The 142,646-nt window shown below is 45.1% G+C and overlaps 3 protein-coding genes, 1 long non-coding RNA gene, 3 other non-coding genes and 1 pseudogene across 13 annotated transcripts in view; 7 read left to right on the top strand and 1 right to left on the bottom strand.

Moving 5' to 3' along the window:
* usp25 (ubiquitin specific peptidase 25) overlaps positions 1 to 19,397 on the top strand; it is a 23,624-nt gene extending 4,227 nt beyond the window's left edge. The window contains exons 4-26 of one of the 4 annotated variants that reach the window (XM_023962203.2): positions 1 to 3; positions 1,308 to 1,470; positions 1,661 to 1,747; positions 2,899 to 3,036; positions 3,433 to 3,503; positions 3,579 to 3,652; positions 4,486 to 4,637; positions 5,444 to 5,571; positions 5,668 to 5,763; positions 6,044 to 6,208; positions 8,203 to 8,441; positions 8,529 to 8,599; positions 8,667 to 8,895; positions 10,609 to 10,875; positions 11,144 to 11,283; positions 12,603 to 12,779; positions 13,088 to 13,183; positions 14,030 to 14,208; positions 16,098 to 16,176; positions 16,255 to 16,334; positions 16,819 to 16,942; positions 18,154 to 18,346; positions 18,618 to 19,397. The exon at positions 1 to 3 is cut by the window's left edge and continues 121 nt beyond it. In XM_023962203.2, coding sequence (XP_023817971.1) covers positions 1 to 3; positions 1,308 to 1,470; positions 1,661 to 1,747; positions 2,899 to 3,036; positions 3,433 to 3,503; positions 3,579 to 3,652; positions 4,486 to 4,637; positions 5,444 to 5,571; positions 5,668 to 5,763; positions 6,044 to 6,208; positions 8,203 to 8,441; positions 8,529 to 8,599; positions 8,667 to 8,895; positions 10,609 to 10,875; positions 11,144 to 11,283; positions 12,603 to 12,779; positions 13,088 to 13,183; positions 14,030 to 14,208; positions 16,098 to 16,176; positions 16,255 to 16,334; positions 16,819 to 16,942; positions 18,154 to 18,346; positions 18,618 to 18,790 — 3,124 coding nt within the window. In that variant the 3' untranslated portion in view covers positions 18,791 to 19,397. Of the gene's footprint in view, positions 4 to 1,307; positions 1,471 to 1,660; positions 1,748 to 2,898; positions 3,037 to 3,429; positions 3,504 to 3,578; positions 3,653 to 4,485; positions 4,638 to 5,443; positions 5,572 to 5,667; positions 5,764 to 6,043; positions 6,209 to 8,202; positions 8,442 to 8,528; positions 8,600 to 8,666; positions 8,896 to 10,608; positions 10,876 to 11,143; positions 11,284 to 12,602; positions 12,780 to 13,087; positions 13,184 to 14,029; positions 14,209 to 16,097; positions 16,177 to 16,254; positions 16,335 to 16,818; positions 16,943 to 18,153; positions 18,347 to 18,617 lie in introns of all 4 variants that reach the window. The other 3 variants (XM_023962202.2, XM_023962204.2, XM_078931186.1) reach the window with 3 other exon arrangements.
* Positions 19,398 to 26,710: 7,313 nt separating this feature from the next.
* Positions 26,711 to 82,038, top strand: LOC144983799 (uncharacterized). Its single transcript, XR_013647613.1, has 3 exons — positions 26,711 to 26,904; positions 64,257 to 64,322; positions 81,806 to 82,038. It is a non-coding gene; the product is annotated as an uncharacterized LOC144983799 (long non-coding RNA).
* Positions 34,997 to 38,416, top strand: LOC105355548 (uncharacterized). The gene is made up of 4 exons (XM_011483111.4): positions 34,997 to 35,943; positions 36,159 to 36,279; positions 36,868 to 36,964; positions 37,157 to 38,416. Exons 1-4 carry the CDS (start codon positions 35,135 to 35,137, stop codon positions 38,338 to 38,340), a joined length of 2,211 nt encoding a protein of 736 aa, XP_011481413.2. The 5' UTR covers positions 34,997 to 35,134; the 3' UTR covers positions 38,341 to 38,416.
* mir99 (microRNA mir-99) lies at positions 64,444 to 64,547 on the top strand. The gene has a single exon (NR_107169.1). It is a non-coding gene; the product is annotated as a microRNA mir-99 (primary transcript).
* On the top strand, positions 64,769 to 64,864 carry mirlet7c (microRNA let-7c). Its single transcript, NR_107168.1, has one exon. It is a non-coding gene; the product is annotated as a microRNA let-7c (primary transcript).
* On the top strand, positions 71,447 to 71,554 carry mir125b-2 (microRNA mir-125b-2). The gene has a single exon (NR_107167.1). It is a non-coding gene; the product is annotated as a microRNA mir-125b-2 (primary transcript).
* An 883-nt stretch (positions 82,039 to 82,921) lies between the features above and the next one.
* LOC105356602 (uncharacterized) lies at positions 82,922 to 85,391 on the top strand (annotated as a pseudogene). The gene has a single exon (XR_013647612.1). The product of XR_013647612.1 is annotated as an uncharacterized LOC105356602 (transcript).
* A 19,122-nt stretch (positions 85,392 to 104,513) lies between these two features.
* LOC101157150 (sialate:O-sulfotransferase 1) lies at positions 104,514 to 129,274 on the bottom strand. Of its 3 annotated transcripts, none has more exons than XM_004076079.5 (9): positions 129,046 to 129,274; positions 127,646 to 128,251; positions 119,646 to 119,760; positions 115,034 to 115,218; positions 112,293 to 112,414; positions 110,730 to 110,901; positions 110,240 to 110,404; positions 109,956 to 110,156; positions 104,514 to 105,247 (listed from the first exon to the last, which is right to left on the bottom strand). In XM_004076079.5, the coding sequence occupies exons 2-9, from the start codon at positions 128,025 to 128,027 to the stop codon at positions 104,892 to 104,894; spliced, it is 1,698 nt and encodes a 565-aa protein (XP_004076127.1). In that variant the 5' UTR covers positions 128,028 to 128,251; positions 129,046 to 129,274; the 3' UTR covers positions 104,514 to 104,891. The 3 variants fall into 3 exon arrangements, with proteins under 3 accessions (XP_004076127.1, XP_020564288.1, XP_078787311.1); XM_078931185.1 differs by lacking the exon at positions 104,514 to 105,247 and adding an exon at positions 108,991 to 109,270; XM_020708629.3 differs by lacking the exon at positions 119,646 to 119,760 and having other exon boundaries at positions 129,046 to 129,236.
* Positions 129,275 to 142,646: the final 13,372 nt, after the last annotated feature.

Genomic DNA, 142,646 nt, shown 5'->3' with positions numbered 1-142,646 from the left:
CAGGTGGGAGGCCAGCAGACACTCAGAGGTGTTCACTGCCTTGAGGAGCACAACTCTTCCTTCCTCTTCTTAAAGCAAATGATTGAACTGTTTCCAGGCCGTTTTGACTCTTTGGAGCCTTTCCAAACACTTCATCACACTGCTGAACCTCAGCTCTGTGGATTCAGTTTGCCTGTTTAAATGAGAAGTGGCTTCATTAGTCAATGTTATTGAGTTAGAAAGACAAAGTGACATTCTGGTAGTTTATACAGTTTTTCACTCCTTTTCAAACGTGCAAAGCAGTTAGGGGCGTCCTGGGTTTCACCGTAAAGTACCTTCACAGACACCATGAGAGGTTCTGTCGCCTGATTTGACTGGCAGTCTAGCATCAAGTTCAAATCAATCAGTTCAAATATCTGAAGTTTGGTGAAACTTCACGTCGTGTCAACCAATGAGGAACTCAGCTTTGGCCCGTGACGTGTTGATGATGTGATCAGCAGGTAGAAACCAAAACCAACATGGAGGAGCAGCTGATCGTTTGTTCTCCTCCTGAACTTTATGATCTTTTTCCTATTTGTCTCATTTAATTTGTATCATTTCCGTCCTTGGCTTAATGCAGGACAGTGAGCTGTCAAAGTGGGTCACAGAGAGACCAAAGCCCCACCTTAAATCCATGCAGCTGCAGCAGACGGTGAGGCTCACCGAGCTGGGAGAGTCATCAACCCAGACATGGAGGCGTGTTTACTGGTTTAAAAGGAATAAATCTGATTTCTAAACGTCTTCTGTGCCTTCCATGCATTGTAGAGCTTCCATGTTGCGTTAAGGCTAAAAGCCTTTGACAGCAGCTCCTCCCACGTGTGTCAAAAAATGTAAGTTTATGAACACACTTTTGGACAAGAGGCAAACAGCCACTTTGTCACGGGGGTGAACGCATCAAAAAACGTAATTTTCTACTTTTGGCTTTAATGCCTGTAGAGGTGGATTCATTATTTGTGTTGTGATGGGGAGTTCATCCTCCTGCTGACTCCTACACAGAGGTTTTCTGTTCTATATTGTTGAGTCATCTTCAGGTTGTTACGGACAGATCCACATGACTCACAGATGGACATGCAAACAGAAGGGGGGCGGGGGGGCCTTCATGGTGGTCTGGTTGATTTAGTGGAGCAGCTTCAGTTTGAGCTCTTTTTTTTGTTTTACTACTCTGCCACTTTTTTAATGGACAATCTGCTTTAATCAGATTGTTTTTCTTGGTACAGACAAATGATACGAAGATATTTATTGATTTGGGTTTTCGGGTAAATTCTCACATATTTGGTTTTTTTTTTCAGGGTTTTGGAAGCCAGCATAGCCGAGAACAAGGCCAGCCTAAAGCGGACCCACACAGAAGTGTGGAGTGATTCACCTAACCCACATGAGAGGAAGAGGATGGATAACTGCCCTGTGGGTCTGAAAAATGTGGGGAACACCTGCTGGTTCAGCGCTGTCATACAGGTAAGTGTCCACAGAAACTGCTGGAGGTTTGTCATCCATCCATTCCCCAAAGAAACAGGAGATGAATCTGTGATGCTTTACAACGTTCTGCTTCTCTGCTCCATCTCTGCTCAGAAACTGTCAGTTTAAGCCTTCATGGTGGCATTTCTTCATCATTGCTCCCATGTTTTCTTCTCTCCTCACATACAAGTCTCTGTTCAACCTGCTGGAGTTTCAGAGGCTGGTGCTGAACTACTCACCTCCTGCACGAGTCCACGACCTGCCGCGCAATCAGAAGGTGAGGCGGTGGAGCTGCAGGTGTCTGTTGGGGCTTCTGCAGGTAACGTGAGGAGCCTTAAAGATCTCCCAGGTCATCATGGACAAACGTCGTCCTCGTCTGGAAATGGAGAAGATGAAAATCCTCTTTGACGTTGTTCACAGAAGCAAAAACCAGCCATTAGAACCATAAAAACCTCAGATTCTGAGTTTGTTTCCAGACATGTCAACACAGATAATTATGTTTAATACGACTCTGCCCTGAAGTTTGACAGTCCTGTTAAGGTTTTTTCCTGTCTTTTAAGTCAAGCTTCAGTAATAACATGGACACAAAATAACAACAAACAAATGAATAGAAATCTGCTGAAAGGTGGAGTTTCTGCAGGTTAAGTCAGTCATGAGACTCTCAGTAACGGAGAGGAGACCTGAGCTTTGGAGCTTGGACACAGATTCACTTCTTTTAACTGTCATACCCAACACAGATGGTTTCTCTTTGTGTTTGTAGCTGAAATCATTGGATTCTTCTGGTTGTTTCCAACACCTGCCGTTTTCAGAAACCAAGATTCTTTTTCACTGACTCCACTTCGGCCTGTCATTAGCTGTTTAGGATCAAACCTGCTGGGTGGCGGTGTTGTCAAAGTGTGGCCCCGCCCTCACCTTGTGTCGCTCATTAAACTGTGGACGGCTTTAATGGCCCTTACTCTGCAGCTGAGCTCTTTATGCTTCCTGCAGCAGTGAAAGTCCTCTTGTCACAAGCACAGCCTCATTTGTGTCACTCATCTGTTAGAAAAAACCCGCTGTACACTGATCTGCAGCAGCCTTCTGGGCTGACCTGAGCTGACCTCCGGTCAGGTCTGCAGAATGAAGATGATGGCGAAACAACAGCCATGCTCTCTGGTGTCTTAATGTCGGTGTGCGGCATTTAACAGTAGAGTTGGAGACTGACAACATTCAAACATCCTCATGTTTAGGATAAATGACTGGAAGCAGACGCCCAAAGCCTTGTCAGGAATTGGTGTCTTTCCTGTATTTTGTGTGTTTTTGCACTGACTGTCGCTATAAAGGAATCACTGCGCTACACCTGCAGAAGCCTGCCAGTCACAGCAAATGACCATAAAGCTTTCTCACTGCCCTGATTCCAACTTTGATTTCTGTTTTTTTTGCTCTGAGCAGGAGCACAGATACCTGCTCTTCATGCAGGAGTTGAGGAACCTCTTCTCCCTCATGGTGGGCTCCAAGAGGAAATATGTAGACCCTTCACGGGCGGTGGAAATCCTCAAAGATGCCTTCAAATCCAGTGAGTCACAACAGGTAAGCTTCTCCCGATGTCCTTTGCTGCACGGGATCACAGACTTCCTGAAAGTGTCTTTAGGGGGGGGGGGCAATGGTTCCACGTAACCAGGGGGTGACACCTGCAGGCCTGCATGTTTATGGATATGGCCCTGTTCACGGCTGATCACGTGTGGCCAACCTTTTACAGCAGGACTGCGGCCCTCCAGGCCAACCTCTGCACAGCTGGAATACAGGAGCGTTCCTGCTGCTTCTCCTGGTGTGGCTCCTTCACTGTTGAGCCCCAGTTCCCCCAGCGGTCCTCCCCGTATCACACTGACAGTCCCACTTTGTGAAGGGACTCAATGATCCATAGAAGGCTTCTGTGTGAAGTGAAGCGTGACAGACAGATGTGTGATGATGTTTGTTCCACAGCAGGATGTCAGTGAGTTCACCCACAAACTGCTGGACTGGCTGGAGGACGCCTTCCAGATGAAGGCAGAAGACAGGTAAGCTGCTTCTAGTGGACCTGATCCAGATGACCTGAAGGGTGTTTGCAACAGTTTCTCATCCCTTGTTCTCAGGGAGGGGGAGAGACCGAAGAACCCCATGGTGGAGCTTTTCTACGGCCGCTTCCTCGCTGTGGGGGTTCTGGAAGGTGAGCGGGAGCCCATGATTTCTGCCATTACAGAGTAGCATGATGGAGGAGTAAGAAGGCTGAAGCTCAGCCTGATGCCAGGATGCAGAGAGTGGGGGAGTCTCCCCCCTCAGTCATGGAAGGTGACCTCATCCTAATGACTGTAAAACACCAGAGCTTACGCTGACTGGAGGAGACCTTGGCGGCTGATTAAAATTCTGTTTATTATGCATGACGACGCTGGCTCAGAGCCTCCTGAAGGTGGTCCTGAACTCCTCATCTGTGTCTGCTGGCCCCCACCGCTTTAGGGCGGGGCTCAGCAGCTCAGTGGAAGAGGCGGAGAGGGCTCAGGTTTAAATCCATAGTCAAAGGATCCAATGCCTCTGTGCTCTTCAGCATTTAGATTTTGGATTGGGGGGTTAAATGGCTGCAGCATGTGGAGAAGGAGTTTCTCCCACCCTGGTGTGTGACCACCGATGGGGCTTTAAGGTAACTGTAAGTTAGGTTTCCATGAGGCAGAAGGTAACGATGGAGATCACACCTTCCTGGTGTGGATGAAGTCTGTTTATGCATTGAAGGAAACCCAAAAGTCTACGTTCTTTGAAGTGCTGTAAGCCCCTTTGACACACATGTTCAACACTGACTGTCACTGAGGGGGGGGTCCAAACCTGTGATCTCTGTGACCACCCCATCAAGTAACTGGCTTCAAGCTAAATGAGCAGGAGTCAAACAGAAAAGGTGCAGAAAAAGCTGCTGAAATGAGCTGTAAGATGCTGGGGGGGTCGGATGCTGGGTCACACACAGACTTTGCCTGATCTCACCTTTGGTTTGTCCGCTGTTCCCTTTGACTACAGGTAAAAAGTTTGAGAACACAGAGATGTTTGGGCAGTACCCCCTGCAGGTGAACGGCTTCAAGGACCTCCACGAATGTCTGGAGGCGGCGATGATCGAGGGGGAGATCGAGTCCCTGCACTCTGCAGAAAACTCTGCCAAATCGGGTCAAGAGGTCAGTGATGCAGACTGAGCACGGCAGCCGGATCCTCTGCTGAGGAACCGAAAAAGGAAGAGGGTGCCCCCCGTGACCAGGGCGTGATCACATGTCAGGCTGGGGTCACTCATTAACCATGACAAACCACCATTCACTTGGCTTTCAGACGTCCACTCAACCTATTTTATAGGGTTGGAATAAAACAGTTTTATGGAGCTGAATATAGAAACTGAATAAAGATGAATCTTTCATTAATTTATCATTTCTTTTAATACAATGATAAAAAATAGGCTAATAAAAGAAAAAACAAGAACAATATATGTATTTCCATTCATAAAATCTATGAATTGATACTAATATGTTCAGTACGGACTATGTAAAAACTCATCTTTTATGGCATTTGTTCACAAGCAGCACAAACCCACTTCAGAGGAAAAAATCAGTCCAACGCACCTGACAGCAAAAATAACCCAACATCCATGAAACAAAAATTAAACATGTTCATAAATCAGATTTTAATCAAAGTACAGTACATGCAGACGGAGCAAAGCGGTTGTCAGCATCTGAAGGACAAAACCTGTTTCACAGCCTGGAAGTATTGACAGAGAAGTTGTCTTCTCTGAGCTTCGTCTTGGTCCTACAGATGAAGCTTGGATGTGTGCTGCTCCTCCTCCTTCTCCTCCTCCTCCTCCTCCTCCTCCGTGCCTCATTCAAATGCCTTAACACTTGTGCACGTCACCCAGGCTCCCGTCTGCATTGAAATGCTTCAAAAACCAAAGAGTGACGTCCAACGTTTGAAACGGTCTCAACTCAATGTTTTTCAGCACTGGTTCACGGAGCTCCCCCCCGTGTTGACCTTTGAACTGTCGAGGTTCGAGTTCAACCAGGCTTTGGGACGACCTGAGAAGATCCACAACAAGCTGGAGTTCCCCTCCATGCTCTACATGGACAGGTGATGCCAACACGGATGATGGTGATCATGTGTCTTTGAAGAGCCCCCCCCCCCCCCCCCCCCCCCCCCCTAATCCTCTGCTGGGGCTGTGCACAGATACATGGATAGAAACAGGGAGATCACCAGGATCAAGAGGGAGGAGATCCGGCGACTGAAAGAGCACCTGACTCTGCTCCAACAGCGACTGGAGAGGTACACTGCCGTCCTTTATGTCCGTCTGTGGCTTTGTGCTGTGAGGAGTGAGGATGCAGACGCTGCAGCGTCTGCACACGGCACCGTCGAAACAGAAAAAACACCCGTCACACGACATGCTCATGAGCTCAGGTCTAAGTCTAGAACGCTCCAACATAGATCAGCAGGTTGGAGGCGACTGACGCTGTGGAGGTGCACAGACGTTCACTTCAAAGATGGTGCTGCACTCTGGCCTTTATTTGATTCTTCTTCTCTCCTTCTTCTCCCTCCATTCTTTCAGGTATCTTAGTTACGGTTCAGGCCCCAAGAGGTTTCCTCTGGCAGATGTCCTCCAGTATGCCATGGAGTTTGCCTCCAGTAAGCCTGTGTGCACCTCCCCAGTGGAAGACATTGACACGTCAGCGCCCCCCGGTGGTGCAACAGGACAACAGTTGGCGCCACCAAGGCAAGTTCACATCGATGCATTCTAAACAGATATGTGCACAAACACACACTGAACACACAAACAAAAAATGCCAATACAGTGTGGAGTTCCTCAAGGCTCGGTTCTGGGGCCATTATTTATTCTGTACCTTAAAGTTTGTTTGTTTCCTTACTGTCGAAAACAATCTTGTTTGTTGTAGAGAACATTTTGGAGGAGCAGCAGAACAAGAACCTACTCATTTAAAAGTTGATCTGGTCTGAATAAGTTCATATTAAATTTAAATAAAACTAAGTTTATAGTATTTAAAAATAGAACAATTGACGCTAAAAAGACAATTATGATTAATGATCAAGAAATTGAAAGTGTCGTAAATAAAATGTAATGAAAACAGGAGTCAGAGGAAACATGTAAATGACATAAACTGTAAAATATCTAAATCAATATGTGTTCTTCACAAAGTTAGACATTTTTCAAATCAGTCATTCTGGACACGGTGTTTTGTTCTTTCATCAACAAATTAAATGATTAGAATTTGGAGACCTGATTAATTTAACAAATATTAAACCATGTTCAAAATGACCAAAGACTTTTCCATTTAAGAGATAATAAATCCAGTTTTAGAGGATCAAATATGTTAAACTGTTAAAGATTCTAAATTTCACTGTATCTCCCTGAGAGGGGTTCAGGTATGGAAACTGCAGGATAGACGGTTAAAAATTGTCAACCCATAAAAAAATGAAAACAGCTATAAAACATATAAAAATACATGTGAGGGAGTCGACAAGATTTTTGGATATGTATTTTTTCTTATATTTTTGTCGTTTATTGATATACTTTACAGTGATTAGTTTGTATTACATCAGTTTGAAATCACTATTTTTATAATGAATAGTAAAACTGATGTTTTGCAGACTTGACGTCAACAATGAATTGCATATACTTGTAATTTAATTATTGTGAGTTTGTAAAATTAGTCAAAACTGTGGATTTATGTTTGCTAAATATATAAACTAATTCATGGATTGAAGCCAGTTTACAGGAAATATTTCTATGATCTATGAACCAATGACACAACAGAAAGAGGAGATCCAATGTTTAGTGGTTTTGTTGTGAGTCTGCTCTCTGTACTGTAAAAGACGAGTTTATAACAGCAGGAGTCACCATGGTAAAGGCCCGTACACACCGGGACGAATATTCGCCAGCGTTTTTCGCCACGTTTTTTGTGTTCACACCCAGGCGATTTTCGCTGACGATGAGCCGAGCGAACATGCAATTTCATTCCCTGACATTAGATGGGGCTTAATGTAAAACAGAAATACTCCTGTACACAAGGTGGCGCTGCGCAACTTTAGGCTTCTTAAAGTCGCTTTTCCCTCAGAAAAAGAAAGCAAGTATTTACGCGCTTGTCAGAATAATTCAAAGAAAACATGAATATTTCAAGCACCAGTAGCTCCAACTGGTGCTTGGTTCGGGGATATTATAGAATGTCCGTCATTATTTCTTCGCGGCTGTGTAGACGCTACTTGGCGTCTATCTTCTTCGCTGGTATGTGTGCTCAGAAAGGCAGTTTTGTGTTTGAGCGCCCCCAAGTTGTGTTTTACTGTAACTTCAGAAGCTCCAGACACGTGTGCAAAAGCGCCATTCTCATTGGTCGAGTAGATTTAGAGGCGACGCGTCAAACCAAAAAAACGAACCCGAGGCGTTTTTTAAAAAGTGACGCTTTGACGCGTGGCGTTTTTTCGCGTCGGTGTGCACACTCACATTGGTGCCCTTTGTCTAGTCACGAGGCGTTAAACGTCGGCGAAAATGGCGGGCGAAATTCGTCCCGGTGTGAACGGGCCTTTAGTGCGGGCGCTGCAGCAACAGATTCTGAACCGCGTACTTCACTGAAATCCTGCAGATTTCTGCACGCCACCGCCATGCCGCCATCTTTGTCTGAAAACCGCAACCTCACAGTGTTGTAAATGTATTTTCTGCCAGTCCTTTCACCATCGTCACCGTTTCCCCCCCAACAGCACAGCTGAGCAGGACTCTGCTCCCCCCCAGGACAGCTCCGGCCCGGCTGCGGCCCCTGCTGCTGCCCCTGGCCCGGCTCAGCAGCAGAGGGTCTCCGTTCATAAGCCTTTCACCCAGTCCCGACTACCTCCAGACCTGCCCATGCACCCCGCCCCCCGCCACATCACAGAGGAGGAGCTGCGGGTGCTGGAGGGGTGTCTGCACCGCTGGAGGAGCGAGGTGGAAAACGACACCAGAGGTGGGTCCCACAGGACAAGATGGAGCCTGAAGTCTGGTCTTGTTGTTCTTGACACTGTGCCCCCCCCCCCCCCCCCCCCCCCCCCAGATCTGCAGGGCAGCATCAGCAGAATCCACAGAACCATTGAGCTGATGTACTCGGACAAATCCATGATGCAGGTGAGCGGCTGACATCCAAACACTCAAACCGCTGCAGGACTTCTTTAATGTTCCGCTGCTTTGTCAGGTTCCATACCGACTTCATGCGGTTCTGGTCCACGAGGGCCAGGCCAATGCGGGCCACTACTGGGCTTACATCTACGACCCCCACCAGCACTGCTGGATGAAGTACAATGACATTTCAGTCACCAAGTCGTCGTGGGAGGAGTTGGTCAGGGACTCGTTTGGGGGCTACCGCAACGCCAGCGCCTATTGTCTGATGTACATCAATGACAAGAAACCCTTCCTCACTGAAGGTACAGATCCAGTGGGGGGCGGGGGCGCTCTGTGTGTCAGAGCCTCAGACTTCAGCTGTTAAAGAAGGTTGAGTTTAGTTTGAGGTGTCGTTAAAGGAGGCTTTTCCTTTTCTGGCCTTCAGTTCCTGTTCTCAAGTCCTCTGTTAACACAGGAGTTCTGTTCAGTACAGCACAACCAGAATCTGATCCCCTCTTGGTTTCCAGGGACATTTATCTTTTTTTTGGTGAGGGGGGGGGTTTCATTTATGAGCCCGAAACCTTTTTTTTTGCATCTTATTGGTTGAATGCTATAAATCCTTCAACCCATTGTTTGTTTTTCTTTCTTTTAGTATATTTTGCCATTTTTTGCCGTTTAAGTCCTTCTACAAATTTTCAGCTATTTTAACCATTCAACTATTCAAATGTTCAGCTCTTTCAGCTTTTTGCAGCTATGAGTTTTGGTCCTTCAAATCCTTGAACTTTTCAAGATATTCCAGGATTATGTGGATTATATGTCCTTTTCAATATTCCTGGTTGGTGGTGTTATGGCATGAGACATGCACTTTGGTGCACGACTTCACCAATTTGATATCTGGAGCTTGCATTTTTCCACAAACATATCTTTTTTATTATTGTGCTGTTTTCCCTCTATTAATGGTAAACTTTGAGCATCTCCATCTTTCTTGTTTTTTTTTTCTGCCACATATTACCCTTTAAGTTTAATTTTCATTCACCAATATAGCATTCAACCCTGCATTTTCTTCTGGAAATGCACCTCCTTCTAGTTTTTAAAATATCACCCTGTACCCTGTATAACCAAAATGCAATGACAAACCTCAGTTTTCATGTAAGGGTTAATGACAGACTAGTTGTGTTTTATCAGAAGAAGCCTGAACCGTCTTTTTGAGGGATAATGCACACTTCAAAGGCCATTAACCTGCTCATACCATGCTCACTGACAAAAAAAACAATATTTAATCATTTTTTAGGACTTTATTCTTGTCATTTTTCTCAGTTTGGATCGCTCAATCTATTTGTTTCATGGTGCGTTACGTTGTCACGGTAACGTGGCACCGCTCCGCTTTGCCGGCTGGGCCAGCACGGATCTTGGATCACCTCTTAACGCTTCTTTTTTTCCAGATGATGAAGCTAAAGGTTGTTTTAAAGAAGCCAGAGCAGCGATACAGAACAGTTGAGCTATGTGACCGGAACTTCTTTTTTAGGTGTCCATTATGTAAGGGTTAATGGCCGACGAAGTGTGCATTATCACTTTTTAACGCACGCCGTGAAAGCCTTCGCGTCGGACGGTTGCTTCAGCAAAGTGCGTTAAAAAGTGATAATGCACACTTCGAAGGTCATTAACCCGCTTATACCACGTTTACTTACAAAAGCAATACATAGGTACCAGTTTTAAGTCTCTGCCCAACCGTTAAGCTGACTTACTGTGGCGGCCCCTAACGGTGGAGGCTGAAAGGCGGAGGAAAATCGTTTTCTTGACTTCATTCTTAATGCTCTCACTATGATCTATGAACCAAAATCGCTTCTTTTCTTAAAATCCTACATTGTGTTTTGCCGGATTCTCTTTATTTATTTATTTTTTTACAAACTGTCTTTCACAGTTGAAGCATCAGTGACTGATGGATGCTTTTTGGTTCCATTTTTCCATATTGGATATAGTCGGACGGCTGAACAGGGCGGTCCCTCACTTCTCCCTCCTTTGTCCTTCTCTTGCAGAGGAGTTTGATAAAGAAACCGGTCAGATCCTGAGCGGCATGGACAAACTGCTTCCAGACCTGAAGCAGTACGTGAAGGAGGACAACGAGCTGTTTGACAAGGAGATTGAGGAGTGGGATGCCCTGCAGGCTCACAAGGCCCAGCAGGAGAAGCTGGCGCTTGCCGCCGCAGCAGCAGCTGCTGCAGCTGCTGCATCATCCAGCACCTCCACCTCTTCTCCATCCCCACAGCCCATGAGCATCGAGTCCAGCCCCCCCGACAATGCAGGTTAGTGACAGAAGACTCAGCAGAAAAACCAAACTGAGCATGAATCAGCATTTCAGCTCTGCTCTCTGTATTTTTAGAAGTCTTATAGCTGGAGGGTTGATGCCCCATCACATTCTGAGAAGGAGACTGTTAATGTATGATCTGTTTCCACTGTCTGTCTTGAAAAAGTGATGGTTAAAGCATAAAAAATGCTCTGTGATGCTTTGGGATGCTGGATAACATCAGTTTTAGGACACACTTGTCTGATGGAGGCTTTGCTCCCCTGCAGCCCCCCAGCAGGACCCAGAGTACATGGAGCAACCGTCTCCAACCAATGACTCCAAGCACCTGCAGGAGGACACTGAGAGGGCCATCTCCAGGGCTGCTGCTGAGCAGGGGGAGAGGGGGCCAGAAGCCCTGTTAAATGCTGTATGTACCATGCAGACACAGCACCGCCACCCATCAGCTGGAAATGACTCACTTTACCCCCATGATCACTGTCCTACTGTTTATGAGCAGCTTTCAGCTTTATATGAACATGAACACCACACAGTAGTCCTGACTAAACAGGTCAAAATAGAAAAAGCAAAGAAAGTTTTCCTGCAGCAACTTTCCTGATCCACAGTCTGTTCCAAGCAGAGCAGGCGTTTCTGCACAGACTGTGTGCAGAAAGACCTACTGAGCTGCAGGAGCTCCAACGTCTAGTGTGTAAAAAGAGTAATCGTTCTGCAGCCAAAGTTATTATGATTTATACCATGGTCTGGGTGAATACTCTGTTCTGATTGGCTGCTGGGTGTACGTTAAAAAGTGATATACCACAGTGATAACCGCACGGTGAAAGAAAAAGTTCCGGCCACCTAGCTTAAATGTTTTGTATTACTGCGCCGGCTTCTTTAAAACAACCTTTAGCTTCATCATTTGGACAAAAACAAGCGGTAAGAGGTGAACTTTCTCTCTGAACTGATGCTTTATTCAACCCATCGGAGAGATCAGCACATATATATCGCTTTATATCGCCGAATCTTGACTGCAGCGGTGGTGCGGCGCGATGTGGATGCCGCACCACGTAACAAATAGTCAGCTTTTTGTGAGAAAAATGATCCAAATCGGGGGAAAAAAAAGAATTAAGGACTAAAAACTGGTTTATATTTATTGCTTTTGTAAGTGACCATGGTATAAGCGGGTTAATGGCCTTCAAAGTGTGCATTATCACTTTTTAACGCACTTCGAGGAAGCAACCGGAGGGCGCTTCAAGCTTCCACGGCGTGCGTGAAAAAGTGATAATGCACACTTGGTCGGCCATTAACCCTTAATCCTCGGAGATGCTGCCAGCAACACTTAAAAAAAAACAATGCTCTGACATATAACCTATCGTTCACATCAACATCGTGAGTCATATGTAGAATGTAAACACTGGAGCTAAAGCTCTGATGTTAAAGTGATGAAAAAATATCAGCAAACTGAAACATCAGAAAGTAGATCTGTGACCTCTGGACACACAGACGGTTTCCAGTCTTTCTTTTACTTTGAAGCATAAATTTCAGCTGATGAAAATCCAAAGCGTTGTCAAAAAAGCTGGAATCCTGTGAGAAGGTAGACCTGGGGGCCTTGGGGGGGGTGGTCGGTCTGACGCGACCCTGAAAGCAACAGAAGCAGGACATGGAGATGCCCTTCAGCCCCTCCCTGTTGGCTCTAGTTCTAATCCTTCCAGTCACGCTGCTGTTTCCTCTGTCGCCCTTTTTCCACAGTCGCCCCCCCATCCCTCTTTTCTTCAGCCAGAGACCCAGATGAGCGCCCCCCCCAGCCCTCCCTGTGAGCAGCAGCTTGCAGAGGAGGAGTCCCTAGGCCAGCGCACAGTAGAGGTGGCCATTCCCAACGTGGGGACGTTTGTCATTGAGTCAGAGGAGGGGGGGTACGATGACCAGGTGTGAACCACAGGGGAGTGGATCTGCTGCTGTGTGCTGACCTCAGCCTGAGGATGTCATTCACAGACACTAACACCCCCACTCCCCCACCCCTGCGTTTTCTGAAGTTGCTCTGCATCTGGGGGCGCTCGGCTTTTTGACAGACCTGTTGTGTTGGGGCTCTGAAGCTTCATTGGGGTCATTGCTGTGTACAGACCCCCCCTGCCGCTCTAACAGTGCATGGACGGCTGGTGTCTGCATGCTCTAACAGCACAGATCGCCGTGACGACCTGTTGTTGTGTTTAACGCGGCTCCTTCTTCCTGGTTAGACGATGATGACCCCCAACATGCAGGGCATCATTATGGCCATTGGCAAATCCAGCAGCATTTATGAAAAGAGCGGTCCTGAGGCAGCCTTCTTCAAGGTACTCCCTCTCTCCTTTCTGCCCCCCCATTCCACTGTCATTCTGCTGTGTTTGCTCATGTCTGACGCTGTTCCTCGGTGACGTAGACGCTGAGTGAAGCTCTGCCATCGCTCAGAAAAACACCCAACTCCTTTTGCTATCTAGCTTGATCCACCCGTCTGCAGTTACACTTCGGGTGGGACTGAACTTTCACATTCCACCAGAAATGACCGAAAGTCACACAAAAGTGTCGACTCGGATGAGCTGCAGAAGTCCAGACTGTGAGCCTGATCTACACTGGTCCCACTGCAGTGTGTCTCCATAAAGTGAAACGTTCATGAATCAATCAGAAGGTTTACATTACAAACATACTCCGTCATGTTTGCGTCTGACGCTCATCCTTCTGCAATGAAAGCTTCCCATAGCAGCCATTTCCAGTCCATTAACGCGTCAATTTTGTGGTTAAAAAGCCAGAAAAACATTTGTTGTACTTCAAAAATATATACCATTTTATTTTAGAGTTAAGGTGGCGTCCCAACGGTGACACCATAAATGACACCAGCATCCTTTTTGCCATGGACGCTGAAAGTTTAATATAGGTCGTTCATGACAAAAAACAGACTTTTTACAAGGACTCAGTGAGGAGAGGGTATGGGGGCTAAACCCACCCCTCCTCTGGAAACCGGGGGGGGGGCTGGAGACGCAATGAAGTAAAGTAACTGACGGTGGTGAGACGGACTCCCAACGTAATGCAAGAGCGAGACGCCGCAGACAGATCAGCGTGAATCCAGCGTTAGTCCTTCCAGAGGTTTGAGACTCCGCCCCACCTCAGAGCCTTAACCCCTTCCTCTTCTCTGTCTCTGTCAGGCCATAAAGTTGGAATACGCGCGACTTGTGAGGTTTGCCCAAGAAGGCCCGACTCCTGAGAACGACTACCGACTACAGCACATTATCGTCTACTTCATCCAGAACCAGGCCCCAAAGAAAATCCTGGAGAGGACTCTGCTCACTCAGTTTGCTGACAGAAACTTGGCCTTTGATGAGAGGTGAGTCAGAAGTTTCACCCACGCCAAGAACTAGAACATCTCATAAAATCCCTCTGCTTCTCCCTTCATCAAAAAAGGTATCAGATCAAGATAGTTTATTCTGACCAATAGAATGACTGACTGAATAACTGCTGTTTACTTCTCTGTGGAAGTCTACAGCATTTCAGCTTTTTGGGGACCCTCTGGTACTTCCTTTTCTGAACACCAGGGGGAGGGGTCACTCAGTCCAGTTCTATTTTACAGTCAATGGTACATTTATGAAGAACACCGACTTCACTGAAGCGCCTGTTTAAACATGTTTGCATCACAAACTGCTGTTTTGAAAACAAGTCTTGGACTCCAGCAAAGTTCTTCTTATTTAATGAGTTGATCTTTAAAACCTATGAGCTTCAGACGGCAGAAATGTCTGTTTCACACATTAGTGTCAAACAGTGGTTGTCCTCACAAATGACCAGCAGAGGGAAGCAGAGTGTCCACAGCAGCAGCTTCTGACAGTCTATAACAGGGGTCGGGAACCTTTTTGGCCAAGAGAGCCATAAACGCCACATATTTTTAAATGTAATTTCGAAAGAGCCATACAATAATGTAGTGTCCTTTTCCCACACTGAGACTTAACCTCTTTTAAGGTTCTTTATTCTGGTTAATGCAGGCTGTAACAAATGCCGTAAATTAATTCAGCAGCTCCTGAATCTCTCCCGCCGAGACGAGAGCGCTTCTCCCAACTTTATATTCCCCTGCTCCCGCTCCAGCCCTCCCATTTCCCTTATTCGGCCCATAGCTGAACCCCATTGGTCCAAATTAACTAACAACAGGCTGAGCGACAGAACTGAGAGCCAATCAGATCTCTGCTTGATGCGTTCAAGGAACTCCAGAACTTTTAACGCGGCCCAACAGCCAAGTTAAACTCAGTCCGCGACAATATGTTTAAAGCTAAATATACAAATGAATGTGTGCATTTGATATAATTTCAACACTTTTAAAGGACAATAAGTCTGTGGATTATTTTTAATAACGTTGTTATTCTGTTGCTAATAAATGATCAGTATTTCTCGTGGTAGTTTTGCTGATGGTCTAGTCTGGTTGATCCGTGGTGAGTTTCTGCTTCATGCAGGCGTTGAGACTTTAAACGTGATCGTAGGTCTGAATGTTCTGTAAATGTGAGACAGACTGCTCACATGCAGACGGGGAGTCAAACACACACTCACACACTGCAGTGAGTGACGGGCAGCAGGTTTTACGTTTTTACAATCCCTGCGCGATTCACCTTACTGACCGAGCCCACAACTCCACCCCCACCCTCTGCTTTCTCCCTCTCACATCCCGTCCCCGCTACTGCGCGCTCTTTCTCAGAGACGGGGGCGCGCAGTTTTAGGCACGGCAATTCACAGGTTTCCGGGTGGTACAAACTCTGTGAAATAATAGATAATAGTAACTGATAGCGCTGGCGCAGATTTCTCTCTCCAAGCACCGCTACTACTGTGCGCCTCTGGCATCGCATCGCGCCCGAGAAGGACTGGTCTAATGAAAAATAAAAAAATAAAAATGTGTCTGCGAGCCACATGTGACCATCAAAAGAGCCATATATGGCTCGCGAGCCATAGGTTCCCGACCCCTGGTCTATAAAGACGCAAACAAAGAAAAGATAAACGAGGCGTGTGTTTTAAATGTTGTTCCCTATCTTCCCGTCTGTTGAAACCTCTCAGATGGTTGGCTTGACTTCCTACTTTGAGTCAGATACATAGATTTGTGTGTGGATAAGAGCCTCCAGGAGGATGCTTCAAATCTCCTTCATGGCATCTCAGAAAAGTCCATTTGGTCATGTTGAGGCCTTGAGTCGAGAGTCTCACCTATGAAGCCCCTAATGCTAACTGCTGCGTCCTTCCTGTCAGGTGTAAGAGCATCATGAATGTGGCGCGTGCTAAACTGGACCTAATCAAACCCGAAGAGGTCAACATGGATGAGTATGAGGTGAGAAATGCAGCAGTGGCTGATCTGAGCTTTCCTTTGCAGCATTGGTCTCAGGAATTGTGGCTTTTCTCTTGACAGACGTGGCATCAGGACTACAGGAACTTCCGTGAGACCACCACCTTCATGGTGACCGGTTTGGAGCTCTTTCAGCAGTCAAAGTAAGGAAACCTCTTCCAGCTCATCTGGAAGTCTGTTTAGCACTTAGGAGACAGACATATTTGAAAAAAACTACATTTGTTTAATGCTTATCTTAAGAAATTGTACACAAACCAAGAATTAAATAAGAAAAAAGTTTAACTTGATAACTGATGCCACCAATTCTACAACAACTCCTCAAATAAACTGCAAAGCATGTTTCAAGTACAAATGCTGAAGCTTAAAGGATAGTTAATAATAACTATTAATATTATAAGTTCATAAAGTGGGCCTAAGTGGTCAGCATTCCCTGCAGGAAATTCAGTTTCTGGTTTCATTCGGCGTCTTATCCCAGCTTTCCAGCAGGGGGCAGTGTCCTCCAGTCTGTGTGTCCCAACGGTCGGTTCATCGAGTTCTTGTTCTGTGAAACGGTTCCCTCCCTGGAGTTCTGGGACTTTCTGTCATAGTTTTATCTGTTTTTAATGTCTGTTTATGCTCTGCTTGCAGTTATGTGGAGGCCCTGATGTATCTGGTTTACTCATACCAGTACAACAAGGAGCTCCTGTTGAAAGGCCTGTACCGGGGCCACGACCAGGAGCTGCTGGGACTTTACCGCAGACAGTGTTTGCTGGTGAGGACTGCTGTCAGGATATTGGTTCTTTCTGGGGGTGGGGGGCATGCACGGGTCTGATCAGTCTCCCAGCTGCACTCGGTGACCTCACAGCTCGTCACGTAATGGCGGGGAAGGGGAGGGGGGGGGGTCCAGTGAGCGTGAACAGGAGACGGCGGCGTGTCCCAAGCTAACCTCTGGCTCCGTCCTCACAGCTGCTCACCTTCAGCCCGTTTTCACTGAAAACTTCTCTAAACGGTTGAGAACAGCCAAAACACGCAGCTCCTCTGAGAGGAGGTCAGCGGGTTCGTTCCAGCAGAGCACTGGGAGTCAGAGGAACAGCCCAGACATGGTCGCAGACGGACTCCCATTACAGCAGTAACACTCACCGTTTTATTCTGGTCACGATCTGTTTGATTTAACAAGCTGGAAGAGTCTGTGGAGAGTCATAAAGGGACCCCTCAGAGTCAGATGAGCTCACACTGATGGGCGTGGCTCTGCCACCACAGCACAGAAACCCAAACCCGGACCAGAATGAAGCTAAGCTCATGCTGATGTTCCAACATAATACAACATTAGCACCAACAGCATGGCTGCTCAGAGCATCTTCTCCTGTGGAGCTCTGCAGAAGGACCTGGGAGTAACGAGAAATGCATGTTTCTTTGTTTAGGCTTCATTACAGGCAGGTCAGATCAACAAAAGCAGAACTCAAATGTCTGTTTCTACCTGCTGTCTCCTTTTAGAGACTGCATTGTGTTTGGGAAGAACTGCTGTTCTGTGTTTTTCTGCCTAAACATTGATACTAAAAGCCTTTTGCATGTTTGAGAGTCCTCCTGCAGTCATAACTTGTTTTTCTGAACGTCAGATGAAGCCGTCCGGTCTCCTGGTTCATTTCTCTGGACGAGCATCAGAACTGGAACTCTGTTTGGGTCACTGAAGCCCTTTTTTTCTGAAGCACAGCAGGCGATCATGTGAGGAGCAGAAAGATCTTCCCCTTCAGTTACACAGAATCAGCCACTGATGACATTTAGATGCTGATCAGAGGAGCTGGTCCTGTCTTGATGGGAGGAGCCTGAGGATAGCTTGCAGGAATGTGGAGCAATGACTGGTTCTGGTCCACAAGCCTTCTGGCACAGTGCAGATGATCCATGTGCTCAGCTTCCATGCCTCACCATCAGTCGGCATAACTTGGTGTGGTTTGCGTCTCATGCAGATCTGTCCTCTTCCCACAGAAACTAAATGAACAGGCGGCCTCCATGTTCGAGACGGGAGAGGAACCGGACGTGACGACGGGTCTGGGCGTCATGAACGAGCTGGTGGTCCCCTGCATCCCCCTGCTGCTGGCCCACGATGCCGAGAGGGACCTGCTCGCCGTGGAAGACATGAGGAACCGCTGGTGCTCCTACCTGGGCCAGGAGATGGAACGTGAGTCCCTGACAGAGCCCCATGCTGTTATGTTTGCCCCACCCCCGCCAGGTCGGCATCATTTCTGGCGTGCTCGTTCACAGTGGTGGGTTTAGATGCCGCTGTGGTCTTTGAGGCGCTGCCCGTCACACTTCCTGTTCAGGAAGAGCTGTACGTTATCGGCTCTGTGGAACAACCACCGTAACCACCCATGAACCCACCCTTTCCTCGTGTTTACTGTGGGATGTGCAGATCTGCTGCTGGCGTTGACTCTGTCGTCTTCTGCCAACAGCGAACCTCCAGGAAAAGCTGACCGACTTCCTCCCCAAGTTACTCGACTGCTCAACGGAGATCAAAAGCTTCCACGAGCCGCCCAGGCTGCCCAGCTTCTCCGCTCTGGAGCTGTGCGAGCGCTTCAGACGCGTCATGGCGGCCCTCGGCAGGGTGCCCACCCATGGAAGATGAGCTCAGCTGAAGACCCCGCCCAAACCCACGGACATCTAAGCCACGCCTTCCTCATTTGCTCAAGGGTCACTTACTGCTATAGCCGCTGTTCATCTGTTACTTCTTTGCTGCTACGATTTTATCCTCATAATATTATTTTAGTTTTATTTACAGCAGAACACAAAGGATGGAGAGGGGGGGCTGGACTGTTGGGGGAGGAAGTGAACAGAGGAATTCTGGGTAAACGGTTGCAGTTCAAAGCAAATGGGTTCAGCTCCGACTCTGCAGCACAAAGTTTGAGGTTTTCCATAGTTATAATTGTTGTTGCTGTTTGAGTCCAAGCTTCCTCCGCCGCGCTCATGTCGCCTCCTGCAGCCGTCATCCGTGTTTGGCGAGGATCACCGCGCTCCGCTGGCCCAGTTTGGTACGGTACTACCACGATTGGTTACATTTTTTTTAAAGAAGCGAGGAGGAAGAGGAGGAGGACCTCCAGGTTCTGCATGGAGCCGCACGCCTCTGGACTGAAGATGGGATGTTTCAGTGCTGTGCTGGATGGCCGTGCACTTCCTGTGGCTTGTTAATAAATCAAAAGAATAAAATTTTACTCATGGCTCTTTTGGCCAATTAATTCCTTGTGATTCTCATTTCTTGGTCAGTGTATTAATATGTAAAAAATCAGAAATCCAGCAGTCAAAAGGAACGTCAGAGTCCACTTTGATCCAAATCCACCACGGTGTACACAACTAATAACACAAAGACAGAAACGGGAACACAAAGATCATCTCTGCAGTTCTGAAAATAACCACTAGAGGCTGGTTTCAAGAGAGTCATTTCCCTCGAGTTTTCTTTTTTACGATTGTTTTTATTTTTGTCTATTTTAATTTTTTGTCTTTTTATGGACTATTGTGTTGTTTTGAGGTGGGGTGGGGGGGTTTAGATAAGATGAGACTATTTCTCCCACAATGTGGAAATTCTTTTGTCTGCAGCAGCAAAGTGACATCAGACAGTAGGGGTGATGGAAAAAATCGATTCAGCGATATATTACGATGTTCATTTGGCGATACTTGTATTGATTACAAATGTTGTCAGGAGGATATTTATTTCATAATTTCTAAGCGCCTTCAGCGTCTGACTCTTGTTTTCCACTTAAACATCAGACCACTAGTTGGCAGCAGAGAACACTGAGCCTCTTTGAACAGCTCTACACACACAAAACAACAAGAAGATCTCGGTCAGAAGCAGGTTGTTTTGGTGTTATGAGACATGAACTACTTAGTTTTTACTTAGGATGGGTACTGAACCAAAACTCTCTTCCATGTTGCTGCCAGTATCATAAAAACCCAGATGGCAGTGCTTTGTAGCGGCTCAGATAGTGAAGCAGTGCAGCTGCACAGCGGCTAATGCACGGAGCATCAGCTAAAATGCTGTCAGCAAAGCGGGTCAAAGTTCTGCAGAACCTCACAGCAACAGATTATAGTTCAGCGACCTGATGGATCAGAGTGATGTGGACAACGCTCTGAAAAAAGGCCAACGTCGTATCGATGAACGGTGAAATCCGTGTTTACTTCCACGTGTCAGAAACTGCATCTGCAGAGCAGACTGTCATGTAAATAAAGCCTCTTAGCCACATTAAAGCGTCTCCTTCATCCTGTCATGCTGCCTCATCATCATCACTTTATTGTTTCTGGAAAGAATTAGTATTTTTTTCCTTTATTTTGAAACATTATTCAGACTACTGAACTGTTTAAAAGTACTGGAGAAGCTACATTTAGCAATATTGAATATAAACAGCACTTTATGTCCTTAATCATTCTTTTAGAACCTTGTTGGTTAAGGAACATTCATTTCCTTTTTGCTCCAGACCCTGCCTGCATCTTAACCCATCTTTGACCCAACCCGACCCGACTCTACCTGACTCTTGCACCACACACATTTCAAGGGATGATCTGATTCCATTGCAACCACACAAATATTTTGAAGGGACCTCCAGTTCCCTCACTACTTCATGCACTGTACAGGGCGTTTGCAATTTTTCATCGGGGTGTCCCAATCTACAAATCTATAATTTATTGCCCATAAAATTTCCCAGAATCCTTTGCACAAACAAGTGTGCATTGATGCTCACTTGTTTGCGTTTTAACAATTCAAAAAAATGGATATAAATATATTTTTCATAAATCCTCCTGAAGTCTCTATCATCAGGACACCGTGGATTCATAAATAATCTTTTCAAAATTCAAAGTTTACATTTATTGGGTTTTACTTTTGCAAGTGGGTGACGTCACATTTGGTGTTTGAAAAACAAAATCAATGAGCATGATGTACAAATCGCGTTAAAATCCAGGGCAGTGGATAGTCTTTCAAGGGTTAAATGAAAAAAAGAACAACATTACGCAGACCTTGGCTAAGCTCCAAAGTGATGAATGAAAGCATGCAGCAGGCTGTGGACCCCAGACTTCAGGCTAGCTGGAGGGACTTGTAGCAGAAGAGGACGTGAAACGGCCCATGGGAAAATGAGGAATGAGGAGTTCTAGTAGATAGAGAAGAGCCAGAACTTTGAAGCTTTAAAACCAGAGAAGAAAAGCTTGAAATGACTCCAAAAGAACGGGTAACCAGTGGAGATAACCACTTATGCATATGCATAAATCTACTGCCCCTATGTGGTCCATCTGCATTCACACTGCAGTGAACCGCACCAAAATTCATCTGCAACAGAGACCCTCGTTCTCAAGAGGACCAGAATCCTCCCATTTGCTTGAAGCAGAGTTCAGATGAGCTTTCCCACCTGCTACAGAGAACCAGCTCTGCAGAGCAGAGCAGAGCAGACAGACAGGCAGCAGAAGTAGAAAGAGTGTCCACAAAGTAAAGGAAGAAACGGATGCCCTTCACATATGAGGAATTGACTGGAAGGCACGGCCATGAATCTTTCCCTTTGGCCCTCTCACTGCTCACTTCTCTTCTTCAATTTGTCCTCCTTCCCCAACCTCTGAGGAGCTCACTGAGAGCATTGTTCCTCCTGCCAGCTCACTTGGCATTTATCGCTGAATGCAGGAGCCTGCGGCTGTTTGGTAGGAGGGGTGGTGGTGGTGGGGGGGGGGGTAGTCTAATAGATATTTATTATTTATGAGGTTGTCCTTAAACAACCTCCCTTTGCATCAGCAGAGTAAGGAGCTCCTGTGAGTGGAAGCCTGATGTTGGCAGCTGCTGTGCAGCGACGTGTCTGAGGCTGACAGCTGCATCACCTGCAGCAGCATGAAGACACTTTCCCCCTGACAGACCCTGAAGGACAGGATGTCTGCGTGGTCAGAAAACTGAGACAGGACTGCAGGTTTCATGTGAAGCATCTTTATCAGTTAAAAAGGAATAACAGTGTCTCATCAAAAGTCAAAGGTGATGCAGCCAGCAGAGGGCGCTGTCAGTCACTGGTTGATTCAGTGGTTTCAGCTGAAACGATGGTTGAAGTTTTTCTCTTTGTCTTTAGCTGCTCTGGTTATTTCACTCACGTCGCCTTTCAGAGAGAACCAAAGACTGAAGCTGTTAGGATTTTGGTTCCTTGTCTCTTTTTGGTTCTCCAGTCCCTCCGTTGGTGGTTCTCCATGTCCCTCGGTCATGGCCTACACGTCACCATGTTTGTGGTTGGTAGCAGGACAGTGCTGGACTCAACCCAGAACCCCTCTCAGCTGCAGGACTCGTCCTGAGAGCAGAGTCTCTTCTAAAACCTGCAGTCTTCTTGTTTGCCATCCATTTGAAAGCTTTTTTTTTTTACCACTGATTGGAATGATTGATCCAGGTACAGAACATGGGATTTTCCCTTAGAGAAAGCCATGTTGCTGGACTGTGGTGTAGTGGTTAGCACTCTCACCAACAAGAAGATGCTGGTTCCAATCCCAGCTGGGTGCTGTTGTCCTCGTGCATGTGTGGGTGTGCTCTGGGCATCTGTGGTTTCCTCCCACAGTCCAGAGTCATGCCTTGTGGGTTAAAAACCCACACAGAAGGAAATCAAGTTTAATAGCAAACAGATAAGAAGTCTGTAAAAAAAAGGAGAGGATGAGCTTATGTCCTAACTAGCAGCATGGCTTAGGGTCTCCCTGGTTATCCTTAAAGCCCACTCCACTGAAAATTAGGTTTTAATCATGGTGTTTAGGTTAACATGTTCCTCTGGCATTTTCTTATGATAGAGGACAGTTATGAATAAAATTATGATTACAATTGCGTTTCTTTATTCAATTTGTTGTGAATTGGGAGGAGATGAAAAAATGCTGTTTGATAAAACTCTTTGTTGTAATCTAAAATCTACAATCGGCGCAGCACAGGCTTCCTGCCCTAACTCCATTCTGATCATCCACTGTCTGCCAGACTGATAGATCCATAAACGTCTTTGTTTTCCTGGTCTGAGCTGGAATCTGGATCTAAACTGTACAGATGGATAGATCTGATAGTGCTGCCAGTTTTGTTGCACCGCTGATGTTAGGTTGGGGGTGTGAGGGCCTGTAAGCTAGCAGGAGAGCGTGCAAACAAAGGGATGATGGGAAATGACGTCAGACTTGCTTCACGCCAACAGTCTCACCCACAACTCAGAGGTTCCTGCCGCTCTGCAGAAACTATGTTCTAGAATACCACACAGGATTTTCCATTTAAGGTAAGAACAGCATTTTCATTATTCAAAGACCACAGAGAACGCTTTGAAAATAGATCAAAAGACGATCGGAGTAGGACTGAATGATTCTAAATCAGGCTTGTCCAAAGTCCGTCCCATGGGCCAAATGAAGCCCACATTCCCGTTTCAAGTGGCTCACAGGCTCCTTTCATAAAATTTAAAACATGCAGCACTTTCAAAACCTGAGCAACGTCTTGATTGGGGTTGGCTAAATGACATTTCCACTCATTGTAAACACGTGTCAACACCCTTCTGTGACATTTTCTAGCTCATTTATAAAATCTCAGAATTTCAAAGAAATATGAAAAAAAATGTATCTGTATAATTGTGGCTGTTTTCATGGAGTTCGATTTCTAGAAGCACCACCAGAAGAGACATACTACCTACCACAAGCTACCGGGAATGGACCAGGCAAAAAATGGTCAAACTTTGTAATTTAGGTAAAAACGTGTTTAGATGCATTTTTTTTAACCTTGTGAAGAAATTAAAAGAAGGCCATTGCAATAAAAGGTTCATTAAATAGTTCCTTTGTTCTTCCCTCTAAAGAAGGATCCCAGCACTCAAAATGTCAGCAGAGAGGAAGGTTTGTCGTCAGCGCCAAACCCAGTCTGCCACCTTTTAATGTAAAAGTTGACATCTCCTATAGTAAATACAAACAAATACAAACAAATAGTTCTAAGAACATCAGGTGGTTTAGTTGACCCTCACACGTTTCCACCTCATCAAATCTGACCCTCTATTAAAAATGTGGACACCTCTGATGTAAATTGTCCCCTAGGTGTGTGTGCAAAAACTGGTGACCTTTTCAGGCTGCACCCTGCCTTCACTCCACAGTAGCTGACATAGGCTCCAGCAACCCATAACCCCAAAGGGGATTCAATGGGATTAGAAGATGGATGACTAGAAGCATTTTTTTGACATTTCACATTTATTTAAGATTAATAGTCAGTCAAATCCTCTCCATCTTTTCTCAAGCACGATTATATTTCTCATCGTGGTATATAATGTTTCTTTTCCAAAAGCGACATGGGTGTGAAGCAGAAGTAGAAATTCCAAACAGGGGTGCTGCCACACTGAGCTCATCGCTTTGTAAAGCTGACTTGAACCTGCATAAACACCACTGCCTTACGTCTGTCTGCAGCTGTCTCCTGAAGAGGAGCAGCGGGTCATTTTCACTCTGGGACATGTGTGCCCTCCTGTGCTGTTGTTGTGAGCAGACAGACAGCAGACAGTCAGAACAAATGTCTGTGAACATGAAGCCCAGCATCCAGCAGGTGCTAACCAACATCCAACCTCTGGAAACGTGGTGCATTCTTCTCCACGGCTTTATAAGGCAACGAGTGAAGCGGTGCAGACCCGGATGCTGACCCACAAGTCCTCTCAGAGCATCTGACTCCAGATTTGGAGCCATACTTTATCTGGTACAGTGCTCAAAGTGACGTTTCTGTCCGGAGACCAAGGATCTACCTGCATGTCTGTGTGTCGCCAGAGGGGGCAGCAGCGAGCTGCTCCTCAGCGTTTTAAAAGGATGGGGGGGGGGGGGGGGGGGGGGGCTGCCCTCAAACAGTTGTGCACATGTGTTTCGGTACATGAATAGATAACTGTTGTATTGGAGAATAAAACTGTTCATCCCATAATAACTCTCACCCTCCATAGTGATCAACATAACATTTTGGTCTCTGTGAATCTGTTTTTACCCAAAGACGTGAAATGAAACACTAATTATATTTAGCTTAAACTGCTTTGGTTCCAGAATCTATTAAATTATAAATAAAACTCCAACACTTGATATAGTTTATGTCGTTTTTATTCAATTACAAAAACGATAAAAATATGTTTATTATTACCTAATGTGCATTTAGAATATTTATTTAGTAATTGTATTATTACTGGTATTAATTTACTTTTTTTTTAAAAGACTATCTATCTTTGATGTTAAATATCCCCTTTTAGATCACAATAAATATACTTTTTACATTATTGTTATTCCCACTGTTATTTTTACTGTTACTATTTTTAATTTTATTTAACACAATTTAATAAGAAACACCAAAATGCCTGATGCAAATATTTGACATAAGCTTCTTATTACAGAAAAAAATGTTGTTTATGTTTTAGGTTTTCTGACGTTTAATTAAAACAATCTTGGAATTAAATATGTGAAACCCGTTTTTCTATGAAATATGACCCTTCCTGCTTTTCTTACATTCATTTCCTTCACTTCTAAGCTTTTTGAGATCGTTTTAGATTATTGGAAATTTACATACAAAATGGAATAAAGACTATTAAAATTGTGTGACAGGAAAATGAAATAAAAAAACAGGCTACAGATTTTAATACAAATAAAGAATTTGCTGCATGTAAAGAAAAGAGAAGCCTTTAAAACATTCATTGCTTTTCTTTCGTTGTTTTTTATGAAAATGAAATAGTTTTAAATACATTTATTAGAAGTGTCATAGAACACGCAATAAGAAAATTAAAACAATTAAGATTTTTTGCTGGTTCAGAAATAATCCTAAATAGATTCAAGCATATTAATAAACGAATCATAAAGATTTTCTGGCTTTGAGAGAAAAAAAAATTAAGAAGTACAATTAAAATTAGAAAAAGAAAAATTGAGTATTTTATTATTTTATTCCCCCCGAATTTGATGTAAAAACACGGTTCAGAGTTAAACCCAAAATATAAAAATGTTTATTTACAGCTGGAACATTTTCATTTAACGCTGCAAAAATGAAATATGAGCCGTTCACGCAACACGAAAAAACAGGAGACACGCTGCTGCTAAGACAGGAGACACAAACCCACGCACACACACGCACTTTAAGTTCTTTGTGCGCGTGTCTGTCTGCGTACAACAACAAAAAAAAAACATTTTAGGTAAAAAAAAAAAAATATATATATATATATATATATATATATATATATATATATATATATATATATATATATATATATATGTATATATATATCACAAAAGAAAAAAATTCCAACGGCTGAAACAACAAAATTAAAAAGTGCCACGCTGTTGCACGTACAGGCGCGTAAACATGCGCGCGGCCGCTCAACCAAAACTTTCTTCCGCTTAGCACGCGCACACTCCAGTTAACCTAAAGGTCAAGGTGCAGCAACCGAGAGGGTCAACAGAAACTCCCGCAAGTCTGACATTCCAGGAGGAGGAGTGAATGGAGAGGAGGAGGAGGAGGAGGAGGAGGAGGAAGAAAAAGAGAAGGAGGAGGCGGAGGGGGTTCCCCCACTGAAACCTTGAACCTGCTCTCTTCTTTGGCCTCCTAAAGGCGCTCTAGAGTCGGAGCTCGTGCTCGTGCTGCGCGCTCCCAGTGCCGCGCTTGGCGCGGGCTCTCTGCTCCTTCCCTCTTCGCGGAGGGCTGGTTTCGTTTGGGACATACTGACGGCGGGAGGCCCACGCGCGCGGACCGGGACTCACAAAAGACCTCCTGGTTCGGTTTGGAACGGTTCGGTAAGTCGTATTTGAAGTTTGGCGTTGTGCGCGTTTGCGCTCGCGCACCCTTGTTGGTGAAAGAAGCTGTGATTCGCGTTTTGGGGTCAAGGTGGAGGATGATGCAGGCGGGGGAGGGGGGTGATGAAGGTCCACGTTTCTGACCAGATTTTAGTGAAGAGAAAAATAGTTTTTAAAGTCACGCAGGTCACGCAGATGGCTGTGTCTGCATGATGGGAAAATAAGAGGAGTCCTGGTCCAGAGGAGTTCTGAGTCCTGGTCCAGAGGAGTTCTGAGTTCTGGTCCAGAGGAGTTCTGAGTTCTGGTCCAGAGGAGTCCTGAGTTCTGGTCCAGAGGAGTCCTGAGTTCTGGTCCAGAGGAGTCCTGAGTTCTGGTCCAGAGGAGTCCTGAGTTCTGGTCCAGAGGAGTCCTGAGTTCTGGTCCAGAGGAGTCCTGAGTTCTGGTCCAGAGGAGTCCTGCTCCGGGCGGACATGGCTCTCTGAGCAGGTTGTAGGGCTCAGGTGTCAGAGGAGAAACTCAAAGCTTCTCTGTTTCTGCTTCATGTTTTCAAACAAAGATGAAAAAAAAAACATGTTTTGGGACCCCCCCCCCCCCCCCCCCCCCCCCCCGCAGCACAGGGACAGTAAAGCTGTCTTATGGGGAAAGACTCCACCTTCATCTGATGCATCTCAAGGTTGATCTCAGTTTCCTCCTCACTGAGGGTGGGGATGTGGGGGTGGGGTGGGGGGGTGGGGGGGGGGGGGGGGGTCCAGGTTGTGAAGCCTGGCTGGTCCATCCTACTTACCCCCCCCCCCCCCCCCCCTCCTCCTCCCAGCATGGAATTGGGCTTGTTGAAGGTTTCGCCTCTTGAAGGCGCGTCTCCTGCAGCCTCTATTCTGGGCATGTAGGTCACAGTGTGACAGCGAGCAGGAGGAGCGCCGCTGATGGAGGAGCGTCGCTGATGGAGGAGCGTCGCTGATGGAGGAGCGCCGCTGATGGAGGAGGCTTTTCCTCCTCGCTGACTCCTTTCTGGGCTAGAAAAACAACTTTCTCCAGTTTCAAGAGGTTAACATGTTGAATTGTAGGAAGTGCGGCTGTGACCGTGGACCGTCAGATCCCTGCGCCGTCCTTCACGGCAGGTGAAGACAGGGGGGCAGATAACCCCGCTGACCCCACGCTGCTTTTAGCCTCCCGCTCAGGCCTCTGGTTATAAATTAGCCAGGCTGCTGTGTGCCGGCAGTAAAAAGGAAAGACCCACTTAGCGGCTCTGATTTATTAGCTGTTAGCCCGCTGCTGACATGTGAATGACAGCGCCGCCATCCAGGATGGAAACACAAACTCAGAGAGCAGCAGGAAGTTGGAGCTGTTTCCCTCCCTGCCCCCCCACCACGGAGGAGGAGAGGAGGGTGTGTGTGTGTATGTGTGTGTGTGTGGGGGGGTTCCACCTCAGCACTCCGGATGTTTCTCCATCGTTACTGTTGGTGTGGTACTCTCCATCATCCAGAGGTTGAAGATACCAGGACTAACACTGTCACAGTTTGGGGGGTGTCATCTTCAGGTCAGGATAAGATTACTAAACTGTGTGTGTTTGTGTGTGTGTGTTTGTGAGCCATAATCAACGACTTTAAAGAAAGTTTCTGAAAAAGGTCTGACTTTCTTTGCTCTGATTGGCTGCAGCAGCATAATGGCGTTTAGACCAATGAGTTATATCACTAGAGGAGACACGCCCGTTCTAGAAGCCTGGCCGGCGGTGGCGGAGCGCGAAGCCATCTTGGTGAGGTCGACGACGCCCACATGACAATGATTTCTATTGCTTTTAGTGATGTCAAAGTAGCCTTTATATACTATATATATTTTTACATTTATATATATTTATACATATATGTATATATATTATATTTATATATATAATACATATATATAGATACATGACTTGTTGTTGTTAAAGAAGAGAAACCGTCAGCCTTAAAAGCTCAAACTTTAATGAAAATGCATTTTTGCAGGACTTCTTACAAATAAAAAAATGATTACAAAGAATTTATAAAAAGAATTTCTAAACATTTAGAAGATTTTAGACTTCTTGGACATGTAATTTAAATTATTTAGAAAAATCCAACAATAAGCCAATGTTAATAATAATAATAATTATAATAATAATTCAATATTAAGTCAATACAAACAATAAATAATAACAATAAATAAATAATAAGTCAATAAAAAATAAGTCTATTAATAATAATAATAATAATAATAATAATAATAATAATAATAATAATAATAATAATAATAATAATAATAATAATAATAATAATAATAATAATAAATACATATTCAAGAGAAGTCCAAAAGTGAACAATAGATTTACTCAAAAAAAAAAAAACAACCATAAAGAAAAACAATTGATTTATACTGATTCATGTAAGTGATCAATTTGTGTAACACAGTGTAAGGTTTCAAGCAAACAGTCTGGCCTCTTATCTGAATGTGTTTCCCCAAAATCTTTTGAACAGCCAGACTGTATTGCTAGTTGGTACCACAGTGATCCATCTGGGTTAGTTCTTTTGAAAGCTAAGATCCACTTTTTCCTTAAGTCTGAATCCATTGGAAACCTGCAATAAAAGTTCAGTCACTGAGTCAGAAATGTATAAATCTATATTACTATAACTGCCTAGTATGCTGTATACAGGTTTAACAAAATAAAATGTACATTTATGTTGACAGCAAATTATCCGTACATCATGCAGCATGTTGATAATAGCACTGCAGCATCATGCATGTCGACATGTGTACGATTAATGAAGCCCCTGCACCATTAAAAGAAAAAAAATTATAGTACTTACCTGTGAAATGATATACCTTCCTCCTTCATGGACTCAGTTCTCTGATTTTGGCAGTTGAAACCCGCACAATGAACTGGTATTATGCAAAAAATGTGTTCACATGCATTAACAGCAGTAGTAACTTGACCTCACCAAGATGGCGGTGCTCTCCTCCCATGAGGAACCATGTGATGTCTCCTCTAGTGATATAACTCATTGGTTTAGATCCTAATTACTTCCTGAGTCTTACTTATTGTCTGTGTAAGAAAACTGGACTGAGTGACCCCTCCGCCCTGGTGTTCCAAACAGGAAGTACCCGCTGGTTCCAAGAGGCCAAAATCCCCTAGACGTCTATATAGAAATAAACAGCTGTTACTCTGTCATTCTATTGGTCAGAAAAAACTTTCTGGATCTGATACAATTTAATAATAATAATGGATTGGATTTATCTGCGCTTTTCCAGACGCTCAAAGCGCTTACATTGTGTCCATTATTCATTCACTCCTCATTCATACTTGGTGATGGTAAGCTACTGTTGTAGCCACAGCTGCCATGGGGCAGACTGACAGAGGCTTGGCTGCCATTTCGCGCCTTCGGCCCCTCTGACCATCACCGGGAGCATTCGTGCACATTCACACACCAGTGGAGCCACACTGGAGGCAAGGAGGGTGAAGTGTCTTGCCCAAGGACACAACGACATTTTGGCTGGTGGGAGCGGGGATCGAACCGCCAACCCTTCGATCATTGGACGACCCGCTCTACCACCTGAGCCACTGTCGCCCACTTATTAAGATGTTCTTGATAATCTCCATTTTTTTCATGATAATTCTTCTAAATTGCAAGTTATTCAAGTTGTAAACTGACCAATCAGAGGCCTTGATAAAAGCTTATAGTCTCACGAAGAACATTCAAAATGTTTGATAGAACTTCCAACAAACTCAACTCCTGGTTGCCATAGAAATGTTGACTCAGACCCACTTGGACCAATTACTGCTGTGACGTCATCAGGTTCCAACATGGCGATGTTTGCATCGCAAATAAATGGCAACTGAATGGACTTCATGTGTTTGGACCAGAACCTGAATCACTTTCTTTGGTGACCCAGACTCGCTCAGTCCAGGTCTCTGATCCATTCAGTGGAGAACATCTGTGGTCAGGGTTCTGCTGCAGTCTGCACAGCACCTGCTGTTCTCCATCCTTGAGTGATGGACCAGGTCGGGGAGGCCAGCAGCATTGAACTGGACCAGCAGAGTGTCGGAGAGTCCTGTAGTTCTGGACGGTACAAATGACTCCTAAAGTACTTCTGGTGCTGAAGGGTCGGTTGTGATATTGTTAAGCAGATCAGGTGAAGTTCAAAGCCACTCTGGTCTTGTTCAGCTGCATGACATTTTTTGCCCCACGGTCCGTCTCAATGTCAGACAGAAGTTAACGGCTCGCTCTTTAATTTGTGGCAGATAAACACTGAGAAATAAAATGATTATAAACTAGTCATTTCTAAATGTATTAGTAAACCTTAGTCTACAATGTTTGTAACTTTATTGGCAGCATCCTTGTTTCACTAGAGATTACACAGAACTCTACAAGTCAAAGAAACTGTCCAGATGTTTTCTGCTATCCTGGGGCTTTTTATTCAGCATTAATGCTTTATGTGTTGAAGCAGCAGCTTTCTGAAGGTACCAGAACAACATGACTGAGGAGAGCATCTGGACCTGCATCAAGCCAGAGTCAGACAGTTGTGGAGGGGAGAATCTACTTGTTCACCTTTCATCTGATTCCGTTAGGGCTTGCCACAGCTTTCACTGATTCATACAGGTGGCTTTGGCAAAGAGTTTTTATACCAGATGCCCTTCCTGACCCAACCATTACCCTGTGACCACACATCATCAGTAGGATAACACTAACCTGTCTCACGACGGTCTGAACCCAGCTCACATTCTCTATTAGTGGGTGAATAATCCTATGCTTGGTGAATTTTGCTTTGGGGCCCAGATAGATAGCTGGATTTTTTTGATTGCCTTGGGGATCGAACCTAGGTTTCCTTTGTGGCATCAAGCCAACTAAGCTATCCAGCTGCCACTAGGTTTTCTAAAGAAAGCAACCTTCCGATGGATGGATAAATGGCAAATACTCATATTTTGCTTTGTGTGACTCTTTGCAGTGTCTGGTCAGATACAGGACCTGAACTGTTTTGGACTAAGCTTTATTAGATCCTGTGTGGTAGCTCTGCAAATATGTATCTCAGTTATAGACGGACAGAAGGCCAAAGGGTCAAACTGAGCAGATGGAGTTTTTGGTTTTCTGGTTTGGGTTGGTCTTTGAACGGATGAGGCTCACTCCGACCAAACAGCTCCGGCTAGAACACCAGAACAGATGCGACTGAGGAAGTCAGATGCCTGCAGTCACACGAGCGGGCTGTGAACTCACGGCCAATGAGGAAGGAATATGACACCAAGAATTACAACAACTCCTAAGCTGGGAGCCAGGGGACCAGAGGAAATCTGAGCCCGTCTCATCTCACTGCCTTTGTTTCCTCTGCTCCGACTTTCACAGTTTGTTCCTGCAGCTTTCATTGTTGCTGCAACATCCTGCTTAGAGCAGAGTAACCAGCTCACATGGCTGGTTAAAGCGCGGCAGCTCGGCCCTTCTAGCTACCCTGTTGGGTTTTGCACAGCAAATGGACGGCAGGAATAATAATAGCCTCGTCTGCATCGTTCAGTAAGCATTGAATATGAAAACGGTACAGAAGTGAACCTGCCTCAAAAACAGACAAGAAAGCTGTTTAATTTCTGCCTCTTTGAAGGGATTTAAAGTCTGTTTTGTCTCAGTTATTGATGACTGGAGTCCAGCGAATGCAGGCAGATGTTCAGTTTTCTGGAGATCATCTCTGCACTGAATCCTGGTTACTCTGTAGGTCAGAAAAGGAGATTGTGTCTGTAAGTTTAGCTGAAAGAATACCTTTGGACATACACGCACACAAACAGCCCTGCTGGGCCGACGCTGATGGATGATGTCATGTCTATGATGAAGGCTGTGTGCCCCCCCATCATGTCTTCCAGCTGTCCCTCTGACACAAAGAGGAGGGAAATGGAGACCAAAAAAACGGAGGCTTTTTTTCTTTTCGGTATGGTGCCAAATCTTCCATCTTAAAAATCAGATGATGACCAATGATTAAAAATTCATTCCTGAGTTTATTATTTGTATTTAATTAAAAAGACAAGACTGTATCAAAGAAATCAGAGGCTATAACTAAAAATACAGAAACAAATCAAAAGGATAAAGGAAAATTAAAATGGGGGGGGTAGAAGGAACTCTTTTAAAAGTGGATCAGGGGGTTGAGCAGGTTGTCCAATGACTGAAAGGTCAGCGGCTCGATCCCCCGCTCCCCCCACCAGCTGTCGTTGTGTCCTTGGGCAAGACACTTCCTGCCTCCAGTGCGGCTCCACCGGGGGGTATTCCAGAAAGCATGTTTAAACTCCCCTGACTTTGAGCCTGAACTCTGGCTGAAATCCGCCTGAACTTGCTTACTCTGGGTATGTCGGTTCCAAAAGATCGGATATGAGTTGGCGTAATTACACTCAACTTGTTAACCCTGGGTTAATGCACGTGCACAGCAGGTACATAAAGACATTCTCAATAGATCGCTGATTTCCGGAGACACCATGGAAACGCGTGGTGAACAAAAAAAAGATAGCGCTATACTTCAGTGAGACGGAGTCTGAGATTTTAATGACGGCGTATGAAGATTATACGTCCATCAAAAAAGTAACACGGCTGCATCATCAGCAAAAGAAAGAGTTTCTGCTTGGAGAAAAAGAACAAAGTAAACGCACGAGTTTCTGATCTGATTTCCATTTTCATGTGAAGCATATATATATATATATATATCATAGATGAAAGTCTTCCGGGAATTCCCGGAAATCCGGGTTTTTGAGCAAACTGATCATATTTTCCGGGTAATAAAGACATGATCTCTATGGACAAATTGCTTTCCAGATGAAAAAATTGTCTGAAATTGGCGAATTTTAGCTTTATGTTCTATATTTCTCCGCGGATCGCTTCCTCTATGGGCGCAGCTATCTTGTCTTCGTCTTCCCGGCATAATTGACCAATGACGGGACGTTTTAGTTGCTTTCGGATGTGTCGACGGCCCCAATTGGCTCTGTCAGTACCATGGGGTCAGTATGGTGGATTCCCTTAAGACCAAAACTGGCGGACCCACACACAACAAATCTGAAGAGTTGGCGATGACATTTGTGAAAAATAATGGCGGGCATCATCACGATTGAGCGTGGTCACGACCTGAGTTGTGAAAATAAGATAAAAAATAAATTTAAGTGGTCTTGGTTGGAGGAAAAAGATAAATATGGCGATTTCTTTTCATCCTACATTCGAAAGACAAATGTTGGAGGTGAGTACAATTTTTGTTGTTCAGAATTTCACTCTCCGTTCTAATACCGTTAGTCACGGTAGAAATTATGCAGGGATTAAGTGCGGGTTAATGGCCTTCGAAGTGTGCGTTATTACTTTTTTGCGTTGGACGGTTGCTATCGCGAAGTGCGTTGTAAAAGTAATAACCGCACACTTCGAAGGCCATTAACCCGCTTATACCATGGTCACTTACAAAAGCAATACATATTAACCAGTTTTTAGTCCTTAAATGTTTTTTTCGCGATTTGGATCGCTTTTCTCACAAAATGTTATCACGCCGCATAACATATAGTCCGTGGCGCAGCACCACCACTGCAGTCAGATTCTGTGATATATATATATATATATATATATATATATATATATATATATATATATATATATATATATATATATATATATATATATATGCTGATCATCTAGATGGGTTGAATAAAGCATCAGATCAGAGAAAAAGTTCTACTCTTTCTGCTTGTTTTTGTCCAAATGATGAAGCAAAAGGTTATTTCAAAAAGCCGGCGCAGTGATACAATAATTTAAGCTAGGTGACCGGAACTTCTTTTTTCCCCGTGGGGTTGTTAAGTTTTAATGCACATCCAGCAGCCGATCAGAATCGAGTATTCAACCAGACCATGGTATAAGACATGCTTATACATTATTTGTAATTTATGTCAAGGCTGTGAATGGTTTATGTACCATTTGTAGTAGTTTGTTAAATCTGGTCTGGGATCTTCTTCTTTATTTCTTTTGATCAGTGCCCCATTGACCACATTGATCAAAGCTCACTGCTCAAAGATGCAGATGAAAATAAAATTTACTAGTAGTGCATTTTATTAAAATACATTTATTTACTTTTTATAGGTCATGCTTGGTGTACTTTGTGTAAATGTGTTGTCAACTATGGATCCAGTGGCAAGAAGAGGCTCCATGAGCATGCAGACAGTGGGTCTCACAAAAAAAAGCGAGCAGCACAGCAGAATCAGACCAAGTTGCCGTCATCCTTCATGTCTCCAAGCACTTCTCAATCAGAGTGCCACTTCCCTTATGGTGCTGCGTCAAATGTAAAGCATGATGATGTCAGGTGTGCCAAGTCTGCAGAGGAACCCCCAGAAGTTAGCATGGTAGACAGAAGATCCCATGCCGAAGGCAGGACGCTGGCGTTTCTGGCAGAGCAGGGTTTACCACTAAGACTAGTACCTCACCTGATCTCCTATGCTAAGGAAATGGCTAGGGATAGTCAAGTCCTGAGCACACTGCATATGGAAAGAACAACAGCCTCATACAAGTTGCGGGAGGGCCTTGGTCAGGCCTTACACGACACACTCGTTAAGAAGTTAACTGTTACCTTTTTCTCTATTAACTCTGATGAATGCACAAGCACGGCAAATGAAAAGGTTTTCAGTGTGCTTGTGTGTTTCTTTGATGAGTCTAAAGGGGAGTCTGTCACAGAGCCACTCCTGTCGGCACCCATTAAACGTGCCACAGCCAAAATAGTGACTGATGTCGTCACCAAAAAGTTCACTGAAGAGAACATCCCTCTCGCAAACTTGATATCAAGCCTCTCAGATTCAGCAAACTACATGAGAGGCAAAATATCAGGTTTTGAAACCCAGCTTCGTAGCCTTGCACCCCATCTTCTAGACATCGATGGAGATGTGTGTCATCATGTGCACAACATTGTTAAAAAATTTTGTGCACCCTTTGGGAGAGAAGTGGAGCGCTTGTGTGATGATATGTACACAGAATTCAAGTTTGGCCCAGATGTGCGAGAATATGCACAAGACATCTCCTCAATCTTGGATATTCATTACAGGTAAAGATAAAAAATAGAACAATAAATTGATTAAAGACTTGAATAAGTTTGACTTCTTTAAATCTTAATCAATCAATTACTCTATTAGACTTTGTCCTGAATCTGAAAAAATATATCCTGAAAAGTTGAAAAGTTTGTGTCAGGCATATTAAATACTTTATTTGATTATCTGTTTCTTATTTGATCACTTATTTTGATTATCTCTCACATTTCAGGACACCTCTACAAAGAGTGCCCCATAGGTGGCTGTCAGTGTTTGACACCTGTGCTGTCATTGTGGACCTTATGCCTGTTGTCACTGTCTTGTATTATCCCTTTGTGTCCAAAGACCTTCAGGTGAGCAATATTATGATCATGATTTTTTGTGTTTACATTGTTACTGTTGAAATTATTTGTCTGTTCTTGTTGCCATTAAAAGTTATTATAAACTTAATCAGATTTTTACAATAGTTGAAATTGTTGATGTCATTGTTGCTGGATTAATGTTACCTGAAATTAATTATTTGAATTACTATTCATAAGAATGATTACATGCATGAATCACTTTAAATGTATGAATTTTATGTTACTAATTTCAAGTTGGTTAATGTATATAATTTTTACAGAATAATTTGAATGTTAGTGCAACATGATGGAATGATGGCATGGAAAGATATAAAGTAACTAGATATTTAGGAATAGATCTAAAAGATTACATACAAATTTATTAGTCACTTTTTCTTCAATGATGAACCAAATAGTGTATCTCTCTAAAACTAAAATGGTTCAGTATGCAAGTATTAGAACTAACACAGACTGATTGCCTGTAAACAGAGAAGCATGAGAAAGGAATTAATGCATGAGCATGGTTAGTATAATTTGATCTTTAGAAGTTGATCCAACACAGTAGAACAAAACATTTATCCATACATTTGCATATTACAGGGTGCCTACGAAGAAGTTGTAGACAATCTGCTGGAGAAATGCACAGACCGATCCAAGAAAACCATTAAGGAAATACAACGGCAGTTTAAGCTAAAAGGTATTGTATAAGTGTAAATTTTATGGGGTTTTTTTCAGGACAGCTGATATTTTTTCCTTTGGGCAGTTAATATAAGTTAACCCTAAGATGTTTCAAAATACTCCACCAGTGAACTAGAGTAGATTTTGGTTTATTTCATAAAACCCTTAGGCAATTATGAAATTTACAAACTTAATAAACTTTCTGTTAAAGGATCAACATCTGAAGGAAAGGACCGAAAGGAAAGGATTGTAGAACGTTTGTTCTACCAGCGTGATAAGACTGACGTTCATCTATCATTCTACATGGAATGTCTTCCCATCTTTAAGTCTTTTGTCCTCATCTTTCAAAAAGCAGAGCCAATGGTGCATACTCTCCACGATGAGCTGAGGAATCTCACAGACACCTTCTTGGCTTGCTTTGTAAAGCGAGACAAAGTGAAGAAAATGAAAAGCTCAGATCTGAAGAAGCTTGATCTGCATGACACCTCCATTATGAGACCTACAAAAGACATTTATGTAGGATCTGAAACTGAAAAGCTTCTGAACAAAATTGAGGAAAAAGTTGGTCCAGCCATGGAAATGTTGTCGACACTTCCTGTCAGTGTTCCAGGATCTTCTAGAGTTACTTTTCCTGAACAGTTCAGGAATAAAGCATTAGAGGCTTACCAGTCTGCAGGAAAGATGCTCCTCAGTAAATTTCCGATTGCCAACAGTTTACTGCGCAGGCTCTCAGCTCTGGATCCCCGTGTTCTGGGGAATGACAGTGCTTGCAAAGCAATGCAGCGACTTAAGTTGAACTTTCCTACAGTGATAAAAGAAGAGGATTACAATCCGTATGATTTGGAATGTTCAAGGATCAATGTGGCTAACGACCTGCCCCCAGTTGGAGACACATTTCGTTTAGATCACTGGTGGTGGCAGGTGATGAAGAAAGGGCAGTATCCATATCTCTCCAAAGTTGTTAAGGCTGCTCTTAGCATTTTCACAGGACCCAAAATTGAGTCCTCATTCAGTGGTCTCAATGACATTGTCGACAAAAAGTCAAACAGATTACATGTTGAGACCTATCATGCATATATGCAGGTGAGGTACAGTTTAAAGTCAAAGAATGCGTCGGCGCTGGATGTGTACCATCGGCAGGACAATCGGAAGTCCCCTGTGGACAGAATCCAGTGCCACTACCTTCAGACAGCTCACGGACGATACAAGAGAAAAATGGTAAAGAGACAAGAAGAGCAAGAAGAAAGGAGAAGAGCAATGGGGGTGGAGTCTAGTAAATCCACACAAAAAAAACAAGTGAACGATGTCCACCAGAAGGCCAAACAGATAAAGAGGAAAATCCTCAGCCAGTCTAAAAGAAGAGCACCAGTTTCAAAGAAACCGCGAAAAGTGTAAACTGGCCTCTGTGTACAGTGTACAGTTCATGTACAGTTCATTGCTTTTCTATAGTTCAATAAAGAAATGCATGTAAGCAGTTTTCTTATTTTGAATACATTTCTCAATCTATTTGTATTTCCTAATTACCATGATTTAGTTCAGTTTTGCTCAGATTACTAAGTATTTGTGTTTAAGAATTGATATATTATTTATGTTATAGAAAGAAAGTTTAAAGCAGATCCCATATTTTGATGTAATTATAGTTTGAGAAAACAGTGCAAGTGGATGTTGTACATCAGTCATTTCTAAAGCAGAAATAATGTATAAATAACTGAGGTATTTTCATAGAATATCATAGTTACTGGTGTTCTTTTTGCCATTTGGGGCTTTGATGTTACTATATTTTAGCAATTGTATGTTTTGCAGCTTTAAGGAAAAGCTTAGATTGTAGGATTGTGTTACTTTTTGCAATTATCCAAATTCTTTTTTAAGACCAGCAAGTCCTTAATGGTAAGTCAAACTAGGGGTTTGAATGACAAATCATGATGCTCCAATTAGTCTTAGTTTCTTGATTAAGAAGTGAATAACTAGCTCCCAGAATGCATCTAAGACCATGTATTTTTCAAAACTTTTTCTCCGCGCGCGCCATATCGCTAAAAAAAAGTTCAGGGATTTTTTCCTTGCCTGACTTTCATCACTGATATATATATATATATATATATATATATAAATAACTTGTCCAATTTTGCCAACTTAAATGAATTACTTGGTAACAAGTAATTGAGTATATTGAGAATTGAGAATAATTGTTAATACAACTCAAATTTACATATTTATTTAACTAAATGTCATATTACTCCAATTCAAGTAATTTTTTTTTCCATCGTAATGAATTAAAATTCTTGAACTCTCAAATGTCTAAGTTTGAGCCAGCAGATCCTCATTTTTATAACAATAAAAAGAACAAAACTGTATGTGCTGCGTGCGTTCATTCATTTAGGAATTTTCCAACATTATTCATATTCTATTAGATCGTAGGGGTGCTATATAAACTCGTCATCCTCTCCCTCCCTCTCCCTCATGGTGCAGAGACTTGAGCAGCAGGACAAAATAACTCGGCAAAACACGGTAAAAAAACAGTAAAACAGCTAAACAACTAAACACATTTGGTCAAAAACCCACACTTAAACCCAAATCCGCCCTGACAGGCAAAGGGAGTGGTATCCCACAATTCCTTGCGGTGCCGATCTAACAGCAGCACCAAAGTTACACCTACTTAATTCAATAAATTTTAATGAAAGTAACATAACTGTCTGAAAACTACGTGTTATTTTAAAACTGACTTAACAAAAAAAATAGATTTTTAATTATCTTAACTGAAGCAAATAATTAAGTTAGATCAAAGTAAAAAGTTCATCTTTCCAACATCCATACGTGGTCTAATCACCCTCTCACGGTGGAAAAAGTATTATCTGAACTTCTTCATCCACTAAATCATCTTTAAATGGACACGCCATGCTGCTTCACCTCTCTGAAAACAAACTAAGCTTCAACTAAACCTGCTCCGGACCAGGTTATGTTCAGAGCATGAGTTGCCATGGCAACTTGACATACCCTGAAACATACCTCCATTTCTGGAACCGAAGGCTGAGGTTATCAACTTCCTCAGCCTCAAACTTACCGTGGTAACTAGCATATCCTGCTTTCTGGAATATCTCCCTGCTGTGTGAATGTGTATGAATGTCCCGGTGATGGTCAGAGGGACCGTAGGCACAAACTGGCAGCCACGCCTCTGTCAGTCTGCCCCAGGACAGCTGTGGCTACAGCAGTAGTTACCATCAGCAAGTATGAATGAATAATGGACACATTGGAAGAACTTTGAACATCTGGAAAAGCACAGATAGATCTAATCCATTATTATTATTATTATTATTATTATTATTATTATTATTATTATTGTTATTATTATTATTATCAGGATTTGTATTTATCTCTTAATGTTAAAATGTTCCATATTTGCCAACAGTCGCATAAGTGGATTCTCCTGTTCTCAATTACTTCTTTATAAAAATTATTTTGAGGGCTTTATCAATTTTGTAGAATAATGCAAAATGACTTTATTATGACAGCATTGCTTAGACCAGTGTCTCACAGCCCTGATCCTCGGGGAACACTGTCCAGCAGGTTTTCCATGTTGTCCTGCTTATGCAGACCTGATTCAGCTCATCATCAGGCTCTGCAGACGCCAGGCAGGTGTGTCTGAGCGGGGTTGGACACACCTAAAATGCAGGACAGTGTTGAGGACCAGGATTGGGAGACACCTGGGGCCTGTTTCAGAAAGGAGGTTCGACCAACTCTGAGGTTAAACTTGAACTCTGAGTTAGTCAATCGGGAGATTAACAACTCTGAGTTTTCTGTTTCAGAGAAGCTGATCCGCGTTAGGTTAATCAACTCTGAGTGGACTGATTCGGAGGTGAGCGTGCGCACAGCGACTATAAGAAGCCATTATCAATGGAGCGCAGATATTACGAGTCACCATGGCAACCGTGAAAACAAAGAGGTCTGCGTATTTTTCGCCAGCTGAACTTGACGTGCTGCTGCAGAGTTACAGTGAATATGAGCAGATATTCCAGAAGAAAAGCAACACCGCTGCATCTGCAAAACAGAGACAGTTAGCGTGGAAAAACATAGCTGCTCAAGTTAATGCCTAAGTTTGCATTTAAATCATTGTTATAAAATATTGGTTGTAATAACTTTTTAAATAGCGTAAGGAGTGAAATAAAAATGGGGATATTTAGGTGTACTTTTGAAGTGTTCTTCCTGGTGTAAATGCATGAAATGCTGCATAGTATACAGAACCAATCTGGGGGGGGGGGGGGGGGGGGGGAGATGCATTTAACGTTGATAATGTTTAGAGGACTTTTTTGTTAACCTTCCCCTCTTGCAAACGTTGGTCAGTTTAATATTAATACATGCAATTGTGTTTTTAAAAGTGAACTTTTGTCTACTGTTGAACCTTTCGCTGCGCGAAGACTTCTTTCTTTTCTCTCGTCTTTCCGACCGTGATTTCGGGAATTCTCCTTCGGGGTTCACTTCCCGTTGGAAACCCTCAACCTCCAGAGCGGATAAAGAATGACTCCAAAACAGTTATTCTGGGAATGACACCTTCTCTTTATTTAACTAAGTGCTCCGTCCTCCGAACACACGATATATACCACGCTCTACCCCCCCCCATCTGCACCTGCACTCGCCCCTCCCCTTCTCTCTCGTGGTTCGCACCCCGCTCAGCACACACACACTGCAACACTACCCTTGTATTGATCAAGTGGTATAGGTTTATATGGGATTAAGAAAGTAAGCAGTGCTAGCAAATTGTGTTTCCAAAAAGTAATTGTTACATTAATCTAATTCAATGTCCCTGATTTCATTTTCATGTAGATGCAATCCTGCAGGAATTAAAAGAACATGGCAGCAGCTAAAAGTGAAAAAAAAATTGAGTCTTCTCAAAATCCTCGTACAAGGTGAATATAATTTTCTATGAATGAATGCAGCCTCCTCGTCTATTGGGTCCTCCAAAAAAGGACAAGCCATTCTTGTCACTTAGACCGTCTCTGTGTGACGGGAATGTGGGCAATGAAGGTTAAAGCGAAAAATACCGCTTCGTCTTTAAAAAGGGGAGGGGACCGGCAGAAACCTTGAGTTTAGTGAATAAAACCTGCTCCCGACCAGGTTAGGTTCACAGCATAAGTAACCATGGATACTGACTCCGAGTATAAGTTACCTCTCTTTCAGAAACGGGTTTGACTTACTCTGTTTACTCTGGTTTAACAAACCTCCCATTCTGAAACGGAAAACCCAGGGTTTCCCTGATTTCAGGGTTAATGCACTCAGAGTTTACACTTAACCTCCTTTCTGAAACAGGCCCCTGCTTAGACACTGTTCCTTTGCCATGTCGTTGTTCACCTTTTGCAGTTTTGCTGCTTCACCCATTTTTTTTCAGTGCTATTTAGCATTGTTCTATTTATTCTTTACAGCGCACTGTGTTCTGCATCCCGATTGGCTGTTGACCTTGTCAATGAATCTCCTTGGTGCAGTATTTCCTCTATAGAATATGTTCAGCTTGCCAGAGTCCCAGAAGAATCTCTGACCCCATAGAAGATCTTTGTTTTTATTCTATAATCCTGGATTCATTTTTTCATGGTTTGAACTTTGACAGTTTAGTCAAGAGAGAAAAGTGTGAAAATGTTTATGTCTGTCTGAGAAAAGTGGAGAGAGTGATTTAATGAGTAGTGAGGAGTTTTACTGCCTTAAACATCTTCAGCCCTACTTGTGGATTTCACCTATTGTGGGGTATTTTTAGAGCGTAACCTCCGCGATAAACGAGGGAACGTGGTAAAACAATCTGTTATGCAGATGACCAAGGCAGAAAGCTCAGACTGGCATCCCTTTGACTCAGAGGTTAGGGTTGGTCAGCGCTCTTGCTTTGCTGCTCACAGAGCAGATTCTAGATTCACAAAGCAGCAAGGAAAACCTGGACTGAGATGTACAAATCAGTCACATGGGGTGGTGTAGCAGCTCCATGGTGAGTTGTCTTAGCGTATTCACTGAAATTCAGAAAACTGTTTGCTGCTATTTAGGAAGAAAATTCCTACAACATTTTGGATTTATCAAGCTGATGGCCTCGTTTCCAAAGGATCTGTCTACCAAACCACAGTGGATGCAGTTTAGGCTTTGCTTCTGTTTCATGTGCTTGTGCTGCTTCATTGTGGACAGCATCATGAACAAAGCTCTGCATTAAGACGGATGTACCACAAAACTGCTGGTGTTTTAACTGACCAGGAGTCAGTTGTTGTTGTCTTTAGGTACAAACTGTTGGTTTTGTCAGTTGCAGTTTCAAGTATCCGCTATTGCACATCACAAAGAGCTGAGTTTGAATGCAAACTGCATTTTCTGCACTTCTTCTTATCCCAGGCATCTTTTGATCTACTTTCAATAGAAAATAGATCTATTTTCTATTGCTCTCCAGATCTCAACCCCATAGAAAATCTTTGGACCCACCAACAGCCCCAAAACATCACTGCTCTAGAGGAGATCTGCATGGAGGAATGGACCAAAATACCAGCAACAGTTTGTGAAAACCTTGTGAAGACGTACAGACAACATTTGACTGCTGCCATTGCAAGCAAATGGTAAATAACAAAGTATTGAGTTAAACTTGAGTTATTTTCCACCATAATTTACAAAAACATTCTTTAAAAGTCTGACAATGTGATTTTCTGGATTATTTTTCTCATTTTGTCTCTCATAGTTGAGTTCCACCTATGATGAAAATTACAGCCTCTCTCATCTTTTTAAGTGGGAGAACTTGAACAATTGGTGGCTGATTAAATATTTTTTTGCCCTGCTTTGCCATTTACCATTTAACATACATGGGTTAGGGTGACGTCACTCGCTCAGTTCTCTGACACATCTGTGGTTGTGTGTGTGTGTGTGCTTGTGGCTGTTCACATTTTCATTTCATTTTCTTGTCTTGTTGCTCTGCTTCAGAAATGAGTGCCCCCCTCCCTGCGTCTGTGCTGGGGGCCGCATTGGGAAATGGCTTCCATACATGCAGCGCTTCCTCTCGGAGGCCGTTGGGGTGGGGGTCGCTGTGCTGAGCGGGGGAGGTGTTTGATCACGCACTGTGTCAAACATTAGGAGTGAGACAAAGGACCCTGGGCTCGGGTCACCGGGGGCCAACCTGTTCCATTATCTCTGGGAAGTGATCTTAACTGGGGAGTTTCAAAGCCATCAGTGAGTCAGCGGCTGTGCCAGGCGTATGGGTCACGATCAAAGCCGGGGGGGCGACTGTCTGTGGCTGCAGAGCGCCGCACAATAAAACAACACAACACATGCCAAGCAGCACTGTGCAGTCATGAGGAGGGCGGGAGCACTGCCTTCACATCTGCACTCACAGAGACACAACACGTGTGTGGTTACGATCACGCCGTCCAGTCTGGGTCCGGTTCTGCTCCTGACCAAAGAGACATGTGGATGAACCAAGATGGACTCTGACGATATAATTCGCGGTATACAAACTAATAGCGAAACAACCAAAAACATCATTTCCATTTCACTGCAACAGTTTAAAAATTATACTCCAAATGACCCTCGTCGACGTAGGCGGCAAACATCAAACATAAAAGGGCTCATCTGATTGATCAACAACGTAAACGGGTCCTTCCGATTGGTTAAATGCATAAAGGGATTTATTTCATTTATTCAATATTTCAGGCTGCCATGAGTTTGTTTTAGCACATTTAAGGTAAACATTTATTGCGATTTTCGCCGTCTTTTGCGGTATGCATATTGCACAGCTTAATGTCGCGATAACCATACATTTGTGGTATATTGTGCAGGCCTAATTGAAGGTTTGAAGGATCATGATGGAAGGCCTTCAGCAGAAAAAGCTGCTGTGACTTCAGGAAGGACTCTTCTGCTGTTGGTCCATTCTGGACGGAGGTTTTCACGGGGGGCGGGGGGGTCAGAGCTTGATTTGACCACAACAAACAAAGAAGAGCAAACAACAACAAGAGGCAGCCGCTTAACAAACAGGATCCCAGTGGGCCTGTGGATCAGTGGGATGGTCTTTCAGGGCAGATCTGGGAAGCAGGACGCTCATACTGCTGGACTCTGAGCAGGATCTCCACAGCTGCCCGGAGAGAGGCGAGAGGGGGAGCGGAGGGCCTGGAGAAGGGGGCGGGGGCCGCTCGGTAATTAGTTGTCTGGTTTTGTATTGACCAGTCTGGTGCTCAGGCCTTGGGGACGGTTAAATTTGCCATTGAAACTGAAAGGATTAAGCTTCCAAGAGAAATTAAACGAGAGCAATGAATAGATGGCAGGTCAGACGCAGGACTGACGCTGCCTCATCCCACTGCATGGAGGAGGAAGAGGAAGACCCCACAGCGTCATGACGGCTTCAGATTCATGAGGGGGAATATTAAATGAACAGAGACAGGTTTGCGTTGTGAGGTTCATTTTAGAACGATAACATCATTCCAGTAACACTAGCGATTCTAAAACCAAACTGACCTGAAACATGGAGACGTTGCATCTGTCTGCACGTGTGTCAAACGTGTTGTTCTGCATTTAATATGTTTTATTTGTCCAACTTACATATGTTTTTAATGTTTCATTATATTGCACTAAGATTGATAAATCTGTTTTTCTTGCAAGAAAGAAAAATAAGACAGTTTTGTGTTTTATCAGGTCAAATTTTCAGGTTTTTGTCGTGCAGCAGGCTAGGAAAAAGCTCAGAGCCTGAATGCTGACGGTGGTAAAGGGTGAGACCATGACAAAGCATCACTGGAGGTGGAGAACAGGGTGGAGGAGTGCTGGAGAACACAAAGAAATATCCATGAATGTAACGGCAAAAAGATGAGCATGATTGTCTGAGCAGAAAAAGTGTTGGAAGTAGCTTTTGGGCTTATTTGATGATGGCGTGTAGAGTGAGGTCACAGCAGCCCAGCACACCTGGCAGACAGGTAGACCTTCCTCAAGGAAGCGCACATAGAGCTTCTCCGTCAGTGAGTGAAATCTGGGGGTGGGGGGTGCTGAGTGTAAGAGGGCTGGAAGGGGGCGGGTCTGCATCATGGTTAGGTTTAGGTGGTGGGCGGAGCCTCCAGGTGCTGCAGCCCGATCAGGCCTCTGCTCCTCCTGTGCTTCTTCTGCATCTGCATGTCTCATCTGAACCTGCTGAACTCTGGATGTTAGAGGGGTGAAGTCATGTTCTCTGGTTGTGGGCGGAGCTGGCAGAGGCAGCGTGCTGCTGAAGGGGGGGTCACAAACGGTAGAGAAGGAACCTGAAGTTTGGTCTTTGTCTCTCTGCCACGGGAAACTTTCTGTGATTTGATACTTTTCCTCCTAAACATCTGGTTTTTCTGCGCGGCTGGAGCAGGTTGAGCTCACAGTGAGAGGAAAAGGCCTCACAGATGAAATATAACAGGAGAGGTTCACTGGAAGGCTCTGGCGGCAAACGGCGGTTCTGTTCAGCTGGAAGGTTGTGGTCTCCGTGGCAGCAGAGCACCAGCCTCATCTGGATGTGGTGCAGATGTGAGATTGCAGAAGGTGTCATGGTGGACACCCTGGTTCAGAAAGTGGAGTTCTGCCGCGGGATTGGCCGGTTCATTTCGGACCCTGCGGCAGTGATCAATCATCCAGAGACCAGACCGGACCCGCTCTGACCGATGTTAGAGAAACCTCCACTCCATCCCATTTGCACGTTTGGGAATCAGCCCTCAGCATTCGGCCCTTTGTGATCTGTCAGTGGGCTGTTTAAATAAAGTTGTACATCAGATGCTGACGACACCCACGTCATAGAAACAGCTGAGCACAGGTGGGGGGCTTGTCAGGCAGTGTTCCAAGATTCCGGCATGGAAGTTTGATCTGTGTGGATTCGAATTCAAATATTTCCTATATTTGCCCATAAATTATGTATTTTTAGGACACTAAACACCTTTTGCTTCCCAGTAATGAAGACGACCCTCTGGTGTTTGTGTTTAAAGCACTCTGAAGCTGAACCGTGTCAATCAGTCTTTGGGATCCTTAGCCTGTGCTTCAGACGACTCTCTGGTCTTTGTAGCTCCGCCTTCTAACCACAACGGTCCATCAGACTCTTTGCTGCTTAGAGCAGCTCCACTCCTGGAAGAAACTTCCTTCTGATCAGCAATGACAGACAGCAGGCGTTTTCGTGTCAAGAAGGAAAGTTCTGGAGGATCTTAGTTCTGGGGAGATTCATGCAAAGATCTTAGAAATCTTCCTCTGCTAACGGGCCTCAGCGTCCACATGAAGCCAGAACTGAACCGGCTTTTAATGCTCTCAGAGAGACTCAGAGGTCCAGATGTAGAGAAACTGGTTCCTTTAGCTCCTGCAGCTGGTCTGCACTAACCAGAACCAGAACCAGGAGAACAGACCCCATCACTTCTGTTCTCAGTTCTTACAACACAGAATGGATTTTAGAGCTGCTGCTAAAAGTTTTTTCTAGTCTGAAAAAAGTCACTGGTCAGATGTTCTGGTGGTTCATGGACCCAACCAGGCTTTGAGATGCAGCGATCAGAACCTGAGTTCTGCTGTGACGTTATCCAGATGTTTGTGTGTGACGGTCTGCAGTCTGACTGCTGCATCTGTCTCTTCATCCTGTTATTTGGATGCTTTCCTGCTGCCAAAGGCGGTGTGTCTGTGAAGCTCTGTGCTTTGTGTTCTGCTAGATGCAGGACCAGCAACCCTGCCTTGCCTTAAGGAACTCACAGTGAGGACCAGCAACCCTCCCTCTCTGTTTTGCTGTCATTGTTTAATAAACTTGATCACATTCCTAAGAAAAAGCCAAACAGAGTTTCCTGGAAAAAGTCATTCCTGAATGGAAACTGGGCCCTGCAGGAAGCCTGCTTCAGTCGCATGCAGACTGGACTGTTTCAGAACGGGTGTGTGTGTGTGTGTGTGTGTGTGTGTGTGTAAATGCTCGCTGATGTCTGCAGCAGAAGCAGACCCCCCACCCCCCACGTCCTCAAAGTTGGAAAAGCAGCTAACTGCTGACGTGCACAGAGACGTGCACGTGACCCTTCCTCTTCTGCACTGAAATGCGTTCCTGTCTTTTGTTGCCCTAACCTGAATGGTGTGTGTGTGGGGGGGGGTCACATTTCCCCTTCACTATAAAAGCTCCTTTTCAAAGCCGGGCAGACGCGGCTCCTTCTAACACACAAGTTGAGCCGACCCGGAGCGGCCCCCGCTCTGTGCTGGGGAGGGCTCAGCACTCACTGCTGTTTTCCTCCGTGCTGATGACAGTGTGAGGACAGCCATGGTGAAGCCCCGCCCCCAGCGCCTTCACGCTCCTGCATGTCCTGAGCGGTCTTCCGTGGGGGGCCATGGTTGACGGCTGCCTGTCAGGACGGGACCCTGAGCACCCTGAGAGCTGTTCATAAAGGTGTGGAGCCCCCCCATGGAAGGATGAGGCTCTGATCCTCCTTCGTCTTGGCTAAACGCTACAACAACGGGGGGGTTGAGGCAGAGTGTGGGTGGGGGGGTCACGTCAGTTGGTTGACAAAAGTGACTGCGTCCAGGGCTGCCCACGCCATCGGCAGGTTGGACATGTTTCCGTTCTCCTTTTCCAGCGTCGGGAAGAAAACACTTTATGGGGGGGGGCTTTCAGAGGCTGAGGCACTGATATGTACCGGTACCGACCAGAACAACAGAACCAGCTGACATTTCAGAGGCAGCTTCACCTTTTACTAACATTACTGTGTGTGTGTGTGTGTGTGTGTGTGTGTAAATTTAGTAAATTACATTTGTAAATAAAAAAATTCAGAATAAAAAACAAATCTGTTTAAATTTCAAAGCATCAAATGTTTTTACTAAAAGAGATTTATTTTAAAAAAGCTTCTAAGATGTTAAAACCTATTTTTTTAGTTTCCAGTTGTGAAATGAAATCCGTCTTCTCTCGGCTGCTGGATTAAGATAATCCGCCTCGCTCTGCTGTCTCCAGTTCATCTAGTATTGGGGGGTCTCGTTCCTGATCCGTTCTGGGGGGTTCGGCCGGCGGACACAAAGGGCCTCACAGGCCGGCCTGCATCACGACCGTCCAACAGCATTTGTCTCGGTGGATCTGCTGGTTTTGTGGTTCAGGACGAGGCCTTCGTCCCACAGCGCGCTCCAGCTGCAGCTCATCTTCCTCACATGCATGCAGATGAAGGCCAATTCCAGGCGTCACAATAGGAGAAAAGTGAGATCGGAGAGTGAAAAGAATTCAGGACCTGACGGTCGAGCATTTTTGTTTATCGAATCGCTGAAAAATTCTAAGGTTTTCTCTTTATGTTTTACTGGAGGGTCTGTGTGAGACTGTCATGTGTGTGTGTGTGTGTGTATGTGTGCGTGTGTGTAAGGTGTATGTGTGTGTGTCTGTCAGGTGTGTGCTTTCTGCTCATGTGTCTCTGTGGTTGTGTTGTTGTGTATGTTTGTCAGGTGTGTTTGTTTGTGGGGTCTGCAGTTGTCTGTGTTGCAGATCCTCTGAACAGGGCGGGTCTGGTGAGGAGAGTGGCGTCTGCGTCTGCGTCTGCGTCTGCTTTGTCTTAGCAGACAAAGAGGTGGAGGTGCAGACGATGAGCTTGTTAACACGCACTGACTCAGTGTCTGCGTGTGCATGTGGATGTGTGTGTGTGTGGGGGGTGCTGTTGTGACCGCAGCAGGAGTGTCCGGCCTCTGAATGGAGAGAATTTGTCACTCAGAGCCTAAAGAAAGGGCTGTAAGGGGGGGGTCAGGCTTTGTTGGTGGAGCTCCTTGATGTTTGACTTTGGAGAGCGAGATGATGGCCCCCCCACACATGAAGCGCGCTGCGTTTCTGTTGTGGGTTTTTGTTGTGCGTTTCTGTTTTGCGTTTCTGTTGTGCGTTTCTGTTGTGTCCACATGTGCGATCACAGGAGGACAAACGGCGTCTGTTATTGTTGGGGAGGCAGGGAAAGCTGCTGTGCTTGACCTGACCCCAGGGGGGGCTGTGGCCTGGAAGACGTCGTTGGGTAGCGAGCGCCGGTCTTGGGACGTTCAGGTGGGGGTGGCGGTCTGTGGAAACACGCAGATTCACTCATCATTTTTTGTTAAACATCCTAAACACTTGAGTTCATAACTAATAACATTTTCTGATTCTCAGTTGTTGAATTGAAACAATATTTAACATTTATATTTTATCTAAATGTTTTTTTAAAAGTGGAACTTTAAATACGTCAGGATACAGAATCGTATTGTTCACCAGAGGAGTTATTATATTAATAATTGATATGAGCTCCAAGCTGCAGATGTGAGGAAGACCTCCTCCTTCTTGTTTTCATCAGAGGCCCGGCGTTCCCGGCGTTCCTCACAGCAGACGCCGTCGGTGTCGTCCTCTCTGGGTCTGCAGCGGTGCAGAGACCCGCTCCTCGGGAACGCCGTCTCCTCCGCGTTTGTGTAGCCTCCATGCGGATGCAGCAGGCGCTGGCGTGGCGGCTGCAGTGCCGTTGGGCTCCCGGGAGGCTGGTTTTCCTGCAGGTCCGCTCTTCACAGGAACCGGAACCAGCGGGCTTATGCCGCGGAGCAGAAACACTCCTCAGATTGTTTACAGGACGGCAAATCTTCTCAGCTGGATCTGGAAATATTCCAGAAGCGATTTTTAATTCCTGCGGTGAAGACAAAATGCTCTGCTGCCTCCTCTTCCTCGGCTTCACTGTGGTGTCGGCCTTGTTTCCTCCTTTAACCAGAGGAAACTCGGATATTTCAACAATAACACCACACCACATATGTTTGTAAAATACAACACACACAATTTAACAATTTAAACAGCTCCATAGAATTGTATTGAATTTGATGCTTTTTTCTCATTCATGATAATCAGCAGTTCATCTTTTAATTCACATCTAAAAATAAAAAATATTCGATGTTTTACTTTGATCCGTCTCTCTGAAACCATAAAGTCATTTTTCGGCCCATCATCATTTTTGTTGCTGGTTTTCAGCTGCAACATTTGTGGAGGCGGAGCTTTTGCTCACCGTGGGAAGCTGGGATTGTTGTGCGAACACAATGCCTTCTTACTCCACTGCTTCCTTTGCTTTCCTTCCTCTGCCTTTGAATTTGCTCATTTTCTGCCCCGTTTCGCCCCCTGCCCCCTTTGATTGGCCCCCGTCAGGGCAGCCTGCTGCACGGCGGCGGCGGCAGCAGCGGCGGCGGCTGGGCCTCCGCTCTCTGGGTGCAGAGCTCAGCTGTGCTTTTGAAGCTTTGGTTTAGACTCGTATTACAAAAAGCATTTGTTCCAGAAAAAAACTCTGTTAATTCTAATTTTACAAATTTTTGGCAGAATCCAAGAAAACAGACTAAAAATATTATTTTTGATGTTTTTCCCCCATAATTTATTAGGAAAAGTCGAGAGGAAATCTGCTTCAGTACAACAAAAGACATTTTTGTCGTGGTGTGAGGGAAGAGCATCACCTGTAACCCCCCCATCTCTGACCAACACCTGCTGTTTTTATCATTTAATATAGCTGCAAAAATTAAAGTAAATTATTCTGCAGCTTTTTTTGGGTTTACGTTTTTTTTTTTTCCTTGTTTAAAATGTTTACATTATTTGTTATTTCCTGAAAACATTTTACAGAAGCAAAAAGCAGCGTTTCTGATCCCTTTTCTCACTCCTTAAATCTCCAAAAGCCCTGCAGTGAGGCTGAACGTTGGAGTCCTGTTCTCCTGCAGGTTGCACACCTTTAGAGTGAAGCCGTTCGTTCCTTCGTGTCACAGAAAGGATATTTCAGCTCTTTCTGTCTCACAGTTGGAGGAGCTGCTGGACGCTGAAGCCAGTCTCCCTCCTGAAGTCAGTCCTGGTGGGAAGCCATCAAAGCAGACCGCCGCCAAGACGCCGGAAATGTGTTGGTGATGGAAAAGGACATTCTTCTGAGCCTGGGACGGCGATCTCCGGGCCCGCGCCGGCGACCTACGAAGAGCGGGGGGGGGGGCAGAAAACGCTTGCTTAGCTCTCCGCTTCACACACGCGGGGACAGAAGGTTCGATATTCATGCGATCGATGAATGAAAAGGCACAATGGCAAAATCGGACAGGCTCCCTTTCAAACCCCTCGTCTCCAGTGTCCCCCCCGCGCCTCCCCTCGCAGGTGCTGGGCGGCTGCTGTGGCAGGCGGGGAGAGAAAGTGAGGGAGGAGAGCAGGGGTTACATCAAGGCTGCTCCCTGGACCGTGCAAACAAGTCTAGACCGGTGACCTGCTCAATGGCTCTTTTTGAGGAGGGGGGCAAGTTCGGTCAGAGCGAGGAGAAAGGCGGGCAGAGCCTCTTTTCAGGGGCCAGGCGGCTCAAAGCCCCGATCGACAGGAGGTAAGGAGGGCCGGGAGGGCAGGCATCTGCTTCCATGGTTACGGGCCGGGTATGGGGACCCTGCTATTGAGGAGGCTCCGTTCTCATGCTCCCACAGAGGCAATGTCACGCGTTTTAAAAATGCGTCAGGCTGGGGCGAGGACCAACCCCACTGAGCTGGATGATAAATATGATAGCAGCACACTTTCAGGAGGGAAAAGGCGCACGGGATGGGGGGCACAGAGAGGCAGGAAGGAAGAAATGCGTCCCAGGATCTCGGCTGATTCTCCTTTAAAGTGCGCCGTTTTTGTAGTTTCTGCCGTGGCGGCGAAGAGTCCGCCGGTCGCACTCCGGCTTCTGTTTGGAGGGAGCAAAGGTCACGCTGGACTCTTTTGTTGGGAGGCAAATGTCATCTGGCTGTGGATTCAGTCTCAGATGTCAGAGCGAGTTTCAGGCTGGTCAGGGAAACGGGAGGAGTTCTGTTTGCTGTGGAAGCGTGAGCGGCTGAAGCATCATCTTCCTCATCGAGGAGGGGTGTGCTGGAACGTTGAGTTTGCCCGCGCAGCTGTCGCTTCGCTACCCAGCCTCGCAAACCGAGTGGACAGATGGCCGGCCCTCAGGAAGGGCCCGGGGCGCTGGGATTTGCCCCCAGACCGTGGGAAAGTCTCTGGCTGACTTCACCTGCTCACGGGCTGCTGTGACGGGATTTAGGAGAGTAAAAGAAGGGAGAAATTCAAAGAGCTGCAGGGTGTGCACAGTCCTTACATGGAGCGTGCACAAAGCGTGCACAGAACGTGCACAGAGCGTGCACAGAGCGTGCACAGAGCATGGAGATCAGTGCAGAAATACAGGAAGTTTGACTTTTTTATGGGCAAAAAAACATGCAACATTTTAGGATTTTTTCTGCATCTGTCTGTGTGGTTTTTGTTTTCATAACATTTGATCCAGCCTACCCCCCCCCCCCCCCCCCACTGTCTTATAACGTGAGCCTGTTTTGATCCTTCTCAGTAGAGGAGAGGAGGCCCATGGTCTGCTCTGGATGAAGCTGCAGCTCCTGCTCGCTTCATTCTGATGCCCACCTGAGTCTGCAGGTCGTTGAAGGGCGGAGACGTTTGTGTCTTTACCTCTGGGTTTGGAAACGTCTGCAGATGGTCAGTTTGGATTTGCACACACTAATTCCAAACTGGGATGAAGATCAGCATCTGCTCCGTCTGGTTGGTCTGCTCTGCATCGACCTCCACCCAGATCTTCCCCTCCTGATCACTGTCAGGATCAAGTCTGATGTCAGAGACGTTCTTGCATGGTCTGCTCCCTGCAGGTGAAAGCCTCTTCATGCATCAGCCCAAATGCTGATTCATGACCCCCCCACACACCCCCAGCAATGCTCTGACTGCATTCATCTTTCAGTTTGAGATGATAGAACACTGTGATGGGAGGAATAGAATAGAATAGAACCTTATTGATCCCATGAAGGGGAAGTGATCTTGTTATCATAGCTCTATTAAAAACAGCAGATAGATAATAAATAACATGAAGTGTAACGACTATTCGACTTAATTATTGAATCGATTTCTATTCCAGCAATCCAACCAAATCGAGTTGGTAATTGAACCAAATGTTGCCATTATAAAATAGTTTCGATAATTGTATTGATATTGGAAAAAACCATTTCGAAATGGACATGGTGGGTTAAATATTCTGTAATGTAGAAAGAGGTGGCATCACAGCGGACAACACGCGTGAGGAAAACTGATCAGTCCATCATTCCAGGCTAATGTTTGGACACAGATTTCATTTCCACTTGATGATCTGGAAGAAATCCAGGAATCTGGAAAACTTCACTGTTCAGTAGCAGGAATTTCTGTCTGAGTCTGACTGCTGGAAGTTTGGATAAAGATGATCTGGATCCACTTTAGGTCAGAGAATCGGATCCTGTCAATCGTTCAAAATGAATATGAATTTTATCATTAATCAATAATTATGATATGAATTGAATTGTTGTTAGTAATTCGTTATAACCCTAAAAAAACCTTAAAATAAATAGATTTCGTGACAATAATCCTTATCCAGTGTCTTTGAGTAACAATAATAATCAACACATTTGTATTGAGGGGAAGTACAACAAAAACCATGTTTACAATATTAAAAAGAAAAATCTGTGATAATCTTATTTTTCTATGAAAAACCTCTTTTATTACTTTAGCTAAACCTTTTTAATTTGCAGTTGAGGTATTCCAGGGAAACTGAGAAGATCTTCACCGTCTCTGAGGTTATCAAAGACGAAGCTCTGTGTCACATGATCATAGAAGTTCTAGAATCGGTCGAGGTCTTTGCTAAGACTAGGCTTTTGTTCTGACCCGAGTCCTGGTTCAGTTCCAGTGAGGAACTCTCTGCATCAGTGGAGCAGCATCTCCATGTTCTTGTGTGCTGAGAGTCCTGCAGATCCTGGAACTGGTGGAGTGTGCGACCGTCTCGTCATCTTCCTTTGTCTCAGACAAAAACGGATCCTCAGAGATCCAGGAGCCGAATCCGAGCACATATGACGGAGGGATCTTTGTTGGAAGCTGTCTGTCTTTGATGGGGCCCGGACACTGGTCGGATCTTTGACGTGGCTCTGCCCCCCCCCCCCCCCCCCCCCCCCACACCCAGGGTATAAATACCCGCTCAGAGATGTTTCTGCCCCCTCTGACCCGTTCACTTCAGGGTTTATTTTTACGGTGATGACTTACCGATGGCTTTGTGGTTTGGCTGCAGAGGCCCACATCATTAATCATGGGGGGCATTAGTGCAGTATAATTACTCTGACTCAGAGCGTCTCTGCTCAAACGCACAAAGCTGTGCAGCAGTGGATTCTGGGAGCAGGATCCTCTCACATCAGGACGACGGTTCCGGTCTGAGCAGTCACTGCCTGCAGGGGCACAACAAACAACACACGCCATGAAACAACAGGGCCTGTGTTTTCTTTGGGGGGTGTCGGGGGGGACACTGGAATCAGTGACAATGCTGTGTAACCCCTTTAAGTTCATTATTCTGCACAATTGCCCCCCCCTGGGGTGTGTGACACATTAGTGAATGGGCTCTTCCGCAGGATTTAACGGGTTAATAGCAGACAAAGGGAGTTGGGCCCATGTAGCCCAACGGGGGGGCCTCAGTGGAAACAGCAGAGCGCCTCATAATCCTGCACTGTCCTTTCCCGCTGGTGTCCTTGTGTGGGACGGGTCCAGGTCCCGGATGGTTCTGCAGGAGACCCGGTCTTGCAGGCTCCTCCAGGTGAATCTGGGCTGATTGATGAGGTCCAACCCCCCCCCCCCCCCATGCTGCTCGTTCAGATTGGAAGTTGCTGAATGAGTTTCCCATTTTTCCCGTTCAATGCAGACAGTGACAAAGAAAGTTGTATTTAAGCCATTTCTTCATTCTGAAAGTGTCCAAACTGTGTTCAGGACCAACAAACACATTTGAACCCCAAAATGCCATCCCTTCATCCATGCTGTTCGCTGGCAGCTGAATGATGAGATGTCAGGATCCGGGGCGGTTCTGGTTCTGGTTCTGGAGCCTTTAACAGAAGCTAGTTTGAAAGAGACCAGAAGGACTCGTGCTGTTATTTCACTTCTTTAAACTTTAGGCCATGATTCTCGAAACAGTTGTGTATTTTGAAGAGTTGGAGACAAAATGAACCAAATAATGAAGAAACTCTCTGGATTTATTGCAAATGCAGCGTTTGCCTGTTAGTTTCACCTGCGCTCATTTATTTAATCTCTGGTTAGTTTATTGTAGTTTTTTTTTTGTTTGTTATTATTATATTTTTTTGGGTTTGTTTTATATCTATATATATATATATATTTAGATATATCAATATATATATCTCTATATATATAGATATGTATATATCTATATATATATATATATATTTAGATATATCAATATATATCTCTCTATATATATAGATATGTATATATCTATATATATATATAGTCATATATATATATATATTTATATAGATATAGTCATATCTATATATGTATATATATATCTATATAGATATATATCTATAGATATATATATATATACATATCTATATATATATATATATTGATATATCTAAATATATATATATATGCCGGATGCCCTTCCTGACGCAACCTTCTCTAACCGGGCTTGGAACCGGCAGAGGTAGAGAAGGGAACAGGGAGCAGCCTGGAGTCGAACCCGGGTTTCACGGACGGAAGGCGCCGCAAACCAGCACGAGCTAAACTGGCTCCCCCATATATATATATATATATATATATGAAGCTTTATAAACCAATTTTGCTTTCAGATTAAGCATTTTCTTTGCATTTAACATTTCAAAAAAACATGTTTTTTTCATAAAGGTTACTGACTCTCAACAATGTTCAGTTTTAAACATATTTTAGGATTTTTTGGGGGGTTTCAATGATGGCATGTGGTTCTCTGGATCTCTAAAAAAAAAACCTGACCTGAATCCATGCAAACCAGCCTTTGAAAGGTTTGCAAAAGCAGCTTCTTGTCTGGCATGACGTGTGCAGGTCCCTTCAGGATGAGGCGCTGCAGCGTTTGCCTCTGAAATCTGCAAAATGGAACGGATGAAAGGCCTGAGTCCAGGTCAAAGACAGAATGTGGGGAGAATAGGTCACGGGGTTCCAGGTCAGCTCAGCAGATGTGCGCTGTGGAGCTCGGCCTGATCTAATGTCCATCGATCAGCAGAGGTTGCTTCATGTGCGAGATGCATTTGTGATTCTGAAAGAATTCATTAGGTATTGATCCTTGTGGCGGCGGTGAGAGTGATAGCGGCCGTGGTTGAGTCTGTGACGTTTGTGGATCTGCCTGAGGTGCGCTGTGCCAGAGCGTCTGCCGCTGCACTGCTTCATGCCAGAGCCCAAAATGATCTCCTCTGTAGAAGCACTTGCGCCATCTTCCTGCCCTTTCTGGAGTCTCCCCTCCATCAACACTTCCCATGTGCTGATTGGTCGATGTTGGCAGCCAATGAGGCGGCTGGAAGTGTGCCTGTTTAGTCTGGTGCTAGGCAGCAGATCAGCAGACAGGTGGGTCAGCGTGGTGAAGCCAGGAACTGAAGCTTTCCGGGCTTCATGTTTGTGTTTATGCCTCTTTGAAGGCAGAATCAGGAAGTTCAGACCTGCATGCCTCGCTCCCTCTGAGGCTCATCCTTCTGCGGTTCTGGTTCTGAAGATTTCAGGGACGTTTAGTCAGAAATGGATCTTCTTCATGAAGCTGCAGCAGGGCAAACGACCAACATAAACTGTTTTCTGCCCTCTCAGTTTCACTTTTTTTGTGTGTTTTATTGCATTTTTGCTCTAGAAATCATAAATCCTGTTGTTCTTCAAAGACTCTCTCATTTCTCCTTCCTGTCAGAGCCTATTTTCCTTCACAACACGTCTTCAAGCTTTCAAGCTAAAACCCCAACCAGTTTCTCTGAAGTTTGTAGAGAACAAAGCTGCTCCGGTTCTCCTCCGACACACATCTGCTCATCACTGATGTCTCATAATAAGAACACGCACTTTTCTAGATATTCCTGATGAATACACCACTTTAGATGTTTAGACTTACAAGACTTAAAGAAGTCCAACACGTCTCAGTTTTATGATTCTGTTTACTGATCCTCAGGCCCACATTATTACATGACCTCAAGCTGTAATCACAGAGCATGCAGAGTATTTTATGATGCTCCTCTCTCACTTTTCATGTCTCTTCTCATCTAAATTGCTGTCTGGCCTTTCTCCATCGTTCCCTCCCCCAACGGCTGTTTATGGATTACCAGCCGGAGAAGTCCGTCTGATTTTTCCACCCGCGTCTAGCTCACGATGTGAGATGTCACCCCCCAGGGGAAGTCCTGTACCCCCAGCCCCAGCTCCAACCCACTCTCATCTGAACTCTGACCCCGGCCTCCTGCCTTCCAGGATATGAACCCCCCCCCCCGTCCGCTTTGCTGCTTTACAGCTAGAATATTTTTGAAACTTTTATTATTAAGTCTTCACACTTCTGCAGTTTCCATACACACAAACGTGTACACAGTCATGCATGTGTACACAGTCATGCGTGTGTACGCAGTCATGCGTGTGTACGCAGTCATGCGTGTGTACGCAGTCATGCGTGTGTACGCAGTCATGCATGTGTACACAGTCACGTGTGTGTACACAGTCATGCATGTGTACACAGTCATGCGTGTGTACGCAGTCATGCGTGTGTACGCAGTCATGCGTGTGTACGCAGTCATGCGTGTGTACGCAGTCATGCATGTGTACACAGTCACGTGTGTGTACACAGTCATGCATGTGTACACAGTCATGCGTGTGTACGCAGTCATGCGTGTGTACGCAGTCATGCATGTGTACACAGTCACGTGTGTGTACACAGTCATGCATGTGTACGCAGTCATGCATGTGTACACAGTCATGTGTGTGTACACAGTCATGCATGTGTACGCAGTCATGCATGTGTACGCAGTCATGCATGTGTACGCAGTCATGCATGTGTACGCAGTCATGCATGTGTACACAGTCATGTGTGTGTACACAGTCATGCATGTGTACGCAGTCATGCATGTGTACGCAGTCATGCATGTGTACGCAGTCATGCATGTGTCATGCATGTGTACACAGTCATGTGTGTGTACGCAGTCATGCATGTGTACGCAGTCATGTGTGTGTACGCAGTCGTGTGTGTGTACGCAGTCCTGCATGTGTATGCAGTCATGCATGTGTACACAGTCATGTGTGTGTACGCAGTCATGCATGTGTACGCAGTCATGTGTGTGTACGCAGTCGTGTGTGTGTACGCAGTCCTGCATGTGTATGCAGTCATGCATGTGTACACAGTCATGCATGTGTACGCAGTCATGCATGTGTACACAGTCATGCATGTGTCATGCATGTGTACACAGTCATGTGTGTGTACGCAGTCATGCATGTGTACGCAGTCATGTGTGTGTACGCAGTCGTGTGTGTGTACGCAGTCCTGCATGTGTATGCAGTCATGCATGTGTCATGCATGTGTACACAGTCATGCATGTGTACGCAGTCATGCATGTGTACGCAGTCATGCATGTGTCATGCATGTGTACACAGTCATGTGTGTGTACGCAGTCATGCATGTGTACGCAGTCATGTGTGTGTACGCAGTCGTGTGTGTGTATGCAGTCCTGCATGTGTATGCAGTCATGCATGTGTACGCAGTCATGCATGTGTACGCAGTCATCCATCTGTACACAGTCATGCATGTGTCATGCATGTGTATGCAGTTCACATATGCGTATTTAAACATCCTCTTATTTTAAACCAGAAAATCCTTTCTGTTTCACTTGCCTACATTTCCCATGAACATTAGGGATGCAGCAATACACTTCCTACATAATTCAGTTTAAAGTTGATTTTTTGGTCAGTTTATTTTTGGTTTGATGTTTTGTGCTTTACAAACAACAGCACCAAAAAGTTTGGAAAAGTCCTTTTTTCATATTTGCTAATTAGCAAGTAACAATGAAGAAAATCCTTTCGGTTTGCTCATACTAAACCTGGTGTGATATGATAAAACCTTAGTACTAAATCCTTAAATTTACCACAACATCATGTTGGACACTTTGAAGGTAAACATACTGGTCAGCGATTCCCTCTTCGCAGGATTTGGTGGAACAAACGGTTCGGTTTGTGGCGTTTGTGTGCTCCATCACAACACGCTTAGGACTTAATCCCGGCCTCCTCCAGCTGCTGTGATCACAGCCGCCAGCTACTTTCCCTACCGAGGAGTTGGCAACAGTGCAGCCAATCAGAATGCTGGAATTATTCTGCAAAGGATCAGGTTCTGATTCCAACTAAACATCATAATGGCTGCAAGCACCCCCAAAATAACAGGGGGGGGGGGGGGGGTTGTTAAGTCCATCAAATTTCTAAATGACCAAATTGCTCGGTATGTGTTTGTAACTTTTAGGAGTAAAGAGCTGAGACTGTTTGGCAAAATCTGCATTAAAAACAACAGAAAATATGCTTCATCTGTTAGAAGACACTCATTCATCGTCGTTTTTAAAGAGGTCTACTCTGCTGGGAGACCAAAATACATCCATGAAGCTGTTCTCAGCAGGCAGCTTTTTTTTTAAATCATTTGAGCCTTTTTGTGTGTGGAAAACTCTCAACACATTGTGGCTTCTGTGTTCTGTGTTCTTCTGCCTTTTGTGTTCAAACTCAGACCAAAGCAGCTCTTATTTTGCCATGGAATAAAGCAGTCATGCAGTCGGCGTGCTGCTGACTGCAGACCTTCAGTCTGTCACGGCTAAAACACGCAGCCGTCCTCGCAGCCGTCCTCGCAGCCGCTCCTGGTAGATCGGAAGCAGACGGATTCATGCGTCTGATGATTGATCAAAGATCTTTTTTGAGATACCTGTTCTTGGCTGATCCAAAGGAGACCGGTACGTGTGGGTAAACCCAGTTCAAAGGTTTTACTGTTTTAACATAAAAACTCCCTCCATCCATACAGAAGCCTTATAGTATAAATAAAGAAAAACAAACATTCATCTATCACATAAATGACATTTTTAAGTATTTCTTGTTTTTCCAGTTGAAATCATCTTTTTTACAGTTTTTACTCAAATACTTTAAATGTCCACCTTTGTTTGTTGAACCAGTAGTTCTGCAAAACCTGACCATTTCATCAGAATCTAATTCTTTTTCAGCTGAAACTTTCTGCTTGGGGGGGCCAGAGACTTTTCATGTTGTGCCATGAATCCTCATAAATGTTGTACGGAGACCGCAGCACTTCAACCCTGAAAGTCTCCATCACGCATGTTTATGTGCATTTTAAAGACGTTCATATGAATGAATGAAATGTGAAGCCATCCAAATACAGAAGAGCTTTTACTGTGAAAAACAGAGGAAGACGTATTTTCCTGCTCAGTGTGATGTCAGTGGCAGCTGATGTGGCGTCGTGGCTGCTGCCATCGCCGTTCTTCTCTCTGAGGACGCTGCTTTCTTTTCTTCATGTTATGTTGAATCGGCTTCGCTTTCCCCTGAAGAACCAAATGTTTCCTGTTGTTTGCCTTATTTGAAATCAGTCTTTTGCCATGACAGTTCACTGACAAATTAAAATATGACCAGTTTTGTAAGAAAATGTTAAAGAGAAACCTATAACCTAGATCATGAGAGCATGTTAAGGGTTTCGCAGGCTCTGCCGACGATGTCGTCTTCTCCTCACAGTATTATCCCGTCCCAACATCAAACATGCAAACCTCACAGAAAGAATGGGATTTCCCTCGGATGGAATTCCTTGCATCAGCTGTTGGAACGTAAACAGATGCAGCCGAGCTGCAGACGTGTGTGCCTGCCTTCAGAAAACCTGCAGAGGTGCATCACCATTGCAGCAGCTACAACATGCATCTATTGTTTACGGTTTTTCTGCAGAGCACTGAAAACTGCAGCACACAAGTACAAATGTCCAGAAGGTCAGGCTCCATGCAGCGCTGCTTCATGCAGGCCGGCTTTCACAAACTGCGTGTTGATATTGTGTAAACGTTGTCGTCTGCCGTATGTGTTTGTAGCTGTATGGATGTGAGGAGCACACAGGCAAAACGAGCCGAGTCATGTCTGTCTGTCATGAATCAGACGTCTCAGACGTCTGCTGTACTGAGCATGCAGGAGGTGAGTGTGGAGAGGAGGAAGACGGCTCCAGCAGAGCCAGACTCAGTATGGAGGCGGCATCACCTGTGAGTGATGAAGACCAAAACACTGGAACCTCTGCTATAAGACAGAGAAAAAAGGAAAAATGACGTCAATGAAAGATCAGGCTGATGAGAAGTCTGCCTAAAGAGAGGAGAGGATGAACTGGAACAGCATGGCTGAGGGTCACCCTGGTTATCCTCCAAGACTTACTCTGAAGAAAATTCTGTTTTGTTTTATTCTTCTGACGATGGGGGACACAGATTAGGAAAATTAGGTTTGAAATTGCATTTTGTCTTTTTCTTTATTCAATATTTGTGAATCAGGAAAAATACAGTTGCAAGAAGATCACATTTTTAACGTAAAACATATGCTGGACGGGTCACCAGCTCCATTCTGATGCGTCCACCTGCAGAAACTATGTCCTAGAAAAGATTTAGGCTAAAAGCAGCATCTTCATCATAAAAAGACCACTGGGAACACTTTGAAAATATCAAAAGATGACTGGACTGGGACTTGTCAAAGATCTTCAAGTTATGACGGAGCTTCATCATACAGAGCTTCAGTTTTCTGTAGATAATTTTGAAATTCTTCTCTGAATCTGCCAAAAGGGAAACTAATTGGTGATGAAACATGCTCTACAATAATATTGGTCCTGTGGATTCTTTTGGTGGAACGTTTCTGTCAGTTGGATTTCATGGTCATTACAAAGAGAAGACATTTTTTGGCTGTACATCTCAGTAACCGGACCTCTCTGACATTCAGATGATCAAACCCAAAGTTGTAGAAAACTGTAAATTGTCTTTTTATTTCTAAATCCCTTTCTACCGATTATGTCCCAAAAGAGTTTTTCTGACTTGGACCAAACATGCGAGACACATGCAGGTGTTTAACCTTCAGAACGTCCGCTCAGCTTGATTGGTGTTACTAGATCCAGCCTGAAGGCCTTTGTTCACAAAGCCAAGTCAATAAATCTGAAGACTGAACTTCTGCTCAGTTTACCATATTTCCATTTTTCTGGCTCCATGTTGTTTTGTAATCTCATTTGAAGATAAGAGTTTGAATCTGCAGGCCGTGTTTCCTGCAAAGCTTCAGATCATATTCCACACGCACTGACTTCAGTCTGTTGAGTTGCGTTTGGTTTGGCTCCAGACCCTTGAATGAAGACATGCAGCGGAGAGTTTGTCATCAGCTGGTCATGCCTCCAGTTTCATGCATTTATTGTGTCAGAAAGATTCTGGCTTATGCTGTGAAATCTTAAGCAATCAACTCACCCAGAGAGTTGACTTTGGAAGCCGCTAAGCATTCCTGCTCTGCACCGCATTAGTCCCTGCTTCCCTGCGACTCGGGGCGTCGGGCAGCCTGCCAGGTGGAGGTTGCCATGACACCGCCCTTTGCACTGCTTCCCACCAGAAGGTGCCAGATTTTGGGAAGGGGGTGCTGGCGGGGCTGACGTTTTGATTTACACAAAAGATGTCTTTACAATGTCAGCAGAATACTTTCGGGGAATGCTGCAGCTCTCCGGGAGGAAATCATGTGATCCCTTCAGCCGAGGTTTTGTAACAGTTTCTGGGCCGGACAGTGGGGGCGGGACGGACACAAGGGGGGGGGGGGGGTGCTCTGAATGATGATGGCAGAAAAGCGTTTTAATGCCGTTTGCTCTTCTTTTATTCCCTTTTGTGCTGGAGAAAATGGCGGCGGCGCTTTGCTACACGGTGACGCTCACAGCTGGACAGAAAGAGTTCCCGCTGAGACACTGCAGAAAATCCTGCAGATCAAATCCCAGCCCAGCCTGGCTTTGCTGAGCCGCCGGGGCCGTGAGGACGCCGGCTTGTTGGGGGCTCTCTGGCAGCGGCACGGTTAATGGTAGCACACGGCATGCTTGATTACACTGGCATCCCTCTCAGGCTGTGCTGTTTGTGGTCCTGGCTAAGTTGAGCTAACCTCTCACCACAGCCACAGTTGGCCTGGAACCAGCTCTTTAAGAGAGCAGCAGAGTTCTTCTTATGATTATTATGGGATGTGATACTGTTGCCAAGGTTTCTTTGACTTTTAATTTTTTTACCCTTGAAGGACTGTTAAAGCAAATTTGAACAGATTTTCCTGAAAGTGGAGCTGGGCGGGGCTTGGCTCAGCGTTGAAGCATTTGGTTTTAGATGCTGATCTGATTCGGGGATTTCAGTTTTTCCGCTTTAGCGGAGGCTTCAGATTGGAGAATTTAGAATTGGGCATTTTGATAGTGTAAATGTTCTGTCTGTGTCGGCGGTGGTCCTGTGATGGTCTTCATCGTCGCCCTCAGAGAGTTTTTGGCCCCTCAGTGTTGAAAGTGCAGACAGTGATTTAGACACACTGGAAGAGCTACGCAAATTTGTGCAGTGACTGAAAACAACTTTCTTTCTTTGTTTTTAAGGAAGGGAATAGAAAGTTGACCTGCCAGGAAACCGACCCCCACCTCCCCAAAAAGCAACAATCAAGGGTAAGCTAACACTCTCTCGTACCATCTGTCTGCTCAGCCGGGAGCGTCTGGGACGAGTCCCCTCTCTGGTACCGTGGGTTTGTCAAAGGACCCGCTTCCTACTGCCTCTTCCTACTTATTCTGGTATTTTGGCCATTTGGCACAAACCCGTAGATCCGATCTTGTGGAAAATCTGACGGCACAAGCTCGCCTCTGTGGGTCTCTGTCAGTGTGGTGTGAACACCGACTATCATCATGTTCTTTCCTTGTGTGGCCCAGCTGTGTTTGCCTGTGGTGGTTATGAGTATGGCAAAGCCCATTGAAGAAAGGCGCTGCTGCCGCACCACTGCGGAAGAAGTCAACTGTCTGGAAGGCTCTGCAGAAGCTGAAAAAGGAGGCCGTGTGTTGAACAGGGGAAGGAGGAAAGAACCGCGTCTGTGTGGCAGCTATAGGCGGCTTGTTTGAAAATGTGTGCATCCGGGTTGAGGTAGTAGGTTGTATGGTTTAGAATTACACCCTGGGAGTTAACTGTACAACCTTCTAGCTTTCCTTGGAGCGCACGTATGACGTCAGTGTTTACTTGATTCCCTCTCCTCGGTTTCAAGAGCCTCTTCACAGTTGAAGTGGTCTTCACAGTGGTGTCGTTTCTGCTATAATCATCAAAGATGGACTGCTGCTCTTCGGACCAACTCTTGTCTTTATGTGTCGTGTTGAGTTAAATGAGCAGAAACAGCATCCTGTTGTATTTGTCTGTATTTTCCACAGAAATTACACAAACTCAGAGCAGTCATTTTCTACTGCTCATTGATTGTATAATAGAACTGGACTGAGTGACTCTCCCATTCTGGCATTCCAGACAGGAAGTTATTGCTAGCGCTAAGAAGTCAAGATCCCGTAGACTCATATAAAGAAATGAACTGCTGTTAGTCATTCCATTGATCAGAATGACAATTCTTTATCTGATACCTTTATCTTAACGTCTTCTTGATTATTTATTTGTTTGTGAGATTTTTCCTGTTTTTCAAGTTATTCAAGTTATGACCTGACCGATCAGATGCCTCAATTAAAGTAAGGGGTCTCACATCCAATGTTTGAAACCTCGGGGTGTGGCTTTCCAACAGGCTCACTCCTGATTGGCCAGAGTGGTTGCCATAGAAATGTTGACTCAGATTGATTCGGACCAATCACTGCTTACCGATGTCATCTCGTTCCAACATGGCGGTGAAAAATGGCGATTGGGTTGACTTCATTTGGTTGGAGAGGGAAGAACATCATTTTCTCTGGATGATGTCACCCTCACTCCAGGTCTCTTATTCAGTTGATATTGATTCCCGCTAAAGCTCCATTATTCTCTTTCTTTAGTTTCCCCCTTTTCAGTGTTCACAGGAACGATTGTACCCCTGTACAGTAGGCGGCAGTGGTCACACTTTTCATTGGTTTTCCATCCACCAATAAGCATAAAGTGTGTGTTCAGGACTTCGCCTGTGGTCTTCTGCTGCGTGCAGTTTGGTTTGTGGACAACATCCAGCTGTCCTGAACAACTGAGTCATGATGCTGGGTGTTTAGTGACTGATGTCATGGGTTTGCTGCAGATCGGCTGTGAGCGCCCCCTCCGTATGCAACGTTTCCTTGTTGCGGTCTTGATCTGGGTTTGTGCCACAGCTCTTTGGGCGTTCAGAGTCCCGCTGGCCTCCATGTGGCTCCATGGCCTGCTGTCCATCAGCCGCATGTGTGCAGATCCCAGGATGCTCAGTGGTTTGGTGTAAGCATGAACATGGATGGTCAAGAATCCCAGGGTGTCCCTGCTCTGTTTAATGTCACATTCCTGTGTGGTTGTACAGCACAGCCTCTCCAGCTGCTGCTGTTTTTGCTCGATCCTTTTTCTGGAGGGTTTGTGGTTCGATCTCTAAAACTGGCGCTTTTCTAAAGCTGTGTCGTCCCAGTTTTCCCATCAGACAGTAGTTGTTTTCGGCGTTTCTCAGCGTGGGAAAACGCGGACGTTTCTGGCTGTTATCTCCTCGCCTTGCCCACGGTTCCACACAATGAGCGTTTGTGACGGGAGGTCTAGTTTCAGGTTGGAGCTGGTCTTGGTGACACTGGGGTCTCTGTTTTCTGTGGACTGCATGGCTGCGTCTACCGCCTCCTCTGTCTGGCCCTGAGCCACCATGTGGAAACAGACTCTGAATCAGTACACAGGACTGAAGTGTCCCAGCAGGCCACTGTTGGATCCTGACCCGTCCAGGTGAATCAAGAACCCTGTTTCACGTCTGCTGAGATTCTGCATCACTGCTGGAGTGTGTCTTCATGTTGCTGGACAGTGCTGCTCCTTCCAGTTACAGCTTCTAAAAGTTTGTTAGTTTTTGTAATTCAGGCTCAGATTCCCTCATGTATTTTAACCCGGATAGATCCAGGAGAGAAGCCCAAATAAGCACAAATAAGCTCTTTTTCTAACTGCATTATTTGTATTACAATTATTTGAATAAATACTCAGAAACACAATTTTAAGATTAATTTTCTTATATGTCCATCATAAGAAAAAGGCCGCAAGAACATGTTAGAAACACCAAAAACATTATTTTCACTGGAGTTGGTCTTTAAGCGAAATCAGTGTCAGATCCCAGCATGCACCTGTGCGTCAGCCAAAGGGCAGCTCCTATTAGCTGACTGTTCTGGATGGAGCTGGGTTTAAAAAAATCGATGATTTAAAATCAATCCATCTGTATTAAAAAATTCAATATTAGTTTTAGTTTAAATTGTTGGTTTAAATCTAAGAATTTCTCATTTTACTTAAGAAAGGTCCTTCTTCCTTCAGTGGAAATGATAACTTCCATAAAGACTGTTTGTCTGAACCAAAAAAAGGAATGCTTTTGGATGGAAACGTTAAAAATCAACATTTATATTTGTGTTGAATTAAAATCAAATTGGTTCAGTTTTATGAATGAGAGCTTTATACCTAATTCTGATGTTGGATTTTCTTTGTTCAGTAAGTTTGTGTTGATTTAACAGAAACTCACCGGCCACTGGCGGTTAAACATTTCATCATGACAGTCTTTAGTGAAGAGGAGACCTCTGCCTCAGCCACCATCAGAAAACTGGTTTCTGTGCAGGAACATGATCCTGGTAATTCCCAGAAACCCAAGAAGTGTTTCTATCCCGTATTTTTCAACAACGCCGGCAGGAAGGTCCGCCTCCATGGCGGGGGTTCACGTTTCTGCTGTTTGACCCGCTGGCAGGAAAACAGGCCGATGAAGTGATGAAAAGTGGACTCTGCAGAAGGTCACACGGGACTGTTATTCCAGACAGGGTTTGCTTTATTTCACTGAGACAGAGGGCTGCAGAGAAGGAAAGGCAGAGCCGAGGGGCCTGTTTACTCTGGAACCCGTCATTTCGACTCTCCTCAGTGGTTCCTCCAGATGTGTGGGGGACAGCATGGCAGCTGGGGTTATGCCGCCTCGGCCCGCTGCAGTCCCGCCGTGCCCTCGTTTCCTCCCCACGCATAAATCACGGCTGAAGCAGGGCTGCTGCATGTCACTAACATGTCACAGCTATTCTCGCCCTTTGAAAGAGATTTCTTCTCCTGAAAAGGAGGACAAGCTTGTCGTTTTGAGTTGGAACAAACTTCATCGACCGCATTGATGATCGGTGAAGAAAGAGGACATTTCTAGCAAAAAATATAAACAGTAAGATGAGAGTTTTTTTTCCTCATTAAAGGTAACAGATGAAAAGCCTGGAGACACTCATCTCAGGCAGGTTTCGGTTAACTGTCCTCTCTGCAGCCTCAGAGCTCTCTGCAGCCTCGTGCAGCACCTTTTGTTTCATGGAGGGAAGTTGTGCTGTTTTTGCCTCGACACACAGTCCTCAGCATTCCTCACTCCAAGCTCATTCAGATTTGATCTGACGCTGATCGTTGTGGGCTTTGCTCTCCTTTTTTAAACATTGTTTTGAGGGACTGATCTAAAAATGTGTGCTTTTCCTGAGGAGATGTGATGCTACGGGTTGGTTCAGAGAGAAACAAACAAAAGGAGGCTCTAGGCCTGAATGGGTTAAGCGCTCCTCAAACGTGTCACTAAGTACGGGAAGAGTCAGCCAATCGCAGCTCTCCTCTGAGGCTCTTTGGAGATCTGTGACTGGCCTCCGGAGCCTGACATCACAGCCGGGTGGAGACCTCAGCAACAAATCGCCTGAGCCCCAAGCCCCGTCAGTCCTGCTCCGAGTGCTGCTCTGCTCAGTAAACTCCATCTCACATAGATCAGACCTGGAGGAGATCATTTCCTCCCAAAGCTGCACAGCTCCTGCTGCTGCGCTCTGGTTGATAACCAAAGGCCCGGCGGTGGCAGACGGAGGGGTCATCGATCTGTCTGGACTCATCAGCCACTCTCCCCCCTTGGTTCGCTCTTGCCCCTTGACCCCTGGGACAGATCAATGCCATTGATCGGAGAAGGGCAGGGACAAGGGCAGGATCTGCTGACTGGCCGGACAGCTGGCGTGACAAGACATGACGGTCATGAATGTCTCGCTGGCTGGTTGGCTGGGGGTGTTGAGCCTCTTGTTCCCTGCTCTCCTCCCCCTGCATGCCCTGCTCCTCCTCTTTAATGCATCTGTATGTGCGTGGGTCTGTTGTCTGGACCCGTCCTGGGATCGGCAGATGAAGCTGGAGCTGTTTGGCCTTTGAGACCTTTGGTCCAGTAAACGTGACCCATCCTCCCCCCTGGACGGTCCTCTCCGGTCCCGGTGAAGGACGGCAGCCACACTCAGCAGCCCCTCCAGTCGTGGTTTGTGTGAAGTCTGCTGCAGCGACGTTAGCGTTTTTTGTTGGTGGTGGTGGGGGGGGGGGGGGTGCAGGATGCAGCAGCGTCTCCAGACACTGCAGAGACATGTCTGTAATGAAGCTGATTGATCACCTACATTGCCGCCTGCTGGCACCCGCCGCCTCCCAACCCCCAGTCACTGCGTCACACGCAGCGAGACAAACACCCCCTTAGACTTCAACCTGGCCACGCTTTTGACTTTGGCTACAGGGTTTGCTGTTGTCTTCAAGCTGGAGCAGAGGTTTCTGCCCCCCCCCCTCAGAAGAAACGCAGAAACGCTCCTCTAGACGTTTGTCTTGTTTTTCGGTGAGCTGCAGTGAAGACGCTGCTGTTTTCCATCTGAATTAAAAGCTCTAATCAATCAATGAAAACATTTGCAGATCCCTGCCCCCTCCCTGTGACACAGGGTCACCACCCCAATCTGTGCTGGAGCTGAAGGTGATGGAGGTCTGAGATTAGAAAAGCAGTCAAGGGTGGAGCTCCTGCATTCAGAGAGACAATCAGGGGAAGCGGCGGCGCTCAGAAAAGCGCCATGAAGTGATGTTCACCCCTCTGAGGAGTGTCAGGCCTGCTGGGGCCGGGACCCATGCAAACCCACCCAGAGGGGGGGAAATGTGGGCTTCAGTTTGTTCTGAGCAGAGCTGCTGCAGCGTCACCCCCCCTCCATTAAAGATCACTGGGGGGCTCTTTTTTGTGGTTTTTGGGTTTCGATGGCGGCTGCTGAGATTCATCTGCATTCGTGTGCCTTCATGTGACGGTCCATGGTGCAGGACGCCACCGCCGCCGCCGCCCTGTGAGCAGAGAAGAAAGTGATGCGTGCAAGGAGTGTTCAGCGGCGAGGCAGCAGAGAGGGAGGGGGGCTGTCGCTGCAGACTCCTGCTGCAGTACCTCACTTTGGGCAGGCAGCTCCAGACGCAGAAACAGACGGGGAGGCGACGGCAGGTACAGGACCCGTGAGCTGGGTGTGGAGGCGTGGGGGCAGCAGAGGCAGGGCTTGGGGTGCAAGGGTCAGGAGGGGGAGGGGGGGTGTTTGGTGACGGCGGCGCATCATGTTGGACCTGAGCGGGAAAGAAAGAGAGAAACACGGAGCGCCATAGATGACAGTGTCACGATACGGATGATGTCCCGGCGTCTGGAGTGGGGGCGGGGGGAGGAGTTATGATAGAAAATTGGAGGGGGAGGTGGGATGCAGAGACCGAGCAATACTCTGGGGTGTCCTTTTGCGGTGAGGGGGGGTGTCCCACCGCTCGGACCTGCGCCTGGCTGCGGACGTCTCGGCTTCGCTTTCTTTCACCCCCCCTTCAGTTACAGCTGCCTTGCTCTTCCCCTCTGCTCCTCCTCATCCTCACTCACAGACGGACAACAAAAGGCGGCGGCGGCCAGATGGGGGAACGCGTCATGTGGTTTCCGGAAGCCTTTACTTTCCCACTTTTTCCTGGCGTTCCCCAGAGAGACGGATTTATTTAGATTGTTTCTGTGGACTGAGGGGGAGGAGCTTTCGGAAAGGTGGAGGGACTTGTGTTTCAGTTTGGGGGGGGGTTAATGTGTTTGTGGGAATGGTGGATCAAAGTGACACATGAATGTGTAAATATTTTCTGGAGTTTGATGCCAGCTGAGGCGTGGATGCTGCTGCGTCTGATTGGAGCAGAGCTGTTTCATGTCGGATTGGAGTCTGACAACTTACTGCTGCCATGGCCGCCGCTCATTTGGCGGCGAGTTCATGCGGAGGGAAGTGTGCAGGTCTCAGATTTTAGGGAGGGAGCATGTTGTTGTGAGAGGTGTACCTTTACCTGGATGTTGGGTAAATCCAGACGAGGCGATGGGCGGATGGAGAGGAGCGCAGACGGAATCTGCTCCCATCGCCAGAGCGAGCGCCGATCCACCTGACGAGTTCTGCTCCAGCTGTCCGGAAAGAAATATGTAGTGATGATCAGCTGATGTTCTCTCAGACAAAGAAGCTGGCTGGCTTGGGTGGGGGGTGGGGGGTTCCTTCTCCAGCACAAAGGCTAGTTAGCACTGAGCAGGCAGTGCGGGTTGCTGTGTCACTCTGGGGACATTTTTTTCGCTTCTTTGTGGTTTCTGCGCCTGTTTGCTGCCAGGGTCCGGTGTCCGTGCAGCGCTTTACCTCTGCATGTCTTTGTGCAGAAGAGACGCTGAGCGCTGTGAGAAAAAGGCTGTCCGCAGTGGTGGAAGGAGGACAAGAGCGCCAAAGCATTTTGTGTGTGGACCGCAGAGAGTTACCTTCTGGCTGCGGCGCCTTTGGGCCATGAAAGTGTGCAGAGGTTCTGACTTAGGAGGAGGAGGAGGAGGAGGAGGAAGAGCATCTGCAGCTCCACGGTAGACTCTGTCGTACTTCACCTGCTCCCTGAGACCCTAACTTGTGAGCTCTCTTGATAAAAAATCACGGGTTAGGCTCTTGGGACGCGGGCGGAGGGCACAATCGACTTTCTACCAAATGTTCCAGGGGTGGGGTCGTAACCAAGCAGCGCCGGTTTCTCTGTTAAAAATGTAGCGAAGATGCTGAGGAACTCAGATAAGTATGAGGCAAATGTCGGATTTTTGTGTGTCCGCCTGTCACGGCGTGCTGCGGCGTTTCTGAGCGGCCTTAGCAGGATTTATTTTAGAAATAACAACCAAACACCTCCACAGCAGCACTGCTGCCTTCAGGCAGTAGAACCAGCAGTTCTACCTCTTCAGCCGACACTCTTCATGTCCGTCCTGTTGTGACACATCAGACAATTAGAAATATCGGTCCAGACCAGCTGACTTGGACTCATTGAGCCGGCGCCGGTCGTGAGGCTGATGCCGCAGCGGCTCACGCTGACGCTGCTGCAGACGTGCAGCACACATGGACCAAAGCCTGAAGCAGCATGCACAGTGTCTGTGCAGGCATGTGCTGCACGGTCATGTATGTTGCTCATGTGCGAGCCGCTGACCAGTCCGTCTCTGATCGCCCACATCAAAGCAGCCATTTTCTCCTGACTCCCTTCAAAATGTCAAACGGAAACGAATACATATTTTCGAAATATTGAATAAAAGGTAGCAGTTTAAATAAAAATAGATGAAAATTAAATCTGTGGGTAGATCTGTCATTTGTGGTAGTATTTGTGTAATCATTTCTGTTGAAAGGTGCCTGGTTTCCGTTGAACCACCCCCCACCCCCCAAAAGGACAAACCCAACATGGAAAACGATCAGGCTTCAGAGGAGCTGCTAAAATAATTAGGTCCTCCTTTTTCTTGGGAGTGGGGAATTTGTCCACATTTTACTTTGACCTGCTTCTCAAACGTTGACCGTTTGCAGGATTTTCTGAAAGCCTCCGTTCTGCTAACGCGCTCACATCAGTGATGTGTCCTCAAACACCTGATTCCCTCTGACAGCCTCTCCCAGCTCTCCCTAATGATGTTTTCCTCCTCTCCGTGCTCCTGTTTGGTGTCACAGTGAACAATGTAGATGCTGCCTAACCAGTGTGTGCTACAGAGCCCCCAACAACAGCTGAAGGAGCGCCGTGTCCCATGAATACCAAAGAGGCGAGCATGAGCAGCCAGATCTGAGCCGCCGCCACAAAGCGGCCAGACAGTTTTATGGGAGTCTGTCTGACAGACGGGCAGACCCCACAGATGAAACCCTGCCGCTGCCCCGGCAGGAACAGCACTCGCAGCCATTAAATCAGCTTCTGAACACTCAAAGTCCCAGAGTTCTGAGGGAGCAGCGTCTGGACTGATGTGGACCTGAGCTGCCTCACTGCAGCCCACAACACAAGCATCATGACAGCCCCCCCCCAAGGATTTTTCTTTTGCATGGTCAGTCCATAGTTTGCAGATGAAAAGGATAAAAAAAAAAAACATTAGAGTTTATATTTATTTGTTTGTTATGAATACACTAGTTTAAGTAAAAGAATCAAGTTTTAATCAACTAAAACTTTTTGGGCATAAAATATGCTTGACTTAAAGTTTCAGAACAATCTTTCTTTGTCTTCGGTCCCAGTCAGAGTCGGAATACACTGAAGTGAAAAATATGACGGGTCACTTAAAGTTCGATTTAAAAAAAAAATCTGTATTCATCTTCCTTTAAAAGACACCAAGCTTCTAATCAAATCAAGCTTTATTTTACAAAAGGGCTCTTCATGCTTTCAGGAACTCAAAGCACTTTACAATTAGAAACAAACCAAAAAATATTTAAATCAACGCCCTCCAGCACCCCAACCTGACACAGACACCCCCTGACCCCACATGCAATTCATACTAACACAAAAACATGACTGTATGTATGAAATAAACTTGAGACCAGAGCCTGAGCCTGAATAACAAAAACTAACAAACTTTTAGAAGCTGTAACTTTAGACCCCCATCATTCTTCGTGGTCCATCTTTACCATTGAGATCCAGCTTGGTTTACGAGGACTTTCCCACTGACACTTTCATTCATTTGAGGAGAGTTTTACAAAAAATTCCCACATTCCAGCCGCCTGTCTGCATGTGTGGGATTGTTTACGTTAATTTACTCAATCTTCACTGCTGTGGCACAAATCGTCTAAATGCCGTGCAGTTGTTCATCTGTCTGACTCCAGTGCAGTCGTTCAACGTCTGACTACAGTGCAGTCGTTCACCTGTCTAACCTGCAGTGCAGTCGTTCGACACTTGCCTGATCTGCTGTGCAGTCGCTGCCCCGCCTTGCCTCCATGCAGTCGTTCACCACTTGTCTTACCAGTTGTTCACCCGTCTGACTTCAGTGCAGTCGTTCAACGTCTGACTGCCATGCAGTCGTTCACCAGTCTGATTCCTGTGCAGTCGTTCGCCTGTCTGACGTCTGTGCAGTCGTTTGCCTGTCTGACATCTGTGCAGTCGTTCACCTCTCTGATCTGCCATGTGGTTGTTCACCCATCTATCTGCAGTATAGACAATCACTCGTTTGACTTCTGTAAAGCCATTCACCCGTCTGACATCTGTGCCGTCGTTCACCACTTGTCTGACCGCAGTGCAGTCGTTCACCCATCTGACTTCTGTGCAGTCGTTCATCCGTCTGACTTCTGTGCAGTCGTTCAACATCTGACTGCAGTGCAGTCGTTCACCCGTCTGACTGCAGTGCAGTCGTTCACCCATCTGACCGCCATCCAGTCGTTTCATCCGTCTGACTTCTGTGCAGTCATTTAGCCGTCTGACTTCTGTCCATTCCTTCACCCGTCTGACTACAGTGCAGTCATTCACCCATCTGACTGCCGTGCAGACGTTCACCCGTCTGACTTTTGTGCAGTCCTTCACCTGTCTGACCTGCTGCGCAGTAGTTCCCCCGTCTGACTGCTGTGAAGTCGTTACATCCATCTGACTTCTGTGCAGCCGTTCCCCCGTCTGACTTCTGTGCAGCCGTTCCCCCGTCTGACTTCTGTGCAGTCGTTCACCCATCTGACTGCCGTGCAGACTTTCACCCGTCTGACTTTTGTGCAGTCGTTACATCCATCTGACTTCTGTGCAGCCGTTCCCCCGTCTGACTTCTGTGCAGCCGTTCACCCATCTGACTGCCGTGCAGACGTTCACCCGTCTGACTTCTGTGCAGTCGTGGACCCGTCTGAGTGATCTTTAACAGTCCGTTGGCCGTTAATGTGAAGGAACCGCTGCAGACATGTCAGATGCTTACTTGGAAAATGGTGGGCGCTCTCTTCTCATGGATGTGATGCAGGGCCAGATTCAGATTTTTTTGCATGGGCATGGATGGCTCACCTGAGGAACTGCATCGTTTGATATTGTTCTTGAAATGTTGTCATGAAAGGTGGCGGTTTTGTGTTAGTTTGAGAGGGTGCAGAGGCTGCCATGTTCCAGCATGTTTGTGTGCAGCTGGGGAGGATTTGCTGCTTCAGCGTTTTCCACTGGTTTTCAGGGAGGAAGTGCAGAACGTGGATGGGGGGGGCATCAGGTATGGTAGATAAAGAACAGACCGGGGTGGGGGCAGGAGTGTCTGTGTTTCCAGACACTGCGGCAGGAGGCCAGACAGTCACCTGAGCGCTCACGCCTTCTACTCAACCAATTCAATTATGTTTTAATCCAATCAGAGGACAGATATCAGAGAGCTGCTTCTAAAGTAATTGCCCCCGCACACAGAAAGCACAAAAGTTTCTCGGGGGGGACTGTGTTGAGAAATAAACCACTTCAACGTTACAGATTATAGCTGGGGGGGCAGTGGTGCTGGGGGGGGGGCTGTGGATGCGGGGCAGGAAAGGCGGTACTGATGAATGGGAAGCAAACAGAGGTTAGCACAGCCTGCTGGAACAGTCTTAGACACGAGCTGCTCTTTTTTAGGGTTCCTCCTCCACCCCCCCCCCCCCCCACCCCCCCCCAAGCCTCTGTGTTAGCTCCCCTTCCTGTGATCTCTTTGGTAGGCGTTGCCAGGGAAACCTGGTATCTTGCTAACAGCTTGGTGGAGTTATTGAGCTGTAACCAGCACGGATAATGAAGCTCTGTCTGACAGGCTGGCCGGCGGCGGCGTCAGGGTGACCTGAGGCTGGCCTCCCTGTCGCTGTGGGGCGAAAGCCTCGGCCACCAGACAGACTCTGACTGACCAGTCCAATCAGAGTGGAAGACTCTTCGGTCTCTGACTCTGCTGGCTGTTATTTTACATCATTCAAATGATTTCTGGAGCCACTGAACAGACACTTGCCGGGCTCGCAGCCTCAGGGACATTTCAGGTTGGGGGCGCCAATCCCATACTTAGTGTTTATGTGAGCGTTTCTACAGAATCATGGATCTTATAAAAGGCAGACGGCTAAAGTAATGAGCTGCGTGTTTCTGTCATCCAGATCCAGTTATGATGCAGACCCTCAGATTAAGAACGGCCTCCTAAACTTTAAGACCTTATTTTAATTTCAGATTCAAATTAAATGAATCAGCTTCTAATTCACTTTCATATATTGATTTCTTTTTTTCAAATCCCATATTGATTTTTTTATGTCATGTATTGATGATACACTTCATGGCTGGCTCTACATGCAGCTGAAAGGATGATGAGTGACTTGGACTGATGTTATCTCATCCCAACCATACTTTTTATGATAGCAGTCGTTGAGAAATGTTCACGTTCTTTTAAAGAAAAGGTCATTTTAAAGACATTGAACATTATTATAATGATGGTGTCTGACACTAAGCAAATACAGTCTGGTCCACAGCAGTGAGTTGGATCCAGTCTCTTCATTCTTTAGCTGTACCTGCACAAAACTTGACCGCAGCCCTGCCCCACAGTATCTGCCCCACAGCACCTGCCACACAGTATCTGCCCCACAGTATCTGCCCCACAGCACCTGCCCCACAGTATCTGCCCCACAGCACCTGCCTCACAGTATCTGCCCCACAGCACCTGCCTCACAGTATCTGCCCCACAGCACCTGCCCCACAGTATCGGCCCAACAGTATCTGCCCCACAGCACCCGCTCTACAGCACCCGCCCTACAGCACCTGCCCCACAGTTTCTGCCCAACAGCACCTCCCCCTCACCACCTGCCTAATAGTTTCTGCCCCACAGCACCTGCCCCACAGCACCCGCCCTACAGCACCCGCCCCACAGCACCTGCCCCACAGTTTCTGCCCAACAGCACCTCCCCCTCACCACCTGCCTAATAGTTTCTGCCCCACAGCACCTGCCCCACAGCACCTGCCCCACAGCACCCGCTCTACAGCACCCGCCCTACAGCACCCGCCCCACAGCACCTGCCCCACAGTTTCTGCCCAACAGCACCTCCCCCTCACCACCTGCCCTACAGTATCTGCCCCACAGCACCTGCCCCACAGTATCGGCCCAACAGTATCTGCCCCACAGCACCCGCTCTACAGCACCCGCCCTACAGCACCCGCCCCACAGCACCTGCCCCACAGTTTCTGCCCAACAGCACCTCCCCCTCACCACCTGCCTAATAGTTTCTGCCCCACAGCACCTGCCCCACAGCACCTGCCCCACAGCACCCGCTCTACAGCACCCGCCCCACAGCACCTGCCCCACAGTTTCTGCCCAACAGCACCTCCCCCTCACCACCTGCCCTACAGTATCTGCCCCACAGCACCTGCCCCACAGTATCGGCCCAACAGTATCTGCCCCACAGCACCCGCTCTACAGCACCCGCCCTACAGCACCCGCCCCACAGCACCTGCCCCACAGTTTCTGCCCAACAGCACCTCCCCCTCACCACCTGCCCTACAGTATCTGCCCCACAGTATCTGCCCCACAGCACCTGCCCCACAGTATCTGCCCCACACCACCTGCCCCTCACCACCTGCCCCACAGCACCCACCCTACAGCACCCGCCCCACACAACCTGCCCCACAGTATCTGCCCCACAGCACCTGCCCCTCACCACCTGCCCCACAGTTTCTGCCCCACAGCACCTGCCCCACAGCACCTGCCCCTCACCACCTGCCCCACAGTATCGGCCCCACAGCACCTGCCCCACAGCACCTGCCCCACAGTATCGGCCCCACAGCACCTGCCCCTCACCACCTGCCCCACAGCACCTGCCCCACAGCACCCGCCCTACAGTACTTGCCCCACAGCACCCGCCCTACAGTACTTGCCCCACAGCACCTGCCCCACACCACCCGCCCTACAGCACCTGCCCCACATCACCCGCCCCACAGCACCCGCTTGGAGACAGCGCTGTTGCATAGCATGATGCTGTGCTAACGGGCTGTTCCGTGTGTAAAATCACGGACCGGATTAAAGTCGGACAACATTGTCAAAGACTGGCTTTAAGATGCGGCTGAAGCCCCCGCCCCTCCCCTCATGAGACAGCTGCAGCTTTAATGTTAATGACATTTATTAATATTAATCCTGAACATTACACTGTTTTTGTTACGATTTATCCTTATGGCAATATCAACCTGTACAATATGCATATCGCAAAAGACGTCGAAAATTGCAAAAAATGTTAACCTTAAACGTGCTAAAACAATCTAATGGCAGCTTCAAGTATTTAACAAATCAAATACATCCAATATGCATTTGACCAATCAGATGGACGCCTTCACGTTTGTGAACAGTTGGATGTAGCCCTTTATGGTAGATGTTTGCCTACTATGTAGACGATGGTCATTTGAGTATGATTTTTAAACTGAAAGGGAAATTATGTTTTTGGTTGTTTTTCTATTTGTTCATCTTCCGCAAGTTATATCGTCATCGCAATATTGATCACTAATATCGCATATCGCAAGTGTTCCTCATATCGTGCAGCCCTAGTTTTATATCAAATGTGATCATCTGCAGACAGAATTAGGAAATCTCTAGTAAATCTGTTCTTGTTTTCTCAGGATGTTTGAATTTGAGTTTACAGTTAGATGACATTAAAGACATGTTTATACCATTTATAAAATACTTTTATGCAATCTCATTTCAAAAAGTAAAATGCCTAAGGTTTTTCTGTGTAAAATAGTGATATCATTTGGCAGATAAAACTGTGTTTAGCTGGTAGAGTTTTTTAATCTACTGGCCAACTTGGCCAGTGACTCAAAAATTAAACCTGTAGAGGTATTTCAGGTATTTCAAATCAGACAAAAACAGAGTACCTTGTACTTCCAATACTGCAGAAGACATGTTCCTTCTAAAACTGGAAATACCTTTTTCATCAGCTAAAGCAGAGACTTCAAGCATGTTCAATGTCAGACTGAAATAAACGATAATTCTCCAGCAGAAACAACAACGGTCAGACCTGCACAGCAGAGAAACTCCATGACCTTTCCTCTGCACTGTCCCACTGTAGTGACTTAAAACGATGGTGGATGTCTCTCTGCACACCCTGCTCTCCACTCTGCCTTCCCTTTCCCCCATGCCACCCCCCACTTCACTGTTGCCCTATTTGTCCCCCTCGTTTATTTCCCATCCCATCCCTTTTATAAAGAAGGAAGAGGAAGACGAAAAGTGCAGTGCCCCCCCCCCCCCCCACCTCGTGTGGGCGGGTTGTGGTTCAGGTGACAGACGCTGACTTGGACAACAGGAAGACGAGCAGCAGTCCAGGGAAGAACATCTTCCGCTCCGACGTTTCAGAAACATTCCTGGAATGCTGCATGTTTCCATTCCTGCCCCTGGATCTGCTCTTTATACGTCTTTAACATCAATAAACAAACAAACAAACAGATGTTGTGTGTCTGTGGTACTTTGGGAAAATGTTGTCCATGTTGCAGACGGCTGAGGAATGCGGCTGTTTTCCCTCCAAACACGTCATTGTTTTCATATGTGAGACTCTCCCTGATATGAAGGATATTGGATTTAGTGCCAGGAGGCAGCAGAGTGGGGTGTATTAGATAAATACCCCTGCTGTGTGTGTGTGTTAGTGTCTGTGTGTGTGTGTGTCAATGTCTGTGTGTGTGTGTGTGTTAGTGTGTGTGTGTGTGTGTGTGTATTAGCGGCTGTGTGGTTAAGTGGCTGTGTGTGTGTTAGTGGCTGTGTGTGTGTTAGTGACTATGTGTGTGTCAGAGAAAGTTGTGTTGCTGTGCTGTTTGCTCTGTCTTCAGAGTCTGTGTGTGAGGACTGCAGGCAGACACCGTGTGTGTGTGTTTGTGTGTTTTTTGTGTGTGTTGGGGGAGCAGTGCAGCCAGGCTGCAGATATCATCCATCTCCCTGTCACCGGCCCAAGGGCTGCTGGGAAAGTGGCAGACAGTTCCCCAGCTCCAACAACGAAGGCTGCATCCTAATTTCTCCAGCACGGAATGCTAGACCCCCCCTCAGAAACCCATTAACCCCCACCGTCTGGGAACAAAGCGTGGAGCTGGGCCCAGGCTGCTGCAGGCCGCCTGTCCCATCGGCTCCCATCATGCCACAGCATGACGGAGCAGCAGCGTGCACGCTCTTCAGGAAGCGTGCACTGAAACAGCAGAGGTGAAGCGATACAATTTTCTCCAGATCAAGTGTTTGGGTCGTGGTTTCCAGGGCTCACAGAGCCTGGAGCGCTTTATTTTTCAGGTTCTCTTTCAAAATAAAAGCCCCAGAGGAAGATGCTCTAAGTGGATTACATGCTTTGCGGTTGGCCATGACTAATGCCATTGTAAAGATGTTTCCAGCATCTTTGTCATCACTCAGCCTCTCACTGGCGTGAGGATTACACGTCTGACATGTTCATGTGAAAGACAGGGAGCCTGAGACGATCCGCTAACAAAGATCCAGCTTCCTCAGATCTCCACTCTCATTTCTCACAGCTTCATTAGAAAACAGGAAGTGACAGCTCCAGCATTTAGAGCAGGGGTGTCCAAACTGTTGGTGAAAAGTGTCAGCCAGCCTTCTATGCACCCGTATAGTAACGCTGAATGCAAAAGAACCGATTTCATGAAAATGTTATGCACTGGGATACTTTTCACATTAACAGAAATAAATCTGAAAATTGTTGTCAGTTTTTTATTTGAAGACCAGAAATAAACTCAAGAAAAAGTCTGTGTGGAATAAAACCTTTAATCAACAATAAATCTGGGTTCTATTCAAATGTTTCATATTATTCCCAATGAAATGCTGACTGTAAACGTCTACATGTGAACTACAACAGAGAAATAACAGAGTTATTTATTCTGAAGGACGAAGCAACGAATAGATCTGCTCTTCTGTTTGGCCTTTAAGGCTCTGAAGGGCGAGGAGCCACAGGTTTTCAGAGCCTTAAACTAGCCAATCACAATCCAGAACTCATACACACAGTACTTAGAAGGTGCTGGGGGCTGCATGTTTTTGATTTTATGACAGGGACCTGCTGGACTTTGGACATGCCTGATTTTACAAAGAGGAGAACACAAGAAGTGAACTTTGTTGGTTTGACAGCTGTCTTTGGATTTGATGTTATTTAGTTGGGTTTCCTCACTAAGGCCATGGTTACTATGGAAACCTGGGACAGGCTGTTGGTGTCACGTCTAGTTTGAATCAGTGGGGCTGATGCTGTTCTGATGAAGAGAAGTCATTTGCTGATGAAGAGCATGTCATCTGATGCTCTGATGAAGAGCATGTCATCTGCTGCCGTGAGCATCACAGATGGAGGTGCTGCTGGGATTGTTCAGCCGCTCTCCTGCCGTTTGATGGAATCAGGAACACTTTAGAAAAGAGAAGGAAGCTCAACTCCTGAAATGAGAATGAAGGATTTTATTTCAGCCCTTTTTTTTCTCTCCAAATATTTTTGTTTTAACGAACCCTTAGTTTGAGCTGAAGGACAGAGGCTGCTTGGGTGACGGCTGGAACATCTGAGGCTTGAACCTTTTGGCTGCTGTGCCTCAGCGGCCGTAATTCAACCACTTCACATCCATGTCAAATAAAGCAGGTTTGAAAAGTGAATGCTCTGGCTTTGTTTGGAGGTTTTTCCGGGTGATGGCCCACAGCTCCAGAGCTGCCGTCATGCTTCACCTTCCTGTGCTTCAGTCTTGACGTTCTGAAGCTTCGACCTATGCTTCCTGTTGGGGGAGGCGCTGCAGCACACAGCTCTGGACCTGTCCTCTCAGGTTTCTGTTTCTGTGTTGGACTCACCGTGAAACGTGAACTCCTGGTCTGATCGCACGTGAAGGAGCTTCAGAGCTGCCTTCATGCGCCAAGCAGGTGGCGGCGCCGCCGCTGGAACGCCGCCTCCACCTGCTGAATCCTGCCTTCCAGCTGTTGTGGAGGGACTTCTTTGCTTTGCTTTTCTCTCCTGTCTTCACCATGTTGTTGTGCGTCTCGCTGGGACTCATAGTTTTTAAATTGTATCTGTTTGTGTGTTTTCAGATTGTGGAGAAAGAGCTTTTCTAGGATAAACCTGATCCTGACTAAAATCAGCTGGTTAGCAGCAGGCCCCGCCCACTCCCTGGTTTTCTCTGTGAGCTTTCTGAGGAGCTTGAATGACTCACATGGTGTTTTCTGCTGACTTAGTGAGGCCTCAGGGATCCTCCCACCGCCGGAGTTCAAGCTTCTGACCAATACAGCCTGCTACATCCAGAGAAACAGCCCGATTATGCCCCACGGAGGTAGCAGAAGGCTGGGCGGGAAGGCAGTTACTGACCCCACTGTGGGGCTGAAAACAACTTTTCTCTAACAAATAGAAAGGATGTGATCCAATGAAAGCAAAAGTTTCAGTTTAAGGGAAACATTTTCTGAGTATGCCTGATGTTTTTTCATCAACATAAACTTTTATTTTATAACAAATAGTGTGACATCATTTTTTAATGTCTATGAAGACTCTCATTCATCCAGGTTGGTTCCATTGTAGTAGGTTTAGGGGATGTCATCTGGACTTGGTTTTAAAGTTGGAAGACGTTTCACCTCTTATCCAAGAGGCTTTGTCAATTCTGAAATAGCTGGTCTAAGAGCTGGTATATATGCGCTCATTGGGGGAGGAGTCAGACCTGAAACTGGAGGTGTTGTCCACTTAGCCTATGTGGTTTCGGGTCGTTAATAGTCCTTTGTCCTCAGCTGGGGGTTGGGGAGTCAGTGACTCCCTCTCCAAATTGGTCGTCTCTTTCAGCGGTTAACGACTCAGGTGGAACTGGTTTGGTTTGTTTAGGTTTCAAAACACTGCCGTAGATGGATGGAAGAATAAACCTGAGACCACCATTCTTATTAAGAGAAGGTTTATCCTTCTTGACAAAGATGGCTTCTTTCACTCCTCGCTCAAACCATCCTTTCTCTCTGGCTAGAATTCGGACTTCACTGTCCTCGAAAGAGTGGTTTGTGGCCTTCAGGTGGAGATGTACTGCAGACTCAGGTCCACTTGGGTTGGCTCTGCGATGCTGGTAAAGCCGCTTGTGTAGCGGTTGTTTGGTTTCTCCTATATACTGTTCATTGCAGTTCTCTTTGCAGTGGATTGAGTACACAACATTACTCTGTTTGTAGCTGGGAATTTTGTCCTTTGGATGAACCAGTTTTGTCTGAGGGTATTGACTGGTTTGAGATGAACTGGGATGTTATGCTGTTTGAAAATCCTTTTAAGTTTTTCAGACAGACCTGAGATATACGGAATTGAAATACTGTTCCGTTTCGGCTCTTGTTCCTTCTTGTCTTGTTTTCCTGTATATTGGGATCTGGTGAATGCCCACTTGGGATATCCACAGGTTCGGAGGGCTTGGTGGATATGTTGCTCTTCCTTCTTCTTTCCGTCAGAGCTTGTGGGGACCTCCTGGGCTCTGTGTTGTAATGTCCTGATGACGCCTAGTTTGTGCTGTAAAGGGTGGTTTCATAGACATGTTTTTTCTAACTTTGGGAAGGATACCCTCCAGCTGGTACGTGAATTGGAGAAGACAGCTAGGAAATTGGCGGACTACAAGAACCACCTCAGGTTCAACATGAGATGCAGACAAAGCAACATGATTCTCAAAAGCCTACAGATGGGCAAAGGGGTTAAAGGACACAGAGCCGAGAACATCATGCACAGAGCCAGAACCCAATTTTTAAAGGACAGAATCAGACAGACGTATTTCATCATCAACAACCTGGAAGGCAAAATGAAGAATCTACAGGACAACTTGGCCACAACTGTTACTGAAGAAGTTCTTGAGAAGATTGTTGGCTTCACCCGGACAGCACAACTGGCACAACACCACAAAAGCAAGCAACGGCAAATCAAGAAATTTCAGATTCTCACAAACCAACAACAGATCCTTAAGGACATGCTCAACAGGGAGAATAGAGGAAACCACACTAAGGCAGGGATTGATAGAGAGAGGTGGATTAAGAATATTTCCGACCGTGAGCTGACCCAAACAGAGAAAGAGGTATTATCCAAGGGGCTGAATTTCTCGGTTACACCAAATCATATCCCCGTGGTAGACCTCATCACAGCTACAGAAACGGCCATAAAGAGGAACAATCTGACTGGATCTCAAGCTGAAGAATTACGACTCAAAATTTCGGCGGCACTGTCCAGTGCCAAACCACCACCTTCCAATCTTTCCTCAGATGAAAGAAAGGCCTTGACAGCCCTGGAGAAGGACCACAGTATCAACATTTTACCAGCGGATAAAGGGAGATGCACTGTGATCCTGAATGCGGCGGACTATGAAGCCAAAGTTACCAACCTACTCAGCGACACCACCACATATGAAGCACTTAGAAGAGACCCAACCAGCGGCTACAAGAAAAAGGTTATAGACTGCCTACAAAGACTGGAGAGAGATCAAATCATCGACAAGCCTCTTTATTACAGACTGTACCTGGGTAATACCACTCCATGCATTTATGGCCTCCCAAAAATCCACAAGGAAAGAATACCACTGAGACCCATTGTCAGCAGCATTGACTCAATAACTTACAACATGGCTAAACACCTGGCTACTATTTTGGCCCCTCTAGTTGGCAACACAGAGCATCATGTTAAGAATTCACAAGATTTTGCAAACAAAGTCAAACATCTTGAGCTGGATTGTGACGAGACGATGGTGTCTTACGACGTAACTTCCCTCTTCACCTGCATTCCCACCACGGAGGCAGTGATTTCAGTGAGGAAGAGATTACTACAGGATTCTCAGCTACAAGACAGAACAAATCTTACACCAGACCACATCTGCGAACTGCTGGAAGTGTGCCTCAACTCCACATATTTCCAATTCAGGGGAAACTTCTACAGGCAGAGACACGGCTGTGCTATGGGCTCTCCAATCTCACCCATTGTAGCCAACTTGTACATGGAAGAAGTTGAGAGAAGAGCCCTGGACTCCTTCCCAGGTACAACTCCAAGCCACTGGTTCAGATATGTGGACGACACTTGGGTCAAGATCAAAAGCCAGGAAGTGGAAATTTCACAGATCATATCAACGCAGTAGACAAGAACATCAAGTTCACCAGGGAAGACACAAAGGACAACACCCTAGCCTTTCTAGACTGTGCTGTGATCATTGGAGAGGACAGACAGCTCCAGGTTGAAGTGTACAGAAAGCCTACTCACACAGATCAGTACCTGTTATTTGACTCAAACCACCCTTTACAGCACAAACTAGGCGTCATCAGGACATTACAACACAGAGCCCAGGAGGTCCCCACAAGCTCTGACGGAAAGAAGAAGGAAGAGCAACATATCCACCAAGCCCTCCGAACCTGTGGATATCCCAAGTGGGCATTCACCAGATCCCAACATACAGGAAAACAAGACAAGAAGGAACAAGAGCCGAAACGGAACAGTATTTCAATTAGGGTTGGACGATGTCCCTTAAATTGGCCGTTGACGATGCTTGCTGTCAACCATCGGGATGGACGATGACATCGTCGGGGGGGGGGATTTTTGACATTTTTCGTTCTTATATAACTGCTATTCGTTTTTTTGCTTTTTTCATTTTATTTCCCAACTAATGACTTATGATCCAGTATAAACTGAGGGAAGTGACTTTAACAAAAAAAGTAACAAACAAAATATAAAAGAAGTAGTCCGCTTCCGCACTTCACTAGTGAAGTGGACCGGCGGAGCGCGAACTTACAGCTTTGTGTTTGAGGGGAAGGGGGGGGGTGCTTTGTTACATGAGCGCTATGTGTGGGAGATTTAAGACTGCGATCCGTCCCGCAGCTCTAGGGGTACAAGCAACCGAACTCAGAACCGGGTCTAAAAGTGTGTGTCTGAGCAGAGCTCGGATCGTCAGCACACACAGCAGTTTGAGCTTCAAAGCAGAAATGTCGCTCAGTCCTTAGAAAACATTCATAATCACGCAGATTTGTGTTTCCAGTCGTGTCCCGACTAAATAAAACCTGATGTTATTCTTACATGTTTACGTGCAGCCAGCAAGCAGCACCACCCAAAGCTAATGTTGTTAGCCCGTGTTAGCATACTGCATACTGGCTTCGTTCAGAAAAAGCACTGACCACACGGATTAAAATTCAAATGATGAGCGAACAGGTGTTTCATAATAACCGTAACATTATTAAAAGCACGTTTAGAAGATCATCTCGTATTTTACCGAGCTGACATGTCAATGTATATAGCCGCTCGGCGCTGTTTAACATTGTTTTGTATTGAATTGTTACATTCAATAAAGTTTGAAAAAAAAAAAGCCGCTCGGCGGAATTTATATCCTTCCGGTTTTCAAACCCTACTGCGCGTGTGCGAATGATTTATTCCGACGGAAAGTGTGACCTTAGTGAACGTTTTTATATTCTGAAAACATTTTTCTGGGCCCATGTACACGGTTGGATTCTAATCCGACCATTGATCCCATCAAGATATTTTGCACATGTAACCGCGGCTTATGGTGTCGACGCGCAACGTGGCGGGGGCGTGGCATCACGATGGTGGTCTCTCCATCGGGATGTCAGTCACCCATCACGATGGACGATGATATCGTCCATCGGCACAACCCTAATTTCAATTCCATATATCTCAGGCCTGTCTGAAACATAACATCCCAGTTCATCTCAAACCAGTCAATACCCTCAGACAGAAACTGGTTCATCCAAAGGACAAAATTCCCAGCTACAAACAGAGTAATGTTGTGTACTCAATCCACTGCTAAGAGAACTGCAATGAACAGTATATAGGAGAAACCAAACAACCGCTACACAAGCGGCTTTACCAACATCGCAGAGCCAACCCAAGTGGACCTGAGTCTGCAGTACATCTCCACCTGAAGGCCACGAACCACTCTTTCGAGGACAGTGAAGTCCGAATTCTAGCCAGAGAGAAAGGATGGTTTGAGCGAGGAGTGAAAGAAGCCATCTTTGTCAAGAAGGATAAACCTTCTCTTAATAAGAATGGTGGTCTCAGGTTTATTCTTCCATCCATCTACGGCAGTGTTTTGAAACCTAAACAAACCAAACCAGTTCCACCTGAGTCGTTAACCGCTGAAAGAGACGACCAATTTGGAGAGGGAGTCACTGACTCCCCAACCCCCAGCTGAGGACAAAGGACTATTAACGACCCGAAACCACATAGGCTAAGTGGACAACACCTCCAGTTTCAGGTCTGACTCCTCCCCCAATGAGCGCATATATACCAGCTCTTAGACCAGCTATTTCAGAATTGACAAAGCCTCTTGGATAAGAGGTGAAACGTCTTCCAACTTTAAAACCAAGTCCAGATGACATCCCCTAAACCTACTACAATCATTTTTTATTATTTTTGAATACTTCAAAATGTCTCACCTGGGTGAGTTTGAGGCGCCACACTTGGACAGGAAAGAAAAAAAGCAAATTTCAAGTCCAATAAATGCGTTTCAGTAGACTTTCTTTTTGTTTTTCTTTGTTCTCTTTGGCATCATTCTGCATCACCTAAGTGTTCTATAGATAAATGTTTATACTTCTCAGAAGCGTTTCTGTTAAAGGCCATTTTTAAATAAAACTTTTTTTTGTATCTGCAGTCATTTTTGGTTTTCTGCTCAAACAAATAAAGATGTATGTTTGTTGTCATTCTGTGTGAAGATGCTGTCTTCTTCTCATGATGTTTCTGTCCCGGGACAAGCCTTGGTTTTCTGCACGGCGTGGTTTCAGGCGGGTTCATCCTCTGCAAGGCTGATCATCATGAAAAAAAGGATGGGATCTTTGAGCCATGAGGAGTCCGTGTTTAGCTTGATGGTGAATCAAAAGCATCATTAACACAACAGAGAGTCTGTTCACTTCAGTCTATGAGATCGTGTGACGCCTGTTCACAACAGCTGAGAAAGAAATGCCAGCAGCCTGCAGGACACCTGTCACACAGACCCACATCATCCTAGAGCTACATCCATTTGAAGGAGGACCTCAGTACAGGTGAGTCCCGGCAAGTTACATCTACTTAAGTTACTTAAGTAAAAAATTATAGTTCACTTCCCCAAACTTTCTACTTTAACTATAGTCATTTAGTTTCCTAACATCCGTGTCTTTATTCATCCACGTCTGATCACTGATGTAAGGCGTGACGGCGTGAACGCATCCAGAACAGAGCCGTAGAAAGTTCAGAACCCTGTTAGGAAGTACGGATGCTGGGCAGAAGACATGAGATTGAATTCAAAACAAAATTCCTTTCTTTCTCTAAAACGTGTTTGTCTGAAATGACAAATGACTAAAATGACTAAAAAAACATATTAACTCAAATTTATTAGATTTGTGGAAATAAACATTTAGAAATAAACTCATAAATGATTAAATAGAATTTAAAAATATGTATAAATGAATAAAATAAATAGAAATTAGTCAAAATGTAGAAATAATTAAATCCCAGCATTTAAATATTTGTGTCTGCCTTTTTATCCATAGATGCTTTTTACAATAGTGGTGTATTTTCACCATGTTTGTTTATATTGTGAGAGAACTAAAATAATAATAATCCATCAAAAGTGTAAATTCTAAACTGAATAAATAATTAAACAACAGATTAAAAGCAAAGAGGTTTGAGTTTGGATCTATTTTATGATATGACATTGCAGGTGCTAAAATCCTATGGCTAAAGTCTATGTCAAAATTAATAGAATCAAATATAGCTATCCCATAATATGTTAGAAATTTTAAATTGTGAAATTATTTTATTTTTTCCTATTATTTTAAAAATCCATTTTCACTCATAACTGCAGCAAAATAAACTGAATTACTAAAATGTTAGGATTATATATATATTTTTTTTTACATATTTTATTCTTTTATTTCTTTATGTTTATCTAAAACAGAAAAACTGCAAAATCATGTGACAAACTGAAGAAGTGATGAAGTGAAATAAGTTTGACGTCTTTGGTTTCTGGGATTTTTTGAAATAAAAATGGATTTCACATTCATTTATAAAAAAATTGAGTTTCATGGTGAAATGCTTTTTAGTTATTAAATGACTGAATGTTTGACAGTTCATGCTTCCTCTCAGAAGGATGTGAGGCCTTCAGCTCTTCCTCTTCATCACTCTGGTCCTGAGCGACCGGCTCAGGTGTTCCGGTTGGGTCCACACTTCCATGTCGGTGCTTTGTCCTCCAGACAGCTTAGTCTTTTTTTTAGTCCATTCCTAGTAAACCAAGTTCTCCTGCAGGCCGGCTGCTTCGCAGAAATCCAGTCAGAGCAGAAGGAGGCATGGAGGTGACCTGCACCTGTCCTCCCGCCCTGTTACCTGTTAGCGGATCGGGCTTCAGCCTCTCCTGTGTGTCTGAGGTGGAACCAGAAACTCCTGCAGCCCTGCAACCTTCAGACAAAATGTCCACAGCTTTCTGCCTCCAAACAAGAACAGAAAACCTGTGGTTAAAATGAAAAACCTTAAATGATGGTGATTTAGTTTCTTAACCTTTAAGCTCAAAAGCTGTCCTTCATCCTGATCAGGGTGCATCACCGTCCTTCGCCGTTTCAGTCCATCACTCCGACGTTTCAGGTCTGTTTTAATGCTGTGAAGTTTGACAGAGAGGGTTTTCATAGACCACATTATTATCAATTTGATCCAGAATTCTTGGTTTTTCACTAAATAAATGTAAAAAGAAAAATGAGGCCTTTACCCACAGAACGAATGAATTTTGTTTTCGACCAGTTGTGAGGAAAAGTCTGTAATAGATCCTTATCCCTAAATCTCTAGAACAATTAATTAGTCAAATTAAAGAACAGACGGGGTATTTTAAGTATTGAAAGCCAATTTACCATTTCCCAATCCAAAAATAAGAATTATTGTGAGGAAACAAATGATTGACAAATTCTAAACAAGAGAGAAAGGAGAGATTACATTAAAAAAAAACGTGACATTAAAGGAAAAAAATCTAGTTTGGATGTTGAGAAAACAGATGCATCACTAAGATCAGGCATCAGATGAGCATAAACCCTGAGTTAACGTGTGTCACTCAGGAAAGAGAATAAAAGAGACCCCCCCCCCACTCATCCCTCCCACCACACCCTTTAACCCTTGTGCTATCCTAGGCACTTTAACATTGGGAGTTGGGTCATTAAGACCCACTAGACAGTGCTCTGAACCTTTTTTCTTCAATGATTTATGATCTTCACTGGTGTCCATGGATTACATGAAATCTTTCCACCTTTATCCACCTTTGTCATGGTAGGGAGAACACGTCAATGTAAGGGGGGGGTCATCTAAGATAGCACAAGGGTCAAAGAGGCCTCAGTCATTCTGCTCAGCATTTTTTCAGACTCTTATCGCCACCAAAGACCTGCAGTCTGCTCTGACACGGACAGTTGAGCATTTCTGTTTTCTGCTGATGGTTGGGGTTGGTTTGTTTTTGCATTTCTCTTTGGCTGCATAACAAACGTGTCCTCACAGTTTTGTGTTTGGATTCCACTGCGGGATAGCCCATGAACGAAAACAAGTCCTCCCTGAAATCGCCGGCCCTGTGATGCAGTGTCCGCGCTGCGTCCAATGCCAATCAAAGTGTCCACCATTCAGTTTGACAGAGGGTTACTGTACCTGTAATGACCCCCCCCCCCCCCCCACACACACACACCACCAGACAAGTGTCTGTTTAAGTGTGGAACACAAGAATCAGAGACGCCCTAAATTAAGTCCTTCATTTTGTCAGACCATCAGTTTGAATGATTCCATTCTCCATTCCTCCATCTGTTTTTCCAAAAACATCATGGCTCAATTATCAGTTATGATCAGTTTGGTGATTTGGTCAGTTTTTGCTCACATCAATGTTAGTTTATGACAGGAGTGATCAGGAAAAAAGCACCTTATGTTGAACATGGTGTGTCTGTTTAATGAAGAATTCATTCCCAGCACATTCCTGCTAAACAAATGCTGATTAAAACATTGGGTTTTATGTCCTGTTTTCCACGTGGTCTTTCTCATTTGTTGTCATGACGATATTTAAAAAGGCACAAACTAAATACAGGTTTCCTATTCAAAAAACTATTTGGGACCCCTCTGTCCCTCCAAATGCCCCACGATTGAGGAGATAGGGAGAAGCCAGAGGGGTAGGGGAAGAACTTGGATTCTGCCTCACACTTTGGTTTATCACCTGGTTTCCTTACTTCACAGCGTGGAGTTCGCGTGGAGTTCGCTCTGAGCATTTATGCTCCATGAATGAACTTGCATTTGCTTCTCCTCCCAGCATTTCTCCTCTCGACGTTTGGAAGGTTTGCCTGAGCCTCAGCCGTGTGCCATGCGTGGACAATGGCCGCGTCTTCCACACGTGTCGTCCTTTCCTGCATGTTTAGTAACACATTTGTTTGCTGTGGTTACCTGTTGAGCTGATGAATGTGTCACGATTCAGGAGGCCCAGCCCTCAGTCCAGCCCTGCCTGACGATCACCATGATTGGCTCTGTCCAGACTCCTGTTTGGAAAATTACATTTGTGCAGAACGAACTGTGTGTAGATGCAAAGGGTTTCACATTGTTAACAAAAAGTATGTTTGTATGCTCAACAAGAGGTCAAAATGGCAAACAGACAAAAGTCTCAGACTTGGACCAGAATTCAAGGTTCTGGAGACAAGCCGTTCTGGAAATCTGTTCTACCACAGCAGAAACAGCTGATAGGCTGCTGGTGACTTAGCTTTCTATCTGACATCTTCCCATTTTCCAAAACAAAGATGACTTTGATGCATCCCGGACCGGCCTCCACCCTACAGTCATCCAGCATGTAATGTATCCCACGGCGATGCACCGTCCTGAAACTTCTGTTTTTTCAGTTCACAAGACAAATGAAAATCCTCTTCAGTAGCTCTCAGGATCCTTCAGCATGGCCAGAAAAGACAAGATTTTCCCGAAACCCTCTTTAGAAAGTGTGGAAACGTTGACAGTGACACTACATGGCTTAAACTTAGCTGAGACAGTTGATTTTTGTCCTTTTTTAAATTTTTTATAAATGAGGTAACAGACGCACACACACACACACACACACACACACACACACACACACACACACACACACACACACACACACATATTTCTATCTGTTCTCTGTTTAGTCTGCCTGTCACTGACAGGTGAGCATTCATCTCTTCATGTCCTGAAACACGCCAAGCTTCATGCTACATGAGGAGGTTTGGATCCACAGACATCTCTGTCCTTTCCAGACTCACTGATGCCGGCACACAGCCCTGCAGGTGCTGCTGCTCAGGCATCAGCCTGTCAGACATGCGTCTATCAGACAGTCTCACGCTGCGCCGTCTCCACCATGACTTGTTCTGCTGGCACAGATATGGACACTTCTGAGACTGGGTAAGCTGATGACAGGTTCCCACACAGAGGAGTAACAGGGAACACGTGCATGGACTGGAACCGTCTGAAGGAGAGCTCATGAGCTGTCTTAAACAAATGTCATCCTCATGTCCCTGAGCGTCACACAGTCAGACGCTGTGGAAACAGTGAGTCAGTCAGTGGTGTTGTTACTGGCTGTGCTGCTGGAGGCTGATGTGAGCAGAAAGAGCTCTGGCGCCATCCTGTGGTAAGACTCTCAGAGGAATAAGTTGATCAGCTGTCATCCATCAGGTGGTGAAGCACAAGTCTGCTTACTGCTGCTCATTTGTACTTGAGTGAGAGCTGGAAAAAACTCCAGAAGTGAAGAGTAAAAGTTGAACATCTCTGATTTGGTGAGGAGTAAAATGTAAAGACAAAATTTTTATTTTGTCTATTTGTTTTTTTCCCAAAATAAAAGAAACATCGTCTTGTTTATTTATTGACTTTAACCCTTGTGCTATCTTAGATGACCCCCCCCCCCTTCCATTGACGTGTTCTCCCTACCATGACAAAGGTGGATAAAGGTGGAAAGATTTCATGTAATCCATGGACACCAGTGAAGATCACAAATCATTGAAGAAAAAAGGTTCAGAGCACTGTCTAGTGGGTCTAGATGACCCAACTCCCAATGTTAAAGTGCCTAGGATAGAACAAGGGTTACATGCCAGCTGTCTTGTGCCAGTTAGCTCTGACTGGATATCCTTTCATTCAAAGCCAAAGTGAGTGGCACTTAAGTCAACTTATAAAAACAGAGATTTTCTCTAGATTAATGACCGTTTAAGAGGAAATGAGCTGCTGCTGCTGGAAGAGAGATTCATTTTTTAGCCCAGTAGCAGTTAAAGCAGTTAAAGCATGGAAACCAAAAATACAGTGAGTAGGGAAAGTATTAATTTGAACATTTCACTCTTTATTTGATTGCAGCCATTTGCCAAAATCAGGAAAGTTTATTTTATTTCTTAATAATGTGCACTGAATGAACCATCTTAACAGAAAAATCACACAAGTATAAAGTCCTAAGTATACAGACCTTTTGGTCGGAGATGAGTAGAAGCTCCCTTTAGGGGCCATCCAGCCATGAGTCAGCTGGATTTGGTGATCCTCTGACATTCTTTCTTGCAGATCCTCTCCAGCTCCGTAAGATAGGATGTAAACGTTGGTGTGCAGCCATTTCCGGGTCTCTCCTGAGATGATCACTTTGGTTTAGGTCAGGACTCAGCCGAGGGATGATCTGCTCAAGCCCCTTTGCTGGAATCCATCCTGTACTCATGTACCGGACGTCCTGCTAGTGCTGTTTGGAGGCGAGCTGAGGTTCGAAGCATGTCAAAAGTCACATGACCACACAAATGAGGCCTTGTGACATCAGGTCTACGTGTTGAGCAGCTTTAAATTAAAGGGGTTGGGTTTATCAAAAGAAAGTGACTATTTGCATGTAATTGTTCAGATACACGCAGGCATTGCTAAACGTTTTTCTTGGCCCCACGCACAGGGTTAGAGTTAGCTTAACACGTGCGACCAACAACAACATTTAATTCAATTCAATTCAATTTTATTTGTATAGCCCAAAATCACAACAACAGTCGTCTCTATGGGCTTCGAAGTAAAACATGAAATCAAAAGGATCACGAATACAAAGAGTTCAATAGAAAAATACTAAAATGAACTAACAAACTGACTAAGCTATACTGGCATCCCTGCCCTTAGACCCCCCTTCACGGTAAGGAAAAACTCCCAAAAAAAACGGATTCCGGAAAAAACGAAGAAACCTCAGGGGTGTCCACATGAAGGAGGGATCCTCCCCCAGGACGGACAGGCGATTTACCAGAAATCTTAGAGAAGAATTAACTTATCTAAATCTACAACTACATATATAAAAGTCCAGCAGACGAGCTTCATCCAGCCGTGGTTGTGGGGACAGTCAAAGGCGCGAGTCGAGCCTGAGGCAGGATCCACAGCCAGGTGTAGGAGCAGGAGCAGAGACGAGGTAGACGGTCAGGAACTGGAGCACGGATGAGCCAACTGGAGTCTGGAAGCACTCCCACTCCCCAGGAGGGGAGAGGAAAAGAGGGACAATACATGAATCGCACTGCACCAAACAGAGGCATGGAGAACTAAATGATGAATGATGATCAAGAATAGAGGAGAGGAAGGGTAGAAGTAAAAACAGAAAAGAGGACAGAACCCCAGTGCACCATAGTTACCCCAGCTTCAACTTCTAGCAGCCTTTTAAAAGAAATAGTTATTATTAAATTTAATTTAAACAAATTAACATTAAGTTGAATAATCTCTGAATACTAACTAGTCTGACAATAAGCCTGTCCAAAGAGGAATGTTTTCAGTCTAACTTTGAATGTAGAAACTGAGTCGGCCTCTCTTACATGAGCTGGGAGTTTATTCCATAAAACAGGGGCTTGGTGGCTAAACGCTCTACCTCCAACCGTACTTTTACTAATTCTAGGAACCACAAGCAGTCCTGCATTTTGCGAGCGAAGTGTTCTCATTGGATGGCAAGGGACTATGAGGTCCTTAATATAGGACGGGGCCAGTCCATGTAAGGCCTTATAGGTTAACAGGAGGATCTTGAACTTGATTCTGGAATCAACTGGGAGCCAATGGAGTGAAACTAACACAGGAGTGATGTGATCTCTTCTGCTAGTTCCTGCTAACAATCTAGCTGCTGCGTTCTGAACAAGCTGGAGACTTCTTAAGGAACTCTTAGGACACGCTGCTAACAAGGAGTTACAGTAATCCAGCCTCGACGTAACAAATGCATGGATGAGTTTTTCAGCATCACTCTTAGAAAGTATATTTCTAATCTTAGCAATATTCCGCAGGTGAAAAAAGGCAGTTCTACACGCCTGAGATATGTGAGCCTTAAATGATAAATCCTGGTCAAATAAAACCCCAAGGTTTCTAACTGTGGAATTGGGGGCTATACTTATGCCATCCAGGGAGACTATCTGAGCAGACAGAGCATCTCTGAGGTTTTTAGGACCAAGTATAATGACCTCAGTTTTTTCTGGGTTCAAGAGGAGGTCATTAATTGTCATCCAGGTCTTGATGTCACTGATGCAGGCGTTCAGTTTCTCTATCTGGTCATTCTGGTCAGGCTTCATGGATAAATACAACTGCGTATCGTCGGCATAACAATGAAAATTAATGCTGTGTTTCCTGATTATGTTTCCTAGGGGTAGCAAATAAAGCGTAAACAGGATCGGTCCCAAGACTGAGCCCTGTGGGACTCCATAGTTGACTCGAGTGCACTGAGAGGAATGGCCATTTACATTAACGAACTGATACCTATTGGACAGATAGGATTTAAACCACTGGAGAGCAGATCCTCTGATCCCTATGTCCTGCTCTAATCTATGGAGTAAAATACCGTGGTCGATAGTGTCAAAGGCTGCACTGAGGTCCAACAGGACCAGAATAGAAAGTAGTCCCTTTTCTTAGGCCAATAACAAGTCATTAGAGACTCTAACTAGTGCAGTTTCCGTACTGTGGTGAGGTCTAAACCCCGACTGAAAGTCTTCAAAGTGGCTGTTGTCCTGTAGGTGGCAGTAAAGCTGCTTAACTACAACTCTTTCTAGGATTTTAGAAATAAAGGGGAGGTTTGATATCGGTCTATAGTTGGCCAAGATGCTAGGATCCAAACTGGGCTTTTTCAGAAGAGGTTTAACAACTGCATTTAGCCTTGAAGAACAAGCGGGAAATGCATGCTATGTGCATCTTGCTGGCTAGCTTGTGTTAGCTTGCTGGCCCTCCAAAAACCAACAACCTTCAGCTTCTCTAAAATTCAGCTGCACAAAGACCAGGAGGCGGGCTCACATGACCCCAATTTTTAAATTCCTGCATTGGTCCCCCATATGCTTCAGGATTGATTTTAAGATACTATTAACAGTTTTTAAATGTCTTAACGGTCTTGTGCCTTCTTATGCATCACATCTTTTGGTAAAGTATGAACCCTCGCGGACCCTGAGATCCTCTGGCTCTGGTCTGTTAACCATTCAGATTGTAAAAAGCAAAACCTACGGAGAAGCATCTTTTAAGCACTATGGCCCCCGTTTATGGAACAGTCTGCCAGAGGACCTGGCTTTCAGCTAATTTTTACTACTAATATTTATTTATTTATAAATTTGTTCTATTTATTTATTTATTTCATTTATATTGATCCGTTTAATCTTGTTTTATGAACCTACACTAGATTTTAATGGGTTATTTTAATTTTAATTTAGCTTATGTGTTTTATTGTTTATTAATTTTTTCAATGTTTACTTTTTCAGTCTCATTTTTTATTTATTTTTATTTTTATTTATTTATTTTCCGGTGCTTCCTCAGTTGGATCCTCTCCCTCTGGGTCGGCTGCTGTCAGCCACTGCAGCTCTAGATGGGGACCTGCATCACTGCTTAGCTGTGGTGGAGCGGTCCCCGCCTATGATGCCGCATTTGCCTGGTTATGCGGCTGTTCACAGAGGGGGAGGCTCCAATTATCAGCGTTTCCAACATCTCGTTTTCGTGCTCAGCCTTTTTGTTATTTGTCATTTCTCATTATCTTTCCCCATTAGTAAGGGGGTGGGAGATGTGAAAGAAGTGGGGGGTTGTGTAGATACAGGGAGGGGGGCCCTATTTTTATTGTTATTTATTTATTTTTGTGCTTGTTTATTTTAATATTAATGCTTGTTTTTATACTATATGTTTTGTTTTGTTTTAATGTAAAGCACTTTGTGTTATACTTTTATATGAAAAGTGCTTTATAAATAAAGTTTGATTGATTGATTGATCTTAGCTGCTTGTATTACATGTAGCCAACATGAATTTCCATCAGTCTTTGTGCTCGGTTGCACATAAATACGTGTGAATAACATCAGCCTCATCAGGAGCTACAATTCTGAGCAATTCTCCAGGTTGAAACTTTTAATACTGATTGCAGATGGAGAACATTTGGGTCACGGCAACAGCCACTATCTTAGACCCTCCATTTAAAACTAGCACATTTGAAAATCCAAACTAACATGCAAAACGCCGTTGCCAGGGTAACCACTGAATGCACTGGGAGCCTGAAAATGGAAAGAGAAGAGCTGTCGGCACCAGAGGTACATACTTTTGTTTTCTTAAACAGTCTAAACCACGGGTGTCAAACATACGGCCTGCGGGCCGTATCCGGCCCGACAGGTGGTTTAGTCCGGCCCACACAGGAAGAGTAAAAATCATAAGATTGTTTTAAAAAGAAAGCAAGTTTCTGGTCCATTCCCGTGGTGAGTTATGATTTTTTAAAGAAACAACCGAAATGCGCAATTCTGCCACTAGGGGGAGCAAAGGAAATCTAAACAGGTGAAACAACACAACTCTGCATGTGCCAAAAACGAAACCTAACAGCTCTGTGTCTGGGTAGGCAGTAGTTTGGTTCCCTGTGATCCTCACCTGCTGTTTGGTTGCTATCAGAATGATCAGTATAGTGACACCCTAATAACCAAGATGTTGTCAAAAAGAAAAATAAAGGTTGAAGTGAAGTCCTGAGCTTTCCAGGAAAATGGAAAGCGTTTTATTTGTTCACAGAGCTGAATGCAAACCAGCATGCTTGGTATCTCATCAACAGGTTGCAGTGCTGAAAGAATATAACATTCAGCTCAACTATGAGATTCACCATAAGGAAAAACTTCACCATTTGCAGTAAAGAAAAAAAACTTTTAGCAACTATTAGCTGGACCGATAAATAACCATCTGGATTTACTGCAGCCGTGACGTCAGTGATGGAGCAGTTAAAGCTAGCTACCTTATTGCAAACAAGTTGGAGCAAACATCCAAACCATTTTCTGATGGTGAACTTATTGAAAATGCTGAAGGCTGCAGAAGTTTTGTGCCACATTAAGCAGTCGACCTTAAACATGAGTCTGTCAAGAATTATGACGCCAGACACAACATCTCTGAGGAAACATGGGTAGCCATATGAAGGAATCCAGTCATTTATTGTATCTTCAGTCACTATTGATGAAAGCACCAACATCACAGATATGTACAGCTGTACATATTTATTAGAGGTGCTGAAGAGACGTCACAGCAGAGTTTTTGAATTGATGGAAACCGCAACAGCTGATGACAGTCAGCTCTCTAGTCCCTGTGCTGGATGATGTTGGAGGGAACTGGTCATGTGACGTCAGTCTGGTCACTGATGACGCCCATCAAAGGTCAGGAAGAAGGCAGGTGTTGCCACAAAATTCAGGAAGCAAACCAGGAAAAGGTTCTTATAGTAATGAATAATAATAATAACGGACATTTCATTGTGTTTGCTCACTTGAATGACAGTAAATGTGTTCCGGCGCAGGATCTGAATCCTGATATTAACAGTCTGGTGAAGTTTCAGGAGAGAATTGAGATTAACTCCAAACTCTTATGTTCACAAATGTTTGCAAGTTTAATTTTGTGTAATTTTGTCATCGTTTGGATGTTTACATTTTAGGAAGATGTTTCATTTTTTTCTGTAGCCCCTCTTGAATTTATTATCAGGATTGCTTTAGTGTCAGATTTAAAATATTCAGTCTGTATAAAATTGAAAAAAAAAACAATATTTTTTAAAGTGAAATAAATTTTATTTAAGATCCATTGGCCTCTGTGTATGAATGTGTAGTAAGAAATGATAAGGCTACCATGTTGGTTGATGCATGTTTTCCAATTGAGTAAAAAAACAAAAACAAAGCGGTTATTTTGCCTTTACGCCACTGGTCTGGCCCACTTTGGATCAGATGGGTTGAATGTGGCCCCCGAACCAAAATGAGTTTGACACCCCTGGTCTAAACAATATTAGGGGATTTTACACAGGAGTACTCAAAGTCCCACTCCAATCCTCTTGTGATCTTTTGTAAAATTGTTCCTAGTGGTCTTTTAGTTATGATGATGCTGTTTTTAGCTAAAAAAGTTGTTTTCTAAGACATAGTTTCTGCAGAGCGGTAGGAGTTCATTAGAAATGTATCTGTGAGTTGCGGGTGGGACTGTTGGCACGGAGTAAAGGCCCGTTCACACCGGGACGAATTTCACCGGCGATTTTCGCCGACGTTTAACGCCTCGTGACTAAACAAAGGGCACCACTGAGAGTGTGCACACCGACGCGAAAAAACGCCACGCGTCAAAAAATACAATGCCTCGGGTTCGTTTTTTTTTTTCGACGCGTTGCGTCAAAAACTTTTTTAAAAAAATGACGCGTAAAAGCGTCATTTTTTTAAAAACGCCTCGGGTTCGATTTTTTGGTTTGACGCGCCGCGTCAAAAACTATACGACCAATGAGAATGGCACTTTTGCACACGTGTCTGGAGCTTCTGAAGTTACAGTAAAACACAACTTGGGGGCGCTCAAACACAAAACTGCCTTGCTGAGCACACATACCAGCGAAGAAGATAGACGCCAAGTAGCGTCTACACAGCCGCGAAGAAATAAGGACGGACATTCTAAAATATCCCCTTACCAAGCACCAGTTGGAGCTACTGATGCTTGAAATATTCATGTTTTCTTTGTATGATTCTGACAAGCGCGTAAATACTTGCTCTCTTCTTCTGAGCGACTTTAAGAAGCGTAAAGTTGCGCAGCGCCACCTTGTGTACAGGAGTATTTCTGTTTACATTGAGCGCCATCTAATGTCAGGGAATGAAATTGCATGTTCGCTCGGCTCATCGTCAGCGAAAATCGCCTGGGTGTGAACACAAAAGACGTGGCGAAAAACGCTGGCGAATAACGCCTGGCGAATATTCGTCCCGGTGTGTACGGGCCTTAAGCCTCTCCACAATTCCCATTATCCCTTTGTTTACACTCTCTCCTGCTAACTTATCCCCAACCTAACATTAATGGTGCAACAAAAATGGCGAGTTAATAACAAGGCCTCGTGAAACATCAAGTCGATCTGACACAGTTGTGTAACAACATGTAGCGTTGATACTTCTGACATGGTCAAGTTCAGGTAATGGAGCATGCTCCTGTCATCACTCTGTGGCACTTTTGCCTCTAACAGCACCATCTGCTGGCCATGGGTGTGAGACAAGCACATTCCCGGAGGGGAATGAACAATGGTAATGAGGCAATAACCATATCAATGGCGAGCAATTAACATCACCCAGTGGGGGCTCTTGGATAAGACCCTTGATGACCCCACCCTGCTATCTTAGATGACCCCACGCTTACACTGACATGTTCTCCCTACCATGACAAAGGTGGATAAAGGTGGAAAGATTTCATGTAATGCATGGACACCAGTGAAGATCACAAATCATTGAAGAAAAAAGGTTCAGAGCACTGTCTAGTGGGTCTAGATGACCCAACTCCCAATGGTAAAGTGCCTGGGTTAGCACAAGGGTTACTGCTACTGCCTCCCGAGCGCGGGTCCCCTGCAGCTCACCGCTCCTCCAGGGGATGGGTCAAATGTGGAGAACAATTTCCCCATTGTGGGATAAATAAATTATCAATTATTATTGATTATTATTATTATTATCCTCCAGAATCATGTCATTCTTGTCAGTTTGTGTTCATAAAAGTGATCAAACTGCTGTTTTGTTTTGTATTTAGAAAAAAGGGGGAACAAGATGACATTCAGTTATGTAATATATAAAGTCAAAGTTAAACCTAAAAATAAAATGAAAAAGACCTGTGGGACTTATTTAATCTAAAAAAAATAGGGATGCAACAGTGATGGTAATCCTGTACTTGTCTTTGTTTATTTCCAAATTGTATTAATTCTGAGGATGTTCTAGTTTATCCATCCATCCATCTTCCTCCGCTTATCCAGGACCGGGTCGCGGAGGCAGCAGTCTAAGCAGAGATGCCCAGACTTCCCTCGCCCCAGCCACTTCCTTCAGCTCCTCTGGGGGGGACCCCGAGGCGTTCCCAGGCCAGCCGACAGACGTAGTCTCTCCATGTTATAGATTTAGAAAAACAACATATTTTTACAAATTGTTTTCTCTCATCTGAAGCATTACTCTGATCTTCCAAAGGAACACGACCTTTCCAGCTTTGGAGAAGACCTGCTCACACAGACTTCTGCATGCTACCCCTTGTGCTATCCTAGGCACTTTAGCATTGGGATTTGGGTCATCTAGACCCACTAGACAGTGCGCTGAACCTTTTTTCTTCAATGATTTGTGATCTCCAATGGTGTCCATGGATTACATGAAATCTTTCCACCTTTATCCACCTTTGTCATGGTAGGGAGAACACGTCAATGTAAGGGTGGGGTCATAGGATAGCACAAGGGTTAGACTTTCCATGATTTTGCTGCAGTAAGTTATGATTGTTGCGACCTAAAACGCCTGATTTTACAGGTGCATAAGTGAAAAGTTGCAACAAAAGTTGCAATTTTTTATTTTATTTTTTTAAAGCACCTCAAAAATGTTAATTTTAATATTTCAATTCTTTTGATTATGATTTGTGCTCTAGAAAAACACAGCACCCTTCACCATATACAACATTTCTGTGCTGTCATTTAACATAAATAGAACCCAAAATGGACTTTTGGTCTTCCCCGCTCACAACAACCCAAATATTTGTGTATTGATTTAAACATACTCTAGAGAAAAATGCCATTCTGCAGATTAAGCCTCAGATCTTCATGTCCACCACAGAATCTTCCTCTTCATCCATTTCAAATGCAACACTGATGAGTTGCTGGTTTGAAGAAGACCAAAGCTTTGAGGAGCTGATCTGTTTTCTGCCCAGTTTTGGAGAAAGTTCTCCTGTTGTATAAGTGAGCGCCAGATTACATGAAAGATTTTCAGGGTAATCTTAGTACTGACAGAGCAAAGGGAGAGGAGACAGTGGAGAGAAAAAGATCTCAAAATGGAGGATTTATGGAGAAACCTGCAGCAGGAGCAGTGAAAGCTACAGATCTGTTGGGATCTGGGAGAAAGAAGAAGACTCAGACAAACACAGAAATACTGTAACATCTGTTATGAAACAAAAATAGAACAGTATGGAGGTAGATACTCCATGGAACAACTGTTAACACAAAAAAATCAGTGTGCACATGATTAATGTACATGGTCCTGTGAGTCAACAGTTTGGAGTGGAGAGAATCATGGACTTTGATCAGGGTGGGGCCAGGGAGACAGATCTGTTCCTTCAGGACAGCAGCAAGTCTTCAGGTCTGATAGGATTTCAACGATTCCCTTTTTGTATTAGTGAGATTATCAGATTCATTGATTATGGTAGGACATTTTCTCGGTGGTCTCATTTTTATGCTTGCAGGCAGATCAGTTGTTTTGTTTTCTACTACAGGAGCAAGAAGCCGTCAAAGTCCCTTCTGTCATAGTGTGTTGTCTTTGAACAGATGGTCCTGCATTTTTCAAAGTAAAACTGCTTTATTGTCAGTCCGACTGGAACGTATGACAGACGCCTGGCTGTGAAGCCTTCTGGCTCTGCCGCCCCAATTATGCTTCTCCTCCAGCTCATTCTGTCTTTTGGGAATAACAGAGCGGGCAAAGACAATCAGCATTTCCACGGCTGTCTGTCCTCCATCAGCCTCAGCAGCTGATTCTGTCTGATGCCACTCAGAATCGGTTTTTAGAAATGCTGGTTGGTCCTGCCATTCTCCTCTGGAAGTGACAGTACCAGCTGTGCGCCATGAGACACATGTCAATGATATGTGGGTCCAACTGCTTTTACAAGTGAAGCTCTAAATTTAGCGCACGTTTTTTCTTGATGGAGGTATTTTTAAACCCATGACGGAGCACAGGAAGCAGAAGATCAGAACTAGGGCTGGGTATCACCAATCATTTCCAGAATTGATTCTATTTGATTCACAATTTTTCTATTTTTTTGATTCACTCGATTTGATTCAATTCTATTTTTAATTTAGACATTTTTATATATTTTTATAGAAATACAATGATAACTTATATATGTTGTGAAGATATTCATGTCACTCTGATACAATTCACATACTGTAACATTAGCCATCTGTGTTTAGGTCCACCAAGCATTAGCATTAGCATTTCTATGGGAAATTCCATCATAATTCAGCATCAAGCTAGCAGGCTTTGGCTTTACTGCAGTTATGCGTTAGGTGTCTGGAAAACGAAAGACATAAAAGATCGATCTGTACTTTTATGGATCGATCATTGATTTATTAAGCTTGGATTGATTCAGATCAATACATTGTTCTTATCAACCCAGCCCTAATCAATACACCTGTTTGGATCAGTAGGGATTGCAACAAATTTCTAAGGTCCAGATAGGTTTGACGCTAGAGCTTCCAGTTCTGAACGATCTTGCTGATTGCCTTATTTTTGCGGCCAGAAAACAGTGGGAAAGGTTGGTAATCACAGGTAGCTAAATGAAGGTTGTTTTGTTATCTTTTTCAATGCCACAGCTTCCTCAACTGTGCTCTAAACACCACCAATTTGTCACAGGACATCACTGAACTGATTTTGCATTTTCTTTTACGTTTTAGAAGATTGTTCATTTTATGTTATTACATGCTTTACGAGTGCAGTTTATTATACTGTATTATCCTCCAGAATCATGTCATTCTTGTCATTTTGTATTTTCAATTACATTGTGATGTGAGACTCGGGTCTGCAACGGCGAACATTGGGGGTTTCATCCAGTGTCCTCAATGTTTAGGGGGGGTTTTTGGGACCTAATTTGTCTTGTACCTTTTCATAAAGCTGTGAAACTGATCCAAAGTCATGGGAAAGCTGCCATTAGCTCACAAATGACCGGTAAGTCCACTGTACATGGTTCCAAATCGAAATCAAAGTATAATAAATATGTAAATATGTATACATTTTATGTAAATTTTCCAATCCAGAAACCAAGTTTTTCAATGGTGAAGTGAAGATTCGCAGTGACACCCTTTGTGGTACCTAGGATCAGGTCTGTACTCAGGGTTTGTACTCTGTTGCTCCTTACCCGCCTGTCATGGTGACCGTGGTGCAGGTCTGCCTGGTAAAAGTGGTTTATTAAAAGATGTTTCCCTCTAAATTTTAATAAATCCTATGGCACCCCATCTGCTTCTGCACAGCATAGAATGTTGGCTGATACCAGAAAAACAAGAAACCTCTGGAAGGGTAAAGCCTCAGACAGATTCATTAAAAATAGGAAGGCATTTGTTTTGTTTTTGATCTTTAGGAAGGTATGAAACGAGAACATCCAGATGAATCTGCAGTTTGTTTGTATCACTGCTTTCTGTCTGAATCCAAAGATTGACCCCTGAATGCTGGGGGCCTCTACAACCATTTTGTAATAAATACGTTCTTCTCTCCCTCCCACTCCCTCTTACAGCTGTTGTTGAAAACATGCAGGCCTCTACAGTGCAGTGTCTGTACACCACCAGCAGGTGGCAGTGTTGGTAGCTTTTCTTCACTGTTTTGTGATACTGCTGCACAAACCTGATCCATGAAGGTTTCAGACACACAACGCTTCACTTTCTTCAAAAGGATTTAATGAATCCAAACGGTTCAGGACCGGTTCCAACAGGCATCACTGAGGTCTTACACTGTGTGTGAATATGACTGGCTATTTCAAATAAAACAAAGCAAACTAAAACTACACGTTTCTGTAATGAAGATGCCAGGGCTCAGAGAAACCCTCTTCCTCCTGAAATACTGTAGCCCCAGAAATCACTTCAAGTCCTCCAAGTGTGTCGGAGCCTCGTGACCGGTCACTGTAGAGCAGTAGTATGAAATGTCCCTGCAGTGACCTGTCCTGGTCCTCCGTGATCCCACAGCGGATCACAGTGTGCCTGAGAGAGGGCCTCTTAGATTCATCAGTCTCGAGCAGCTGTGGAACGTCTGCACATCATCTTGTGGGACTGTAATCCTCTGGAAGTCCACTGAAGTTTCTGCTCCTCAGGGCCTGATCAACAGTGTGAATAAAGGAGTCAATCATCTGTTTCATGTCAGGGGTGAACGGGTCAAAGGTCGGCTGTGGACCCCCTGAGCGTTTGAAGTGTCCGTCTTGGTTGCACTGTGCACACAGCAGCCTCTCCTCTGTGACGCTAACATTCAGGAAGGCTGTGATGAGACGAAGCTGCGGCAGAAGAGCTTTCTGCAGCTCCTCGTAATGAACCACGAGGAGGCGACGCCCAAACTTCAGCCAGCTCAGAGCGTGAGATGCCCACCAGGGGGCGTAGCTTGAGACAAATGCTGGCCACTCTGCAGGGCAAGAAGAACATGACTGTTATCTACTGATTTTTCTTGGAAGTTCATGTTTTAAAGCCCGCACACACCGGGACAAATTTTGCGCGCGATATTCGTCGACGTTTAACGCCTCGTGACTAAACAAAAGGCACCAATGAGAGTGTGCACACCGATGCGAAAAACGCCTCGCGTAAAAGCGTCATTTTTTTAAAAACGCCTCGGGTTCGATTTTTTGGTTTGACGCGCCGCGTCAAAAACTATACGACCAATGATAATGGCGCTTTTGCACACGTGTCTGGAGCTTCTGAAGTTACAGTAAAACACAACTTGGGGGCGCTCAAACACAAAACTGCCTTTCTGAGCACACATACCAGCGAAGAAGATAGACGCCAAGTAGCGTCTACACTGCCGCGAAGAAATAAGGACGGACATTCTAAAATATCCCCGAAAACGCTCATGTTACATTTTTAGCTCTGGTACCAGTCGATAAAACTCTCCATGTTCTTCTCTTCTCGTAACTATGGGATGTACCCAAAATCGGCGTCTTTTCCGGCGTCTTTCATCATTCAATAGAACAATAATTTCTTCATCGCTGGAACTGGAGCTAGAGCTACTGGTGCTGGAAATATTCATGTTTTCTTTTATGATTCTGACAAGCGCGTAAATACTTGCTCTCTTCTTCTGAGTGAAAAGCGACTTTAAGAAAGTTGTAGCGTAAAGTTGCGCAGCGCCACCTTGTGTACAGGAGTATTTCTGTTTTACATTAAGCGCCATCTAATGTCAGGGAATGAAATTGCATGTTCGCTCGGCTCATCGTCAGCGAAAATCGCCTGGGTGTGAACACAAAAAACGTGGCGAAAAACGCTGGCGAATATTCATCCCGGTGTGTACGGGCCTTTAGGCTCGTGTTTTCTTCCTGTTAGTGTTCCACATGCACCTCCCTCAGAAACCTGCAGCGTGGCTCTCTTTTCCTTACAACTATTGGCTTCCATTGACCGTATCAGTGAACTGGAGTGAGTGAGTGTGACGTCACCCACAGATAATGGTTAATTCAGGGTCCAACCAAATGAAGTCAGTTCAAACGCCTTTTTTTTTGGGCTATTTGGAGCCAGACGACGTCAATAAGCAGTGATTGGTCCAAGTCAGCCTGAGTCATTGTTTCTATTGCAACCAGTCTCACCATTCAGGAGTGAGATTGTTGGAAGTCCACACCCCTACCACTTGAAAGTGGCCTACACAAAATCTGTCAATCAAACACTTTGAACATCTTGAACATCGGACGTGGGGAACAGGAGGCTCCATCTATTTGTACTGAGGATACTGATTGGTCAGTTTATAACTTGAATAACTGGCAAGAAATAATATAAATTAATGAGGATTATCAAGAACATGTTAATAAAAGGTATTACATCCAGAATGACAGAGTAACAGCCGTTCATTTCTCTATTATAGACCAGGGGATTTTGGCTTCTTGGAGCCAGCGGGTACTTCCTGTTTGAAATGCTTGAGGCAAGGGCTCACTCAGTCCAGTTCTTACATACTTCCGGTCAATCTTCCCATCATCCTTTCCTCAGACTCATTTAGTCGCTGTAAAGCATGAGGCTCCACAGTCAGCTGATCCACAAACTCTGCTACATTCACATTGGGCATGTGACGAGCATTTAGCATATGGGGCCAGTTGTTCAAAGGTAAGCTGATTGGATTTTGGTGATCGGATTGGATCAAATCTTGAAAATGGGTTGTTCAAAAGGGAAAGAAGGAATCTGAAATCAGATTAGATCACAGAATCCAATCCTAGTTCTAATCTGGATCAAACCTTCAGTTTGTGTTGTTCAAAACTTGTCAGTAGGATTTGGATAACTTTTATCCAAAAAAAAATGGATTATCCTGATCTCAACAGGGTGTAGGATTTAAAGGGGGATTCCAGGAGGGAAATGTAGAAAAACTTTAAAATTGGTCAAATAATACGTTTTTTTCATTTAGTGTTTATACTTTTATTTATATTTTGCACTTGACTTGTGTAACCGTTGTAACAGTGATGAAGTAGATACAGTAGACATAGGCTACCAATTAAGCTATTCAGTAAAGTAAAGACAACCAAAGCAGAACTGCAGATCCGCCTCCTAAAAGCAGAGCTTGCAAATGCTGGTCTCTCCTCCTCAGATTAAAAAACTCCCTGAACATTCTTTATTTTGTTAACTATCGGACATTTAGCCATTTTATTTAAGACGTTTTCAAAATATCCACAATGTATTTGTTAATGTATATTTGTTTTTATTTTTTGTGACTCAGATGAGGGGTCATAAAAGAAATTATGAATGGAAGTGGATGTTTGTTATTTTTGTGTTTTGTCTCAGAATAACAAACTCTTACAGTGACCCCATGTTGGCTCTTCTACCTGTTCTTTACATAGCTGGTAGCCCGTGTTGTGATATGTTGTCCCATTTAGAGCACAGGTAATCTGGATTTGGTAATCTTGAAAACTGTGTATCTGGATCAGGGTGATCCAGTCCAATGTTGCTTTGAAAAACCGGCATAAAAGTAAGACGGATTACCTGATCCTGCATAGGAAAAAATGTGATTTCCAAATCCGGATCATTTTGATCCAGATTAAACTTTTTGAACAACTTGCCCATGGAGCTCATCCTGGACTGTCACTACCGATACCAGCGCATGTCCACCACCTACAGTTGGAAGAAGCTTGGTTTGAAATGTTAAAGCTGTGCAAACCTGGTGAATCTGGTGAACCTTGCTCCAGGTGTTTTCTTCTTGTTTTCTTTCACAGCTTTATTTTGATGTATGAAAGACTTGGTGTAGTAGAATTATGGCCGGACACGAACCGCAATTAACCCTTGTGCTATCCTAGGCACTTTACCATTGGGAGTTGGGTCATCTAGACCCACTAGACAGTGCTCTGAACCTTTTTTCTTCAATGATTTGTGATCTTCACTGGTGTCCATGGATTACATGAAATCTTTCCACCTTTATCCACCTTTGTCATGGTAGGGAGAACACATCAATGAAAGGGGGGGGGGGGTCATCTAAAATAGCACAAGGGTTATTAATTTCTCCTCCATGATGAAATTTTTAAACATTTGGCATTTCTGTCAATTAAAAAGGACGCCATCCGTACATCACTTCTAAATCCAAGTTTCTGATTGGTCAAACTTCAACTGGTTTGGATTCACTGAACGCACGTTTTGTACGTAAAGCCTGAAAATGGTTGTAGAAACTTACACAGAAACTTCCGCAGCATCACATGAATGCGAGAGTTTTTGGAGCTTTTACGTTAGATGTTGCCCTCCTAATTAGACGAGGGTCATTTGGAGAATAATTTAAGGTATTTTGACTCTTAATTAAATTAAACTTTTGCAGTGAAATAGAAATGTTTTTGTTGTTATTGCTATTTGTTCATTTATCGCAAGTTACTGTATATCGTCATCACAATATTGATCACTAATGTTGCATATCGCGAGTTTTCCTCGTATCGTGCAGCCCTAATGCATACTCATTAAATCATTCCAAATGGTCTGCCCATTTCCTTTTATTGTGTTTATGATGGTTATGCTGCTTCCAGACAGACGGATTTTCACATTGGAGCATTTAACCAATCACATTTCAGCTGTCCTCTGTTCCCAGGAAGGGTCAGAGCTAAAGAGGCCTTCACTATCAGTTCTGCAGGTCCCGTAATGCAAAATCAATGTTGGTCATTCATTTCTTTCAACCAATCAGATTTCGAGTTGGTGTCAGCAGGGTCTTCTGCCAGGCTTAGACAACGTCACAGTATTCAGACCTGATTGGACAGAAGTTTCAGGAAGTCTCATGCAGCCTTGTCCAGTTTGAGCACTTTTTGATCCGTCTCAGTTAAAAACAGAGATGACTGTAATGTATCCGTGGAGGATTTAGCAGGAACATCTCCCACTGATCTATTTGACTTTCTTCATCAGAAAAATCTGAGTGAATCATGAAGTAGCTGTCCAGATTTGTGTGTTTGGCGGTGACCGTCCCCTCGTCCACTGCGTCGATTGGATGATTGAACTGTTTTTGAGAAAGAGAGGAGGATGGATTTTGTGTACAAATAATCCGATGTTTTCATGAGTGAAATGATAAATATAATAAATAATATTCTAAATTTATGTGGTTGTTTGGATGTTTTTTGCTGGCTGTAGTTGCACAACCAGATTTGTTTACTGCTTTGTTTATTCAGTTTCTTTAGATGCCTTTATTGTAATACTGTTGCAATGCAAAGCTGGTTTCTGCATCGTAAAATGATAATGAGGGGTTGAGTGATTCAGACGTAGCACGACTGAGGGCCCGGGTGTGTAATGCACGGTCCGCCACTGAAACTCACAAATATGCTAGCAGACTTTGAGGAGTTTGTGATGCTGTGTGTGGAATGTTGGGTCGCGTTGCCTCTGTCATCCGTGGGCGGAAGTTTTCAATTAAACAAACAACAGAGTGCATACTTATAATAATAATAATACTAGCTCAACTGAGCTCAAACATTAAACAAGGTCAAAATGATTATAAGTGATGCTGATTTCTTGCTAAATATTCTAGCATGAAAACACTTTATTAACAACTACAAACTTTGAGAGACACATGAGCATACTCTTTGATGGTTTTATGAGTTTTCATCTGCTAAAATGTTGTTATTTAAATAATATCCTGTCTCATTCATGGTCCTTCAGCACAGACATGACTTCTGGATGGCAGGGGTTACCTTTGCTGCTCCACTGAGCGTCTGAGGCGTGTCCCAGGTGTCCTGCACACTTGCGGTTGAATTCTGCCATTAGGGAGCGGTACGGGTTTCTGATCAGCAGGATGGCGGAGTCGAACATCTCTATCTCCCTCTGACCGCTCTCATGGGTCTTCACACAGATGCTGCGGCCGCTCCTCCAGTAGTCCTTCTCACCCTTAAAACCTGGTTTCCAGGGTCAAATTTAAAAATACTTTTAGAGCTCTGATGTTTGCAGATGTGTTTTCAGGCAATCAGCAGATTTCTACCTCTGTTGAACAAGGTGCCATCAAAGTAGAAGCTGCCAGTATAGTACCCTGTCACCAGCTCAATCAGGTGACGGACCCAAGTGTTGCCTGCACCTGGAAAACTGGAGAGCGCCACCAGGGAGGAGGATCTGTGAGGCAGAAACATCCTCTCTTTGCACCTGGAGTCTGAGAAAATAGCATTTTGTTATTTCTGTGGCCTCCACTGCAGGTTTAAGACAAGGAAAGACAGACAGATGAAGCTGAACCCCCATCGCAACAAAACTAAACATATCAGAGTCCAGATGTCAGGAAATTTGATCTGAAAGATGCTTTCAGGTGTTCTTTCCTCTCTGTGGCTATTCAGAGCTGCTGCCCTGACAGCTAAACTACACTGAGAAACCGTGTCAGACTAGTAGTATTTTACCAAAGCCTCGTCTGACAGACGGAGTAAATAGAGGAAAAAAAACAGCACTGCTTTTGCCCTCTGAACAAAAGCAACTGAGACTCTCACCCAGCACAGGAGTGTGGTACACGTGGTAATAACCCCCCTCAGCTGGGGCTGTGGAGGAGGAGCTGTGGTTCAGAGCGCACCGCAGGTTGTCCAGCTGCCGAGTGAGGCTGAACAGAGGCGACGTCCGCGTGCAGAAACAATGGGGCTTCTTGAAGACGGCCAGCGGGAGCTCCTGGAAACCAAAAGCACAAAGCATCATGGGATTTCTGCTCCTCACACCTATGCTCCAACAAGCATTACACGCCTGCTCACGTCACAATCTTTGCTTTGCACTTTTGGAGGATGATCATTTTCTGCTGTTTGTTCAATCAAAAACTGTGTGGTATATTTTTAACCAACAGGTCAGAATTCTCATGGAAATCATTCCGTGCTGGACTGTCACTACTCCATACTGGCATGTCCACCACCTACAGTTGGAAGAAGCTTGTTTGAAATTTTGAAGCTGTGCAAATCTGGTGAATCTGGTGTACGTTGCTGCAGGTTTTTTTTCACAGCTTTGTTCTATCCAGAATGGATGGAAGGAAAAGGGAATTCATTCCCTTTTCCTTTCATCATGCTGCCATGATGGAGCTTCCCCAGCTCTCATACATCAGGAAGGAGTGGGCCACGCCCAACAATCCAGGGTCACATTCACGCCTTGCAGCTCCATTTCATCCCTTTGATTCCTCTGATGGTTCTATGGGTTCTTTGAACTCTGGTCCTTCTGAGAATGAGATGAGCTCTGCTGTGCTTCACTTCAGTGTGAACACAGACAAAAGTGAACTAAATGGAGGACACCACGTTAGCTGTGTGTGTGTCAAGGAAAAACTCACACAGTGTAAATCTGAGGAAGAAGGAATCATAAAAAACTAGGGTTCTCTCATTATCGCATTAATCTGGATTAAATAATTACAGACTAATTAGAGCATTATCTTTTTTATTACGTTAATATTATTTTGTTTAATATTTATTATCATTGCGTTAATATCAGCCCTGTGATCCCGAAAGGGAAAAACAGATTAGAAGATCAATGAATAATCTAATTTTTGTGCACACATCACACATCCATTCACTCTCTCTCACATTCACACCTGTGGACAATTTAGATTAACCAATGAAGGGTGTTTTTGGATGGTGAGACCCCGGAGAAAACCCACGCATGCACAGGGAGAACATGCAAACTCCACACAGAAAGGTCCCCCACTGATGTTGTGTTTTTTCATGTCCCCCAGCCAGGACTTGAACCAGGGACTTTCTTGCTGTGAGGCAAGAGCGCTAACCACTGCACCACAGAGATAGATGTCTATTATTTATCTAATAAACATCCTGTGCCTAGAGGGTAAGATCATACACAGAAACCTGGAGAGTTAGGACTTTGACCTCTAGGCTGTAGTTTTTGCCAACATATAACAATTTAGTCAAATGTTTTGCTAAAACAAATGTTCATGTTCAGCTGGTAGATAAATAATAAGATATTTGTGTCCTATACATGATTAGCTGTTTAAAAGAGCATAAAATAACTGAATGGAACATCCCATTTGTCGTCATGGGTCTGTGATCATTTCCTGGAGCAGTAATTCAAACCTTGTCGGTGCAGATCTCCATGCAGGACTGTGTGGTCAGGTTAGGCTGGACAGAGTGGATGGGGAAGGAGCAGATGGAGCTGCTCTTAAACTCAAAGCAACCGTGATAGTGAATGTTTCTGACTGCAGAGAAGAAAAAACAGACAGAAACATGTCAGCATATGACAAAGAGCCCACGAAAGCAGGAGAAACCACATGTGACTTTCAGAAACACATACAGTAAAACGACTGCAGTGATCATTCTTCATGACTCAGCTGCTCATCTCCAAAGCTACCAGCCATGAATGCTGATGCTGTATTTAATGATGACTTTCTTTATAACATCTACATCTTCACCAGAATTACACAGACGTGCATACACCTGGATATATCCAGACCTGTGTGTGCGATTCCTCATGTTGTTAGTGTTTCTGTGTCGTCGTGTGTCACATGACTCCTGTTTCTCTTTGAGTTTATTTTTAAACAGCTGCATTTATGTTGTCCTTTTCTTCCACAGAGGATTTATTCTCATGGTTGAGGTTAAGATGTTCCTATGATGAACTTAAGTCCTCCTACACTTTTTTAACATTCAGAATCTGTGAAGGACAGATCCCTTTTTTGCTTTGCTGCTTTCATATGAGCTCACTCATTGTATTATCACAGTTGTTATCTGCAGGTGGATGATAAGTGTCTAACTATTTTGATGTAGAAGTGTTCAAAAGCTGTGGCGTGCAGCTGTTCAAGCATGTCCCTCAGCCACTGGCGTACGTGTACAGATGTGTGATGCACACGGGAAACAGAACTATCTGGAAGTAATTCCTACTCCAAAGGTTTCCATCCTTCTCTCAACGTTTCTCTGCTGCTGATGAAATCAAAATGTGTCCACTAATCTGTTCTGTAAGTGCAGTTTACATGGATGACTTGTAATCATTTTTATTCTCAGAATCATTGTATTTTACGTGTTTCCTTTACAAGTACAGCTCAGGCAGTAAGGCGAAACAGGGGCGGCGTAGCCTCGTTTGTGCCGTCCCTCAGGATTGCGGTCCTTTAGTTTACTCAGAGTAGCTATTGTAGACATTTGTATTACAAATCATTATTTTCCATATTACATGTTTTTCACGTTTGCCTGTTGTTTATTTTGTTAGTACCTGTCATCAGGCTGCACTAAAAGACAGAAGGGGATAAAAGCAGTAAAACAGCTGAGCTTTTAGAAATATTAGAATATAGGCTCAACAGATGATCATTAGTTTATGAATGTAAAGACGTTTTTTAAGAGGATTTTTACTGTTGGTGTTGCATAAAATTAGGAAAACACCAAATATATTGTGAAAGGTCATTTATTTTTGGTTTTTAATGTTTTATAAACTACCCTGCGACAGACTTTCCCTGCCTTCGCCCACAAGTGATAGGCTCCAGCAGCCCCGTGACCCCGAAAGGGAATAAACGGGAGAAGATGAATAAATGTCTTATGAACACTTAACAATGATATTCACAATAAGAGGTTTTTAAAAATCAAATCAGGTTTCACAAAAACACACACAGGACGTCACATACTAAACAGAAATGAATTTAATGCTAAAAACGATGCCAGGAGACCAGCTCTGATAAAACGACACAAGAACAAAGAAAAACAGATGATTTGATTTTTTTTTTGCTGGAAAGCACAAATGTTATTTTTGTTTCCGAGCTTTGTTTGCTCTGTTCATATTTGTATAATTTTGACAGAATATACAGTATTTTTATGAAGAGCAAAATATTATGTTATTTAAGGTTAAAGTTATTTATTCTGGATTAATATTCCTGTCTGTTTTTATTCATATTTAGGTTCAAAAATGTAAGTTTTAAAGTTTTAAAAGTTTAGCTTTTGTTTGTTTAGTAAATGTTTATCCTGTTCGGCCGACGACCTAAAGTGTGTTTTGGATTGGACACGGCTGTAATACCGGTGTATAAATTCATTTCCACTTGGCTTTCGGTACTTTGTAAACACGAAGCATTTAATGCTGCTTGGGCGGCCAGCGAAGAGGAATCCAGCTGCTATCTTGGAGCTTTCTTTGGTTGTGAAAACCTTCAGCCAATCGGTGGGTTTAAACAGTAGCTCTGCCCCAACCAGTCCGTTCCATTTTTCTATGGATCTACAACCCAAGGGGGTGTAACCCTTGTGCTATCCTAGGCACTTTACCATTGGGAGTTGGGTCATCTAGACCCACTAGACAGAGCTCTGAACCTTTTTTCTTCAATGATTTGTGATCTTCACTGGTGTCCATGGATTACATGAAATCTTTCCACCTTCATCCACCTTTGTCATGGTAGGGAGAACACGTCAATGTAAGGGGGGGGGGGGGGGGGGGGTCATCTAAGATAACACCAGGATTAAAAACGGTACAGTTTGGTCTGGCTCAATGGGACCATTTTATAAGGGAAACGCTCAAAATACTAGACTGGACTGTTCCGCTCAGCGGAAACGAAGCTTTAGTCTTTAAATTTGATTTTCGACACTCAACCGTGCCCCTCAGGAACAGTTTGGGTTCTCTGGGTGTTTGAATTAGATGACTGGCTTTATGGGCTCAGCTGCCTGGTTCACAGGAGTGCCGCTGAGTCAGAGTTTAGGCTACAGGGGTTGTTGTCTTTCAGTAATTCTGTTATCAAAGTGCTTTGGACAGATCCCATCAGTCTCCAGATGATGCCTGCCCTTTGGCTTCATCAAAATGTGACGGGCAAAATAACAAAAAAAGCACTGAGATGCTTGGAGAAACGCTGACTCACACTTTCTCTGGCCTGGCAGCTGCTGCTCCACCTTATAAATGGAGAGACGACCCACACCACCACAGGGAGACCCCCTCTCTCCACGGCATACCAGATTACAGTCCTCCTCTGGAGCCGGTGGACTGCTGATATGGTTCCCACAGTGACACTCAGCGCCGTACTCCAGACCTGCAAACTGGTACCCACTGATCAGACCCATGCACACACATGCACACACACACACAAACACACACACACGCACACACACACAGCTTCACTGAAGGCAGTCCAGAACCACAGCTGTTACGTCTGTGATCTTCTCACTGCTTCATATTTTCGTTAGACAAGCAGTAAAAACAAACTCTCCTTTCGCCAACTTGATGGCATTTATAGGAGTTTTACTTAAATATCAGTTCATTTGTTGGAGGAAACAGAAAAAAGTGTCAGTGGTTTCTTTACTTTCAGTGGGACAGTAACACAATTCTATCCTGTAACACCATGGCTTATCTCTTAAAGCAGCAAGGACAAAATAAATCTATGTTCCAAAGGAAAGATGCAGCAGACCGATGAGAGCATGTTGTGTAGTGGTTTGGGTTCTGTTTTTGTTGATTTAACTTCCTGTCTTATTTTGAAGGTTTCTTCCTGCTTGTCTTTGTGTGAGTTTGACTTCCCTTGTCCCATTCTCCCCTGATGGTTTGCAGCGCTGTCTCATCAGTCCTGTGAGCATACATGTTAGGGATGGGAATAGAAGCCCCATGAAGCTTCCCTTGGGGTTCATGTAATTATGCCGGAAAAATGAACCACCCATTCAGGGCTATGAAACCACACAGAACAGCGGCATCTGGTGGCGGACTGGATGTATATCATGTGCTTCAACTAAGCTCCTTGTAACACTTCAATGTGGAAATGATGATGAAAAAGCGTAAAACAAAACAATGTTGTTGATGATGATTAGAAAAAAAATATATATAAAAAAACACCACATGTGATGTTTTCTGTGAGAAGTGCTTGACACAGCAAAACACACATCACATGAAGAAAATAAATGCAAAGCAAAAGAGAAAAAAGACAAAAATGGTAATATTTAATATAATGTTAATACTGGTCTTGAACCGTGGTCTTCAGGATGCACATCCCATTGACTTTTCCACTGAGGCATCTCTTTTGATACTGATTTGTAGTGCCATTGTAGATTCATCAAAGTATTTTTTTATACACAATGTTCATAGTGTGTTGTTTTATTCAGAGAAATCGAGTTGGAACGATCCTGAGCCACAGTATGTTTTTTACCAGTTACTATGGTAAAGTGCAATGAACTGACGCTGATTCTGATACAGGGGAAATGATAGAACTGGTCGGGAAACGTTCGGGATTCATTCGTATTTCATGAAGGTGAACCGCTCTCCGAAACGTCGGTGTCAAACGGGCCTTCCCTAATACATGTCTTGTCTCAGCCTTCCTCTTCTGCTGGTCCATATTGTCTGCTTCCCTGTCAGCCTGTTTACACCAACAGTTGCTTCTTTGGTTTCCCTGCTTGGCAGTGCTTTTTGTTGTATTAAAAAACCACCTGCCTCCCGTCTCCTGCACCAACCTTGCGTCACAACATGTTGTTGCTGTACAGACAGTTAAATCCTTTCTGAGACAGTAAAACACAGACTTTTAAACATGAGTTTGACACAAGAGTAATATCTGAAGAGCAGACAAACCCCAAAACCTCATCCAAAAATCTGATTGTGAAATGACTTGCTTTTCCCTAAAGCCCCACATCTGGTTTCCATGGTTATTGTAGAGGCACCATGCAGTTCTGCTCCTGATGCTCTTGAGAACTGTGAGGCACCAATCCATTATCTGATCTGAAAATGATGGACACTTCTCTGCTCAGAAACTGTCAAAGAGCTTCCAAACTTCAGCTCAAAATCCCCTCTCTGCTCATTTTCATTCTTAACTGACTGAGTTGTGTGGAGGGGGGGGGGGGGGGGGGGTCCCCTCTATCAGCAGAGAACTAAATCCCAGAGGAGAACCCCACCCTATCAACATGACAGCTTCAGCTCATCCAGTGCCAGAATGAGAGCAGCATTTCTTTAATCTCTTCATATTTGGTGTTCACATTAGGGTTAGATTACCACAGAAGTGAATTCTGCTAAACTGACTCCATGTGACATGTAGAGAGTTAGCTCAAATATTAGCTTGGGTCTTTTCAGGTTAAAAGGAGGAGAAGGCTGCTAGTTAGAATGACACTGCACTATTGTCAGGAAGACTGCAGATAAATCCCTCTGCCTCCCGTCCCCTGACTGTAGCCCCTCCCCTGACTGACCTGCAGTCAGTCCTGATCTATACCTGACACATCCAGGTGATTGTGACTCGCCGCCCCCCGCTCCCCCTCCCCCCCACCATGGGAAAGACACAGGCCTCATCAGAACTGACCTTTTCATGAACAACATTTGAAGCTTCATCATAAATTGCTCTGACTTTTTACTTTTGCTCTTTGCAGTAATTGGCTTGCTCTGGTAACGATCGCACTGGCCTTCCCAACACGGGGGGGGGGGTGGCTTGTTTGTGGGGTGGGTTTGTGGAGGGTAGTTGGTGCAGTCGGTGTAATTGGGATGTTAGCACTGACTTTGCCCATCAGCTGCCTGCTGCTCTGTGTAGTGGAGCTGCAGTCCCTGTGCTCAGATTTTAAAGTCTCACTCCGATCGTCTTTTGATCTATGCTCAAAGTGTCGCAGTGGTTTTTAATTATGATTATGCCGCTTTCAGCCTGTGTTGTTTTCTAGGACATCGTTTCTACAGATCGGCTGGAGCTTATCAGAAATTTGTTTCTGAGTTGTGGGCGGGACTGTTAACGCAAAGCAACGCCATCCCCTCATTCCTTTGTTTACACTCTTACCTACCAGCTTACAGCCCCTCACACCCCCAAGAGGTGAAACAAAAATGGTGAGCAACATTGGAGGGTTTTGGAGTTTAGATCCAGATGCCAGCTCAGACGAAGAAAACAAAGACGTTCATGGATCTATTTGTCAGCAAGTGGATGCATCAGAATAAAGTAGAGCGGACAGCCTGTTGTAGTTTGTTTGTTACAAATATGATCTTTTTCATCTGTTACTGATTCACAATCATTTGAAAAAATGATTGTGACAGACTGGCGACCTGTTCATGGTGTCCGCTGCCTTCGCCCATAAGTGGCCGGGATAGGCTCCAGCAGCCCCGTGACCCCGAAAGGGATAAAACGGAAGAAGATGAATGAATGAATGAATGAATGAATGAATGAATGAATGAATGAATGAATGAATGAATGCTCAGAAATGCAACTTTAGTCTTAATTTTTTTGTATATATGTCATCCATCATCAGAAAAAAAGCTACAATAACCTGTTAAAAACACCATTTTCATTGGAGTGGGTCTATGTTTATATCTCAAGTGTGTGTGTGGTGGGGGGTGCTTTAGATCAGTGTTTTTCAACCAGTGTGCCGCGGCACACTAGTCTGCCGTGGGAGATGGTCAAGTGTGCTGTGGGAAATTGCCCTCATTAACTGATCTAAAAGCAATTATCATCTCCAGGATATCAGCTCTGTGTTCATCCAAACAGGCCCTGATAAAACACTGAGAAGTTAAGAATATGAAATATCATAAAATTAGTTTTTCTTTGTGTTTATATGATTCTATTAAAGACATTTTGATAAGAATAACGGGATACCGCGATTTAGCTGCAGCTATAACTATGTAAGGAAAAGTCCCGCCCCTTTAACTGTCTCCACCAATCATTCTTGAAGGCTTAATCACATGTCATCAGTCTGACCAATCAGAAGTGGTTAAAGTATTCACTTCCTTGTTTCGATTTAGCGCAAAAAAGTCTCTCTGTTCTAACAAAAATACCAGCTAAAGCTCGTCTTTAGCGGTGTAGCTTTCCACAGAATCTGGTATCAGACTGGAACACGTGAACAAAACCATGAAGCTCAAAGACGCTGGTCTTTCTGCGGTCGGCGGATTACGGGCACTACATCTCCCATGATGCAGTAAAGTGACTGTCTTAGCGCACAATGAGTCTCTCCTCTTAACGTCTTAAAACAACCAACACACATCAAACAGTTTTTGAATCTTTTGACTTAATTTTTAATACATCTTTTAGAAAAAACAGCTGCAGCTTCCAGCGTTTTCTGCAACAATTATCACAAAAATGCATGTGAGATTGCAGAGCGGCTGTAGATCAATACAGACTGAGCTTTTTCTTTTATTTTTATTTATCTATTTTTTTGGATGCTGGTGTGCTGCGGGATTTTTGACAAGGTTAAAGTGTGCCGTGGCTCAAAAAAGGTTGAAAAACACTGCTTTAGATGATTCTTATAAGTTTTCATGAGGTCTGTTGTTAATTCAACGTCCACTGACCTTTTAGGTACATTTCATGCAAAGGCCTCTAACCTATTGCCCTGACCGTGGCAGTCATTCATTGTGTTTACTCCCTATGTCCACATGCGCACACACATACACAGAAACGCACACACATCTTTCCGCCCCTCATCTGTGCCTGTCTCCTGGCCACCTGCCCCTCTGCTAGCTACGAACACAGGAGCCCTTCATGAGGCCCACTCTGATGCAGAACATTTCCCCACACAGCAGGCTTTCTGTGAACACATTACCTTTCTGAGCAGGTGTCCTGACACAGAGCACTGGTCATTTTACGCATGTCGTACAGCATAGTTCCTCCCAGGGCTCGGTCACTGGCATTGTGGAGGAAGCATCCCATGTAAGTCCCTGCATGGAGGCACAAACAGCGTTCAGAGTTCTTTACTCCATATGGGAGACTGCTGTAGTTGTGTTTGGAGTCTCCATTCCATTCACCAAAAGATCCACCAACAGATTTGCAGACTCCATGGTGGCTGGGCCCATCACAGATGAAGAGGTAGCAGTTTGTCTGGGTGGCCCTAAAGGTCATCCTTGAGGTCAAGTGTCATGGCCCCCTCCCCATAAATAGAGGGACTTTGGAAGAATTCAGGTTTCTCTTTCTTCATCTTTGCAGAACTCTTGTGGACCAAACACATGGACACCCTTGGTTGGTGTCCAGAAAAATAGCATTTGTCCTGCCCAGCGTGAGGAAATGTCCAAATCCTGCTGCCTCAGCCAAATGACCATTTCCACAGGTGCTTCCCCCCCTACACCCATCACCACTACCTGTTCCTCCGACTGCACTTGGATCATCAGGTCAGTCCGGTTTCACACCATAAACCCAACCAACAGTTTCTGTTCCTTCACTTAAGCGTATCAGTACTATCTATGTAAGGGTTAATGGCCGACGAAGTGTGCGGTTACTACTTTTTAACGCACGCCGTGGAAGCCTGAACCGTCCTCCGCTTCGCGTCGGACGGTTGCTTCCGCGAAGTGCATTAAAAAGTAGTAACCGCACACTTCGAAGGCCATTAACCCGCTTATACCATGGTCACTTACAAAAGCAATACATATTAACCAGGTTTTAGTCCTTAATTCTTGTTTTTTTTCCCGATTTGGATCACTTTTCTCATAAACAGCGTACTATATGTTACGTGATGCGGCGCATCGCGCCGCATCACGTAACATATAGTCCGCGTCGCGCAGCACCACCGCTGCAGTCAAGATTCGGCGATATATATATGCTGATCGTCCCGATGGGTTGAATAAAGCATCAATTCAGAGGGAAAGTTAATCGCTTACTGCTTGTTTTTGCCCAGATGATGAAGCAAAAGGTTGTTTTACAGAAGCCGGCGCAGTGATACAAATCATTTAAGCTAGCCGACCGGAACTTCTTTTTTCACCGTGCGGTTATCAGGTTTTAACGCATACCCAGCAGCCAATCAGAATCGAGTATTCAACCGGACCATGGTATAAGCATGAATATTATTGACGGTATGCTACCGTCATAAAAGTGCCGTTTTGGAAATGTTTCTTTGGTGCAGCAGCATCTTTCTCCTCCTCGTTGTAACATCTACTCAGGTGCATTACACTTAAATCTATTTTAAACTTCTTTCACTGGTTTACAAGCGGCTACCCCACCGCAGCTTTGGGACCCCACCTCCTCATTTTCCTCTGCACTCACTCAGGGCTGGTTCTGTTGGACTTTACGTCCACCATCAATCCAGTGGATCTTCGGGTTTTCCCATCTCCCCTGGAATAGGGAGTGGCTTTCACAGTCATGCTTTAGACATTTTTTGATCAAGTCCAGCTTTTAAGGAAAAACTGACTAAGGTTAAACATTTCCTTACGGACATTGAAACTTTGTGCTGTTATCCAGATGAGTGTAGACCATGAATTCAGGCTGAGCCTGAATGCAGTGACTGCAGTTACTCCCAAATGCTGCAGAACAGCTTTCAACTGCTGAAAAAAAGGCAGTACTTTAATTTTAGCTGTTTCTGCTCTTTGCCTGCATGTCTTTGACTCCTGACAGCCTCCTGGAAACAGTCTTCAAACTGTCGCTGTCACTAACAGGCAGTAATTATACACAGCAGTGCGCTTTGTGAGCGCCAATTCATAACTGACACACTGAATTTATCTTTGGATTTTTGTAGCTTTTCTTGAACGCTGTTCTAAACTTGGGCGATTCTACTGGAATGGAAACGAACCACACAGCAAAATGTATTATTGTCGTTTATAATAAGCCTCGGCAGGCCATTATGATGCGCTGACAAGATTAGGGTAGAGTAGAAAACTCTGCCTTTGATGTGATCGCTGTCTTTACCACACAGACACATCAAACTCCACACGCTGACACATGAAAGGCTTCTTTGTGGGCTCGGCTTTCGCTGTGGAGGATGGCACATACATTTCTCCTCTCGTCTTTCTCTCAGGTCCCAGATGGGTTTGTTTTTTTTCTGATTGTATGGCGAAGGATGAGTTTATGCGAGTCTTCTGGCCCATGCAGCAAATTCTTCTTCAATGTAAGTTTCTGAATGTAGTTCACATTTCCTTAGTGTGACTTAAAGAACTAGATGAAATATTGAAAGAGTGGTTTATTCATGTTTAAAGTTAAGTGACAGTTAAACTGAACCGTCTCCAGGAGACTAAATATAAGGATTTAAAAAAAGGCTGCTTGGACATTTAGGGCCCCTTGGTGAGAGGGCGTTTGGACATCACTGTGAGTAATCAGCAGATGTCCTCTCAGAGTCCTACCCGCCAATTTCAATTGCACCCTTTAGTACACACACCCTTTACCCTTCAGCAATATACATTCTGACACACAGATACACACACACATACATTACAAAAGGAAGGTGAGACCTCAGACAATCTGTCCCCTACCCCATCCCTGGTGGGGGGTCCCAGGCCCTCGGCAATGGCGGCCGTGTCCCTTGGGTGCTGACTTCCTGGGCCCGGCAGCCCTCTCTCCACGCAGGGAGAGGGATCACTGAGTTCTCTGGCAAAACCAAGAGCCGGGGATCACATCACATCTGAGCCTGGGGGTGTCTGTGTCCCTGTTGAGTGGATTCTGGTCCTTGCCTCCCCTTGCCAAAATTCCAACAGTGGGTGAGCCTGGTTCGGCCATGTTTACAATGCTCTTTGGGGACTCCCCCTTCTCTTGTGGGTCCTTCTCCTGGGCAGGAGTGGCCGGCCCATGCTCCCTTCTCTCCTGGAGTTCCGGCTGGCTGCCTGGAGCGTGGGGCAGGTCTCCCTTGGAGGGTTCTGGCACGTGCCTCGGTAGCTTGGGATGGGGGGATGCCCACAACTCCTTGGTGGTGGTGGGCTGCTCGTCTGGGGCTGGAGTGCTTTGTCCGGAGTGGGGCCCCGCTCTAGGCCCCCGGGTACGGCAGGGGGTTATTCTTTTGGCTGGACTGGAGCCTCTGTGCCTCCCTGTTCTCTGGCATTGGGTACCCCTTTGGCGATCCTGCTGGCCCTGGTCTGGGTGGTGGATGTAATTGCCCTGCGTGCGGATTTCCTCTATCTGCTATACTGTTGTGGGTGTTGAGGGGTCCTAACTACCGCTGCTGCTTCTGCGGGGGTCTTGGTGTGGGGATGACCGGGCACTCTTCCTCTTTATTTTTTTACATTCCATCATCTAACTCAGCAGAACGTAAACACTCACCTGAGCACAGGTGCTATCTCATCTTTGCACAAATAGTATATGCGATTGAATGGCATGTTTTATGTGTGTGTTGGTCTGTATGCATTAGCATGTGCATGTGAACTGTAGTTTTATTGCATTCGTGTTGACATGTTTGTATGTGAACATTTTTGAAGTCAACATTGAGTGTGTGTGGACAGCCCCCTCCTCTTCTAGACTAACATTTACACATGTCAGTAATGATTATAAACTTCCAGCAACTTGCTTGCTGCATTATGATTCTACCCCCCCCCCTCTATAATCACCCTCCTACCTCCTCCTCTCTAACATTCCTCTCTCTTCTTCTCTCCTCTTCTTCTTATCCGTGCAGTCCAACAAAAACTGATACAAATTTAACCAATATAAATAAAGTTTAGTCTAAATTACAAAAGGGTTTTAGTCAAATATACACCTTTGTGTCAAAGGATTCCTAATCCCCTGTTGGAAAAGTAAAATCTGTCCAACTCAAGAGGCCTTCAGCTCTGATTTGCTTGCTCAGCTGTTGGACAGGACAAGTTTAAAAAAATGGCTGCAGCTTCATGGAAGAGAGGTTGAGCAGATGCAAGTTGGATTTCTGGTAAACGTGTATCTACATGTAAGGTATGACTTGTTGAGTTAAACCCATCTGTACTGACTCCAGGTTGGTCATCTCTGTCACGAGACGCTCATGCCAGAGAGCCCCAGCAGCTCTAACCCACAGCTGCAGAAGCAGAGGCGGCCAAAGTCACCGAACAAAAACGGATCTTTAGACACATTTCCCATTTACCACCCACCTCACACACACAGCAGGGCGGGTCGTTGCTTTAATCAAAGTTAAGAAGATGCCGAAGGCAGAAGAGACAGGGGGTTGAGGGAGGGGAACAGTCTGAACTCCCAGACGGGATGCTTCTCTTTGGCCTGACACAGGGCTGGTTTCATGGACTCTGACTGTCCTGGAGCTGATCCTTCTTGGAGAATAGGAGACTGCTGATGGCATTGGCGAGTACAAAGACATAAAAGCAAACCTTCCAGCAGAGCCTCCCTCTAAATTTAATGTTACAGAAGCAAGATGGTCATGAAAAGCTCCACAGAGGTGCTGTGATGAACATGAAAGTGCAGAAACAGCTTTACTATCATGGAAGAGTCAGTCTGTTTGATCCCTACATCTGCATCATGAAACCCTACTTTAAAAGACACCAGTTGAACCTCAAATCTTCACTGAGGTAGACTCCTCTATGAAGCATCTAGCGGGTGAAACATCTCCAAGTGTGCAATACTTCTGCAAAACCTTTGAGATTTAATCCTGGAAGATTCACCCAGCAGGACTCGCTTGAATTCAAATCTTTGAAAAGCTTTTGAAATCTGAGAATGTTTCTGAGAGCATAAAAGTGGATTCTTTAACATTCATGAAAGCAGCCTGGCCCTCATGGGCGTGTGTGTGTCTGTGGCGTTTGTCTGACTGTTATCAACTCATCAGTAAGATACTCCCCGTCCCAAAAGCCTTAGATGATGCCGAAAACACAGAAGGATTCTTGGGTCACGGTTCTGATGCTGTTTTTCATTTTATCTAAACATATTCTTTGTTCTTTTATCTTTTCTTATGTCTTTATTTTTAAACTGCTTATTTCTCACTAAAGCTTTAAGGTTTTAGGTTGGTTTTAAGATCCTTCTTTTCATTTTTAGGGGTGCAATGGATTCGGTGTGTGGCTGAACCGTGATCAGTATGGATCACGGTTCAGCCACACACCGAATCTGATTCTTGCGTTCAAAATTCATGTCCACCACTTTTGTTATGACACCCATCAAAGTCGCCACCTGACGCTTGTCTGAAAGTGTGTTAAAAATCGTGACGCTCCCGCAGCGTGTGGGTGGAGCTACGTCACAGGTTTTTCTCATTATAAGAGACGCGGACAGTGTTGCCCGATTGGGCGGTTTTGGATCTGAATTTGCAGGAAATAGCTTTGGGCGGGTTGACATGATTTGGGCAGGTTTGGGGTCGGTTGTGGTCCGGGGAGACATGTGAGACAGTACCACACACGTCATTAGGCCTGCACAATATACCGCAAATTTATCGTTATCGCGACATTAAGCTGTGCAATATGCATACCGCAAAAGACGGCGAAAATCGCAATAAATGGTTACCTTAAATGTGCAAAAACGAACTCATGGCAGCCTGAAATAGTGAACAAATGAAATAAATCCCTTTATGCATTTAACCAATCGGAAGGACCCGTTTACCTTGTTGATCAATCAGATGAGCCCTTTTATGTTTGATGTTTGACCCCATGTCGACAAGGGTCATTAGGAGTATAATTTTTAAACTGTTGCAGTGAAATGGAAATGATGTTTTTGGTTGTTTGGCTATTTGTTTATATACCGCAAATTATATCGTTATCGCGATATTAATCACCAATATCGCATATCGCGAGTTTTCCTCATATCGTGCAGCCCTACACGTCATCATCCTCGCCATCATGAGCAACATAAATACTACTTTTAAGTTCTTTTAGAAAGATCTTCATTTACATGTCTTCTTGATGCACATCCACTTTTTAACTGTTTCCAGTTCTTTTACTGGTCTTTGTTATTTTTCCTGTGGATCTTTGTGTGTGTGTGTTTGTGTGTATATACACCTGCTGTATATACAGGTGTATTTTAGCATTTGGTGAGCTGCGGGCAGCATTAAATCCTTCTGGAAAAAACTCTGCAGGCATTAATGAAACTTTCTAAAAATGATTTGAATGTATTATTAAATCAGCTCATCCAGTTGGTAAAAGAGTCAAGTGTCTGTCTTTAAACGTTTGGTACGTTATGGATTCTGCCGGGAATAAAATACTGGCTTATGTGATTAGTAACACATTTGATCCTTTTTTTCAAATCAAGGAAAATCTTAACTTTCATGTCCTATGTTGTCCAGAATTATCTCAGACCATCACACTGCCACCACCATGTTTTTCTCAGATGTTAAGTAACTCTTTTCTTAAAAATCCATCTTTTATGACCTACAAAGCCTGTTTTTGGACTGTGGGAGGAAACCAGAGGAGAACATGCTAACTCCACACAGAAAGGATTCAGCTGTGATTTGAACCACACCTGGGTCCTTTTTCTGTCTCTGTCTGTCTCTGGCATACCTGCTGTGCAAGAAAAACTCAGAACACTTGGGGGACTTCAGCCTGCTTCCTGAAGCTTTTTCTGGACAGTTGGAGCTGAGACTGATCTAATTCCTGCTTACATATTTCATTTGGATAGCTCCATTATCTGTTTGCAAAAACGATTATGAGACCTCAAAGGATACTTTTTAAGAATGGGCTCAGAGAAAAAGTTATTCACCGGAGGTAATTCCAGTGAATTCCTCACAACAAAAGAGACAAAGCAGCAGCAGGCGGAGTCGAACAATGGAGTGAATCTCAAGAGATTTATTAAATTGTGAATGCTACTTATAAAACAAATTATATCATTTTTTCTTCCTGGCTCTTCCTGCTTGTTTTTTCCCTCTACTTCTGACGCGTCTGCATAGATCTTCTCATCTGCAGCATCTGTTCCACACACCTGTATAATGTCCTATGCATTTTTGATGAGGCTCTTCTGGCTGTTCTGAGGTCAGGATCGTTTATTCGTAGACACAGAGTGAAGGCTGATGAGTGTTCTGTAAGCACTGAGAGATTATGTACTGCAACTTTAAACTCAGCTAAAGAACAAAGATACACCCACAATGCATCTGCTTCACACTTTGTCATGACTGCATTCTAGTCCTGTCAAAGCCCCTAAAGCTGCGTTTCAGATGGCAGAGGTGTGCTTCTGACACGCTGCAGAGTGCCTCTATTAACTGTAGAAGATCCAGAGTTCAGTGTTTAGAAGAACATGTTTTAAATAGATTTTGAATGTGTGAAACCAGATGTTTGTTCTTGGCGATGCTGAGGAATCCCTGATGCTCCTTTAGCTTTCCAAAGTGTTGGTAAGTCTGTTTAAAGCAGCTTTCCGTTTCCACTTCATTTCATGAGCACACAGATTCATCATGTTTCATGCTTCTTTTGTTGGCTTTAGAATGCTTTCACTCCACAGTGTTTATCCCACAACAAATCCTCTGGGCTGGGCAGGTGTCAAGCCCACCTGAACCCTGGTCTGGACCTAACAAGAGGACTCTGGGAAAGAGGGCCTGTGTTCTGCTGCAGGTGAACTCTGGTGTGGTTCACTGCAGTCTGCATGCAGACAGAAGAGCCACAGACATTTTGAAGAAAAGAAAGAAACAAGCCCAAACTGTGAACCAGAGGAGCAGAGTTTCTGAAACTGAGGTGAGGAGGTGCAGGTGCTTCAGAACACAAAGCTCTTCTCCTTGCTTGTTTTTTTCTTGTCTGTCTCAAATCTCATTTGGGCCAAATCCCCCTCACACGAACAGCTTTTGGAATTATTGTGTGACTTTTCTCAGCAACCCAAACCAATTGAAGGTGTGACATGTATAACATTTCCTGCTTGAGTCCATCAGGCTGTCCTAAAAGCGTCAGCAAGACTTGGGGATGTCTGATTTGTGACCTGAGCTAAAGTTGGAGTTAAAGCCCCTCAGATCTGAGCGCATGTTTGCACAGACGTCCTTACCTTTGTGTCTGCTGCTCCTGCGTGCTGAAAATCTCTCCTCTGTACTTTCTGGCAGAGCAGTGTGAAACCAGTGACGATGCAAATGTTGGAACCCGAAGATCTGAGAGGAAGGTCTTTGTCTGGCAGCACCTGCCCCGCCTCCAGATACAGCCACCCATCTTGAACGTGCCCTCATGCCCAGGCCAGCAGTCCTGGGGGCGGTTGGAGGTGCAGCAAGAGACAGCAGGGGGGGCAGGCTGGCGAGGTTTGTCTGAGCCACTCTGACGCTGGAGCGCTGCAGCAGCAGAATGCTGCCTGCCATCAGATAGGCGATGCCCAGGCAGAGCAGCAGCATCTGAGCCCTCTTCAGCAGGCAGTGCAGCTTGTAGAGGGGCACCCCCATACCTGACTGTTTACAGTCACTCACCTCACTGAAAGGCCATTTCCTCGATCAGGAAAGCAATTTCATCCTTCTACAAAGACCTGCAGCATCCAGCTGTGGTGCTATTAATGCTCTGTTGTTGCCCAGCAGTCGGACAGCAGTGGAACCATGACCGAGTCACAAAGAGAGGCAGTTTAATATCCCAGCCTGTGGTCAGCAGCTTCAGGGGAATCCCTGAGATAAATCTGAGGGACAAAGCAGAGAAAACAGAAGCAGGAGGATGTGAAGAGCAGCGCTAAAATGAAGCAGACGTTCAAGCTTGATCCTGTTTCTGTCATTCAGACCCATTTCTGTGGCAGCTTCATTGGTTTTGGTTCGTTTCACTTCCTCTGCTGATATTTCTTAATGAACAAAGCATTTAAATGACCGGTCACGTTCAAAGCTTCTTTGAGGTCTGGCACAGCCAGAATATGAGGATTTTCTGCCTCAAACTCCTTTGCTCCTCACAGTCTGAATCATGGATTTGATGAAATCGGGCCAGCTGATGAAAGCTGCCTCTGAGGGCATTAGAGGCTCTTATGAAATGGGGATTATGATAACATCAGGAGGCTCCGTCCACAGAGAGAGGGGTAAGTGGTGGATGATAAAGACTAGTGTCAGATGTGTCTGATGAATAGGACGGAGGAGCTGAAGCCTGGCAGTCAAAGCGGAGGAGCAGGGAGGTGAACTTCACCTTTTCTGCTCCTCAGCTACACTTTTCCTGACACATTTCAAAGGAAACGCAGGGCGCGGTGGGCTCTGGAGAACACCAGCAACAGTTTGCACATTAGACAGTCGCCCACCGAGTCCGGATGCGCAAGTTTACTTCCAGTTTAGAATCACTCCATGCAGGCGCGTGCGCAGGAAAGGCAGACGTGCCAGTTTGAGTTTAGAGGATGAAGGCGAATTGAAAGACAAATGAACCATGAAGGCGCATCACCGCTGAAAGCAGCTCGGGTCTTCCATCTTAGCCGCGTCCGGCAGAGGCGGTCCGGCTTACCTCCGGCGGCGGCGCGGAGTTCCCACGGCCGCGATCCCCGCTGTTCTCCCCGCTTCGGTGTCCGCGGAGGGGCGCCCGGCTCCCCGGAGCTGCCGTTATATAAGCTCCCTCGCGCGCACACGCTCGAGCTCCCTGAAGGAGCTGGCGCTCCGAAAAGGCTGCTACTGGAAAACAATGCACGAGCAGAACGCGCGGGTGCTGGTGAGGAGGGGGAGGGGTCGTCAGACTCATTTGCATTGGTGATCCAACGCGTCACAGCTCCTCCGCCGCGCGCACGTAGGAATCGTGCCTGGCTGCCGCAACTCCGACGCACGTGCGTTTTGCGCGCACGCGAGAGTGAAAGTGAAATCAAGTCCGAGCGCCTGAACGTCCACGGCCCTGCGCATTTCCGCCTAAACGTTTACTCCGCCTGTTTTAATGGCTTGACTTTGCAAAACAGAGCACGGGACGGCACGCGCCCGTGGGCCGCGCGCGCTTCAGCACCACGAACAGCTCCCAACGCGCAGAAACCTTCTGGCATCTCATCTGATCTCCACACTTGACCCACAGTAGACATCAGTGACTTGATAACAGCAAAGTTTGGTTAAGAATTGTTGTGTGAATACATTAATATTGTTTAACTGTTGCTATACTTCAGCAGAGGTGAAAGTAATGTGTGAGTCCCACACTGGTCTGAAGTCCTAACCTTAAAGTCTCGGGTACAACATGTCCTAAGCCATTGTGGAGAAAATCCAGCAGGTCACTATGGAAGTGATAACAGAGTTTTAAGTTCCTCCACGGCCAATGTTTTTAGCACATAGCCTAATGCTAACCTGGCTTTCTGGTCCTTGCAGCGAAGAAAAAAACACTGACCGCACGATTTAAAAAAATATGAGTGAGCAGGACCTCAATAATAAACACAACCATAAAAGCACATTTAGAAGATAGTCTCCTGCAGCTTGGCGCTGATTTTGCTGTTCGAGGACAGCTGGAGCCACATCAACAGCTATAGCAGATTTCACCATGCTAAACGTTTGCTGGTTGGACCAACACACACTCAGCGGGAATCTGCAGGAGACTATCTTCTAAATATGCTTTATTACTGTCATGATTATTATAAAGGTCCTGCTCACTCATAATTTTTTAAATCCATGCGGTCAGTGCTCTTTTTCTTCGCTGCAAGGACCCGGAAGACGGGTTAGCATTAGGTTAATATGTGCTAAAAACATTAGCCATGAAGGTACTTAAAACTCCATGCGGGCAATGCTGCAATGAGCATCTTGGATGTAAATATATGGGAATAACATCAGCTTTTATTTTGCCTGGACACCACTGGAAACATATTCATATGATGGTTTAGAGTTTCTCAGGTCTGTATAGCAGCACTTCCTACTCCTGCGCTTCGAAGCTTCCCTGGACTAGCTTTGCCTCCAGGCTAGCGGGCCGGGTTTAGCTCTGTCCGAAGCGGGGCTTCCAAAGGAGGCTGTGGTCCCAAACTCCGGACTGCAGAAGACGGAAATGCTGCTACGTAGTCCTGAGAAGCTGTGTAAAATCATCAGAAGTTCACAACCGTCACAAAGCCGTCTTCTCTACCACTAACACAAAGCTACACTGCTCCTAGCATGTGTCTCTTAGCAGCCGGACACACTGACGTCATCGCCCCGCCTCCCCTCTGGAAATGCTAATTGGAATTGAATTATGCGACACCATTCGCAGTGTGGATGTGAACATGAAAATGAAATCCTCTCTTTGCATTTTCGTTTTAATTATGACACAGAATAAGCGGTTTCTAAGTAGAAATGAAAAAGCATTTTGAAGTATTGATTTTTCATTTTAATTTTGAGTTCAGTTACATTTTTAAAATGAAAAAGCATTTCTGGTTTTGACTTTCATTTTTAATTATGCTACAGAATCGGTTCCATAGGTCACCAGAGGAGTTCCACACCGGCCAAATCCACCTCCGTCCTCATGCATCAGTCAGGAAGATGGTTTCGTTCCTCAGCCAGTTCAACCCGACCTGAAGTGGTTTTTGATCAGGCCTGTTGGCCCTTCAATGCACATTAAATCCAAAGGTGCTTTCCTCGTCGTGAACATTCCTCTTTAATTTAATGCACACATTTTATGACAGGAAAGGAATGTAGGTCTCACTGACATCACAAAACTTCATCAACTCTTGCTTAATGATTGGACTGTCATGGTTAACAAAGCTGACCTCCATCAAACCTTTCCCACCACCTCTTTCAAAGGTCAGATCAAACTCACACATGGATCCAACACTCCTGAGTCGACAAATTCAGCTGGATGAAAACGGTTAGATAAACTTAATAAATGATGATGGTGATGATGATGAGGATGAGGATGATGATGATGATGATGAGAATGAGGAAGAGGCAAAAGTGTGTGAAGAAAGTAAAATCAAGCACACTTTGAGGAAGAATGGAGCAAGTAATCCAACTCTAACCCCAGAGAACAGAGCGCCAAAGAGACGGAGCTCAGAAATGGCTTTGTAATCAGTCATGTTTTCTAGGTTTTCTTTAATAATGCTAACTTTCTGAGGTGGCTCCACAGTTTTCTGTAACACTGCATGCAGGGTTCACAAAGGGATGAGAGTCTTACCTGAAACTGCAGAACAAATTACAGACTCTGGCTCTCTGCCTGCTCACAAATGTACCCCTGTATGTCTGTGTTTGTGAGATTCTGATGAAAAGAGAGCAAAACAAGATTTAGCCTCTTGAACACAAGAGAGGATTCGTCTCTGAGTCACTGAGTACATTCGCTTTTGTATTTTCATACAAAAGAAGCACAGAACACAAATGGAGAACAGGCAAAGACTCTTCTAAGATAAGCAGAAACTGAAAGCACTTCCCATCATACATCTATGTCAGCAATTTTATCAGAATGAAGCTTTTTATCTTTGCTTTAAGCATCTGCTCTCCTTTAAATCCATGCAACATCTGTCTGCTTTTAAAGTCCATCCTGAGATAAAAATCCCCCCCTCGTCTTTTCTGGGGCCTTTTGCCAAATGTTGCATAAATGTTTGATGAGTTCTGTTAATGTCTGATTAGTTCCTGCAGGCTAAATATCAAACAACAGAACCACTGAGGAGCGATAATTTAAGGATGAAGGGAACATTTTCCGGTTCCACCTCCATGCTGTTTAGTTAGTAACAGTTTAATAATGAAATGTGCTTTCCCTGCCTGCCTGGTGCTGCTGTTCTCTGCTCCTCCACTTCAGAAATAACCGACTGACCTTCAGGATTTGACTTCTATGCACACAGCTTTTTCCTAGTATTTGCACCAAAAACAAACCTTTATCCTGCAGACGTCCTTTTTTATTTCTTCAGGGGTAGTAAGGCACATGCTTCATAGTTAAGCATTAAAAAACACGAGTCGTGTTTCCTTAAGTTAAGGGATGTTTAAATAGAAATGATTATGACATTTTGCTTGTTGATCCGTAACCATTCTACAAAGATTTGAAGTTTTTCTATATACTTTCAACACTTTCTTTGGTGAATCACTCACAAAATGCAGGGAGGAGAGCCTCGGGACGTCTGTCAGAGGAAGCCCAGGAGCCATTGTAGCATTCAAATTGCTGGACTATTCTAAAGTCTGGTTCCACTTTGGGTTTGAAGCTTCTCTGCTGAAGTTTGGCCCTGAATGCAGCACACATCTACAGACATCTACAGTTTCAAATTAGTTTATTTTCAAGAAATGGTTTGCAATCAAAGTTGTTGCAAGTAAAGTAAAACATCAAACTGAGCCAGATTTATACATTTTTCATAACCCCGTTCAGTCTAAGTCACTCCATTTTTTCACAGATGCCAACCAAAGTGACCTGCAGATTTGATCAAAGTCTCTGCGTGACCCCCTAGCTGAGCTAACAAACGGTGACAGTGGGGGGTAAAATGCCCTCCAAATGAAAGGTTAGGGTGTGTGTGTGGGGGGGCATCTGCTGTGTCCATTAGAGTCCGAGAGGACAGCAAAGGGACAGGCTAACTGAAGAGGGAAGTGAGGAACAGCAGCAGGAGGAAAGGAAGCAAACCAACACAACATGCCAGAAAAATGTATTTCAAAAAGGAATGTGTGAGTAACTGCAGTGACTGAGAATTAAGATGGACCAACTTAAATAACGTGAAGAAGCCAGAGCAGACAAACGGTTTTCACAAAACTCTGGACTTAAATGAAAAAAGACGAGTTTTCCTTTAAAGCTCAACTGCACATTTATTACTGTTACCATGTCAACAAAGCTCCCTGCCCTGAGGGAAATATATTTCACACTGGTGATGCAAACAGCAACATGCACATGATTTCTCTTTCTGCACAAACTATTGATCCATGGAAGCGGAAATAGGTTTGGTCAGGACTGCACTCGTGTTTTGGAAGTGCACAGCAGGTCACAAGTTTCAACTTCCAGCCCTAAGACTGTTGCTTTCGTCTGTACATGCATGATGTCACTGACACAGAGATCCAAGACGAGCGGTGGAGCAGATGCAGACTGTCTCTGAACTCTCAGAGCTCTAACCTTTCTGTTTGGACAAACTGGATGTAGACGGTTGCTTGCTGTCTTGAGTCCTTTTTGAAAAATATGAGGAATAAATGTGGAGTAAATATTTTTATTTATTCATAATTGTGATGGTTTGGATTTCTTTGTATTGGTTTTTGCTTTCTCTCTTGTTCTGTCATGGTTGAGTTCTGTTTCCTGTTTTATTTTGAAAGGTTTCCTGTTTTGTCATGTTTTTGAGTTTTACTTCCTTGGTCCCATTCTGCCCTGATCATGATCACCTGTGTCTTGTCAGTCTTGTCTGTATTTAAGTCTTGTCTCTGCCTTCCTCTTGTGCTGGTCCATTAACGTCATCAATGTCTCTCATGTAATGTCTCTATCGTCTCTTCCCTTCATGCCATGTTTTCCTGCTATGCCCACAGTAAGTTTAGTTTTAGTTTTGTGTTCCTGCTCTGCAGCGCTTTTTCTTATTTAGAATAAACCCCTTGCCTTGGAACCGTGTGCCTCCGTCTCTGTATTTTGGGTCCTTCATGCTCCCCAGCTCCTCCCAACCTGACAATAATAAGGAAAGTGATCCCAATGCTGGAGGAATTTGTAAATCTGTCAGAAATACACTGGTGGCTGATCTGTTGCACTCTGACTCCAGAATTGCTCTGTCCATCTGTCAACATTGCAGGGTTTTTTTTCCCTGTAGCATCTTGAACTTTTACGACAATTCTCTGCAATGTTGACTCACATTCCAGAAAGTGTAAAGCCACAATTCTGTTTGGAATCAACCATTCCCTGACCACATCTGCAAGGTAGAATTAACCTGACCTCATCCCTTATATAAATACATATATCATTGTGATGATTTCTGTTAATTCTAGTAAGGCCTAGATCTAGGCATGGGCAAGGAGGGACAATGCCCCCCCGCCCGAACATGACACCTACGATGCTTTGGGCGACACCTACCATGGTCGCAGGCTCAGCCTGTGATGCACCTCTGGGGGAAGAGCTAGCTGGCAGCACATGAAAATGTAAAATGAAATAAAATTCAGATCCTGCACGTTACTGTTATGCATAATTAAAATGTCTATCTGATGTTTATGTTAAACTAAAAAGAACATCAAATGACGTTATGATTGGACATAAAATAGTTGACAAAATACGTACATTGTAGGCCTATACAACACATTTTCAATGGACAGACGCAAAATTGACGGATCTGAATGTCCGTATGACGTCTAATAAAAGGTCAACCTGACGTTCAAATGTTGAACAGAAAGTGACGTGGAAGTGAGTTTGTTATTAGATGCATGTTATTATGTATGTATGTGAGCGTGTACGTAGGTCTGTGGGTGGTTGAGAATGACCCCTCATACCCTTAGAGTCCACCACTGAGGCTGCAATCATGGACATTACTGAACTCAAGCCAGTCTTCCCCATTTGGACTTACATGTGACTCCTGTTGAAATAAAAATGGATTATTAGTGACAGTGAGTGAGAATAGTTTGGCGAGAAACTTTGATTTACAAAGATGTAGGTCTAAATTCTCCTGTTTAGCTAAGTCTGATACAGATCAAAACAAAGCAGCATTTTATTGATGAAGTAACAGTTCATACGTGAACTTATGTCACGAACTTACACACACGATTGTGCTGTTCAAGACAGCCCATTGTGGAAAACTCTGTTGTAAGACTTGTTTATTCTACTAAGCCACAACTCCACCTTCCTTGTTAACCAGAAGAAAGAGTGAATGCTGCCACCTGCTGTATGGAGGCTGAACGGTGGCGCCTGCACTCAAAGGTGGATTGTGAAGGACAGAGGGAGCTCCAGCACGGTTTGGTTCAGACTGACTGGTGTGAGCAGACATACAGCTTTTGAGAATTTAAATGTCACTGACCTATACTGACATCTAAATCTATTAGATGATTAGATTAGATTAGATTAGATGTTATTTTTTTGTCTCAGCTTTGTCGCGTTGCTGCCATCACACATCAGACGACCAAATTTTCCTTAGTATTCTATAAAAATGTCTTACTTTGAACAATGACATCCAAAAGAAGAGGTTCCCAGTGAGGGGCGTCTGAACAACTGAAAAAATAAAATAAAAGCTTCTTCCCTTTAGACATACTCAGACGTATAAACTGAAATGAAAAAGCAGCTGGTTTTCTGGCTGAAGATCCTGGCAAACTACAGCTGCAGACAGCTTTAGAAGATTTGAGGAAAGTCTGGCTGCTTGGAAGCAAAATCAGGAAAGGAGTGCCTCAGGACTCTTTCACAACACTGCATTTCAGTCTGTCCTTTTACTGCCTGCTTCAAAGCTGTGTCCATCACTGAAGTGAGTGTAATCTTCCTCAGACCTTCAGATTGTCTTGCACTCAGACCGCTGAAGACACATGAGGCCTGAGCTGTCAGTCTGCTGTCCACACAAAAGGGCTCGTCTCTCCCCTCTGTGGCTTTCTGTGTTGCCTCACAAAATCCTTTCCTTGGAACAGAAAGAAGTACTGCAGCCCAGACCTCAGTGCTTCTCCTCTGTTCAACTCTTTTCCTGCTTTTCTCTTCAAAAGATTTTTTGAAAAGAGTCAATCCAATGAAGATTTTGTTTTTGGTGTTGTAGCATTTTTCTCCCAGAGTGAATATACTGTGAAAAAAAATCCAAGTTTAGATTCAAGAGATGACTATTTTCTATTCACTCAGAGGTGAATTTCAAATGAGCTCCTGCTGCACTGAAGAAAATGTGTCTTAAAAATGACGCAGCTTTTTTTCTTTTTTTTGGCTGAAAACTGCATAATCATAATTAAAAGATCACCGCCAACACTTTAAAAATAAATAAATATTGCAAGTGTCATCCTCGGCTAGAACGTGAGCAGACCCAAATGCTGAAACCCAGACCGACAAACGCTGGAAGTGGAGAGAATGGATTTATTTTCAAAGTCTATGGTGGTTTGGAGTCAGGCTGCGAAGATGTTACCAGAGAAGGAGTAGCGGGACTTGGAGGTGGATTTCTTCGGAGCCAAAGAGGAGCGGCTTCTTGGGAGGTAAGTGGAACTTGGTGTTGGAGGAACGGGCTTGATGGCAGGATGGAGTCAGAGAGCGTGGAGCTTGGAGATGAGCTTGAGGATGACGAGCTTGTGACTGGACCCAGGTCGGCACGGATGGATAAAAGATCTCTGTAGGCAGATCGAGAGCTTGGATTAGATGGGAGCTTGGCATAAACAAGAGCATAAGTTTACCAGACATGAGCTGGGAAAGACCAAGTATGCACCGTAGAGGGCAAACGTACTGGCGATGAATACTGGACCGGAGCCATCTTAAATACAGGTGCAGGTGATGAGGTGAATGCCGACAGCTGGATCCAATCTGGAAGGAAGCAGGGAAGGGAGGGGTTGGCGAGGACTCCCAGAGGCACCATGACAGCAAGACTGTTTTCAGTTTGTCAGCTGTATTCCAACAGAACATAAGCTTAGCACAAAAGCAACAGTAGTCAGTTTTAGGTAGTATATTTCTATTTCATAACAAGAACTAATTGTCATGTCTCGTCAAGTTCCTGTCAGTCTCTGGTGTTGTCTCGTGTTTAACTTCCTGTTTTATTTTGAAGGTTTAACTCACCTCTCGTTTCAGTCCTTCCTCTACCTTCCCTTGTCTGTTTCCCCACAGCTGAGCCTGCCTCATCATCCCTGATCGTTTCCACCTGTGCTTCCCTTCCTCATGTATTTATAGCCAGAGTTTCCCAGTGTCCTGTGCCTGATTGTCTTGTTTTCTCCTTGACAAAGCCAAGCCAAGTTTATCAAAGTCTAAGTGATTAAAACCATCTAAAACTCTGCATCTGAGTCCAGTCCTGTGTTCTGCCTTGTGTCAGTACAATCAGGCCAGAATGGACTCAGCAGAGCGCAGCGATTTAACCTCAGTTCTGCAACGCCTGGAAGCCCGCCTTTCTCAGCAGGAGGACTTCCAGAAGGCCCTGGCATCTCACATGGTGCAGGTCTCCACCCATGTTCGGGATCTCCGCCAGGGTCCGCCCTGGATCACCACATCTCCGGGTGCTTCTGCATCCATCCCTGTTCCTCCCTCTCCCACCATGCCTGCCAGGACTCAGGAAATCAAGATAGCCGGGAGCAGGGACTATGTAAGCTCTTTCTGACAGACTGTTCCATTCATTTTGAACATTCCCCCATGCCTTTGTGTCAGACAGAGCTCGGATCGCCTTCATGATCTCCCATTTATCGGGGAGGGCTCGTGCTTGGGCCATGGCCGAGTGGGCTCGTGACTCTCCGCTCTGCTCGTCTCTCATTGCATTCCAGGAGGCTCTTCAGACCACGTTCGATCCGGTGTCTACCAGCCGGGACAAAGCGCGGGAGCTGACCAGCATACTCGGACTCTGTCTGTGATTACGCCATTCGATTTCGCACCTTAGCGGCCGAGAGCGGGTGGAACTCGGTGGCGCTGTATGACGTATTCCTCAAGGGTTTGGCTCCGCGCATCCAGGAGCAGCTCATACCTTTGGACCTACCTCTGGGTCTGGACTCCCTGATCGGTCTGGCCATCCGAACAGACAACCGGATCCGTGAGCTGGCTTCCCGACGCACCAGTGGACCCTCAGGGGGCGGGTCTTCTCACGGGGCTGAGTTCACGGACAGGATGGATTTCTCACGTTTCACGGCTGATCCGCATCGCTCCTCAGCGGACCGCAGTGACGAACCCATGCAGGTGGGACGTGCGCGACTTACGGCGGAGGAACGACGGCGCCGCCAGCGGGAGGGTTTGTGCTTCTACTGCGGAGAGCACGGTCATTCGGTTTTCTCCTGCCCCATGAAGAACCCAGCGACGGTGAGTCACATCACCGCTGCAGACAGACGCACACGAAGCCTCACGCCCCTAGTGGTGACCCACCACGGCGTCACCACAGCTCTCACAGCACTCATAGACTCAGGGGCTGACGTCAGCTTAATGGACTGGAAGCTGGCAGTCGGTTTAGGACTAAAACCTCAACTCCTAGACAGACCTATCAAGGCCCGTGGTCTTCACGGAAGAGGTCTTTTTAACATCACTCACGTCTCTGAACCTCTCCGACTGTCCATAAATAACCATACTGAACTCATGTCATTTCACCTATTCGAGTGCTCCTCAAGGCAGCTGGTCCTGGGGTATCCTTGGTTGCGTGAGCACAGTCCCCGAGTGGACTGGTCGACGGGGAAAATACTGGAATGGGGGCCAGATTGTGACAAACACCAAAGTTCCAGACCCCCAGGTAAACGAAATGACATGAACTATAAACCTGTTCCTGTTCATCCTGTCCAGAGACCCCGGACCTGAAGAAGGTACCCGCGTGTTACCATCATCTGGCGGAGGTCTTCAGTAAGTCCCGGGCTCTGAGTCTTCCACTTCATCGCCCCTACGATTGTGCCATTAACCTGGTTCCAGGTTCCACTATTCCAAAAGAGCGTCTGTATCCAGTCTCAGCTTCCGAACGTCAGGCTCTGGATAAGTACATCGATGACTCTTTGGCAGCGGGCCTCATCCGTCCTTCCTCATCCGCAGCTGCAGCAGGCTTCTTCTTCGTCGGGAAGAAGGATGGGACCCTCAGACCCTGCATAGACTACAGCGCTCTCAATAATATAACAATTAAAAACAGATATCCGTTGCCACTTATGTCCTCTGTTTTTGACCAGCTCCAGCAGGCCAAGGTGTTTACCAAACTAGATCTCCGTAACGCCTATCATCTGGTCAGGATCAGGGAAGGAGACGAGTGGAAGACCGGTTTCAATACACCCAGAGGACATTATGAATACCGGGTCATGCCTTTTGGGCTCACCAACGCTCCCGCCGTGTTCCAGGCCATGATAAATGACGTACTCAGAGACTTCTTGGACCGATTCGTGTACGTCTATTTAGACGACATCCTTATTTACTACCCCGACCTAGACTCTCACGTCTCCCATGTCTCTGCGGTTCTTCAGCGGCTACTCGAGAATCATCTCTATGTTAAGGCAGAGAAGAGTGAGTTCCAAGTCTCCACCGTCGCCTTTCTAGGGTTCATAGTGTCTGCAGGAACAGTGGAGATGGATCCTGCCAAGGTCAGCGCAGTGATGGACTGGCCGTCTCCTGACAGCCGTGAGAAACTCCAGCGGTTTTTGGGGTTTGCGAACTTTTATCAACGCTTTATCCGGGGCTTCAGCTTCATTGCTGCGCCCCTCCATGCCCTCACGTCTCCACGTATGCAGTTCCAATAGACGCCGGCGGCCGAAGCCGCCTTCCGAGGCCGCCTTCCGATCTCTGAAACGCCGCTTCACATCGGCTCCGCTGCTTACCCTGCCTGACCCACACCGGCAGTTCGTGGTGGAGGTGGATGCGTCCAATGAGGGGATCGGAGCCGTCCTGTCCCAACGGTCTGAACAGGATGGGAAGATGCACCCCTGTGCGTTCCTGTCTCGCCGTCTCTCATCGGCGGAACGCAATTATGATATCGGCAACCGGGAGTTGCTGGCGGTCAAGGTGGCTCTGGAGGAGTGGCGGCATTGGTTGGAGGGGGCCGAGCACCCCTTCATCGTCTGGACGGACCATAAAAATCTTGAGTATATCCGGAACGCTAAGAGACTTAACGCTCGACAGGCCCGTTTGCGCCTGTTCTTTGACCGCTTTTGTTTTACCCTCTCTTACAGGCTGGGGTCCAAGAACGTCAAGCCGGATGCCCTGTCTCGCCGATTCGACCCCGCGCCTGTTGCCAAAGAACCGGAACCTCTCATTCCGCTGACTTGTGTGGTTGGAGCAGTGTCTTGGCAGATAGAATCAGGGGTAAGGCAGGCTAACGGTGGGGTGCTGACGCCCAATGGGTGCCCGAGGAATCGCCTGTTCGTTCCTCCGAACCTACGCTCAAGGGTGATTCACTGGGCCCACGCCTCACTGCTTTCCTGTCATCCGGGAGTGCGGCGGACTATGCACGCCATCTCCCGGAGGTTCTGGTGGCCATGCATGGAGCAGGAGGTCCGGGAGTATGTTTCCGCTTGTTCAGTCTGTGCCCGGAATAAGTCATCCACCGGACGACGCATGGGACTCCTACAGCCTCTTCCCATCCCTTCCAGACCGTGGGCGGAGGTCTTCATGGACTTTGTCACAGGCCTTCCCCTCTCACGTGGTCACAACACTGTTTTGACGGTTGTGGACCGGTTCTCAAAAATGGTCAGGTTCATCCCCCTGCCTAGACTGCCTTCGGCCAGGGCCACAGCTGACATTTTCCTGAACCAGATCGTGAGGTACCATGGTTTCCCCAAGGACATTGTATCGGACCGGGGTCCGCAGTTTGTGTCCCGGTTCTGGAGGGAGTTCTGTCGGCTCATCGGCGCTAAGGCCAGCCTGACCTCAGGTTACCATGCGGAGTCCAACGGCCAGACTGAACGCCTCAACCAACAGCTGGAAACCGGCCTCCAGTGCTTGGTCTCCCAGAATCCCTCGACATGGAGCAGGCATCTGCTCCATGTCGGCTACAGGCTTCTCGCCCTTCAAGTGCGTCTTCGGCCACGAACCTCCTCTGTTTGCGGTGCTGGAATCTGAGGTTTCGGTTCCGTCGGTCCACACCCTGGTCCGCCGCTGCAGTCGCATCTGGGCTGCCGCTCGACAGGTCCTGGAACGACAACGGGACAGGGTCAAGACGGCTGCTGACCGCCGCAGGCGTCCCGCTCCAGATTACCATCCCGGACAGAAGGTCTGGCTCTCGGCCAAGAATCTTAATCTACACGTCCCGAGTAGGAAACTGGCCCCGCGGTTTGTGGGGCCATTTCCCATCACCAAGGTCATCAATCCTGCTGCGGTTCGTCTTTGTCTGCCCCGGTCCCTCAGTGTCCATCCCACGTTCCACATTAGCAACAACAAGCCGGTGGTGGACAGTTCCCTGGTGCCTCCCGCGGACCCTCCTCCTCCGCCCAGAATGGTGGGAGGTGGTCCGGTGTACACAGTCCGGAAAATACTGGCCGTCAGGAAGAGGGGCCGGGGTCGCCAGTTTCTGGTGGACTGGGAGGGTTACAGTCCGGAGGAGCGGCAGTGGATCCCGGAACGGTTCATTGTGGACAGGTCTCTCCTGACGGACTTCTTCAGGTCCGGGGCTCCTGGACCGTCAGTTTATCAAAGTCTAAATGATTAAAACCATCTAAACTCTGCATCTGAGTCCAGTCCTGTGTTCTGCCCTGTCACTAATGGCATTTGTTTGGTGACTTTCTTGGGGCCCAAGTCACCAAAGACATAAAAGGAGAGTTTTTAGCTGCTAGTCAAGAGAGGGAATGAGTCATCAGGTCAGGAAAGGGGAAGGTCCGGAGCTGGAATGCTCCGTTGCGCACGCTGACAAGACGAGCAGTGGGGACAACCAACTGCAGGTAGGAGGAGGGTCTGAGGGAACGGGTGGGTGAAGCAACAAGAAGAAAAATCTGAAAGGCATGGGCGGGGGCCAAGCTTATGGATGGATTTATAAGCCAGTATTGTGATAGGGGAACCAAAGGAGCTGCTGTAGAACTGGTGTGATGTGTTGAATCCAGGGTGTTTGTGTGATTTTACGACCAGCTGAGTGTTGAGCCAGTTGACGTTTGTAAGGAATAATGTCCAACGAAGAGCACATTATCAGAAATTAACACACGCCGTGGACGGTTGCTTCCACAAAGTGCATTAATTTCCGATGATGCACCATTAACCTCCTCATACCATGGACACTTACAACAGAAATAAATATTCAACCAGTTTTTAGTATTTTATTCTTGTTATTTTTTTTAGGTTTAGATCGCTTTTTTCACAAAAATCGGACTACTTGTTACGTAGAGGGACGCATCGCCGCGGTAACATGACAACGTGCTGACTGCAGCGGCAGTCTGTCTGTCCGTCTTTTGCCATGAGAACTCTGAATTTCTCGTTTGTCCTTCCCACATTCACTGGAGGAAGCAGAACACTCAGAAATACCAGGTCACCTACTGTCTTTGCTTTCACTTTATGAATGCATTTTCAAATCATTCTGGGTGTGGGAGTTCATCGTTTCATGACTTTTTTTACACTTTTTGTTTTTTGTTTTGTTTCATTTCTTTCTTGGTTTATAATTCATAAAAAGTTCTTGAGTGACAGAAGGCCACCCATAAAACAACATTCTTAAAAAGATTTGTGCA

The sequence above is a fragment of the Oryzias latipes genome, chromosome 14 (assembly GCF_053564925.1).
Source record: "Oryzias latipes strain Hd-rR chromosome 14, Olatipes_Hd-rR_3.1".
In the NCBI taxonomy this organism is placed as follows: Eukaryota; Metazoa; Chordata; class Actinopteri; order Beloniformes; family Adrianichthyidae; genus Oryzias; species Oryzias latipes.
The sequence above is the reverse complement of the archived record's forward strand: the minus strand, read 5'-3'. Positions and strand labels throughout refer to the sequence as shown.

What these genes read in the sequence shown, in the direction of transcription:
- LOC101157150 (XM_004076079.5), bottom strand. Translation starts at nt 128,027, where the DNA reads ATGGGGGTGCCCCTCTACAAGCTGCACTGCCTGCTGAAGAGGGCTCAG. An exon ending in GTACCACACTCCTGTGCTGG is followed by an intron (nt 110,405 to 110,729) that starts GTGAGAGTCTCA and finishes CTATTTTCTCAG; the next exon opens with ACTCCAGGTGCAAAGAGAGG. An exon ending in TGGCACCTTGTTCAACAGAG is followed by an intron (nt 110,157 to 110,239) that starts GTAGAAATCTGC and finishes CCTGGAAACCAG; the next exon opens with GTTTTAAGGGTGAGAAGGAC.
- LOC105355548 (XM_011483111.4), top strand. Translation starts at nt 35,135, where the DNA reads ATGTCTCCAAGCACTTCTCAATCAGAGTGCCACTTCCCTTATGGTGCT. An exon ending in ATCTTGGATATTCATTACAG is followed by an intron (nt 35,944 to 36,158) that starts GTAAAGATAAAA and finishes CTCACATTTCAG; the next exon opens with GACACCTCTACAAAGAGTGC. An exon ending in ACGGCAGTTTAAGCTAAAAG is followed by an intron (nt 36,965 to 37,156) that starts GTATTGTATAAG and finishes TTTCTGTTAAAG; the next exon opens with GATCAACATCTGAAGGAAAG.